Consider the following 144,179-nt stretch of genomic DNA (forward strand, 5'->3'; position numbering starts at 1 on the left):
AGATGAGGACAGTAATAGGTAGATGGGGAGGATGGAGAGGATAGGTGGGAAGGAAGATGGACAGGTAGGACAGTTCAAGGGTGCTGAGTTGAAGGGCTGAATCTGGTATGAGGTGGGGGAGGGGAGATGAGGAAACTGGTAAAGTCAATGTTGATGCCTTCTAGTTGGAGGGTCCCAAGAAGGAGGATAAGGAGTTCTTCCTTCAGTCGTTGGATGGCTTGGAATTGGTGGTGGAGGAGGCCCAGGACTTGCATGTCCTTGGCAGAGTGGGAAGGGGTGTTGAAGTGGTCATCCACAGGGCGGCGGGGCTGTTTGGTGCGTGTGTCCCAGAGATGTTACCGGAAATGTTTCACTAGTTGATGCCCTGTCTCCCCAGTGTACAGGAGACTACATTGAGAGGAATGGACACAGTAGATAGGTGTTTTGATATGCAAGAAAATCTCTGTCAGATGTGAAAAGATCCTTTGGGGCCTTGGATGGAAGTGATGGGAGAGGTGTGAGCACAGGATTTATCATTCTTGCGGCGGTAAGAGAGGTGCTGGGAGTGGAGGGTGTGTCAGTTTGGGGGCAGTGTGGACCACACAAAGGAATCGTAGAGACATAACTGTCCAGTCTGCCTCATGTCTATATTCCATTTGATACACTGATGCTGTATTGTTTGATTATACTTATGCCTCAAATCTCCTATTTGTCATCTGAAGCATTTAGTTTTCCTAATTCTATACAGGTCTTGGGAAGGAGGATGGTGGCTTCAACTACATCTATATACTCTGCACACTCAGAATCTAAGCAAGGCTGTTAGTTTAGTCTCCTGTAATTTCTGGAGCGTTCAATTTCCATACTGATTTCCTTGCTTGAACCAGTGCATTCATATTGGGTGCTGTTACTGCTAATATTTTCCCTTCTTAATTCATGGACTACACTGCTTGGAGCATCTTGCAAGTCCTGGGTTCCCTCCCTAGTGATGTTCATGGCTGATACAATTTCCGATTACCTTTTTAAATCTATTACTCTGCAGACCCAAATGTGCAATGCTCTGGAATCTCTGTGAGCCTTTCCTGAAAGGTGCAATGGTCTTCTGTGGGGCTGTCCTCATTGAATTAACCTTTTCGTGCTGTGCTATTACTAGGGGATTGGGGTGGTAGTACCCTTTGAGTAACTCTGACTCCAACCCTGTGAATGGTTTGGTATCGGAGCATCTGGAGACAATAAGCTTTGAATCAGAATATGTCTGTGCCTCACATGCAATTAACAAAATCACTCCATGTTTCTCTTCCCCCTCTATCTCATTCACACAGAAGAAGGGTTTTATACATTCTTCACATTGTCCATAGCCCTACTCTTCTCATTTCACACTGTCCATAGCCCTACTTTTCCCATTAAAGAATGATGACTGGTGGTGGTTTAACCTAAGGGTCATTGTACCTCAGGTGAGGGAAGAGATTGCAAAGTAGAGTCTTTCATGATAACCTCAGCCAATGTGAGAATTGAACCCAAACTGTTAGCGTCATTCTGCACTGCAAACCAGCTATCCAGACAACTGAGCTATTATCTTTTGTTATTATATTAGGCCAAATTTTCGGTTGCCAGATCGAATGGCTCTAATTTTCCAAAGGACGTATTTGAATGTTCTCTTCTGGACTTTTCTGACTTTTATTTTTTGCAATTTGACCAGCTGTTCTTTATAACCTTGCCAATGAAATAACTTCAAAGCTTGACTCTGCTATTAATTCATAGAACACAATGGTTTAGTACAATCAATAATACTTACTTACAGAACAAATTATGTTATTCTTACATGCTTAACTCCCCAATCAACTGCTGGGCAAATCTCCAGTGCCTAACTCAGGTAGGCCCCTGAGTTGACCAGCAGGTATGACTTCTCCCTCCAAATTCATTCTTAAAGGGGCCAACTACAACAGTTATTGAATCCTTTTAAAGTTTGACAGCTGGGCCCATGAGCAATTTTCCCAGTGGCAGTGATGTGAGGATGACAACATGATGGAACCTAATTTAGATTTGATAATTAACTGGTAATTTTCCATTTTTTTATTGGAATGAGCAGCCTCCCACTGAGTGAAAGTGAGTACTGTAGATGCTGGAGATTATAGTGGAGAGTGTGGTGCTGGAAAAGCAAAGGCTTTTGCCTGAAACGTTGATTTTCCCACTCTTTGGATGCTGCCTGACCTGCAGTGCTTCTTCAGCATCAGCCTCCCACTGAGACCACATGTCAATGATTTTTCCACATACTATTATGCCCTACCCACAACTATCAGAAATTATGCGGGCATGCATGTCTGATCTGGGCACAGAATATTATTTGCTTTGAGAAATAATGGAGGGTAGGCACCATTTCTTGGTCCCATTCCTATACCTGCCTGGGAGATCTTCCCAGAAGCGGTCACTTAAGAGATACTTAAGGATGATGAGTGAGTGTCTGAGATTACAGACTCATCAGAAGGCAGCCCCGAAAGCACAGCCACTATCAAACAGAGACAGTGAAGCTGCTTTAATTTTGATATAGTTAAATAAGTAGAGGCAGCTCCAGGCCACCATTATATATAGAAAGGTCCACCAGTGTTGGCAGCTGTGGCTCTAGGCTTAGGATTAAACAATGACCTTGTGAGCCCACAGGCTATCTGCCAGATTACTGTCACCACTGGACTTCACCTCAGTGGGGTCCCTGCTGAGTCCTAATCATACTAAAATTGGTTAGATAATTCTACAGATTGGTTACCCATTCTCCCAACACCAAATCCCCGATTACTAGGCAAGCAGCCTCTGCAGGAGATGGACTGTCTCCCAGATGATAGTTCTGAGGCAGGAAAACATTATCTCGCTGACTTGTAGCCAATTTCTGTGTAATACTACTTCATTCTACCCTCAGACCCATTTCTGTAGGACACAGAAGCTTCCAGTCTTGGTGTAAGAAACTCTTGCTGACAAATTGCAAGATTGTGGCATTTTGTTCAACGTTGAGAAGGCAGGACCATTCATAGTTACCTCAGCCAGTACAAGATTGAACTTGTGTTGTTGGCATCACTCTACCTTGCCAACTGAGCTAACTGACTTCTAAGGTGGGGGGTGGTGAATCAGGAGGACCTCCTTTTGGATCTGTTCCTGGGCCTGTTCAAGGAAGCCTTAAACAAGTCAAGTCAGTAGAGAGGGACAACTTCATTCAACTGCCTGTTCATCTCTGTGGATATGTCCACACCTGGGTGGACCTGGAGAAGAAGCATGCAATGGCCCCTGATACTGCTTGAGGGCTTCCACAATTGATGGTTACCACAGGGGTGCTCAAGAGCATCATTTTTCTGCTAAATCTTAACGTAAATTTTGCAAGTTTCTTTGAGAATTTGATGTTTGTTGTAGTGCTTCTTTAAGTGGTTGCAACTCATTATGTATGTTTATTTCACGTATTGGTTCTTATGGTATAACCATGCAGCTTTGCAACCAGGGTGCCATTTGGCCCATTGTTGGAGTGTTACCCAACATCCAACTCTCTCTCACAACCTTCTCTGCTTGAAGTATTTAAACTGTATAGTGTCTCTCAAAAGAAGCAGTAGTTTCTGTCTGCACTATTCTCTGTAACCAAGTAGCCATGTTCCTTTTTTAACTTATTTGTTGTGAATTGGTTACGAATTGTATGTGCTCAAACAATAATGTAGTACCCTGTCATTTGAACCTTGCAACATTAGTATTTTATATTCTTCTGAGAAGGCAATGGTCCCATCAACAGCACTCTGCATTTGATCCTATTGTCAAATTTAACTCAATCTTATTATTAAATTGCCAAGTAAAAGTTAGAAACAAACCATATGTGGGATATAGGTAAAGTAGTGTTACTTCTGCAATTATAATTACTTATACAAAGTAAATGAACTCACACTGGTGTGTAATTGTTTCAGCTAAGAGCTGAGTCAACAAGAATGGAAACTATGTCGAGGAAATACATAATTGCTTTTTGTATTAGCTAAAAATGTATGCAAGAATGAAATGGGACTGTAAAACAATGGCAGACATTACAGGCGAATAGATAAGATGCTGTGAGGGGAGGCAGTTAAGCTAGATACGCCTGTACAAACAATAGGTATAAACATCTGTTTCCTACTTTTACAGAAACACAGGAACAAACCCCAATTAAAAGGGTCATAAGGATCAGTATGGTAGGGGAAGGCACAGATGGAGGGAGTAGATAATGGTAAGGAAAGGATATGCCTAACAATGACCCACAGCGGAGTGAGGTCAAACGGCCTTGTGAAGCCAGAAATAAGCATTTTGTCACAGACAAGGCTGGATAAGGCAAGAGATAAACAGGAGTAATGGGTGCCGATCTTAGTGAGGTGGAAGATGTAAACAGGGGAGGGGCAATGAAATAAAAAAAAGAAACCAAATTATATAAATATCGAGTATTAATTGAATTCGGTGTGTGTGTCCCTTGCCTTGTAGACAGTGGACATCACACCCTCTTGCAAGAGTAAAATAAAGGACACTACTGATTCAGATTTTGTCTGGGACTGAAAATATTGAAGTGTGTGAGCTTAGTTTCTCACACATAGAAACAACCTTGGTATTATGCAAATAGTGCAATGCAAATATGATCACGGATTCCACTTCAATTCTGATTTGACTTTTCATGTTGACAAGTTTCCTTCAGTTGACAATTGCAAATGAGCAAAAAATGTCAGCGTTTGTATTCAAACATGAAAGCCTGACGTTCTAACTCTGCTGCGGTTTTCATTGTTTTGAATATTTCAGTCTAAACAACACAGAACTTCCATTGCCTACGAAGAAAACGATAGAAAACATTTTACAACGATCAACGACTCTGTCCAACATATGGGATTTTCTTTGGAGTTAAATGTTGGATTTAACACGGTAAAGATACTCGTTTTAAACAAAACCAGAAGTTGGTGTAAAGCTCAGCTGGTCTGGCAGCATCTGTGAGGGGAAAACAAAGTTAACTTTTCGGAGACGGTGACCCTTCTTCACAAATGCTGCCAGACCTGCTGAGTTTTTGTTCTGATTTATAGCATCCGCATTTCTTTCGGTTTTTTATAAGGTACTTGTTTTTTTGGGGGGAGTGGCAGTTGTAATAAATTTTCACCTTGATTCATTCTGACTTCTTTCCTGGACCTAGAAGTAACTCCTAAAAGAAGTGTGTGTGAATGCACACTGAATCGGTCCAGCTGAAAAATAAAGTTTATGGTAAACTTTTATGTGGTTTCCTGCAGGAACCCGGAATTGAAATTGTAAAATTTTTCAAAAAAAACAAAAACACGCCACACCAATCTATTGCACTTGTTTGGGATGGGATGAGTGAATTCCAAGTAAACCTGTTTGACAAAAAAAAAGTCAGAATGCAAAGAAAGTCGTTGGTGCTGAGTTTACAGACAACTGAGTTTAGTCACATGGTGCACAAAGTTTGTTGTGAAGTTTTGCCTGAAGTCACTCAACAAAAAAAAGTTTAACAGAACAAACTCTGTAACTTCTTCCGCCAAACCACACCCAGAACTACTTCTGCACGCACACAGTAAGTTTTTTTAAAAAAAACATCAATGTAAAGCATCTTTTGCACTTTAGTTAAACATCAGGATCGATTTGCGAATTTGGTTTATGGATCGAACAGAATGCAGAGAGTGGAACTGAGAGACAGAGGCGGGAGGACTGGTCAGAGACCCAGACAGAAATTGAGACACAAGGCTTCATGCAGACAGAAGCAGAAACTGAGGAAACGCAGAGAATCAAAGGGTATGATAGGGACAGTGCAACACTCCACATCAGACAAGGACGGGATAAACATAAACGGCTGTACCGGAGAGCATTGGTGATGGGAAACGTGGAAAATTGAACCAGATTAGCAGGAGATGAAAAGGATCCGACACAAATATAAAAAGATTAATAATAGGTGCAATGTCTTAGCCCCGGAAAAAACAGGTACTTAGGCAGCAATAAACCCAAGGAGCGATGGGTAGAAAGTCTGGCATTCGGAGACAGATATTCTGAAAAAAATAAGCAAGCAGGGGAAACCTGGAAGGGAACGGCATTAAGATGCAAATTAAAAGGTGCAGAGATCATCAGAATCAGGAGCAGGCAAGGACTACCCCAGTGCAACTACTGAGAGGGAATTTGAAGAGGAGAATCGAAGGGGATCGATAAGGATAGGCAGATTGAGATAATAAAAGTAGGGACCGCGAATCAGACAGAGGAACATGAAGCTTGAGAGTACTGAGAGATGCCCGACCGACTGTGACTTGACAAACACCGGGAGGAGTGAGAACAGATTCCGAGTCTGACAGTGTGGGAAGTGATGATCTGACCCTGAACTGGATACATATACCCTGCCAGCTCTCCAAGGCTGACATCCCTCCAATTTGCAAATGTACAGGCCCCCGAAAGCTTTTTGCTGGGTGATTCGTTCAGATTTGTCCGAGAAGGAAATAGACTACCTTTCTGTTTGAAAGCTATAAATCGCAGTTTAACCTTGAGCTGAATTGTCTAACACCTTTCGATGTTAAAGAAAAGTAATAGGGTCTTGATTTTTTTTAAACAAAACTATTGTTTTTAAATGGTCATTTTATTTTTGCACCAACCACATGGATTAATGAATTAGATTTTCTAAAACAATTCCTGTGTGTACACACTTCTGTATTTTTATTACAAACAAAAACAGAAATTGCTGGAAAAGCTCAGCAGGTCTGGCAGCATCTGTGGAGAGAAATGAGAATTATTGTTTCGGTCAGTGCCCCTCAGAACGCTCATCATTTTTATTGTTTATTGTAAAAGTTTGGAAGCAGCAAAGTTTCAAAGTTTTTTTTTCATTTTTCTTGAGAGTTGTGTTCATCAGGTGGGCTGTTGTTTCGGTCCTATTTCTCTGTTGTGTACAAAACATTGTTCCTGTCACAACCGCGCTCAACTTGTTCAGAACTGGACTGAGGGAAGATCTGGCTGCTCTCGACTTTAGGCAGGCAGGTTGGGAAGCTGTGGAAACATTATATTAACGTAAGAACCGTCCCCTCTTTTTTTTTCTGAAATCATGCTGAGACCAGGTAGAAGCGCTTTCTCACCTCCTCAGCCACTGGAGGGCGTGATGTAAGCAACTTGTGTCTCAAAGTAACAGATGGACAACAACTCTGGTGACTTTAAAAGTTGGATATATTCTCGAGAATGTAAGTGAATACACTTTTATGTTTCCGTTTTGGTTGAAAACAGTGTGATCAATATTAAACTGCCATCCAGACCGTTTGAAAATCGGAGCGGCCAGATTATTCATCTACCAAGGAACTGACTGGAACAAAAACATCTGCTGTGACAGAAATGCCTGGAGAAACTTAGGCTCGGCAGCATCCGTGGACATGAGCTCAAAACGTTGACCCTGCTTTCTCTCCATAGATGCTGCCTGACTTGCTGAGTTTCGCCCAGCAATTTCTGTTTTTGGTTCAAATCTTCAGCATTTGCAGTTTGTTTGTTTTCATTCCCACTGTAGTTGGACAAACCATCAGTAGTAGATTGAAAACTCTTGATGATAAAGAATTGCTGACTTACTGAAATAAAGGATTGTTTAGAATTTTAAATGGGTGAACGGATGAGGAATACTAGAAGCAGTTTTTCAAGACATTAGAAACTAAGCTAATTGCAGGAAGATCAAATAATGTGAAACCCCAGAATGGTGAATTGATGTTTTGTTGTTGTAGAGTCATAGAGTCATAAAGCTGTACAACATGGAAACAGACCCTCCTGTCCAACCCGTCAATGCCGATCAACTATCCTAAATAAATCTAGACCCATTTGCAAGAATTTCGCTCATATCCCTCTAAACCTTTCCTATTCATGTACCCATCCCTGATGCCTTTTAAATATAATTGTACCAGCTTCCACCATTTCCACTGGCAGCTCATTCCATACGTGCACCACTCTCTGTGTGAAAACGTTGTCTCATTAGTTCTCTTTTAAATGTTTCCCATCTCACCTTTAGCCTGTACCCTCTAGTTTTGAACTACCCTATCCTGGGGAAAAGACCGAGACTGTTCATCTTATTGATGCTCTTCATGATTTTATAAACTTCTGCAAGGTTACCACTCAGCCTCTGATGCTTTTGGAGCTCTGCTTAAAGTACCATTCCACAGGCTTTCCTCACAGAACTGTTGACCTGCGGACATAAAATTCAACTCATATGTGGGATTGGAAAGGGGGTCATTTAATGAGATAAGGTTAGACTGGCTGGGCCTGTATCCATTGGATTTATCAGAATAATCTTTTAATTTATCCAGGAGATTTAGGCTTCAACAATAATAACCTGAACCTAATTTAGAATGCTGCTTTCTTGAACCATGTGACCCACAATGCTGTTAAGGAAGGAATTCAAGGATTTGACCCAATGATACTGAAGGAATGGTAATATATTTCCTGGTCTGGGTGGTGAGTGGCTTGAAGGGGAACTTGCAGGTAGTGGTGGTTTTGGATGTAAGTTTGCTCACTGAGCTGGAAGATTTGTTTTCAGGCACTTTGTCACCATGCTAGAGAATTCCTAGAAGCATGGCATTCCAACTGGAACTCTATCTATAAACGCATTGGATGCCATTTCCCACCACTGAGAAAAAGAACAGGAAATGACACCACCACAGGAAATGACATCATCCAACCAAGGAAACTTAAACACATACATAGAAAGTGGGCCATGCAACCAGTGCTTCATCTGAAGCCTCACTTATGTTGTTACCTAGTATGGTGATGAAAATGTTTGCAAATGAACCTTCCAGCTCAGTGAGCAAACCCATATCCAGAACCTCAACCTGAGCTACAAATCTTCTCAAAACTTGCGAGCAGTGGTTTTTCCCTGCCCTTATCCTTGAGGTGGAAGTGGTGATGGATTTGAAAGGTCTTTGATGAGTTTCTGTAGTGCATCTTACAAATGGCATCCTGCTGCTACTTAGCATCAGTTGTGGAGACAGTGGATGCTTAAGGGTGTCGTGCTTATCAAGCCGGTTGCTTTGCCCTGGTTGGAGTCAAGCTTCTTGATTATTATTCAAGCTATACTCAGACATGTATGAGTATACAATCACATTTCAGACTTGTGTCAGGTAGATGATGGACACGTTTTAGAGAGTTAGGAGGTGAGTTACTTGACTGCAGATCAGAAATAAAAGCAGACAATGCTCAATGCTAGAGATAGATATCTCACTACAACTGTGGAGATAGAAACAAAGTTAACATTTTGAGTCTAGTCACTATTCTTTGGAACTGAATGACACCTTTTGTGCTACTGATAAAGGAGAAGGAGCAGCAAATGGAACAACCAGTGAGGATGCCAAAGGAGGTACTCGTGCTGATAAATTAAAGGTTGCAATATAAAATAAGTGTTAATGATAGGATTGAATAGGAGAAAATTGGTCAGCTTTTGTGAGATCAAATCCAACAAGTCATGGGGTGGGGAGGGATGATATAATCAAAATAGAGGACTGTGTTCATGTTTTAAAGCTTTTGAACTCAGTGTTGAATTCTGAAAGTGCTGAAGTGAAAAACAACATTGCATTTTCTCTTATGAAAGATGGCCATTGCCTGTGACTTGTGACACAAATGCTAATTGTAACTTATCAGACCAAGTCTGGATATTGCTCATGTTTTACAGCATTTGGGCAGGGACCAATTCACTATCTGAGGAGTTGTGAATGATTGTGAACATTGTGCAATGAGTAAATATCCCCAACTTCTAACATTACTATGGGGAATATTATTGATGAAAGAGCTGAAGATTCTTGGGTGTAGGACACTACTTTCAGGAATTTCTGTAGAGATGTTGTGCAGTTGAGGTGATGGACTTCCAAAATCACAATCATTCTTCTTTCTATAAGGTAGTTTCTCAATCAGCTGGACTTTTTCCCCTGATTCCCATTGAGTCCAGTTTTGTTAGGCCTTCTTGTTGCCATACTCAGCCTAGGTGTCAAGAGCAGTAACTCTCAGCTCAACACTGGAATTTAACTCTATTTTTTCCATGTTTGAAGTGAGGATGTAATGAAATCAGGAGCTGAGTGGCCCTGGCAGAACCAAACTAAGCATCAGTGAGCAGGTTATTGCTAAGCACATACTGCCTGATAAATACTATTAATGATCTCTTCCATCACTTTATTGATGTCAAGTGTTGACCAGTAATTGGCTAGTTTTGATTTGCCATTCTTTGGTTTTAAGGAATACTTATGCATTTTTCCACACTGGTAGGTGCCCGTATTGTAGCTATACTGGAACAGCTTAGCTAGGAGTATGGCATGTTCTAGAGCATGACTCGTCAGTGTTATTGTTAAGGACTCATAGTCATTAGATTATCCAGTGACATCAGCTGTTTCTTGATATCACATGGAGTGAATCAAATTGGCTGAAGACTGTCATTAATTATGCCAGAGATCTTTGGAAGAGTAGGATTCTGAGGGGCATTTACTAGGGTAAATGCTGAAGGGTTACTCCCTCTGATAGGAGACACTTGAACTTGAGGACATAGATTATAAATAAAGGGTCGCCTATTAAAGGTGGAATTGAGAACAAACCTTTTACTTTCAGAGGTTTGAGAGTTTGCAGAACTCACTTTCCTAGAGAGCATTGAAGGTGAAATCATTGACTATTTTTATAGATAGATTCAAATTTTATCATGGATAGGTAGGGATGTGTATTTGAGGGCACAGTCACATCTGCCTGAATGTATTAATTGTTGGAGAAAGTGAGGACTGCAGATGCTGGAGATTAGAGCTGAAAATGTGTTGCTGGAAAAGTGAGGCAGGTCAGGCAGCATCCGAGGAGCAGGAGAATCGATGTTTCGGGCATGAGCCCTTCTTTTCTGAAGAAAGGCTCATGCCCGAAACGTCGATTCTCCTGCTCCTTGGATGCTGCCTGACTTGCTGCGCTTTTCCAGCAACATATTTTCAGCTCTGTATTCATTTTTGGGGTAGGCTTAATGGACCAAATGGCCTACTCCTACTCCTCACTCATGTTTCCATGTATGATTTGCCTTACACTGCTTAGTTTTTTGTCAAATGGTAGGACATTGCAGCATACACTTTATACATTTAATATTAGCACAAATTTTATGGTTTAATGATTCTTACTAAGTTTCTTGAATGTTCCACCAATGGTTACAACTGTCTGTTGGGAATACACAGTAAGAAGTTATTTTTATCAATAAAGACATGGATAGCTGTATAAAATGATTTATATTTCAGCTAACCTTGCATACTACAAGAATAGCATACTTACATGGGAAAGGTTGAGATATTTTAACCCGAGGAAAGACAACAAAAATGAAATTCTGGATCTGGACAAGATGTGGGAAAAGTTTAATAAACTCATAGTACAGAAATGATCAATTCAAAGTGCAATTAAATTATGACAATATGGCCAAAGAGAACAGGTTCACAATGGTCAACTAATAACGGGAATCATAATCATTGTAAATCTTTGTGTGATTTGAGCCTGAGATAAGCCTAAACTGATATTTTTTTTCTGTCATGTTTCCATGAAGACTAGCAAGATTTCTCATCATGTCATCCCATGATACTTCACTAAGTATCTATCTCACCCTCATGTCCAATTCTAGCCTGATTCTACCACTAGTCGTAGCTGGAATAACTTATCACTGACTGCATATCGTAGGAAAGACTAGCATCCCTGATAAGCATGGCATCTTTAAAATGTCATTACACACCAAGATAATTTATGGAAGTTAGCTCGCTGAGCTGGAAGGTTTGTTTTCAGATGTGTCATCATCATGACTAGGTAGCATCATGATAGCCCACAAACTTACTAACATACTTAATGTGGGCGGCACGGTGGCACAGTGGTTAGCACTGCTGCCTCACAGCGCCTGAAGACCCGGGTTCAGTTCCCGCCTCAGGCGACTGACTGTGTGGAGTTTGCACGTTCTCCCCGTGTCAGCGTGGGTTTCCTCCGGGTGCTCCGGTTTCCTCCCACAGTCCAAAGATGTGCGGGTCAGGTGAATTGGCCATGCTAAATTGCCCGTAGTGTTAGGTAAGGGGTAAATATAGGGGTATGGGTGGGTTTCGCTTCGGCGGGTCGGTGTGGACTTGTTGGGCCGAAGGGCCTGTTTCCACACTGTAAATCTAATCTAAAAAATACTTAAACAGTGACTAACGAACCTAAAAGATCCATTAGATACTACCAGCAAAACTGTCATTTACAAAACACCATGCAAGAACTGTAAAAACACTAAATGGACAAACAAACAGGAAACTTGCCACTAGGATACATGAACACCAACTAGCCACCAAAAGACATGACCCGCTATCACTGGTTTCCATACATGCAGACAAAAAAGGACATCACTTTGATTGGGACAACACACACATCCTAGGACAGGCGAAACAAAGACATGCACGAGAATTCTTAGAGGCATGGCATTCTAACCAGAACTCCATCAATAAAAACATCAACTTAGATCCTATCTACCATACCTTGAAAAGAAAACCAAAAATGACATCACCTACCTTAAGAAACCAAGACCTATAAATAGAGGGGCATGACTTACCACCAGTGCTTCACCGGACAGTCTCACTGATGATGTTACCATGTCATGGTCTGAAAATAACCTTCCAGCTCAGCGAGCTAACTTACATACTTATCATTAGCCAAGATAGATGTCAAGTCACCTACTTAGAAGTGCTGCCCTGTTGAGTGACTAACACAGAGTAGTACATTGAAATTACATCGTGCACGCTGAACTTTTCTCATCCCTGCCCGACATCAACAAAGTTATCTTGCATCCAAGAACAAAAAGCATAAAGAATAATGCAGCACAGGAATAGGCCCTTCAGCCCTCCACGCCTGCACCAACACATTTTGCTGTTCCATACTAAAACAGTCTTCACTTACAGGATCCATATCTCTCTATTCTCTTCCTATTCATGTATTCGTCCAGGTGCTCCTTTAATGCTGCTATTCTGCTGCTTTCACCACCTCTCTAGCAGTATGTTCCAGGCACTCACTACGCTTTGTGTGAAAAACCTGCCTCCCACATCTATTTTATTACCCCCCCCACACACACACACACACACACACACCTTGAACCTATGTCTCTTAGTAATTCAATCCTGCACCCTAGGAAAAAGCCTCCTAATTTCCACTCTATCCATGCCATTCACAATCTTATAAACTTCTATCAGGTTGCCTCTCAACCTCCTGCATTCCAGTAGAAAATAAACCCAGTTAATCCAACCTTTCTTCATAGCTAACATCTCCAATACCAGGCAACATCCAAGTAAACCCTTTCTGCACCTTCTTCAAAGTATCCACATGCTCTGGAGTGTGGTGACCAGAACTGTGTACAATATTCTAAGTGCGGCCTAACTGAAGTTCTATAAAGCTGCAGCATAACTTGCCTATTCTCTAGTGTATTTCATAATTTTCACAGTGCAGTGGCAGAGTGTTATAGGCTCTGTGTTCCATACCCTGAGAAATGACACATGAACTATGTTAATTGTGGATAGAACCACCACTTTACAAGATGATACCATCTACTTCTCTAAGTTGTCTCTGAGCACTCTTCAAGGACCGATGACAAGGTAGATATTGTTGTTGACCAGCATAAGAGCCCTAAATATTGTGCGCTATGTGCATTCATATTTACTATGATATGATTACAAATGAAAAGTACTTGCATTCTGCAACTATACGATTGAAATGTTTCTCCCTTCACTGGTGTCTCATCCAGCTGAAGCGAAAATCCACAACAATCCTCACAACAGCTGTGCTACACCAAGGGAGGGTAGCACTGTGTAAGAGTACTAAACTATGCTGAGGTACCCGTAAGCTGGGCATTAATAGAAAGGGGAATAGTTCATTTCTGTTTGCATAGCTAAATCTGTATTGCGTGAAAATATATTTGTGGATGATTTTTGTTACACACTGTTTCGGTTGAGCCCATGACTCATATTTTCCATGCGTATTTCAGTGTTGGAGGAGAATCATGAGCCATGCATTCAAGGAGTGGTCTCTAGTTCTCCATGGAGGACAGACTGCCTCAGAATGAAAGAATCATGTCTATTGTCTGGTTGTATACCAACTCCACTTTCATAGAATGGTAGCCTTTCTAGTTCTTACGGTGGAGTTTTCTGCTTCATTGATTGGCTTAAAATGAATGACAAGAATCTTCATGTTGAAAGAAAATATTTCCTCTTTTCCACTTAAGTTTGAAACAGCAAATTCAGAATTTTGCCATCAAGTAGGGAATACTTATTTCTATGCATTTTATTTCATTATTAGCCCAACTTGTACTGTTTCTAAATCAGAAATTGCCGGACAAACCCGACATGTCTGGCATCATCTGTGGAGAGAAAACAGAGTTAACATTTAAGTCCAATGACTCTAAAGGTTCTGTAGAAAGGTCGCTGGATTCAAAATGTCAACCCTGTTTTCTCCCAATAGATACTGCCAGACCTGCTGAGTTTCTGCAGCAATTTCTATTTCTATTTGTTTGACATTTCAGTACCTGCAATTCTTTGTTTTGTTATATTGTTGCCAATTCTAAGCTACTTTCAATGTTCCTCTCTTTAATTGAGAAACTAGATGGCATCACTTCCCAGATGGAAGTCAGAGCAGTTACCTTGAGACAGCAGCTTGCTACTTGCTTCTCTGGGCCTTTATCCAACTCCATGTTCATTGTAATGCCTTGACATGCTCTCCAGCCACTACACTCATCTAAACAAGTTGGAAAGCTTCATGCCGATTCTTGGACCAATGCATACCTCACTTCAACCCTTCAGGTCTTCACTTCATGACATGCATGCTTCTGTCAGATCATTTTGTGTGCAGGATCATGCATGATCATATACATCCACATGGGATGCATTTTATGGCTCTTTACTTTATTACTTATTGTTCACTTACTTTTCACTTACTCAGAGGCTGCTAACCCATATGGCTTGCATTGTTAAGTTTTCTATCTGTGATGCAGGACCACAGAAGTGAAAGACAGGTACTGGCTTGCAGCTTCTGAAGTGGCATGCAACTGGGGTTTAAATATGGCATCAGTGGTGTGAATGTCACAAGTCCGAGCTGTGGCGAGTATACCTGGTTCTTCTTTCTCATGATGCTGTGAGATGGGTGCAGATAATTAATGCAATGAAGAGCAACAGTGGGAAAAGTCATGTTGCACCATGGTGGATCAATAAATCTCACACTGCATCAAAAATGGGAAAATTAAGCCTTATATGTTGTTTCATGTACAATATCTGGAATCTGTCTATTCTACAAAAACATATGCCCTGTCATCCTGGTTCCCACGGCAGAGTGAAAAATCTGAATCCCATGATATTTTGGTTTGTCTCCAATTGGTTTCCCATACCCAAAGCCATGTTGACTATCTCTAATCAGTTCTTGCCTTTCCAAATAAATGTACATCCTGTACTCCAGGATTTCCTCAACAACTTGCCCACCACCTACGCAAGACTCACCGGTCTATAGTTCTATAGCTGGTGTAATTGGATTGCACAACCTCTTTCTGTCCCACCCTTATCTGCCACCCATCCAATTGACTGTGATGTCTGCCTAATCAAAATTCACTCCCATTGTGTTGCTGAATTATTAACTTGTTATTTGTTAATGCAGGGAAAATGAGAAAGAAGAATTCTCAAAGATTTGGATGTAAATTCTCAAAAACATTTAAAGGAGAGCAAGACTGATCCGAAGTTTATGGAACCAGAAAATGAGACAAATTGCAAGGTAAAGTAATGCTTTTTAAATCTTGACTGTTCATGTTTGAAATACAAATGCTGGTATTACTCTATGATGAAGAAAATAGATGATTTATAAAAGTGCATATCTTGAGGCCTGAGCCACTAACATTTTGCTGAAAATGTTATGAAATAAACATTAATAATCACAATAACCTGGTTTGTCGTTAACTCCCACCGTGCTACCAGAAATGTAATACAGTGGGATTTTCACGCCCATTTCCTGAAAGTGAGCCTGTTGGGGCTGAGACCAGTTTTGTGGCGCCTGCCTAAAGGTGAAGGGTGACGGTGGGGGTGCTTGGTATCTGCACCAGTGACTTTCCTCAAGCTAAAAGTAATGGCAGTGTTCGATGAAAAGAATAACATTTTCAGTGTTTTAAAAATTTAAAGATGTTAGGAGTAGGTGCGGAGGTGAACCGTACAGCTCTTCCAGATTCCCCAGTAGGGATCTTTACTTCAAATTCATTTTCACACACAATCCCAAGATCTGATTCTAGTCAAAGTGACACTTCAAACTTTAATACCCTTCGCCTTCATTCTTAGCAGTATATGATGACATGATTATATCTCAGGTTGTGATGACAGGAAATACATTGAATGGTCTAATCCTATCATTTCTGATCCATTTGAACAACATTGCTTACATTTGAGCAGATATATTGCATTCTTGACATAATGAAGCACTGAAGAAATGAGTTCAAATTGTCAATTGTCATGAAAAACACATCCGCTTCACTGATATATTTCAAGGAAAGAGATCTACCAACCTTAGCTGGAGTGATCTATAGATGAGTCGAGAGTGTGGTGCTGAAAAAGCACAGCACGTCAGGCAGTGTCCAAGGAGCAGGAAAATTGACTGTTCGGGCGAAAGCCCTTCATCAGGAATATTCCTGCTCCTTGGATGCTGCCTGACCTGCTGTGCTTTTCAAGCACCACACTCTCAACTCTAATCTCCAGCATCTGTAGTCCTCACTTTTGCCTACCTGATGTATATATGACACCAGACTCAAAGTAATGTGGTTGACTCATAAATGACCTCTGAAATGAACCAGCAATGCACTCAGCTATATCTAAAAGCTTCAAAGTTTATAGGAATAAAACTGGACAAATCACCTGGCACCAACTGGGCACAAAAAGTTACAATGAGAAACTCAACCCTACTGGCTCTGTGAATTTAATCTTACTAACTTCAAGGGACTTGTGCCAAAATTGGAAAGGCTTTCCTACAAACTAATGAAACAACAGTCTATCATTGTGATATACACAGATATACCTTGCAGACAATGCTCCAAACATCACCATCATCACCGTTCACTATATAATGTCCCACCAGGACAGATCCAAAGAATTAGCAGCAAAGTACTATGCAGTTAGAAATGTGTTGCCCTAGAAGTCCTCAACATTAAGTCCTGACCAAATGTCATGGCATCAGGTCACACATGGACAGGGAAATTATCACCATCCACCTCGGCTAATGAATCAGTACTCTTCTGTGTTGAACACCAATTGGAAGAAGCTCTGATGGTGGTGTTATGTCTGTAGTTGGGTGTTTGTTGCCCTTTTAAGGTAGCAGATCAGGTAACCTGGAGGCAGGAGCAAAGGGAGGAAGTCTAAGATCGACTGTGGAGCTGGAAGGAGGCGCAATAAAGTAATCCCCATTTAAGTTTACCCTCCATCTACTTCATCAAGATGGCAGTGGAGTAGGGGTCCTGAGCCGGGCTCATCGGCCCCCACTGCTTTCCTTTTCCTTCTCTTTTTCTCTCTTATTGTTTCCTTCTCTTTTCCTTTACTTAAACCTCATGTCCTGAGCTTGGAAGACATTGGTGGTGATGAGGGATCCCAGCGTGAACCGTTTGGTGGTGATCAGTGAGCTCCAAGCACATACCAAGAGCTCTTATTACCTTTTCTGGGATTTACATGAGACCTGACATCAGAATTGGTAACTGCTACATGAGCGAAAGTGACATTCGTGAGGTAGGCCCAATGGCAAAAGAAGGCTTTTGAGGATCAGCAACTTTGTTGTTGGTTGAGTCCCATACTGGGAGTGTCAAAACAGTGACAGGAGGGCATCACAGCTACACCAAAGTGGGCTCGAGAGGAGAGATGCAACTCTGATAATGGTGGGACTGGTGCAGGCAGTGCAGCGAGGCAGTGGTGGAGGAGAATCAGCCCAGCAATGAAAGATGACACTTAAAGAGTGACAACTTGAAGACTGATTGTGTCCAGCATAGATGATGACGAGGCCTTGGAGGAGGGAAGGTGGTACAGATGTCATTGATGATGAGTTGGCTCAGGACTTTTGGACTCCGTTTAAGCTAGATCTTCCTTCTTTTTTCATCTTCTTAAACCGTTCAAAACTAATAACCTGACCTAACCAGATCATGTTGACAGTGGAAAAGCCTTTCACAGTAATTTACTGTTTTTTTCATCATTCGTCATTCATGTACTATTCAGGACACAAACTGCGTGCAAATGCCGTTTTTGTTTGTCGAAGGAAGGATGTTATCTAGACTACGAAAATGGCGTGGGATTGTGGAGGTAATGTCAAGGCAAGCAGTGATGAGGGGACTCAGGCCACAGCTGACTGCTGAAGAAGGGAGTACTCACCCAGGATTTATGGAGGTCATTGTGAAGAGGGAAGTATTCACCCAGGATTTATGGAAATTGTTGTGAAGAGCGAGTATGCAGCCAAAATTTAGCAAAACTGGTTGGCACAATGGCTCAGTGATTAGCACTGCTGCGTCATAGCTCCAAGAACCCAGGTTTGATTCCACCCTCAGGTGTTTGAGTATGTGGAGTTTGCACTTTCCCCTGGGTCTTGCGTGGGCTTCTTCCGGGTGCTGCAGTTTCCTCCCTCAGTCGAAAGGTGTGCAGGGTAGGTGGATTAGCCAGGCTAAATTGCTTATAGTGTCTAGCAATGTATTTGCTAGGTGAATTAGTGATAGAAAATGTGGGGTTACGAGAATAGGGTGGGTAGGGTTGGGATGCTCTTGGGTGGGTTGGACTCAATGAATAGCTGAATGGCCTGCTTCCACACTGTAGGGATTCAATGATTCTATCACAAACAAAAACAGAAGTTACTAGAAAATTTCAGCAGGTCTGGCAGCACCTGTGAGGAGAAATTGAAGCTAATGTTTCGTGTCTGGTGACCCTTCCTCAGAACTTCTGTTTTTGTTTCTGATTTACAGCATCCGCAGTTCTTTCGGTGTTTATACAATGATTCTGTGTTGTGAAGAGTGAGTACTTAGCTAGGAGCTTAACAAATACATCATAGAGAGCAGTCACGAGGGACTCGGGCTGTTGCCGATACCAGGGCAGAATGATACACTAACACACTCAGTGAGAGATCAGCTGATGTGGAGAGTGTTCACTGAGGGGACTTGGCTACTCGACTCGAGTGGTGGGAAAACAAAATGTGGCCGATTTGGAGTGATGGAAGTATTTGACGAAGGGAATGCATGTTGGAAACTGTACACCAAACATTTTGATGCATATTTAATTATGAATAATGTAGCTGAAGACATAATGATACCGATTTTCTTGAATACAGTTGGGATCAAGGCCTGCATGATCCTAAGGAGTCTGTTGCAACCAAAGAAACCCACGGAGAAGACATAACAAGAACTATGTGAAGTGTTGGGGAGTTATTTTGCTTGAAGGCCACAAATGATTGAGGAATGTTCCTGTTTTTATAAATAGGGACATCATGAATCACAGTCCATTATCCAATTTGTGACTGCCTTGAAGAGGTTAGCAGTAAGTCAAATTCAGAGAGTTCCTCCATGATACCTTGTGGAACTATTTGGCTAGTGGTCTTCAACACAAACCCATACAACTGAAGCTGCTAACAGTGATGTGGACAAAGTCATTTGTCTCTGAGTTAGGTATGGCCATACCCAGGTAGGCGATAACAGCAGGATCACAGTGCAATGACAGCCTATCAGAGAAAGATGTGTCTACAGAACAACAGGAGTTTTCAGAAGTCTTGGAGACTGCACTAGAAAAGGTTCCTGAGACAAGGAGATGTTCTTTGAGGGATCACCATCCCCCTGAAAGACTGAAAAACTGAAAGTATTACTTTCTTTTTCCAAGTGTTTTTTTGGAAATATTCCTGACGTTGCAAGAATGTTAGCTAAAATGCTTGTGTAATTGTTGTAATTGTTGGATATATTGATAAGGGGAGTATGGAAGTAAAGGTGTTATGTTTGTATCTGGGAGTGCTACCTCTTTAAGAGAGTGGATCAGGTGACTCGGAGGCAAAAGCTGAACAGGTAATCTAAGACCAACTATGGAGCTGAGACAACGCACGATACAGTATTCCCTGTTCAAGTTTACCGTCCACCTAACTCGTGTTCTATTTATGATCCTAGTGAACCAAAAACGTAATAGATGGCAAAGATGCAGAATGTACTCTGAGTGGGGGTTTCGATATGTCTCTTTAAGAGTGGCTCAGTAACAGCAGTATTGACTGCTGGCTGTGTTCCAAAGGACAAAGCTACAAGACTGGGTTGTAGCAGGGAGGGAACCAACAAGAGGGAAATGTCTACTTAGTCTCATCCTCACCGATTGATCTTGCTTTAACAGTATAATATCCTATCTTCACAGTGATGATACTCTCCTGCTGTTTCTATGACACTACCAGCATGAAAAACAAGATAGATTTTGAATTGGGCTAGCAACTCAAATCTGGGCATCCCTGAGGCTCAGTCGATCATCCACGACAGAAGAATGCTGGTGGTGATGTACATTCTTGACTAGGATTTAAATATAGGAGATATGATCAAAAAGTTCAAGATGGCATGAAAATTATTATTCATGGTAAATAGTGAGGAAGACAGCATAAAGCTCAGGGGGATATCAATGGACTGTCAGATGGGCAGAGCTATGTTAAATTGAATTCATCTTGGAAAGTGTGAAATAATGCACTTTAGGAGAGCTAACAAGGCAGGAGATTGCATTATTAATAGTAGGACTCAGGAAAGTACTGAAGATCAGAGGGATCTTGGTGTGCATATCCACAGATCCCCAAAGTTAATAGGTCAGATGGATAAAATGGTTAAGACGACTACTATGGAATGCCTATATTCATCAAGACATGTAATACAACAGTATGAAATTATGATGCAACTTTGTATTATTAGGCCATAACTGGAGGACTGCATGCAATTCTGGTCACCACATTGTAGGATTGCACCTGAGAGGAGTCAATGAATTACTAATTTAACGTATTGCTATGGATAGGAGAAAGAGAGGACTACAGATGCTGGAGATCAGAGTCGAGAGTATGGTGCTGGAAAAGCACAGCAGGTCAGGCAACATCCAAGCAGCAAATGAATCAACGTTTCATCAGGAATGATGAAGGGTTTATGCCCAAAGCATTGATTCTGCTGCTCCTTGGATGCTGACTGACCTGCTGTGCTTTTCCAGCACCATACTCTTAATGCTACGGATACAAATAGAGTCATAGAGTCAAACAGATGTACAGCATGGAAACAGACCCTACGGTCCAACTCGTCCATGCCAACCAGATATCCCAACCCAATCTAGACCCCATCTGCCAGCACCCAGCCGATATACCTCCAAACCCTTCCTATTCATGTACCCATCCAAATGCCTTTTAAATGCTGCAGATGTACCAGCCTCCACCACTTCCTCTGGCAGCTCATTTCATACATGTCCCACCATCTGTGTGAAAAAGTTGCCCCATAGGTCTCTTTTATATCTTTCCCCTCTCACCCTAAACCTATGCCCTCTAGTTTTGGACTCCCCATCCCCAGGGAAAAGACTTTGTCTATTTATTCTATCTATGCCCCTCATAATTTTGTAAACCTCTATAACGTCACTCCTTAACCTCCACGCTTCAGGGAAAACAGCCCCAGCCTGATCAGCCTCTCCCTATAGCTCAAATCCTCTAACCTTGGCAACATCCTTGTAAACCTTTTCTTAACCCTTTCAAGTTTCACAACATCTTTCCGATAGGAAGGAGACCAAAATTGCATGCAATATTCCAACAATGGCCTAACCAATGTCCTGTACAGCCATGACATGATCTTCCAACTCCTGTGCTCAATACTCTGACCAATAAAAGAAAGCATACCAAACACCTTCTTCACTATCCTATCTACCTGTGACTCCACTTTCAAGGAGCTATGAACCTGCATTCCAAGGTCTGTTTGTTCAGCAACACTCCCTAGAACCTTACTATTACATGTATACGTCCCGCTAAGGTTTGTTTTCCCAAAATGCAGCACCTCTCATTTATCTGAATTCAACTCCATCTGCCACTTCTCAGCCCATTGGCCCATCTGGTCAAGATCCTGTTGTGATCAGAGGTAATCTCCTTCGCTGTCCACGACACCTCCAATTTTGGTTTCATCTACAAACTTACTAACTGTACCTCTTATGCTCACATCCAAATCATTTATGTAAATGACAAAAAGTAGTGGACCCAGCCCAATCCTTGTGGCACTCCACTGGTCACAGGCCTCCAGTCTGAAAAACAATCCTCCACCACCACTCTCTGTCTTCTACCTTTGAGCCAGTTCTGCATCCAAATGGCTAGTTCTCCCTGTATTCCGTGAGATCTAACCTTGCTAACCAGTCTCCCATGGGAAACCTTGTGAAACGCCTTACTGAAGTCCATATAGATCACATCTACCACTCTGCCCTCACCAATCCTCTTTATTGCTTCTTCAAAAAACTCAATCAAGTTTGTGAGATATGATTTCCCAAACACAAAGCCATGTTGACTATCCCTAATCAGCCCTAGACTTTCCAAATACATGTACAATGTTTAAACCGTTGCGGCAGATTGGAGAAGGCTCTTGAGGGAGTGACTAGTGCTAAGGACACAGTTTTTGATAAAGAGATCTCCCAGTTAAGATGGAAATGAGGAGAATTTCTTTCTATTAGAAGGTGTCAGTCTATGAAACAGTGTGTTTTCCCAGGTTGATGCCTAGGCTGGAGGATCTGAGCTATGAGGATAAATTGCTAGTTTGTTGGAGGTGTAAAGGTTGAGCAGGCACCTGATAGAGGCATATACGATTATGAAGGTCATATATAGAGTAGATAGGAAGCTACTGTTTTGATTAGTAGAGAAGCCAAAACCAAGGTAAGAGGTTAAAGAATAGTTGAGGGAAGTTTTCATGCAGAGGGTGGAGAGAGTCTGTAACTCACTGCCTAAAAGAGTGGTTGAGACAGAAGCTCTCATAAAATCTCAATTGACATAATAAAGTGCAAAGCCAGATTGCCTTGGTCAGGCTTGGGATTTTGATATGTGTCTCCAAGATGAGATCATTTTGGGCTCACTTTGCAATTTTAGGTGGGGCAAATGGTTAGTAGTTAACTTGACAGGTCAAGGTGGATGAGGCGAAATGCTTGGTAGAGGTGGAAACAGTAACACTAAAAGAACTGATTGAATTTGGAGGGACATTAAGAGATAAATTCAGAGGATCATAGCAGTTGGAAAATGCACCATAAAGGGAACTGAGACAATTACAGTGATGTTGGAATATACCTATTAATGGTGCTATGAGGAATGTGGCAAACAATATCAAATTGAGACAGATGGATACAGTCAGTCTAGTAAAGGAAGTTTTATATCAGCAAAAGGAGAAAACTATAATTTAGAGAACATTGCATTGAAGGAACAGTTGTTTGGGGAGGATACAGAGTGCAATGAAGGCTAAAGTAAGGCAAAGTTAAAAATCACACAATGCCAGGTTATAATTCAATAGGTTTATTTGAAAATACAAGCTTTTCAGAGTGCTGACCCTTCATCAGGTCACTAACTATCTGACAAAGGAGCAGCGCTCTGAAAGCTTGTACTTTCAAATAAACCTATTGGACTATAACCTGGACTTGTTTGAGTTTTAACTTTGGCCACTTCAGCCCAACACTGGCACCTCCACATCAAAATAAGGCAAAACAGATGAGAAGAGAAGAAAAAGGTGAGAGATCATGGCCAAGAAAATGACAGCAATGAAATAGAGCTAATGGTTCTTGGCAGCTGCCACATGCATCAGCAAGATCATTCAGATTGCAATATTAACATTCAGGTGCTAGAGATAGAATAAGTCCATTCACTAGAATCATTAGATTGATGAATGGATTCACCAGTTGATTTAACAATTTTATGCTAGGAACTTGCTGGTTGGAAGCAGGGCCTTTCAAAAAAAATTCATGAAATCATGGTGGTGTAGTGAGAATGTCACTCAACTAATTATCCAATTTAATGAAAACTGAAAGAACTGCAGATGTTGGAATTCAGGAACGAAAACAGAAATTGTTAGAACAGCTCAGCAGGTCCAGTTACCCTTCCTCTGAATAGACTGGTCACTGGACCTGAAACGTTAACTCTGATTTCTCTCTACAGATGTTGCCAGACCCACTAAACCTTTCCAGCAATTTCTATTTTTGAACTAAAATTAATGCTGTGGGTACAAATGTTTAAATTTATTGGCACCAGATTGGAGGAGGTTCACTTGACTGATTCCTGGAATGGATGGGGTTATTATGAGAAAATGTTGGACATACATTCAGTAGAGTTTAGAAGAATCGAAGGTGATCTTACGGAAACATATGAAATCCTGAGGAGGCTTGACAAGGTGAATACGTTTTCCTCAACAGCAATGGAGGCAGGGCCATTGAATATTTAAAAGGCTGAATTAGAAAGATCTTGATTAACAAGGTAGCCAAAAGGTATTGGGGGTAGGCAGGAAGTTGAAGTTGAGCTCATATTATAATCAAGAATGATCTCATTGAGTGGTGGAGCACGTTTAGGTGGCTGAATGGTGTATTACGGCTCCTAATTCATATCTTTTAAATTGACTAATTAATTATTAAAATCTGTAACTTAAAAATAGTCTTAATAGCAGCAGTATGAAACTATAGAAACAATCCTGTTTACTACATGTAGGCAGGAAGAAAGATGGGTGGAAAGCTTAGAGCTTGGACAAACAGAGTTGTTATCTCTGGTTTGTTGCTTTTGCCACGTGCTAGCGAGGCAAGGAATAGGGAGAGAGAGGAGTTAAACATGCGGCTACAGGGATGGTGCAGCAGGGAGGGTTTTGGATTCCTGGATAATTGGGGTTCTTTCTGGGGTATGTGGAACTTCTACAAACAGGATGGTCTTCATCTGAACCAGAGAGTTACCAATATGTTTGGGGGAGGGGGGGGGGGGGTGTGGAATTTGCGAATGGGTTTAAACTAGTTCAGCAGGGGGATGGGAACCTAAATTGTAGTTCGAGTATCGAGGTGATTGAGAGTAGGGAGGTCCGAAATAAGGATTGCAAGAGGGCACTGGTAAGCAAGAAGTTGGTTGAAGTCTGTCTATGTCAATGTCAGGAGCATCCAGAATAAGGTGGATCATCTTGCAGCATGGGTCAGTGCCTGTGGTCATTTCAGAGACATGGGTAGAGTGGGGACAGGAATGGTTATTGCAGGTTCCAGGATTTAGATGTTTCAGTAAGAACAGAGAAGGTGGTAGAAGAGGTGAGGGTGTGGAATTGTTAGTCAAGGACAATATTACGGCTACAGAAAGGACGTTTGAGGACTCATCAACTGAGGTAGTCTGGGCTGAGATTAGAAACAGGAAAGGAGAGGGGTGTTTTATATAGCCTTCAAATAGTTCCAGAGATGTACAGAAAAGGATATCAAAGATGATTCTCGATAGGAGCGAGAGTGGCAGGGTAGTTGTTATTAGGGACTTCAACTTTGCAAATATTGACTTGGAATACTATAGTTCGAGTACTTTAGATTGGTCAGTTTTTGTCCATTGTGTGTAGGAGGGTTTTCTAACACAGTATGTAGACCGGCCAACAAAGGACAAGGCCACATTAAATTCGGTACTGGGTAATGAACCCGGCCAGGTGTTAAATTTGGAGGGAAGTGAGCACTTTGGTGATAGTGACCACAATTCAGTTATGTTTGTTTTAGCGATGGAAAGGGATAGGTATACATCGGAGGGTAAGAGAGATGTGATTAGACAAGATTTCAGATGCATAGGATGGGGAAGGAAACTGCAGGGGGTGGGCACAACAGAAATGTAGAGCTTATTCAAGGAACAGCTCCTATGCGTCATTGATAAGTATGTGTCTGTCAGGCAGAGAGGACGTGGTCGAGCAAGGGAGCCATGGTTTACTAAGGAAGTTGAATCTCCTATCAAGAAGAAGAAGAAGAAGGCTTATGTTAGGATGAGATGTGAAGGCTCAGTTAGGGTGATTGAGAGTTACAAAGTAGTCAGTAAAGACCTTAGGAGAGAGCTAAGACACGTGAGGTGGGGACATGAGAAGTTGTCGGCGGATAGGATCAGGGAAAATTCTAAAGCTTTCTATAGGTATATAAGGGATAAAAGAATGACTAGAATAAGATTAGGGCCAATCAAGGACAGTGGTGGCAAGTTATGCGTGGAGTCAAAGGAGATAGGGGAAGCATTACATGAATATTTTTCATCAGTATTCATACTGGAAAAAAAGTGCTGTTGAGGAGAATACTGAGGAGTAGGCTACTAGACTAAATGTATTGAGTTCTCAAAGGAGTAGGTGTTAACAATTCCGGAAAGTGTGAAAATAGGTAAATCTCCTGGGCCGAATGGGATTTATCCGAGAATTCTCTGGGAAGCCAGGGAGGACATTGCTGAGCCTTTGGCTTTGATCTTTATGTTCTTATTGTCTACAGGAATAGTACCAGAAGACTGGAGGATAGCAAATGTTGTCCCCTTTTCAAGAAGGGTAGTAGAGAGAACCCTGGAAACTATAGACCAGTGAGCCTTACTTCTGTTGTGGGTCAGTGTTAGAAAAGGTTATAAGAGATAGGATTTATTATCATCTAGGGAGTAATAAGTTGATTAGGGATAGTCAACACGGTTTTGTGAGGGGTAGGTCATTGCCTCACAAACCTTACTGAGTTCTTTGAGAAAGTGACCAAACAGGTGGATGAGGGTAAAGCCATTAATGTGGTGGATATGGATTTCAGTAAAACATTTGGTAAGGTTGCCTATGGTAGGCTACTGCTCAAAATATGGAGGCATGGGATTGAGGGCAATTTAGCAGTTTGGATCAGAAATTGGCTCGCTGAAAGAAGACAGAGGGTGGTGGTTGATGGGAAATGTTCATCCTGGAGTTCAATTACTAGTGGTGTACTGCAAGTATCTGTTTTGGGTCCACTGCTGTTTGTCATTTTTATAAATGACCTGGACGAGGGCTTGGAAAAATGGGTGATTAAATTTGCAGATGACACTAATATCAGTTGTGGACACTAAGCTGTAGATAGTGCCAAAGGATGTTGTTGGTTACAGAGGGGCATAAATAAGCTACAGAGCTGGGCTGAGAGGTGGCAAATGGAGTTTAATGCACAAAAGTGTGAGGTGATTCACTTTGGAAGGTGTAACAGGAATGCAGTGTACTGGGCAAATGGTAAGATTCTTGGTAGTGTAGATGAGCAGGGAGATCTTGGTGTCCATGTACATAGGTCCCTCAAAGTTGCCACCCAGGTTTATAGGGCTGTTAAGAAATTTGTTAGCTTTTAATGGTAGAGGGATCAAGTTTCGGAACAATGAGGTCATACTGCAACTGTACAAAACTCTTGTGTGGTTGGAGTTGGAGTATTGCATACCGTTCTGGTCACCACATTGTAGGAAGTTTGTGGAAGCTTTGGAAAGGATTCAGGGGAGATTTACAAGTATGTCGCCAGGTATGAAGCGAAGGTCTTATGAGGGAAGGTTGAGGGACTTGAGGCAGTTTTCGTTAGAGAGAAGAAGGTTGAGAAGTGACTTAATTGAGATGTATAAGATAATCAGTGGGTTAGATTGGGTGGACAGTGAGAGCCTTTTTCCTAGGATGGTGATGGCTAGCACAAAGAGCATAGCTTCAAATTGAGGGGTGATGTATATAGGACAGATGTCAGAGGTAGTTTCTTTACTCAGAGAGTAATAGCAGTGTGGAACTTACTGCCTGCAACAGTTGCAGACTTGCCTACTTTACAGGCATTTCAATGGTCATTGAATAGGCATATGTGTGAGTATATGGAATTGTGTAGGTTAGATCGGTTTCTGATTGGTTTCACAGGGCAGCACAACATGGAGGGCTGAAGGGCCTGTACTGCACTGTAATATTCAATGTTCTATGTCCTGCATGGAAGAAATTAAATCATCGTAAGTGGTTTGGCCTTTTTATGACTCCAGATCCACAGCAATTAACTTTGTTTTGACTCTTAACTGCCTTCTGAGATAGCCTCACAAACCATTGGTTGTAGCAAACCTTACAGAAAAGTTAAAAAGGAATAGGATTTAATAGGCCACTGTCATAAAGAATGAGTTCAGAAACAAATATGGCATAACCAGCCCTGTCAATCATTGAAAGTGATACTAACATGTGGAACTTTGCCAAAATTAGAAGAACCGTCCCTGAGCTTTACATTGTCATACTCACCAAATAACATCTTTAAGTCACTGACCTGAGCACCACAATTCATCTTCCTGGATGCACTCTATTGGTGGGACAAACAGAAAGAGGTGCCACAGTGCTGTACAGTTGCGAGGGACTTGCCTGGGTTGCACTCGATATCATGTAGTCTTATGGTATTAAGTCTAAAATGGGCTGGACAAATCCCTATATAAAAACAGAATGCTGGAGAAATTCAACTTGTGTGGTAGCATTGGTGGAATGATAAACAGAGTAAACATTCTGAGTGTGATATGACTCTTCACTGGAAAATGTCCTACTGATTCCCATCTACTTGTGGTTCACACAAGTCACAAAATATTACTGCCTAAAATGGAATGCTATTTGGAACAAGCACCGATGATGGCAAATGATTTCAACAAGGTCACCCAGGTGGACATCATAAAATATGAGATCTCTGATTGGGACTGTTCATCTGGACCAGTTAGGGACAGATCTGACTGACATATAAAAAGAGGAGTGTCAAACATTCTGACCCTCTGAAAGCTGATTCTGAGAGAGTTGAACTAGTGTCAAGGACATTCCACGTGTAAATAAAGGATGACTTTGTGACAGGATACCAGCCTCTGTGGAGTTATTTCAACAAGAGTACAGAATCAACTCTGGGAGTGGGACTGAAATATCCATAAACCAGATACAGGTAGTTCTTCTATAACACAATGGTTGCATTTTTGTGCAACCGTGTGTTATAGCAAAATCATGCTTTAGAAACAACACTTAGAGTATTAGTGCTATAATTGGGTTACAGCCAACAACCTTTTAAAAGTTTGCACCTAAGAAACAATGTCCCCAATTCATCAGTTGTGTTACAGCAACTCGCGTTAATGAAACACACATTATTGCAGAACAACCTGTCGCTTCATTAGAATCACTATTGGCTGAGTCCTGAAAGACATGTCAGTGCTGAAGAAAGGTCACGGGATTCGAGATGTTAACTCTGTTTTTGTGCTACAGATGCTGCCAGACCTGCTGAGTTTCTCCAGCAATGTCTGTTAGTATTTGTTTCACAACTTAAGCATTTTGAGTACTTTGCTTTATTCTAGACGTTTCTGTTATACTGAGTCTGCAGCAGGTGGTGAGGAATGAAACAAGAAGGAAAAATCTACTGGATCATGTCTTTGTCAATCTACCTATTGTTAATACATCTATCCATGACAAATACTATTAATATAGAGTCCTTGTGAAGACAAAGTCTCATCTACGCACTGAGCAAGAGTGGCAGTTAGAGTGACTGCTCTTGATATCAAGCCAGAATTTCATCAAATTTGGCATCAAGCGCTCCAGCAAAATTGAAATCAATGAGAATCATGGGTAAAATTCTCAACTGGTTAGAAACGTAATCAGCACAAAAGAATATGTGTTTGTTGGAGGCCAAATAAATTAGTGCCAGAACATGGTGCGGGAGTTTCTCAGGTTCATATCCTAGGTCCAAAAACCTTCACAGGCTTCATCAGTGATCTTCCACCAATCATAAGGTCATAAGCAAAGATTGCACATGCACACACTGATGAGAAACCAGGAGAAAGTGAGGATGACAGATGCTGAAGATCAGAGTTGAGAGTATGGTTCTAGAAAAGCACAGCAGGTCAGGCAGCATCCAAGGAACAGGAGAATCAACATTTCGAGCATAAGCTCTTCATCATCATTCCTAATGAAGGCCTTTGCCTGAAAAATTGAATCTCCTGTTCCTTGGATGCTGCCTGACCTGCCGTGCTTTTCCAGCACCACACTGATGAGAAACCATTCAAGGAGACAGTTGCATATTGTGCAGTGACATTTATGTGTCCATAAGAGAGACCTGGACAACATTCAAGCTTGGTCTGATAAGTGGCAAGTAATTCCTACCCTTTAAATGCCAGGCAATGACCATCTCCAACAAGTATTAATCTAATGATTGCCTCTTGACAATCAATGGCATTACCATCATAGAATCCATCATTATTTAAATCCTGGGATTACCATTGATGAGAACAAGAACTAGCCATATAAATACTGTGATTGCAAGGGAGGGTTAGAGGCTAGGAATTCTAAGGTGAGTGACTCCCTAGATTTTGTTTGCCATCTACAATGCACAAGTCAGGCATGTGCAGAAGTTGTCTTGCTGAGTACAGCTCAATAAACTTAGCACATGCCAGAATAAATGAGCTACTTGATCAGTACCTTATCTACCATCTGAAATACTAATTTCCTCTCCAATCAATGCACTGCACCAGTAATGTTTACCGTAGACTAAATGCACTTCATCAACTCACTTTCTCAATGACACCTTCCAACCTCATGATTTCTTGAAGATCAAAGGCAACAGGTTTATGAGAACATCAGCAACTGCAAATTTCCCTCTAAGTCTCATGTCATCCTGACTTGGAACTGAAATGCAGTTCCTTCATTCACTGGGTCAAGCATCCTGGAGCTCCTTTTCTTAGCAGCATTGTAGGAATGCTTGTACCAGATATAATGCAATTGTTCAAAAAGGCAGCTCATGATTACATTCTCAAGGGCAAAGAGGGATGGGCAAACAATGTTAGGTTAGGCAACAATATGCACTTCATCCTGTGTAATAATAATAAAAAGAAACAGAATGCAAGAGTAACTGTAAAATAGTGACTGCAAAATTTGATAAATGACTTTTTCATAATAATTGATATTTTAGTGTTGTTTCTCATTTTGCATATTGGGAAAATATGAATGACAGATGGAGATAATTTTCTGCATAAACACTAATATTGAAGAGCCTTACTCATTGCCAGTATATCTAAGAAACCTTTGGGTGTGTTACTGCTAATTTTGGGATGTGCATTGGCCTTGGGCACGATTCCATATTGTTTGTACCCATTTGAAGGATGGAGACAAATTGAAGAGATTTTAATTCAGTTGGATTTTTTTCCAGTTTTCTTGTACTAAACCTCTGTTCCACTTGAAAATTTCTCTATAGCTAATGTCGTGTGAAGTGCATGTGAAATGTAGTTGTATTTCTTTCACTAGTTTTTTATTTATTCAAGGGATATGGGTATCACTGGCTGGGCCAGCATTTATAGTTGCTCTGTTCATGGTCAGCTGCCTTCCTGAACTGTTGCAGTCCATTTTTATGTGGGTAGACTCACTATACCACGAGGGAATTTCCAGTATTTCCCTGGTGGATACCTAAAATTAGTGCTTCTCCTCAAATAGAGTGCAGCATTTGAACTATTTTGAACTATTGGGCTATTTTGGCATTGATGAAATGAATGCATTGCTGTTTCGGTAGCCTTAGGATTTAATAGACAACAGGAACAATGTGAGCTCATGGTGAAGCTGTTACCAAAGGCTCCACCATTGTCGGCCTTACCACATTGTTCATAGAGTTAACTGCTAATTGAATAATTAACTACATTGAATGCTATGCTGGATGAGCCACGGAAACTGAATCTAGTCTTCCTTGACTCTGTATATTAACAAATTGTTCAGTGCACTTAAGAGAGCCCGGTGTACAAAATTTTTTGTTTTAATTATGCGAAGCTCTCTACATTTTCATCGTTGCATATTGCAGCAGGTGAGGGTGAAAGCTATTCTCTAGCAATCTACATTTTGATTTTTCTCTTCCCTGATGTTCCTGCGTAATTGGGCTGTGTGCTTCTACCACAAAACATTGCTCCAGCTTATCTTTTACTCTTGCGGCTAACACTTTTCAAGGTAAGATTGAGCGACACTGTCATCATGTCCTCTTCTAACTTGTTAGCTGCCAGGTGTTGTATATTTTCTTCACCTTTATCTGCCTTGCACCACCTTCCCTGTACAATGGCCATGCAGCCTTTAACTCCAAATCAGATTTTGGTCTGTACTTCTATTCCTTTGGCATTCTCCATTTTTAAACATCCAACTGTGTTTGACCCTACTTGCCTCTTCCTTGGCTAATTATCAAGCCAAAGGTCTTCACCAAAAAAAAAATCCTCTCTTCCACAGTCTCTAAGTAATTTATAATTTTCGGTAATTGCAGTTGCAATCTGAACTCTCCTTGGCACTTGTTCTCAGTTGATCTTCCTTCGATCTGTCCTTCCATGTAAACTTTCCCACTATAGCTTGATCACACAAATAACCTAACTATATATATTTACATATATGGGATGTATGGAAAAGAAACATTCCATTCAACCCAATAGATTAACTTAGCATTATTTAACCTTCCTACTGTCTTTCCTTGTCTAATGAAGGACTTATGGCCAAAACATCGATTCTCCTGCTCCTTGGATGCTGCCTGACCTGCTGTGCTTTTCTCGTGCCCCACTTTTTGACTCTGATCTCCAGCATCTGCAGTCGTCACAGTTTCCTCATCTAAATCTGTCAATGCAAACCTCCCTTTCCTTTTTGGTCAAATCATTGTGCAGCTTCCTCTTAATTGTATCAATCTTTGATTTTATTTGTTAATGGGCTCTATGCATCGCTTGTTAGATCAGAGCTTATTACCCATAACTAGTTGTCCTGGAGAAAGTGAGTGTGAGCTACATTCTTGAACTACTGCAGTTTCTGGAGTACAGGACTATTGCCACTGCTGTTAGAAAGGGAGATCCAGAATTTTAACCCAACAATATTGGTAGATTAATGCGACAGTTTTAAATCAGGGTTGTGTATGACTTTGTGGATAAAATATAGGAGGTAGTGCTCTAATGTATATGAAAAGTGCTGTTTAACAAGCCTTGGTGAATTATTATAGTGTGTTAGGGGAAGTACTGTTGCACAATGGTTAGCACTGCTGCCTCTCAGCACCTTGAACATAGACTCAATTCTAACCTTGGGTAACTATCTGTATGGAGTTTGCCCATTCTCCCTGTGTCTATGTGGGTTTTGTCCAGATGCTCCAGTTTCCTCCCACAGTCTAAAGATGTGGCAATTAGGTAGATTGGCTATGCTTAATACAGAGCTGAAAATGTGTTGCTGATTAAAGCACAGCAGGTCAGGCAGCATCCAAGGAACAGGAAATTCGAAGTTTCGGGCCAAAGCCCTTCATCAGGAATGAGGAGAATGTGCCAGGCAGGCTAAGATAAAAGGTAGGGAGGAGGGACTTGGGGGAGGGGCGATGGAGATGTGATAGGTGGAAGGAGGTCAAGGTGAGGGTGATAGGTTGGAGTGGGGTGGGGGCGGAGAGGTCAGGAAGAAGATTACAGGTTAGGAGGGCGGTGCTGAGTTGAGGGAACCGACTGAGACAAGGTGGGGGGAGGGGAAATGAGGAAACTGGACAAATCTGAGTTCATTCCTTGTGGTTGGAGGGTTCCCAGGCGGAAGATGAGGCGCTCCTCCTCCAGCCGTCGTGTTGTTATGTTCTGCCGATGGAGGAGTCCAAGGACCTGCATGTCCTCGGTTGAGTGGGAGGGAGAGTTAAAGTGTTGAGCCACGGGGTGGTTGGGTTGGTTGGTCCGGGCATCCCAGAGGTGTTCTCTGAAGCGTTCGGCAAGTAGGCAGCCCGTCTCCCCAATGTAGAGGAGGCCACATCGGGTGCAGCGGATGCAATAGATGATGTGTGTGGAGGTGCAGGTGAACTTGTGGCGGATATGGAAGGATCCCTTGGGGCCTTGGAGGGAACTGAGGGAGGAGGTGTGGGCGCAAGTTTTACATTTCCTGCGGTTGCAGAGGAAGGTGCCGGGAGTGGAGATTGGGTTGGTGGTGGGTGTGGACCTGACGAGGGAGTCACGAATGGAGTGGTCTTTGCGGAACGCTGATAGGGGAGGGGAGGGAAATATATCCCTGATGGTGGGGTCCGTTTGGAGGTGGCGGAAATGACGGCGGATGATACACTGTATGCGGAGGTTGGTGGGGTGGTAGGTGAGAACCAGTGGGGTTCGGTCTTGGTGGCGGTTGGAGGAGCGGGGCTCAAGGGCGGAGGTGCGGGAAGTGGAGGAGATGCGGTGGAGGGCATCGTCGATCACGTCTGGGGGGAATCTGTGGTCCTTGAAGAAGGAGGCCATCTGGGCTGTACGGTATTGGAACTGGTCCTCCTGGGAGCAGATGCGGCGGAGATGAAGGAATTGGGAATATGGGATGGAGTTTTTACAGGGGGCAGGGTGGGAGGAGGTGTAACCGCCACCAAGACAGAACAGCCCTGCTCCTCCAACCGCCAGATCCAGAATTTTAACCCAACAATATTGGTAGATTAATGCGACAGTTTTAAATCAGGGTTGTGTATGACTTTGTGGATAAAATATAGGAGGTAGTGCTCTAATGTATATGAAATGTGCTGTTTAACAAGCCTTGGTGAATTATTATAGTGTGTTAGGGGAAGTACTGTTGCACAATGGTTAGCACTGCTGCCTCTCAGCACCTTGAACATAGACTCAATTCTAACCTTGGGTAACTATCTGTATGGAGTTTGCCCATTCTCCCTGTGTCTATGTGGGTTTTGTCCAGATGCTCCAGTTTCCTCCCACAGTCTAAAGATGTGGCAATTAGGTAGATTGGCTATGCTTAATACAGAGCTGAAAATGTGTTGCTGATTAAAGCACAGCAGGTCAGGCAGCATCCAAGGAACAGGAAATTCGACGTTTCGGGCCAAAGCCCTTCATCAGGAATGAGGAGAATGTGCCAGGCAGGCTAAGATAAAAGGTAGGGAGGAGGGAGAAGACAGAACCCCACAGGTTCTCACCTACCACCCCACCAACCTCCGCATACAGCGTATCATCCGCTGTCATTTCCGCCACCTCCAAACGGACCCCACCACCAGGGATATATTTCCCTCCCCTCCCCTATCAGCGTTCCGCAAAGACCACTCCATTCGTGACTCCCTCGTCAGGTCCACACCCCCCACCAACCCAACCTCCACTCCCGGCACCTTCCCCTGCAACCGCAGGAAATGTAAAACTTGCGCCCACACCTCCTCCCTCAGTTCCCTCCAAGGCCCCAAGGGATCCTTCCATATCCGCCACAAGTTCACCTGCACCTCCACACACATCATCTGTTGCATCCGCTGCACCAGATGTGGCCTCCTCTACATTGGGGAGATGGGCCGCCTACTTGCGGAACGCTTCAGAGAACACCTCTGGGACGCCCGGACCAACCAACCCAACCACCCCGTGGCTCAACACTTTAACTCTCCCTCCCACTCCACCGAGGACATGCAGGTCCTTGGACTCCTCCATCGGCAGAACATAACAACACGACGGCTGGAGGAGGAGCGCCTCATCTTCCGCCTGGGAACCCTCCAACCACAAGGAATGAACTCAGATTTGTCCAGTTTCCTCATTTCCCCTCCCCCCACCTTGTCTCAGTCGGTTCCCTCAACTCAGCACCGCCCTCCTAACCTGTAATCTTCTTCCTGACCTCTCCGCCCCCACCCCACTCCAACCTATCACCCTCACCTTGACCTCCTTCCACCTATCACATCTCCATCACCCTTCCCCCAAGTCCCTCCTCCCTATCTTTTATCTTAGCCTGCCTGGCACCGTCTCCTCATTCCTGATGAAGGGCTTTGGCCCGAAACGTCGAATTTCCTGTTCCTTGGATGCTGCCTAATCTGCTGTGCTTTAACCAGCAACACATTTTCAGCTCTGATCTCCAGCATCTGCAGACCTCACTTTTTACTCTATGCTTAAAACAGGCCATGTAGTGTGCAATTTCGGTGGGCTAGCCGTGGTAAAAGCCCCATACAGAATTATGGAGATGGAGTGGAGGCAGTGAAGTGTATTCCATCATACTTCTGACTTGTACTTTATAGATGGCGAACAAATATTGGGGAGACAGGAGATGACTACAGTGTTCTTAGCACTTAGCTATTGCAAATGTATTACAGGTCTGTTTTAATTTCAGGTCAATGACACCCTCTAGGGTGCCAATAATGGGGGAGTCTAGTGATTAAAATGCTGTGGAAAGTCAACACTTAGATTCTCCCTGCTTGGAGATGGTCATTATCTGCCACTTCAGTGGTGTGAATGTTACTTGTGACTTATCAGCCCAAGCTTGAATGTTGTCCAGATCTTGCATATGGGCACAGATGCTTCAGTATCTGAGGAGTTGTAAACCATGGTTGCTGAAAAATGTGCAATTATCTGCAGTAATCCCCATTCCTGACGTTACAGTGGAAGGAAGGTCAGTGATGAAACAACTGAAGATGGTTGAATATAGGACACTACCCTGAGGAACTTCTGCATGATGTCCTGCAACTGAACGTATTGATTTCCTATAAACACAACTATCTTTCTTTGTGTCAGGTATGACTTGAAGCAACAGAGAGATTTTCCCTGATTACCATTACCTCCAGTTTTGCTACAGCTCCTTGATGTCACATATAGTCAAATGCTGCCTTGATGTCAAGGGTAGTCACTCTCACCTCACCTTGGAGTTAAGCTCAGTTGTACATATTTGGACCAAGGCAATAACAGGGTCAGGAGCTGAATGGACCCGACAGCATCCAAACTGAGGTATAGAAAGCAGGTTGTTGCTAAGCAAATTCTTCTTGGTAGCATACTCAATTAGACCTTCCATTGCTTTGTTGGTGATTGAGAGTGAACTGACATGATAGCAATTAGCTCGGTGTACAGGACAAGTCTGGCAATTTTCCATCATGTCAGATAGGTTCTAGTATTGCAGCTGCAGTGGAACAACTTGGCTAAGGGTATGATTTGTTCTGATCTTTTAGTCTTCATGACTGTTGCTGGAATGTTGTCAGGGCCCATTGCACCTCCAACTACTTCTTGATACTACATGGAGTGAATGAAATTAGTTGAAGACTAAGATCTGTGATGCTGGGAACCTCATGAGGAGGACAAATAAATCATTCATTCAGCACTTTTCACAGATGTTGGACACAAATTCTTCATGTAGTCCTTTGCACTGGTGTTCTGGGTTTCCTAGGGTTGAGAATTGGGATATTTGTGGAGCCTTCTCCTGCTACTGTTGGTTATTTAATTATCCACCACTGCTCATGACTGAATGTAGCAGAACTGCAGAGTTTGAATATGATCCATTGGTTAGGGGATTATTTAGTCCTATCTGTTTTACATTACCTCTGCTGGTTGGCATGTAAGTAATTCCAAATTGTAACTCCAACAGGTTGACACCTTATTAAGTATACTTGGTACTGCTCCTGGCATATCCTCCTGCACTCTTTATTTAACCAGGTTTAATATCTCAGCTTGATGGCAATGGTAGAGTAAGGAATGTATCAGCCTATGACATTACAAATAGTGATTGAATAAAATTCTGCTACTGTGAATAATCCCAGCATTTCATGGATGTCCAATTTTCAGTTGTTAGAAATGTTCGAAGTCTATTTACCACTGAGGAAGTGCCACATAATATGGTGGAGGATGTATTCAGTGTCAAGATGGTTTCCAAAGTGACAGTGGTCACTCCTACCAATACTGCAATAGTTGGATTGCTGAGCATAAAGCCCTATTGTTGGTTGCCTGACTATCTGCCATAGATCAATTCTAGCAGCTTTGTCCTTTAGGACTTGGCCAATTTGGTCAGCACTGGTGCTATTAGCCACTTTTGGTGATGAACTTTGAAGTTGCCACTGCACTTGCCACTTTGTACTTTCACAAGTGCTGTTCTACATGGAGGAGTACTGATTCATTACCTGAAATTTAAATTTAGGTGGTAATCAGCAAAAGGTTTTCGTATCCATATTTAACCTGATGCTATAAGATTTGATGGGATTTGAATTAAATGATGAGAACCTGCGTGGCAGCTTCCTCCCATTGTATAACTCTGAACCACCACCACCTGATAGGTCATTCCTGCTGATGAAACAGAGCATTTCCAAGGACAGTAATGCTAGTGTCTTGACGTTGTTTATAATTTCATGTGTATCACAATATCAGGCTGTTGCTTGACTAGTCTATGGAACGTCTCTCCCAATTTTGACCTATAGAACATAGAACATTAAAGTGCAGTACAGGCCTTTCAGCCTCAATGTTACACTGAAACCAATCTGAAGCATATCTATTCTACACTATTCCATTTTCATCCATATGTTTATCCAATGACCATTTAAATACACTTAAATTTGGCAAGTCTATAACTGATGCAGGCAGGACATTCCATGCCCTTACTACTCTCTGAGTAAAGAACCTACCTCTAACATCTGTTCTATATCTACCACTCCTCAGTTTAAAGCTATGCCCCCTCATGCTAGCCATCACCATCCAAGGACAAAGGCTCTCACTGTCCACCCTATCTAATTCTCTGATCATATTGTATGTCTCTACTAAGTCACCTCTTAACCTTCTCCTCTCTATTGAAAACAGCCTCAAATCTCTCAGCCTTTCCTCATAAGATCTCCCCTCCATACCAGGCAACATCCTGGTAAATCTCCTCTGCACCCTTTCCAATGCTTCCACATTCTTCTTATAATGTGGTGACCAGAACTGTACGCAATACTCCGAGTGTGGCCACACCAGAGTTTTGTACAGCTGCAACATGATCTCATAGCTCCAAAACTCACTTCGTCTACCAATAAAACCTTACATACCTTACACCTTCTTCACAACCTTATCAACCTGGGCGGCAATTTTCAGGGATTTATAAATGGACACCGAGATCTCTCTGCTCATCTACACTACCAAGGATCTTACCATTAGCCCAGTACTCTGTATTCCTGTTACACCCTCGAAAGTGAATCATCACACGCTTTTCTGAATTAAACTCCATTTGCCACTTCTCAGCCCAGCTGTGCAGTTTATCGATGTCCCTCTGTAACTTGCTACATCCTTCTGCATTATCCACAACTCTACCAACTTTAGTGTCATCTACAAATTTACTAATCCATCCTTCTACACCCTCATCCGGGTCATTTATAAAGCTGACAAACAGCAGTGGCCCCAAACCAGATCCTTGCAGTATACCACTTGTAACTGAACTCCAGAATGAACATTTCCCATCAACCACTACCCTCTCTGTCTTCTTTCAGCTAGCCAATTTTTGATCCAAACTGCCAAATCACCGTCAATCCCATGCCTCTATATTTTCTGCAATAGCCTACCATAGGGAACTTTATCAAATGCTTTACTGAAATCCATATACACCACATCAACCGCTTTACCCCCATCTACCTTTCTGGTCACCTTCTCAAAGAACTCAATAAGGTTTGTGAAGCATGACCTACCCTTCAGAAAACCATGTTGACTATCCCTAATCAAATTATTCCTTTCCAGATGATTATAAATCCTATCTCTTATAACATTTTCCAACACTTTACCCTCAACCAAAGTAAGGATCACTGCTCTATAATTACCAGAGTTGTCTCTACTCCCCTTCTGGAAACATTTGCTATCCTTCAGTCTTCTGGCACTATTCCTGTAGACAATACTGACATAAAGGTCAAAGCCAAAGGCTCTGCAAACTCCTCCCTAGCTTCCCAGAGAATCTTAGGATAAATACCATCCATCCAGAGGACTTATCCACTTTCACACTTGTCAAAACTGCTAACACTTCCTCCAGATGAACCTCAATCCCATCTAATCTAGTTGCCTGTATCTCAGTATTCTCCTCGATAGCATTGTCTTTTTCCTTTGTGAATAATATTAACAAGGAGGACCTAGCAGGATTGATGGGGCTAGGTTTACCTTTGCTATTTTTAGATCTTACATCAATGTTGAGTAGTCCATTCAGTTTCATTCTTTTGTTTAGTCTTTGTAATGGTTTAGTACAACTGAATAGCTTGCTAATCCATTTCAGAGGGCAGATAGAAGTTATGGGGCTGGAATTACATGTAGACCAGATATTTTTAGTAAACATCATGTGTTTTTATAGCAATTAACAGTGTTATGTGGTCACCATTATATGAGCTTTTCATTTCAGATATTTTTTATTGATTAAAATTTAACGTCTACAATAGCGGGATTTGAACCCATGTTGATAGAGCTTTAGTCTGACTCTCTGGGTTACTAGTTCAGTAACATTACCTCTATACCTTCACCTCTCCTAAACCCACATAAATTACTCCTTGTTATAACTATTTCCATTTTCTTACCTTTCATTGGGTAAAGAAGCTTCCTCTGATTTTCTTATTGGATTTGTTGTTGATGATCAGGGCGGCCTCTAATTTTACTCTTCTCCAGAAGGGGAACCAATTTCTCTGGTCCACAATATCAACCTTTCACAGGATTTTCTCTGCCCTTCAAAATCAGTTTTGTTTTAACATTAATCTGTATTTTGTAATACCTATGTCCTTTGCTATCATCATCTTAAAGTGTTTATAGAATGCTTACTGTTACCTAGATGTCTCCTACCTTTATTTCTCTGATCTGCTGTGTTTCGTTGCCCATTACTACACATAACAGCAAATGTTCCATGTTGAATTAGAAAGGATTTCTGAGCATATTGTGGTTAAGTGGTTATTTATTTAAACTTCCTTTTTGATCCTATTAACATATCATTACAGTTGAAATACCTCTTCAATATTATTTTATATTTTCATTGTATTTATGTATCTATATATTTCATTATATTATAATTCTCTAATTTGTCTGCATAATTTGACCGCCAATCTTTGGTGTTCTGTGCATCTAATTGGTTGATTATTCCTTTGCTTTCTTTTACCTCTTGAAGAGCCAGTACAGACAAGACACCCCAAAAGGCCTCCCTCTACATCCATACCTATCTGATGATATGGATTCTAATTTTCCCTTGCTGTTAGCAGTGTTCATTTTCTCCTCTGACATTATGTTACCTCTACTTCTACCCCATCCTTTTTGACCTGGGAAAGGACCTAAGTGGATTCTTTCCCTAATCATTGTTGTTGCTTCAAAGCTTGCACTTCAAGAAAGAGGAGAGAGTGCTCGTGGTTATTTGGTGAGATACTCGATTTGATACACAAAGAAGCTGTAGTTTTTGACAAAGCTGTTGTGTGTAATTTGTGTATAAGTGGAAGTGATTGTCAGTCAGTGCTTTACGTGCTATAATTTTTTTGTTCCTTACATTTTAGAAGCTATATTACTAAGCATAGTCAAAGAGAGACAGTATTTTTTTACAATCTCACTTCAATACATAAAATAAACTTTGAATTTTTAAGCTGACTATCTCAATGTGGCTATAGCTGATAGTTATATAAAATTACTGTTTATAATCTTTACCTGTAAAACAGATATTTTCATGTCAGGAGCCTATGAGAGCAAGGAACAGAGTTACAGAGACAGGGAAAGTAATAAATAACAAGCAGTATCCTATTAATTGAGGGTGGAGTGTCCTGTGACTCATAATTTGCCCTCAGAACAGTCATTTGAGTTGGGGTTTGAGTGAATGATTACTAGTTAAATGATTTACAGTACAGTAGAGAGTAGGCAGGACACAAAATTTATGTTGTTAATTTAAATGGACATAAGAAACAAAATATGCAAAGAAGAAAACAGTGAGTAAGATGAGTAAACAAGTAAAATATATTCATGGCTACAAAATGAAAAAGCTAAAGGCTTTATTGGAAAGTGTATTTCAGGAACATTTCTTCCCACAACGTGCTGCATAATGTAACGACTTGTGCAGTAATGTTTTATTTGATCAGTGCAGCCTTCTAAACCTTTGTACGTGATTTTATTTTCTCCTGGTATTGGTATTTACTTCATTCCTTTTGAAATAAAGAGCAATGTCTAATGTTTGCCTTACTAATTGTTTCTTGTACTTGCATTCTGATGTTCTACGTAACATGCATAAGCACACTCTATTTTAGGTGAATGTTTAATTACATGCCTATTATAAAGTGTTCTGCTTTTCTGTTTTATGGCAAATGTTAATAAAGTCTTACTTTCTCACGTTACATTCCATCTGATACCTACAACAACAACAAAACAGCAATTGCTGGGAAAGGTCAGCAGGTCAAGCAGCATTTGTGGAGAGAAATCAGAGTTAACATTTTGGATGGAGTGACCCTTCCACAGAACTGATATCTAGTTGCTTACTCACTTCATCTGTCCACATCCTTCCAGCCTCTTTGTATTCTCCTCACAGCTTACATTCTTACCTAGCTTTGTATTGTTAGCTAACGTGAAAAATTACTGTCGGTTTCTTTGTTTAAGACGTGAATACAAATTGTAAATAGTCGAGGTCCCAGTGCAAATCTTTGCAAACTGCAGTGGATACAACCTTTCATTGTGAATATACCCTATTTGTCTATGTGCTGATTCCTCCATTCATACTAATATATTCTGACCAAATCTATGAGCCCTTGCCTTAATTAGTAATCTGAATATTTCTTTGAGATAGACAAATGACATAAGGTGAGGTCATGAATTTTGACATGCTTCAGTTTAAGCCAGAAAAACAGAATGAAATGTTATATTATGGAAACTTAGACAAGAATATTATACAGAACTATTATGAAATTATTTAATTTCCATATTATAGATCATGTCATTGAGTGCATTGAACTACATTCATAGAAAGTGGTCATTGCTTTGTCTGCTGGCTTGTAGATTTACATGAAATATTTACTGCAGCAGTTTTTTGGGAGAGTTATTCAAAGACAGGACACAGGATAGACAAGCAAAATCTGACAGGCAAATATCTATCAGTGACCAACTTGTTCAGTTTACACCACTTAAGTGTCTACCCCTTTCAAACATATAGGTTTTCAAAAAGTCTAGCATTTCCACAATTCATTTCAGTGGAAGCATTTTCAGTGAAGTGTACAGTAATGAGGGTAATTTTCTTTAAAGTGTATAATTTTTTCAGTCCATGCTTCTATTCTCCACCATTACAACAGATAATTATTCAACTAGAATTATAGGTAGTGTAAATATCATACTCTAAGCTGGGAGTGTTAAAAGTTTAAATGGCTGAAGAATATCTAAATGGATGGATATGTTGTTAAATGTTTAAATGAAGACAAGTGCCATGCAGATCAGATGGAGTAAGTTTCAATCCTTTGGGATCGTCAGTTTCATTATATTGCTAGAATTTTCGTGCCTTTCTAACTAAGCAGAGAAACATACATTGCAAAACAACAAAAAAAAGTAGATGTTAAAAAATTTCAATGTTTCACATTAAAGCTGCATCTTGCAATACTTTTTATTTGGGCTTAAACCACTGCCACTGAGATCATCTCCATTTCCTGACCCTGCTCCATGTTGGACATAGTCACTTAATATATTTTTCCAAGAAATTATGTGGCCAGAGGGTGGCTGGCTATCCAATTTAGGACAGCAACTGACTCCTGAGATTGGAGGGCCAATAGAAGGTTCTCCAGTCCTGAGTTGGCATCTTGCCAGTGCAGCTAAGGGAAAGAAAAAAATCAGAAGCATCCTCTCAGCACTTCTAAAAGATCTGAAATTAAAAATGTTCCTGACTGCCTTTTTGGCTTTGTGAAGAGGAGATCTATCACAAGAGGCCTTTTGATACAACTGTGCTCATCTTTCTGCATGACAAAGATGGTGGTGAAAACAATTACTGCAGATGCTGGAAACCAGATTCTGGATTAGTGGTGCTGGAAGAGCACAGCAGTTCAGGCAGCATCTTGCTGCCTGAACTGCTGTGCTTTCCAGCACCACTAATCCAGAAAGATGGTTGTGGTTTAAATGCCATCACAAAGCTACCTCCTTTCATTGGTCATATTTCAGACACCACTGTGACCTCACTGCAAACTGCTAAAATCAAGTTGGTGGGGATTGTACTGCCTTTATGTTTGTATCAGGGCAGCCATTACATCCCTGGCCAGTTTGAAAATGGGTGAAAACATCCCAGCAAACTGACATACTGACAGAACATGATCAAGAAATTCAGCAGGTCTGGCATCATCTGTGGACCAAAATAAAAAAAGTGCTAATTGTTTCAAGTTCAATATGATTTTTTTTAAATCTGAAAAGGGATAGAAAGTAATAGTTTGTATACTATCGATGGAGGAGGGAATGAGTGATTGGAACTGATTGTGAGGCCTCCCAAAGCAAAAGAAAAGTGAGAGCTATTGGCGATAAAGGAGAGCAACAGATGAAAAATTGATATAGATGAAGGTGTGAAAGGAAAAAATAGGTCCACTTGGCTGATAGTGACATCAGCAACACACAAATAAATCATAGCTGGTGGAGAAGATGTAGCGAAATGGAGGACAGGGATCTATGAATGCTTAAGGCAGAGGATGGGGTGCTAGTCTAGTGAGCTGCTTTGCCATTTATGAAATTCCGGTTTGTGAGTGTTGTTTGGACTGCACTCATCCAGGCACATGGAGAGTAATCTATCCTGAATACAGTGGAGAGGTTCTGAGGAGTAAGGAGGTGAGTTGCTTGTCACAGCACACCTAGCCTCAGGTGTAGCCAAAATACTTATGTGGCTTGACTATTAAATTTCTGGTTTACGATAACCCCCAACATATTGATGATGGGAGATTTAACTATGATAATGGTTGAATGTCAAGGGAAGTGAGTTAGATTATTTATTTTTGGAAATTGCCCTAACACTTTTGTGACTTGAATGTTATACTGTCATTACCTGCCTAAGCCTGAATGATGTCCAGATCTTGCTGCACTCATATCTATTGTTGCTGTCCAAGCATTCAAATATTCAAAAACAGTACTGGGGAACACACGGACTAGTATCAAGATATTGGATACTGGGGCAGACTCTGACTCAGTTCCCTTTGATATCATGTTGGTTTAAATGGTTAAACATTGCTGCATCTGTCACATCTTTAAAAAAGCAATAACCTGTATTTACACAACCCCTATGGATAGACTTTAGGCTGGAATTTTGCTGACCATTTGAGCTGAGTTTGTGCCTGTTCAGTGTTGAAAATAGAACTTCAGGCCTCACCATTATTCTTGGTGCAAAGTGTCAGCACCGATTTAATCAGGCAGATGATCCAAGCAAAAGCCTCTAATATTGTGCCTCCTGTCTGGTGAAGAGCTACACTCACAAGAAGTGTACAGAGAAAATAATTGACTTCAACCTGACATAACCTGCCCATTTTGGAAAAACACATTCAGCATATCTATCTGTGGGTTTTATTAACTGTTAACACGCTCTTTCTACAGCATATGGACTGCAGCACTTCAAGAAGGCTATTCACCACCCCCTTCTTTACTAAGCATTGCAAAATAAGTTGACCAATCAACAACGCCCACATCCTATAAGTGAATTTAAAAAATTGAGAATCATCTCTCATGTTCTTCAATTCTCCTTTTCTCTTAACAATGTTCAAATATCTCTTGATCTAATCTTGTATGGTACTTTATTCTATAATTTCTGTTACACAAGAAAAAACTCACTAGCAGTTACCTCTCCTTCTCTAATGAGAGAGCCATCCATGAGTTTCCTGATGAAGGGCTTATGCTCGAAACGTCGAAGATTCCTGATGAAGGGCTTATGCTCGAAACGTCGAATTCTCTATTCCTGAGATGCTGCCTAACCTGCTGTGCTTTGACCAGCAACACATTTGCAGCTGTGATCTCCAGCATCTGCAGACCTCATTTTTTACTCCTCTGGAACTGCAACAACTTTCACTTCAATTTCCTTGTACTTGCAATATGCAGTCAAAGATTGGAGTTGTACTCCATGCCAAACCCGCTGCAGGCTACTGCCTTATTTGTGGTTATATTTATTGCACCTGAGCACAATGTGATTCATTCATGGATTATTTTTTCACTATCCCTTAATTAATGAATCATTATGAGTGAAATCTGTGATTTCTTGTCATGTATCTGGCTGTTAAGGTTTATAAGGTTTATTATCCTCAAAGATTCTCAAACACAGGAAATCAGCCATAAACTGCTTGACAAAGTCAGTAAGAAATGTTGAGTACTTAATCCGTTCAGAACCTCCTTGTTTGACTGTTGGTGCAGCAACAGAAAGTTGTGCCCTGTGGCTAAACTGACTAAGAAGGGGCATAAACAGGAATTTTGCAGATGACACAAAAATTGGCTGCATGGTTGTTGGTGTGGAGCAAAGCTGTAACTGGCAAGAAGATGTCAATGAGTTGAAAAGTGACAAATGGAATTTAATCCCCAACAAATGTAAGGTTGTGCATTTGGGGATGTCAAGCATTAGAAAGGAATGCAGAACTACTGGAAGAAGGCTGAGTGATGAGAGATCTTGTCGTGCACTGAAGTTGTTAAGATAGATTGAAAAGATACTTAAGGAAGCATATGGAATACTTTCCTTTATTAGCCACAGCATAAAATATAAGAGCAGGAAAATTATGCTGAACCTATTTAAAATGTTAGTGTATAATGTATGCAGTTCTGATTAACTTCAGAAAGGATCTAATAGCGTTAGGGAAGGTTTAAAGGCGAGTTACAGGATATTGCCAGTACTTGCAAATTGCAGTTGTAAGGAGAGATTGGATGGCTGGGGTTGTTTTCCTTGCAACAAAGAAAGATGAGGAAAAATTTGATTGAGGCGTACAAGGTTATAATCGGCCAAGATAGAATGGATAGGAAGGACTGTATTCCTTTAGCAAAATGACCAATGACTAGGAGGCATAGATTTAAGATGATCATTAGGCCGGAATTTGGGAAATATTCTGTCCCCATAGGGTGGTAAGAATCTGGAGTTCATTGCCCTAAAGTGTAGTAGAGGTAGAATGAAGCCCTCAATTCATTTAAAAAATGTTTGGATATGCACCTAAGTCTTCTAATTTTCAGGGATACAAACCAAGTGCTGGAAAATGGGATTATGCTGGATGGTTCATTTATTAGTAGTTATCATAAACTGGATGGCATGGTAACTCAGTGGTTAGCACTGCTGCCTTATGGTGCCAGGGACCTGGGTTCAATCCCTGCCTTAGGCAACTGTGCAGAGTTTGCACATTCTCCCCAAGTCTGTGTGGGTTTCCTCTGGGTGCTTTGGTTTCCTCCGACAATCCAAAGATGTGCAGATCAGGCGAATTGGTCATGGTAAGTTACCCATCATGTTAGGTGAATTAGTCAGGGTAAATAATGGGTAGGGGAATGGGTCTGGGTGAGTTACTCTTTGGAGGGTCGGTGTGGAATTGTTGGGCCGAATGGCCTGATTCCATACTGTAGGGAATCTAATCTAAACAGTGTGACCTCCTTTGTGCCATAATTTTTAAAATATACTTCGTGTCAGCTCTGATGAAGAATCATCTGGATTTGAAACATTAGCTTGCTTTTTCTACACGGATGCTGCCTGACCCGCTTTGATCTGCAGCATTTTTTGTTTTCAGTACAGATTCCAACATCTGCAGTAATTTGCTCCTTTAATGTATTCTAATTGTCTGAAGAAGAGAATTGTGCAGGGATGCATGAAAAAGGCAGGGGAGCGGGCAGTGTGTGATTTGTTCTTGAGGGCCAGACTAACAAAACAGGTTGAATGGCCCTCTTCTGTGCTGCTTTGATTCTACAATTCTATGAGAATAATGGATAAAGGATGACGTTGTTACTTCGAAGGAGAGAAACTAACTGCGTACATCAATTGCATTTTTGATAGTGTTTGTAAGCTTATCAGCTTTAATCATAACCACATTATTAATTAATGCATCAGCTTTAAAGTTGAAGGGTTTAATTTATTATATTTAATATATATATTCAAATAATTGGACAGATTATAGCAACTTCTACTAATTGAGATGATTTTAATGGCTGAAATTTACCAAAGCAGTAGCTTAGAAAGAGTAACTTTTGAATAATAACAAAATAGATTGGCTTGATTTAAAACTTTGCAAAATCCACCTACTTGCACAAAGTTAAAATTATATCTAATTATATATTACTTTTTAATATTAATTTTATAATTATGGGGGTGAAGCAGGGAGCTGACACAAGATGACAACCATGCTAGTTGAAAATATACTCATCTCTTCTTCCCAACACAGTACATTTTATTTTACATCTGTATAAAAGAACTCAGTGGATGTCTTGTCTAACTTCTGTTAAATGTTTGATTGAAGGAAAAATCAGAGAACAAAGTGAATGTTGTTGAAAGAGTTCCTATCAGTGTCTGCTCCTGTTTATCACACTGTTCATTTGAAAACATTTGGCTGTTTGTATCTCCTTAAATTGAGCCAGCTGCAGTGAGCTGAATTTTACAGGAAATTATATTTTTAGAACAGATGTCTGTATCAGATTCAAGGGCATGAAGCCAATAATAGTTAGTGGCTTATAATTGTATTCTGTCTGCTGCATTTGGGTCATACTGAGCAACTGTGGTTAAAGTACAACTATTATTTTCCACCAGACATGAATTGTGTTTTAGAGATTATGCTGCTTGTTTAGCAGAGCTCAAACAAAAATAAATAATTCAAATCCTTTTATCACCTTATGAATTTTAACTCTATTTTGTCATTGTTCAGTGAGCAGGTTATGCAAAAAATACAAAGTTTGATAGAATATTGCATATGAATGAATAGCTTATCTATTTGTCAGTGGACCAGTTTTCAACTACAGTTAATGCTATAATCATATGCCCACTGCTGGTATTCAATCACTTTTACTTTGTTTCTGCTTTCCTTTAGCTGAATATTTCACAGATAATGTCTTCATTGAAAATTGAAATTAACAAGAAATATGGTTTCAAATCTGAATGAGTTCAAATTATGTGATTTTTACATTATGTCCAAGAACTAACTCTTGTGAATATTTAAAAAGTAAGATAATAACGTGCAAACTGTTTTATTGGCCTACATTTTACTCGTCCTCTGTGTGGTGGTGGTAGGGTGGGAGATGACGGGTGTGGCGGTGGCGTGGTATGATCAGAAAATTACAAAGGGCGACAGGGATTGATTGCCTGTCACCTTCCCAACACCTTGGCAATCTGTCAGTGGTAGGGAGGGTGAAGGACAACTTTCATATCTCCAGATTGAATGTGTTATTGAGGTGACCAGTTAAAATCTTTATTTCACTCCAGCATTTTACCCGTGGACATCCCAATTAAAGATCGGGTTGAACTCTGGACTTGGACACTGTGGCTGATGGAGGAGTCCATTGTAGCCGATGCCGGCCCTGCAGCTGTTCTGGTTCTGTTTGTTTACACACTATTAGAAATCTTAAACTAGAATGGCAATTACAGATGGGTTCTATTCATTTGAAGATATGCTACAAGAAAGCATAGCAGCACTCCCTCACTTATATGCTGCAAGCTAGATTTTTTATGACTGCTGGTCATATATTCAACATCATGGTTACTTGCTCATTATGATATTTCTCTTAAAGTGAAATCACACCATCCCCTTTCTTCCAAAATAACATTGCACATTTTAAAAATAAAAATACGTGTAAACACAAAAAGAATTTAAAGGTTTGAGTTTAAAATTTAAGATAATTTAATTATTCTCTGGGATCACATAATGTATCTCTCTTCCTGAGATATAAACTTATAACCTTGGCATTATCAATTGCGGTTTTTTTTGGGCTGCCTGTTTTAAAGGTGGCCGCCCTCAATTTTGCTCTCTGAATTTATCTTTAAATGTGTCATTTTGATAACTTACAGTGTGGAAACAGATCCTTCGGCCCAATAAGTCCACACCAACCCTCTGAAGAGCAACACACCCAGACCCATTACCCTACATTTATCCCTTCACCTAACACTATAGACAATTTAGCATGGCCAATTCACCTAATCTGTACATCTTTGGACTGTGGGAGGAAACCGGAGCATCTGGAGGAAACCCAGGCAGACATCGAAGGATACAAAGATAGCAGGCAAGAACTCAAACAAAGAATGGGGCATGAAATGTCTTTTGCAATCAGGATTAAGGAAAATCCCAATGTGCTTTATATATATATATATATATATATATATACATATCAAGATGGGGAAAGGGTAGGTTTACTCAAGGACAAAGGAGGGAAGTTATGTGTGGAGCTGGAGGAAGTGGGTGAGGAAAGGAGAACCGCAAAGTGGATGGTGAGTCTCGATTGGAATATATTGATATCCTAGGGCATGTTAATTTAAAAAAAGAGTTTGTTGGGTGTTTTGAAAAGCATTAAGGGGGACAAGTCCTCAGGACCTGATGGGATCTATCTCTTTATGTTGAGGGAAGCACATGGGGCCTTGTATGAAATCTTTGTAACCTGTTTAGGAAGACGAGAGGTCTCAGAGGACTGAAGAGGAGACAATGTTGTTCCTCTGTTAAAGGAGTCAACAGGATAATCCAGGAAATCACAAGCCAGTGAGCCATATGTCATATCTTATTGGGAAAGATTCTTAGAGAAAGCATTTGCTCACATTTTGAAAGATATGGACCTTTGAGAGTATTGGCTTGTGAGTCTTTTGAGGAAGTGACAAGGATGATTGGTGAGAATAAGGTGGTAGATGATGTCTATAGGTTTTAGCTAGACCTTTGATAAGGTTCTTCATAGCAGGCTAGTACAAAAGTGAAGTCATGTGAGATTGTGGTGAGCTGATAAGTTGGATACACACCTGGCTTAGTTGTAGAAGACAGAGAGTAGCATTGAAAGAGTATTTTTCCAACTGGAGATCTGTGACCAGTGGTGTTTTGCTGCAGGGATCAGTACTGGGATTCCTACTGTTTGTTATACATATAAATGATTTGGAGGAGAATGTAGGTGCCCTGATTAGTAAGTTTGCAAATGACACAAAGATTGGGGAGGCTGCAGATAGTGATGACAATTGCCAGGATATAGATAGGCTGGAGACTTGGGTGGAGAAAAAGCAAGTGGAGTTTAATCCGCACAAATGCAAGGTATTGCAGTTTTGGAGATCTATTGCAGGAGGGATGTATACAGTAAATGGCAGACTATTTCGCAAGAGAGTACAGAGGGATCTTGGCATTTGGATTCCCTGAAAGTATCAACACAACTGGATGAGGTGGTCGAGAAGGCATATGGCATGCTTGTCTTCATTAGTTGGACATGAGTATGAAAGTTGGCAAGTCATGTTGCAACTCCATAGAGCTTTAGTTAAACCACATTTGGACTATTGTGTACATTTCTGGTCGCCACACTTCTAGAAGGATGTGGAGGCTTTGGCGAGGGTACAAAAGTGATTTACTAGGATTTTACCTAGTTTAGGGGTTTTAGCTATAAGGGGAGATTATCAAACTTGGGTTGTTTTCACTTGAACATTGTAGGATAAAGGGTGACCCGCTAGAAATTTACTAGAGTATGAGAAGCCTGGATAGGATGCATAATGTTCCCTGGGTAGATAAGTCATTTACAAGGGGACGTACATTTAAGGTAAAAGGGTATAAGGTAAAGGAGATGTGAGAGGCAAGTGTTTTACACAGAGGATGCTATGTGCCAGGAATGGACTGCCAGAGGAGGTATGGAGGCAGATTTAATGGCAGTGTTTAAGAGGCATCTTAATAGAGATATGAAAAGGCAGGGAATACAGACTAGATAGGGGCAAAAGGTTTTCAGTTTAGAAAGGCATCACATGTTGATGCAGTCTTAGTGGGTCAAAGGGCATATTCCGTGCTATATTTTTTTTTGTTCCTTGAAGGAGGGCAGAAGGATTTGCAAGTATGGAATACACTGAAGCATTACTGTAAAGGGTGTCATGCCTTTAGTGGGGAGGGGTGTTGACCGTAGTAGGAGCACCCTGGCTTCGAAGGTGGAGGTTGGAGTAGTGTATGACCAAACCTCATATGTCAGAGTCATGGTGGGAAGGACAGGCAGATGTAGGCTATTGTAAACAGGATGGCTGAGGACCAGGTGAAGTCTGTAGCCTGGGGGATTTCTCAGATGTCCCTGTAGAGTTTATCAGAAGGTTGTGGCTATCTGGAGGGTCACAGATATGGTGAGGCTGAGGCTGAGGCTGGAAGCCACTGGAGGAGGAGTACTCATGGTTGCCTTCCATCAAAACTCGAAAGTGAGCAACAGGGAAGAAAATAGCTGCAACCTCACTTGAAGTGGGCTTTGAAAGTAACATGGCCATTAAGGGAAATGACTGGTGGACAGTTGAAAAAGGGAACAACATCGGTCACAGGCCTATGGAAGGCGGAGCACAGAAGCAAGCAGACTGCCTACTCCCTGGCAATCCTACAGTATTGGATTTCTGTATGTTGGAAATCTTTGTCACAGCCACTGTTGAACAGCTATTTGACACCCACACCTCTGCATGTGGGGGTGAAGGGCCTAGCCATTTCTGCAGTGTTCTGACTGCAAACCGTGCAGCAGTTTGCATGTGGTTCCACCTTTAACTGGATGCCTCCTGACCCCACTCCAGCTCCTTGTTAGGAGATAGCACCTGGACTAGGGACAGGGATCCCCACTTCCCCCAAGGACCAGTGGCTGAAGTGTGGGAGTGCACCTTCTATAGTTGCCGATGAGGGTGTTGGGCGTGTCTGTCCATGGCAGCCTCAACCTGTCCACAGATACAGACAGTAGGTCACATGATTCACTGCTGCAGTCTCAGGCAATGAGGGCCATGAAGTCCCTCCCACATTCCTGTCTGCCGCTGCGACATTTGAAAGAATTCCAGATTGCCAACACCCATAAAGTCATGACCTGGGACAAGGGCAATTGATTCTGTATCATAATTGTCATATCATTATCATTCTGTTTATCAATAGTGTAATTAGATCCAGAATCTGGTTTCTAGCATCTGCAGTCATTGTTTTTAACTCGTTGATTTTAACCCTACTGCGAATCCTCTTGCAAGGATGCCTGCCTTGAAGAAGTTTTCCTCTTCTCTCTACAAGAATCTCAGAGAGTCCCTCTCCCACTACAACTCCCAGGTCATTTCCTCTGCCCTGAAGCTCTTCAAACATGTCCTGAAACAAACTCGGTACCACAGCCACATTTGCTTCCTCAGTGTCTGCCTCCATAACCAACTCATCCCACATGGACTCCGAACCACCTTTAAACTAGTAGAGTTCGGACCCGAACAGGACAAACAGTACAGACTACAGATTCAAAAATACCAGCAACAGTTCTCTTTCAGGATCCTCCGCTCCACGCTCGCAGCAATGTGCCGGCACCTAACCTCTACAGTCAGCCCTGCCTCAGCTGAGGGCCACACTCTCTCAGAATTGCAAAGGATCCACTCTGTACTACATCCTCAGGAGAATTCATACTCTCAACAAACAGTATTTCAACTCCATCTCAAACATCAAAAACTGTAAGTACAACAACCTTTTATCCACCCACCTCCATAACCAGCGCTCCTCAAACATTCCAGAAGATTCTCCTGGCCTCGGAAACTACTCAGACGCCATTAGCCATGCGGCTGATGCAGCTTCCACCCCCACGCTGATTGATGATGTCCCTTCCGTCCCCATCATGGCCACTCCTACAACCACTTCCACCCCTCACAATTCCTCATGCTTCACACGTGACGTCACCCCAGTCCCTCACATCATCGCTGATGTCACACGCTCAGTGACTTCCACCTCCTCTGCTGCCGTGTCTGCCACCACTTCCACCTGCACCAGTGCCACTCACCTGCATTCTGCTGACACGCCCCGCATAGACCCCACTGTCACTATCCCCCCCCCCAGAACTCTGAGGGGAACACTACCCCTGCTCATGACTCCACCCCCATTCCCCCTACCATCACACCCACTCCAGTTACAGGCTCCGACCCCACTCCCAGCTCCACACCAACACCAGATCCCAGCTCCCAGCCCTGCCGAGTTTTCACCATCCCTCCAGACCTCTCCCTCATTGAGGACGAACGATCAGTCCTCAGCAAAGGACTCACCGTCATCCCCCTTCGTCCACGCATCAATGAATTTAATACATGCCTGATGTCGAACAATTCTTCCGTTGCCTCTGCCTCCAAGCTTACTTTCACAATCAGGACTCCCGCCCACCTTCCGAGGACCCCTTCGCCCATCTCCAACACTCTGCATCCACCTGGACACCCCATGCTGGCCTATTTCCTGCCCTCGACCTCTTCATTTCCAACTGCCGCCGGGACATTAACCGCCTCAACCTGTCTACTCCCCTCCCCCACTCCAACCTCTCACCCTCACAACGCGCAGCCCTCCAATCCCCCTGCTCCAATCCCAACCTTACCATTAAGCCAGCGGATAAAGGGGTCGCAGTGGTAGTCTGATGCACTGACCTCTACACCGCTGAAACTAAACACCAACTCGAGGACACTTTTTCCTACTGCCCCCTCGACCATGACCCCACCCCCCCATCACTAAACCATCATCTCCCAGACCATACAGGACCTCATCACCTCAGGAGATCTCCCACCCACATCTTCCAACCTCATAGTCCGGGAACCCCGCATTGCCCAGTTCTACCTCTTTCCCAAGATCCACAAGCCTGACCACCCTGGCCGACCCATTGTCTCAGCATTCTCCTGCCCCACTGAACTCATCTCTACCTACCTCGACACTGTCCTATCCCCCCAGTCCAGGAACTCCCCATATACGTTCGAATACCACCCACGCCCTCCACCTCCTCCAAGACTTCCGTTTCCTTGGCCCCCAAGGTCTCATCTTCACCATGGATATCCAAACCCACTACACCTCCATCCGCCATGACCAGGGCCTCCAAGCCCTCCGTCTTTTTCCTCTTCAGACATCCCCAACAGTACCCTTCCACCGACACTCTTATTCGTCTGGCCGAACTGGTCCTCACCCGTAACAATTTCTTCTTTGAATCCTCCCACTTCCTCCAGACCAAAGGGGTAGCCATGGGCACATGTATGGGCCCCAGCTATGCCTGTCTCTTTGTTGGCTACGTAGAACAGTTGATCTTCCGTAATTACACCTGCACCACTCCCCACCTCTTCCTCCGCTACATTGATGACTGCATTGGCGCCACCTCGTGCTCCCGCAAGGAGGTTGAGCAATTCATCAACTTCACCAACACATTCCATCCTGACCTTAAATTTACCTGGACCATCTCTGACACCACCCTCCCCTTCCTGGACCTCTCCATCTCCATTAATGACGACCGACTTGACACTGACATTTTTTACAAACCCACCGACTCCCACAGCTACCTGGATTACACCTCTTCCCACCCTATCTCTTGCAAAAATGCCATCCTGTATTCCAAATTCCTCCGACTCCGCCGTATCTGCTCCCAGGAGGACCAGTTCCTCCACAGAACACACCAGATGGCCTCTTTCTTTAGAGAACGCAATTTCCCTTCCCAAGTGGTTAAAGATGCCCTCCAACGCATCTCGTCCACATCCCACACCTCTGCCCTCAGACCACACCCCTCCAACCATAACAAGGACAGAACGCTCCTGGTGCTTACCTTCCACCCTACAAACCTTCACATAAACCAAATCATCTGCTGACATTTCCGCCACCTCCAAAAAGACCCCACCACCAGGGATATATTTACCTCCCCACCCCTTTCCGTCTTCCGCAAAGACCGCTCCCTCCGTGACTACCTGGTCAGGTCCATGCCCCCTACGACCCACCCTCCCATCCTGGCACTTTCCCCTGCCACTGCAGGAACTATAAAACCTGTGCCCACACCTCCTCCCTCACCTCTATCCAAGGCCCTAAAGGAGCCTTCCACATCCATCAAAGTTTTACCTGCACATCCACTAATACCATTTATTGTATCCGTTGCTCCCAATGCGGTCTCCTCTACATTGGGGAGACTGGGTGCCTCCTAGCAAAGCGCTTTAGGGAACATCTCCAAGACATCAATCAACCACACCGCCCCGTGGTCCAACATTTCAACTCCCCCTCCCACTCTACCGAGGACATGGAGGTCCTGGGCCTCCTTCACCGCCGCTCCCTCACCACCAGAAGCCTGGAGGAAGAACTCCTCATCTTCCACCTCGGAACACTTCAACCCCAGGGCATCAATGTAACTTCAACAGCTTCCTCATTTCCCCTTCCCCCACCTCATCCTAGTTTCAAACATCCAGCTCAGCACTGTCCCCATGACTTGTCCGGACTTGTCCGACCTACCTAGCTCCTTTTCCACCTATCCACTCCACCCTCTCCTCCCTGACCTATCACCTTCATTTCTTTTGTACTCACCTATTGTTCTCTATGTTACTTTCTCCCCACCCCCACCCTCCCCTAGCTTATCTCTCCATGCTTCTGGCTCACTGTCTTCATTCCTGATGAAGGGCTTTTGCCCGAAACATCGATTTCGCTGCTCGTTGGATGCTGCCTGAACTGCTGTGCTGTTCCAGCACCACTGATCCAGAATAGTGTAATTATGTTTTGTTCATTCCTAATTGCAGTCATTTATAGTCCTTTTGTTAATATATGAATATAACAGCAATTTATACTCTATCAAATCTAAATATGTAGAGCAATAAATTTGGAATACTGTAAGAGACAAGCGGCATGAAGGATAACGGTGATGCAACAAAGTACTTTAACTCCCATAGCACGAGTTGTTATAGTTCATCATCACCACCTACTCTTTGCACCATTTTCTTCATGGTGTTCTCACTTGAATTCATTTCACAGTTGAAAATAAACATTGAAATTAGAGAAAATTATATTTTTTTTATCTAAAGGATTACCTCATTCAGTCTTAATGCTGTTTATTGGATCTATTTATGTTTTTGCTAAAGTTACTGATTTTTTGGATGACTTTTCCCTGAAAATATTTCAAAAAGACATATATTTAAATGTCATGCTCTTAAAGCAATTATGGTCACAGATATTTTTACAAAGGAGACAAAAATGATATTGAAACTTTTTAGCACTTCAGGTCTTTTTCAAAAGGTTAAAAATAATAATCAAATAATAAAACCTACACAATAATTGATAGATGTACTTCACTCATTAGCTATAATTCTAAGTTTAGCTACAGTGTAAAGTGAGTGATAATGATTCCAGCAATCTTTAAGCACCTTTTTTTGTGGAATCATAAAATTATCCTACACCCAAGATGGGTAAATGAATGAGGACAGAAAGGGGCCTGACATCCACAGCATGATTATTATTTCTGCCTTGAACATGTTTAATGTTTGAGCTTCCACAGCCCTCTGGGATAAAGCATCTCGAAGATTCATCACCATTTAAGTGAATAATTTCCTCTTTCTGAGCGAGGTGAACAGTCTTATTTGCATCCACCCTGTAAAGCGTATACGAATTTTGTTAGTTTCATTGAGATAATCTCTTACTCTTTAAAACCCTGGAGAATAGATACAGTTTCTTCAATCTCTCTTTATAAAATAATCCAGCCATCGTATGGATTAATCTGGTGAACCTTCACGGCATTCCGTCCATGGCAAGTATGTCTTTTATTAGATAAGGAGAACAAAACTGTACACAATACTCCAGATGTAGTCCTATCAAGGCTCAACACAATCAGAGAAAGACATTGTTACATCTTTCTGTGATGGAGGCCAACATGCAATTTGGTAGTATTCTAGTGCCTGAGAAACTCCTTCAGAGATGTCCTGGAGCTGAAACGACTGACCTCCATCAATAACAACTTTCTTGCTTTGCGCCAGGCATGACCCCAATCAGTGGGACTCTTCCTCCTGATTCCCATTGACTTCAGCTTTTCTTTACCTCTGTGATGCACATTTGTGCATTATACTGCCTTGATGTCTGGGGCTGTCACCCTCACTTGAGTTAGTTTCTTCGTCCTTATCTAGACAAGGCTGCGTTGAAGTCAGGAGCTGAGTAGGCTTGGCAGAAACCAAACTATATGTCAGTGAGCAGTTATTCTTCAGCTAATGTTCCTTCACAACTACACCTCAGTAAGACTGTGCACACGCACAGTCATCGAGGCTGTTATGTAAGATGCATGTACGTTTTCTCTGTGCTTATTCAGATTTCTTAAAATATGACCAGACATCAGGTTCAGTCAGAAAAAAGAATTTTGTGTTTCATGTATAGTTTTTGGGGCTATTAAAAAAGATAAGCAGTATAGATCTCTTATTTTAGGTTCTTTAATGTGTTATGCCAAAAGTGAATGAATGATTATTGATCAAGATGGAACTTCAATTTGCATTCCTACAGAAGAACTACATGTACATTAATATGAATATACCTTGACCACCATTTGATTGTGCTGGTTTGTACCCATATTCATATTTGGCTATATTGTGCTTAGATTAGCAGGAAATTCTGATGTTTCTTGACATTGGGAGAATGGGCATGGCAATTGAGTGTTTTAAGGTATACATTTTAAGATGCACAGACAGGGAAATTCAAGCTAGCTTGAAGTTTGTTAATAACATCACTGATTTACACTTTTATGATATCTCAGACTTATACGTACTTTGGATTCTGTGCTTACTGACATTATTATACATAACTAACTGACCAAACATGGTACACTGACTCCATTGCACTGAAAATGGAACTGATGGTGAAGTGGGCACACTATTTAGAAATGTAACATGCCGTGATGTCATGCAAATGTCCTAAAGATGGAGGCCTGTGGAATCTGTGCCATCACACAACACATTGAACATTGAAATGAAACACTAAATGATGATCAGCACACCTGGAACCATATCTCAGTGAGAATTAGCAGTTCCAGAAGATGGGTGATAAAAGAGGAGGTTTTTTTTCAAATTTTCCACATATGCAATGACAAAAAGGAATAAATAGCATATATAATGACAGTTATAGACTGAAGCTGTGCATTCTAAACAGAATGTGTGAAAGTACCACTGTCAAAGTTTGAAAAAAGTTTCAAAAAGAGGGTACAAAAAGCTCCCTGTAAAGATTACTGCTCGTGTCACTTGGTTCCATGCCCTGGAGCTATCACTGGGCCTCATCGGATGACTACAGCTCAGGGCATGAAATCATTTGTTCACTCAGTTTCTGTGAAAAGAGTTTAGAAATGTGTTTTGAATAGACAGCATTTTCTTTGTACAGCGAGTAAATAACAGCACAAAGTTGGTCAGCAAGTTTGTTTCAACATTTCCGGCTGAAGCTTTTATATTGGAAGGCAAGCTTTACAAATACGTTCCACTTTTAACTTGAATGAGAAATTAAAGGTAAGTTAAATTACAACTTGGTTACTAGGACGTCAATAAAGCAAAAATGATTTGTTTGAAGAAATATTATAATTAATAATGTTTTAAAAAGTATGTTGTAAAGAAATGTCAGAATGTTATTTAGGGAAAGATTTCCTATGGTTGCTGTATGCTTATGTTTAAATGTAGCAGAATAATGAGAGTTAATTTGAGGTTAATTTGCCAAACAAGGGGTTCAGTCCACAACCTATTTTATGTTCTGCCCAACAGAGAGCAAAGATGGGCAGGGGATAAAAAGATGCAGCTAATCTGAATCTGTCTAATAGAGAGCAAAGTTAGGTGTGGTATAAAAAGGCACAGCTAACCTGAATCCACTATTTTCTACACAGCAAGTTAGATGCAAGTTAAGGGATAATCACTATTTTAAATAAAGTTATCGATATTTAATATTTTAGAACAGTTGAAGAAAGTGAACATGAGAACTCTTCGCATCAGGTTCAGGTCACTAATAAATAAAGACCCAAAGAAGTCTGAACCTGGAAATTCTTTGGGCCAATTTTACCTTCCTATTAGTTGAAATGCTGTGTGACAAGAGCAAAAGGCCATTACCCATCTGCTGTGTTCCCTCTAACTTTTCCTATTATTGCACAGATCTCCCAAGTTTAGTGCATAGCGGAGACTTCTGAAACTGGAAGTCAATGTATCTTCATCTCAATCAACATGCCTAGACTTTCTGAAAGGCTATGTGGTTGCACAGCCACACAGTCTAGAGAAGGCTTTGTCTGTTTATATGAAAGTGTTTTGTTCTTTACCTTAATCATTAACCTATCCACGCTGAAGTTTTCATCATTGAATTTTGAAAGTTCTAGCAAATTAATTATTTACTGTTAAAATTGTACATTTTGGTTATGCTGAGTATGGATTAATCTACACACTGCTGCAACCCAATAAAGGACTTCTTTTTAAACTTTTTGGTCAACCATGTGTTGAACATGAATGGAAATCCAATGCTGTATTTAAAGGTCTTCAGATTAGATTACTTACAATGTGGAAATAGGCCCTTTGGCCCAACTTTAAAGTAAATTATTGAAAAATCTGAACCCGTAGTATCCATTCTGTTAACATGGAGTGCACTGATACTTAAAGGAGACACAACCCACTTAGCTAACTCAAGAAAATTTAGTTTGGTGGAGCTAAGATTTAGGAGAAGTAGGTAAAATACTGTTGAAGATCTGAAATAAAAACAAAAAATGCTGGAAGTGCTCAGCAGGTCAGGCAGGGTCCATGGAGAGAGAAACAGAATTGATGTTTTAGGTTGATATGCTTTTGACAGAACTTCTGACAAAATTTCAATGGTCATCAATCCAAATCATTAATCCTGTTTACCTTTTCCACAGATCCTTCCTGGCCTGTAAGGTATTTCCAGATTTTAATGTGTTTTTTATTGCTGTTGAAGTTATCTATTAAGAGCCATGCAACATATCAGTACAGAACATTGAAGGGGTAGCAGGGCAAAACAATTGTGGCTTTCAGAAAGGAATTGAGTAAATGTCTGAAGATGAAGAACTTTTCAGGATTATGAGAAAATTATAGGGAAGTGACACAAGAAGGAGCAGACTTGAGGAACAAACTGTCTTTCATCTGTGCTGTAACTGTTCTATGACCTGTAATGTTAATTGATTCATTATAAGGCAAACAAAATATCTAGGCTGGTCAGCTTGGTGCAAGTTTGACTTATCGTGTTCATAAGACTAGCTGAATCTGGACTTATGGATTTAGTCTTTGCAGAATGTAGTGCTAGCCATTACATCCTCCCATTTCAATGCTAGGCTGTTTTGTTGCTAGTTACAGCCTCCTGGCCTCAATCACCTCTGAGATCCTCACTAGCCTTCGATCTAAGACTGAAACCCTGTGTACAAGTCCTAATCTTGTATGATATTAGAAGTCAAACGTTAATATATTCATGTGACATTTTAAATAAATGAGTTGACACCTGTACTAAAATAGCAGACAGAGGAATGAAATGCAAATATAGACATTCATCTGGTAATATTGGCAATGAGGCAACACTGATTACTGAGCAGTCTTACAGCCATTATGGAATATGAGTGAATTTCATCTTCATTAGCATAGCACCACCAAACAGAACTGAGTATTTCCTTTTTCCAGTTTTTCCTTTAATAATTTGGAAATGGTGGTCTAAGTGTTGGAGTAAAATACATTGCATTATTTTTATCTGTCAGTTTCAGAAGCTGGTGTAATATAAACAAAAGAGTTTAATAACTCAGCAGGAAAATTAAACCAAAAGGGAACAATAGCAATAATTCTGGTTGCTTGACTATGCAGTGCTTTTAGTTTGTTTCGTTAGTTGACTTTTTTTTAACTCATCTTAGACTTGATAACTGCTGCATTAGTATGTTGGTTTATATGCTGTAATAACTATGCACAGCTGAAGTGTGGGACACAATTTGATTCTTTTAATTGTTCATTTCATACTACAGCGTTATAACCCCGTACTGCAATAGAGTTAGTCTTGACGCTATAGAAACTCAGACAGTCTCCTCATGTGGGTCTTGCGGTGTTTCTGATAGAAAGTACTCCAAATTGCAAAACAAAATAGTGTCTTCTTGTCGTATTTGTGATAAATCAGCCACTTTAGCTGTGGCCATAGAGGATGACTGCTCTGTCAAACCTGTTGCAGAGACTAGATATTGACCATTGTGGTTGATGTTTCATACAGAATGTTCCAAGGTTGGGAAATGGTTCCACGCAAACTAGCAAATTTGTAGGATTGCTTTAATTAAAGATGTAATTGACCTGTTATTATTGAATCTATCCTGAGAGAAACAAGATGATACACCATGAACAGTAACTGGCATATTTAAATAATCAATGGAGATAACTCTCAAAGTCAAGGTGCTTTTGTATTGTGCCAGATGCTTCTTAGTAATGCTGAGTTCCCCAAGTGCAGTTTCTATGGAGTTGTGGTGAGTTTAATGTAAAACAAGTGTGACTAGCCACCACTGGCTGTTGGTAAGAACACAGTTTTTGAGAGTCTTTTGGGCAACTAGTCTCAGTGACTTCCAATGATTTTACATTGGCATATAGCCAATTGCTTGAAACCTGTTTTAGGGAAACCTGTTGTCAGCATATAAATTCGATGTCTGCAGTTTCCAAACATACTGCAGCTTGAAGAAGGAAACAAATAATTGCAAACAAGTAGTGACTTAAAACTGTCAGAAATCAAGACATGGAAAAGCATATTTGAATTATATGTAAGTAAATCTATATTGTTGTAATTTTCATTGTCAATATACAAGCCTTTGTATCTATTGGCAAACATTGACACCTCCTTATAATTTACCACCCCAAGAAAGAGCCAACATTCATCTGTTTGCAACAGGTTAACAGAATATCGCTGCCAAGGAAAATGCGCTCAAAATAACTGCACAGAGGCCGGTATCCTGTCACCAAGTCACCCTATATTTACTTGTCCACAGTACACTGGCTATGACCAACCAGCACAGAGTCAGTCCCCTAAACTGAGGAGATTCTAAATCCTCTGTTTCCATTGGTCAGCCAGGTTATTGGCCTTCCTGACTGGTCCAGGTTAACAACCGCAATCAAGGATCTTGTAGTCAACAAGATCCACCTGGTTGCAGTCACTGCAGTGCTCAATCTTAATTCTACACTGTTAAGGATAGAAAACTAAAGCATCATTCACCTCAGCCTGTTCCTAAGTAAATTCCTTATCACATATCATTAATAATGAGTATCTTCAGCTGTCATGCTGGAAAAACTTACAAATTTAATCCTCCAAACAACCCACCTCCCAGAAATATCAGTCTACAGTAAAACGGTCTCTGGAAATATTTCAGTAAGAAATGTTCAGTTTTCTGACCCCCTCCCCCTATAGATCCCTTCTCTTTACCTGCACTTATGCTGACACAGATGTTCTTGGGTCAGCTAATTTAATTATTGTTGTCTGGGATTCTTAATGAAGTTCCAGCTGTTCTTGAGTGAGGACTGTTGTTTAATAATACGGGAGGCTGCCTTTTATAAAAATTATAAAGTTGACACAGTATCCTGGTATTGTTGATTTATAATTGATTTCTGTATGAACGAAGGCGTACCCTTAAAACATAATTTCTACTTTCTAACCAATGCTGGACTTTGAAAAGCAAAGGGTTTTTGAGCATTCAGTGTTATGAAGGTGGTAATGAAGGACTACATAGACAACATATTTCTTTTGCCATCCATTTTGAATACAATGATGTAAGATAATGGTTAAGTTCCATTGTTAATGAATGTGTCTGTCATAAGTGATGCTTGCTGAAATCAAGATGCACTTGTAACTTAGACCTGACCAGCAAGGTTGTAGGAATGCTCTCTCCTACCTAACTATATAATATACATTTTGAATAAAAGGTTCAATAATAGGAAGATTGTCTCATCTCTCTGGACCTCATAACATAGTTGCAGTGTCAAACCCCTTTGCTTGGTTAAACTTCCAGGTTGACCTGATTGATTGAGGGAACAGTTAATGCAGTCAGTAGATCTCAAGGAATGCCTGAAGCAAAGTAGGGACAGTTACATTAAGGACACCTTGTATAATGACATCATGTCAGCTTGTGGAGAGAACTGGAATCATTAAGGAGTAAGACCTAACATTCAGTTCCTTTCCATAGTATCTGTAATATGCATCATAACAACATAACCTGCAATTGTTGCTAACATGCAACAACAAATCCACCATGTCATGAGGGGTAGACTCTGTTTAACTGCACCAACAATCTCTGTCAGACATAAATGATGTAGTGGAGGGAGATATGCTCTGGAATCAATTACCGAGACAGTTAGTATATGGCAGAAAATTCATAGTGGGAGAATGCCAAGCACACTCCAGTTCCGGCTGCAGAAAGTGACATTTATAAGGTCGATGGAAATGATACAATCGGTAATTGAACATAAATACATTAATTCACATGGTTGATTGACCGCAGAACATAGTTATGTCTTTAGAGATGGATAAGTGTCTATCTGCACCCGGATCTTTAGAGCCTCGGGGCTAGTTGTGAACAGGTCTCTTAATAGATAAGATAGTGCCAACAATTTACTAGATGATGTAGCACCTCAGACTTTATTTCCAAACCTAATTAAGGCAAGGTTGAATGCCAATAATTAGTAACATTGCTGTTTCAATTCTTACCTGACTTGGGGTGGATAAAAATAAGGCAAGATTAAACTAAGGCACTTGACAATTATTTCAGCCTAAGGTGTAAAACAGTTATCCACCACATTAGGTTTAATAGATGCAGCCAGGAATCAGAGAGAGCATGGATATTATTGTAAATGATGTCTATCATTCAGCAGAACACTGTGACTAAGGACCAAATAAGCACAGTAAGGCTGTTCCAATCGCCTCACAAGCTGAATTTTATAAACAGAACAAACCTCCTTTCAGATGAGGAAGACTATTTTCCTGGAAGCCCACAACCGTGTCTGTCCAATGGTCAATATCAAGCCAGCTGAGCTATTTGCAAATTGAAAACTTTGAGAGGAAGGCATGGTTGCAGAAAAAGTCTGCCCAGCCATAAATGCAGTGTGCATGTAACAAAAAAGTTATTTCAGAAATTATTTGGGAGCCAGCAGAACTGTTCAAGCAAGACTGGCTGGTCAAAATGGCAAACATAAATGGCAACAAATTATTTTCAGCTGAAATGTTGTAGCTGTTCGAAATGACTCTTGTTACTTGGATGTTTTTGTCAATGCAAGAAGACCCATTTCAAACAGATACTGAGGCCAGCATGTTCATTCTGTACCTTGGCTCAAGCTTCTTTATCCCTTTAATGTCCAACTGTAAGACACAGGAGGATTTTAATTCAAGTCAAGGAGAAGGTAAGTACCACACCACATTGTAATGATGTGTGTTAATGGACAATGTGTATATCTTTTTCAATCAAAAGCTCTGTTTACTGAATGAAGAATCTGACCTTTTCCTGCATCTCCACAGGAGATGGCATTGAATTCTTTCATTTGATAAGTCAGCCTGCAGATCAGTATACATCGATGACTGCCATTTGAGATGTTATGTTCTCAAGCATGTTAATACATCTGTCTATTATAAAGTGTAGTTGTGCTGAGTTGATGCCACATTAATATATTCAGTCCATGGAGTTCATTGATTTGCCACTGAAGTCTTCCATACCTGAATCTCCTTTGACTTTAAACAAGCCCAAACCTCAAGATATTTTAAAAGTACTTTCTGTTGATGCTTCTATAAGCATAGAATTCCTTCAGGGCATAAAGAGGCCATTTAGCCCACCAGGTCTGCATGATCCTCTGAAGAGCATCCCATCCAGACTCAGTTCCCCACCTTATCTCCATAGCCATACATTTACCACAGCAAATTGACCTAACCTGCATATCTTTGGACTGAGGGAGGAGACTAGAGCACCTGGAGATAAACCCATGCAGACACAGGAAGAACATACAAACATATCTTTGGAGTGAGGGAGGAGACTAGAGCACCTGGAGGAAAACCCATGCAGACATAAGGAGAATGTGCAAACTCCACATAGTCACCCAAGGCTGGAATGTAATCCAGGTCCCTGCCGCTGTGAGGTAATATTGCTAACCATTGTGCCACTGTACCACAGTATATTATCAGAATGTGTGCGTCAACTAGTGGGTATGGTGTATTTGGATTCTTAGAAGGTTTTTGATAAGGTCTATCATAAGATATTAATAGGCAAAGTTAAAGCTCATTGGATAGGGGCTAAATATATTGGCAGAATTGGTTGACATACAGGAAATAAATGAGTCTTTCTCCAAGTGAGAGGCACTGATTAATGTATATAAAATGTATGGGCCCCAGCTATTCACATGGACACACACACCTGGATAAGGGATTCAAATGTATCATTTCAAGTTTGCTGATGATATAAAGCTGATTGGAATCGTGAGCTGTGAGGAGGATGCAAGGAAGCTTTAAGATAAATCAGACAAGATAAGTGAGTGGACAAACATAGGACAGATACAATGTTGCTAAGTGTGAAGTTATACACTTAAGTGTGAAAAATAGAAAGGAAAAATATAATTTAAATGGTAATATAATGAGATGTCTGGATGTACAAAGGACATGGGTGTCTTTGTATACCTGTCAATGAAATGAGACAGACAGAAATAGGGATATCTTACTGTAATTATACAGATTCTTGGTGACACGACACCTGAAATTATTGTATCCAGTTTTGATCTTCCTACTTAAGAAAGGAAATAACTTACTGTAGAGGAACTGTAGTGGAAATGCTTTAGGACAACGGATGACTTATGAAGTGTGATTGGTTTGACTGAGCCTGTATTCATTAGAGGAGAGAGGATTTGATTGACATAAACTCTAAGAGAGCTGGACACACTCCTCCAGGGAGGATGTTTTTGCTGTTTGAACAGTCTAAGACCAGAGGAAGCAGTATCAGGACATAGGGTGGACCATTTAGGACTGAGATGAAGAAAAGTATCCAGTCCTGTTGGATCCGTACCAGAGAACATAGGTCCACTAATTCTGTTATGCCTCGGCAAAGACAAAGCTCTATTCTGGATTCAGAGAGATAATCCTACACTCTAGAGCAAGCCTACCCTCCTGAATATCAATAAGTTACCCAGTACCTTCAGCAATGGTCATATCCAGTATAAGAATGCCATGACCGGCCTAATAGGGATTCATCCCTTTTCTGGCCACTGGCCACCTTTGTGCCCAGAGGTGAAATTGAGTTATTCCTCCATTGACATTCCTACAAATCAGTGTAAAGTTAATGCCCCATTTCTCATCGCAACTGTTGAAGTTATTCTGTACCTATAGGAAAGAGTCTGAACTACCGCCAGTCCCTTTCCTTTTTTCTCTTTTAATCTTCCAGGCATTGACAGTTTCCCTCTTCAGTTCGGTCTTCCTTGATGTCTCTTCATTGTCACTATCATCAGATCATTGTGACAGGTACACTCAAGGCACCAGCAGGCCATACATACCCAATCTGCTCAAGATTCTGCCCTTTTACCAACGGAAGCAGAACTACCAATGTTCCATTCTTTCAGAAGATGTGCTGAAAACAGAGTTAAAAAAGAGACCTAGTACAGGGCAAGATTTGCATGGGGGAGTGGAGTGTGCGAGGAGTGATGAATAATGTGGGAAGAGAAATGTTCATAGTTAAAACTACAGGAAATGTTGATGATAAATAATAATAAATGGTTTAAAAGGGCAATATTAACAATAGGATATATGATAATTGTTAAATCCCCATTATGCTAATAGATGAGAAAAATCATTAGTAAAATCTATTCGCATCCAGACGCACTTGGAGTTAGGATTGATCGAGCAAGGATTTAGGAATGCTCTATCCTATCTATTTCATGAACGTAGTGCATATAGTTAATAAAAGGTTCTTATTTATCAGTCTGACAATCAATTTGAATCTTACCATAAACTTCAATATGACCTGTTGAACATTATTTTTGCTTGTGTTTAGTATCCTCTGTCACTTATGAAGACAATTGTGGAGGTGGCCGAGCAATGGAACAGCTTCCCAGCTGTCTTTTCTCCCTTGTCCACCCTTACCTAACCTTTCAAAGTAGATTTTAATTGAGAAACAAATCTAGGCCATGATGTCTATGTGGAAGATTGTGTGGTATGTTTACATATTTACACTTCCTGATGAGAACTTTAGGTGGAGATGACCCTTTTGCAACCAAATGTCTGAGGTTTTCAACATATGCACCTGTATTTCTGTCATATCAGGTGCAAAATGTCAAATGATATTTTCATATTGACAAACACACACACATGTAGCAGTTTGGGTATAAAAGCTTCTTCTACTTAAGATTCTTGACTGTTAAAACTCTGGGCCACCATCCCATCCTTATGGTGACTGCATGGGACAAGCAACAGTAAATATTTACCTGTGGTAATGTTTGATCCTGCCTTATCCTCCTGTTCCATTGACCCTTTATTTCAATTCAAAGTTGCCATAACCAGAAGGCACTGATGTATGCAATCTAAACCAATGTCATTCTGACATGAAGAATTTCAGGGTTATAGATATTTCCCTTGGTGACAGCCAGCATTGCTTTTACTGCTGAAACCATGTACTTGAGATATTTTTGTAGCTCATGCACTAAATTGTGATTTGAAATTAAACTGTGATTGTGGCACAAGCAGTTAACAGAGCTGTCAACACTGGGCAGATCTTAGGTGTGAGATTTTTAGTCGCGAAGCATATGTTTGAGGTACTGCTTTGCGCCAAAAACATAAACATGGTTAAAGACAACATTCTGCATCTGTCACATGAGCCGCAGGGGACATTAATGTACTTTTCCTTTCTTTTATTCTGTTCTCCATGTCTATTTTTCCTTTTATATGCTTTCTCTTTTTATGTATATTATTTCTTCAAAGCCTGCTTAGAATTACAAGGGAGTTGCATTTTTCAAACAAGAATACAGGTTCATTTTTTACTCTCACAGCTAGCTTTCAGTTCCATGCAGGGTCTTATTTTTTTGACTAGAACATCAAGCGATCTTTCAAACCTTGTAAATGAGCTGTACTCTCCTTGGAGATCGATGTATATTGAGGTAACACTTCATGACTTTGAGGACTTCATGGCTAATCTGAAGAGAAATTCTTAGAAGATTTCAAGGTCCACTTGTTTGGTCACAAACCTATCTCCTCTATCTATATTGATTGGTGCAAGGTGTTTTTTGATCTGTATGTGACAGCCCGATTACAATGCTGCTAATTCTATGATTTATTTGATGTAAAGGCTCGCCAATACCAGTTGTTTAAAATAAATGTAAACTCATTTATAATTTCTGATTGCTTTATAGTGTTCACTGTGACATTTTGTTTCAATTTCTGCACTGCTCTTATATGCCTCTCTTTTCAGAATTACTGTTGTGTAATTTTTGGTTGATTTCCCTGCTCCCTTTAAACATTTCTACCAGTCATCAGGCACGGCAGTCTGATGATGAGCTCAGAGTTGGCCAACATCCAGCTCAATTTGGTCAAAAGATGATCTCTATTGCACCACTTCAGGGTAGATGTGAAGGAGACGTATGGTAAAAATGTTTTGCAAATCATGTTTCTTAAATTAATGTAAAATAAATGAAGGCGTAAAAAGAAATTGGACTGAAGGCAGCATTTCTGTTGGAAGTTTGAAAGTAAGAGCACGCCACCTGCTGCCATTCATACCATCTGCAGCTCCTCTTGTCACTTAGGCAATAACAAGGAACCAGCCCCTCCATGCAGGAGATCGCAGTGTTCAGGTGGGAAGGTTGAAGGTTCTGATCTCCTGCATGAGATTCCTAATGCATACAGGAAGGTGGTTAAGTTGAATAATAAATAGCTTATTTAAGTTATCTCAAATCTCACATAAATCTACTTACATCAGGGTACAGCAAGTGTCTTTTATTATTAAGGTTGGTGGGATGAATTCATCAGGCACATATTGAATTGTGCTATTTATTGGATTATCAATTACTTGTAATAATAATAATTGTGGATAGTTCACAATTCACATTATCCCATATTTTAATTGAAGAGTAGATATAAAGTAAATTACTTTAGCTATGGAACAAAAGCTGAAAATAATTCAACTTTATGGAAATTAAAATGTTATTTTTAAAATTTACTTCAGTTTGGACTTATGCTTCCATTGACTACTTGTCACATTAGCTACTCTTCAACCTCCAATTTATTCTGGAGTCAGGTGGATTCGGTGAACAAACTTATCATGACAATTAGTCTTGTTTCTTGATCAGTGTGGTAGGAGACAAACTTGAGATGCATGGGGAGGAAACCTGGCAGTCAGTTTTCCTTTCATGCCCCTGAGTAACCAGCTGAGAGTGTTAAAATTCTTTGTAGGAGCAGCAATGGTGTGAATATCAGTTAATACAAGTGCCTCATTTTTAGCTGAGCATTGGAACTATTATCCAGCCTCAGCTTTCAAATGAAAGTTTGTGCTATTTGATTTGTGAGATGTTACCACAAACAGCTCCATGAAACAAGAGGCGTAATTCTCAATCTTATGCTCTTATTGTTAGTTAACCCTCATTGGCTATTAGTGGAAGTAAATTTTCAGTTGGATGTAAATCTTCTCTGCTATTGTTGCAGGAAGCTGAAAGATGTTTCTTGCTTGTATTATCATTTCTACAGGTGCTGAGATTTAACTTCAGTGATTTTTTTTCTCTCAAAATGGCTGTTGTGAAAGAAAACTATTGTTTTATACAATGAGTGTATTTGTAGTTAACCATTATGCTTCCATTTTGAGGTAACTAATGATATACAAAATACCTATCACAAATTGAATAGAACAGAATTAGGTTAGTGAGAAGAATGACTGAATTTATTGTAAAGAAGTGCTGGAAGTATATTAGCAAGGAAACAGGGCTGAAGATTCCATTGTTTTTGCATCTTAAGAACCCTAATCACAAGTGTTCTTGGGGTTTGACTCTACTTTTGAATCCTATTTGGATGCCTCTTCAAGTAACTTGTGGCCAGCCTCTATAGGAGAGTAACTATAGTCTGACTCCAGTAGGTTTTTGCAAAATTCCTTCATTGACACAATAATGCATACATCCCCCTCTAGTACAGAATATTCCTTCTCTCAGATTCTAATGCATGACTGCTAATGTCATTGTGATTTATACGATGATGTCCAACTTCATTATTTGACTCTTTGGAATTTTTGAATGTCTCACCATCTGCCCAATGAGTCTCATTTGCAAATGTTAAAATGTGAGCCAAAGGCATTACAGCTGGGGCTTTTCTGAGTTTGCCCTAATAATACAGTCTGGGCCTGAGGTGGATAAAGTTGTACACAAGGATACAATCAGCTGATCAAGATGAAAGTGAGGTGAAAGAAAGGAAGAGGACATTCCCCTTATCTACATGAATGGAGCTGAAGTGGACAAGGTTGAAAGCAATAGGTTCCTAGAAGTGATGATAATCAACAATCTGTCTTGGACCTCTCATGTAGATGAGATGGTCAAGAAGACACAACAATGCCTCTTCTTCCTTAGGAGGCATAGCAGATTTGGCATATCCATAATGACCTTCACCAAATTTTACAGATGCGCCAACTGAAAGCATTCTATCTCTTTAGAATGAAAGAGGAAGAAAAGCAGCACAGGTACAGGATAGAGGAAAGATGATTCAGGCACAACATGTAAAATGATGCAGACCACAATACGCTTTGCATAAGCAGTGGGGAGAAGGTATATCTCAAGTGAGGTACAACCTTTGTGTGTGTGCATGTTACTGGAAACTCAATACACTGTGGGAATTCAGTGCACAGGGAAAGGGGGTGCTTTTTGATATTTTTGTTAATAATTTGTAAGGTCCCTTTTCAGTGTTTGGTGTTTGTGAGGCTATATTCTTCAGCAGTGAGAAGGGAGTCCTGGTTTAACAGCTGCAGCGTAAAGGAATTGATTGGGGAAAATAAAGTTAGACCAATAAAATCACAGAGAAATGGTGTATTGACTGGTTTATGATTTTAAAAAAAGTACATTTTATTTGGAAGAAGGGATAATAACATGACTAAGTGAAAAGCAGGGCCAATATAATAATGGAATATAAGCAAGCAAAGGAGGCTAAGAGAAGTACAGTTTCCATAAGGGAAGTAAGTTAAAAATGAAGTTAAGAGTCTTCTTTCGGAAGTGTAATTGTATTTTTTTAAAAAAGAGAATTACTCAGGGGCCTAAAAGAAGTCAAGGCAGCAGAGCTCACACCATGATATACTCCTTCTGTATAAATCATGGACAAACCAGTTGTCCCTAGTGAACATTGGTGAAAATAGAACTCTATTTTGGAGCTGAAGTTGAAGGTAAGTTTATCTCACTGTGATCCATCAGCAATGCTGAGCAAGTTGTGGATAGGACATTCGGTGAGGTGAATGACAGAGTTATGGCGGTAGGAGTTCAATTGCAAGGGGAACAAACAGGCAATTCTGTGGCTTTAAAAGAGAGACTCCAGCATAGTAACTTGCCCCCCGATTCCAAGTTCAGGGATGTCATTGAACAGTTGCAAGGCATGATAAGGGGGGAGGGAAAACAGACAGAGATTGTGGTATACATTGGTACCAATGACATGAGAAGGAAAAGGATGAGATCCTGAAAGCAGAATCTAGGGAGCTAGGAAGTAGATTAAAAAACAGAACTGATGATCATACTCTGGATTATTTCCAGTGCAACATGTGAGTAAGAAAAGGAATTGGAGGTTACTCCAGATGAATGTGCACAGGAAAGATAGTGAAATAACTCTGTAAAGGCCAGTATCCCATCACCAAGTCACCCTTCATTTGCATGTGCATAGTACCTGACACTGGTCTGGCTTCCTCTGCTCCAGTTCTCAGAGTGAACAGAACCTCTGGCACTTCTGTTTATATCTTTCAGCCAGAGTTCCCTAATTGGATGAGGTTAACAACCCCAATCAAGGAACTCATATTCTATGAAATCCACCTGGTTGACCTTATTACATTCACTATAACCCTCCTCTTCTAAGTCCAAGCATGTAGGCCTGTTCTTTTCATGGAGTCATACAGCATGGAAACAAATGTGTAGTTCCAACCCGTCTCTGCCAAACATAATCCTAAACTAAACTAGTCCCAGCTGTTTGTTCCTGACCCATACTATTCTAAATCTTCCTTATCTTTGTACTTATCCAAATGTTTTTAAACATTGTAATTGTACTCACATCCACCAGTTCCTTAGGAAGTTCATTCCACATGCAAACCACCCTCTTGTGAAAACATTTGCTACTTATGTCTCTTTTAAATCTTTCTCCTCTCATGTTAAAAATGTGCTCCCTTGCCTTGAAATCCCCCAACCTAAGGAAAAGACAACTACCATTACTCTATCCCTACCTCTCATGATTTTATAAACTTCTATAAGGTTGCCTCTCAACCTCCTATGATCTACTGAGAAAAGTCCCAGCCTATCCAGTCTTTCTTTACAACTCAAACCTTCCATACCTGTCAACATTGTGGTAAATGCCTTCTGAATCCTCTCCATCTTAACAATATCCTTCCTATAACTGGGCAACCAGAACTGGACACAGTATTTCAGAAGAAGCCTCACCAATGTCCTGTACAACATCAACATGACTACCCACCTCCTATGTTCAAAGGAGCAATGAAGGCAAGCTTGTCAAATGCCTTTATAATCACCCTTTATACATGTGATGTAAACTTCAAAGAGTTATGTACCTACACTCCTCGGTCCTTCTGTTCTATATCTCACCTGGGGCATTTTCACACCGGGCCCAGTTCCTCCGACTCAGATTTGTACTGGACCAAAGCCCGCCTCTTGTGCAGGGAGCAACTCAACAAATTCATCCTCTTATTCAGGTAATAAAGTCATCAAGATTGCGACATTTGCTATGTCTGTCTCAGACTATGAGCTTTCTTCAATCCTAGATGGAGGGGGAGAACCCATGGGTTCCAAAGCCTTTCCTGCTCTTCTGAGGGGCTAGGTGTATTCTGTCCTGCCCCATTTGGAGGTTTGCAGCTTTCAGGTGGTCTGCATGCTTGTTCATGATGGCCTCACCTACCTGACCTTTGTACGTTTTGGGACCTGACCTCACATCAACTATACCTCTTTCCCATGCAGATCTATTTTCATGATTTCAGCACCAAACGTTTTCCCCTGAAGTAAAGGTCTCATTTAGTGGAGTCTTGAGCCTGGCATTGACGTTCTTGATGCCGTTCATCCTTAACCCCGGAAGATCAGATTTAATTTGGTATGGAGCCCTCTCTCATTAGCCACTCTGCTGGAGCTATCCCTGTAGTTACTTGAGGGGTGGTCCCATAATCAAATAGGAATCAGGACAGTTTGGTAACAAGTGAAGCTGTAAATTGTTTCGTTAAGTCTGTCTTCAAAGTTTGAATGGCTTTTTCTGCCAGACCATTGAATGATGGATGGAATGGAGCTGTCCTTATGTGCCAAATGCTATTCAAATTTAGAAAATATTCTAATTCCCTGCTGGTAAATCATTGTCTATGATCAACACTTCAGGGAGCCTGTGTATTGCTTTTCTAACCCCGTGTTGGAAGAATGAATTATATATTGTCTAACCACTTTGAGTGGGCATCCATAATGACTAAGAGTGTTGAGCCCATGAAAGGTCAGGCATGGTCAACAGGTGACCCGAATCCAGGGTTTACCCAGCCATTTCCATGAAAGTGGGGGAGCTGTTGAAAGTAATTTTTGTTCTTGTTAGCACTCTGGGCACTGCGGTTTTATCTGCATCCAATCCTGACCACCAGCCATAACCTCTGGGAATCCTCGTCTGACTACAACTGCAGGTATCGCATAGCTCATTTCCAACTTCATGAGTTCCAACTTCCAATACCACCTTTGCTCTAAGTTCTCTATGCAAGGAATTGGGTCTTTCTTCAGCTGTATAAAGTGGTTTATCATCTGTTTAAAATCCTCATAAAAGTGAACTGACCTGTTAAGCTTCACAATCAGTATGATTGGTGTTGCCCATTCCACAACCTGGACTGGTTTGATGATTCCTGCTTTTTCCAACCTTCTGATTTCTGCTTCTACTTTTGCACATAAGGTAAATGGCACAGGGCAGGTCTTGCAGGATCACGGAATTGCTTCCCAGTCAAAATGCAAGGCAGCCTTGGGTCTTTTGATAGTCGCTAGACTTTCCTGAAAATCCTCTGAGCATTTAATTTGGACTTCACTCAGGCAGCCATTTTCTAATTGAAAAATGTTGAGTTAATCTAGATGAATCTTGCTCAACCCATTTTGCGCTACCAGATTTGGCCCAAGCCTTTTATGACAATCAGTGTTAACTGAATTAACTGCATCTCATAAGAGACTGGAATAAAAGTTGTACCCTTAAATGTTCACTGGTATAAGTTCTCAGTCTAACCGAGGTCTTACACAAACTTAAGAGTTGGAGTCCAGAGAGAATTTTGTTAAAGATTGGTTATGCAATCTGATACAGTTACACTGGTGCCAATCTCCATTAGAACCAGGTGATCATTTAACCAGATGCTTATTTTGATTGGTTCTGATTTGGATGTTGCTAACCAATTTAACTGTTCTAATCCAGATGTCGGTAGGCTTTCCAGGGTATGCACTCTCCTGGATACCAGCCTATGAGTTCTCTTACTCAATTTAGGTCTAGTGGGACTCTTTTGCTTTGTATAGGCTGCAAAATGGCATCAAATACAATAGCTTGCCAGCCCAAATCCTGAAAAAAAAGTTACCTCTTTGTCTTCGGCTTGGCTTTGTTTCGCTATGGGCTGACCTGAAGTTCCTCTGTTCAAGATATATCCTGAGTGAAGCTATGCAGTTGCCTTCACTCAAGTGGTGTCCCCCAGGTTTAGCTGGCCGAGTAAAGGTGCCCACTTCCATTGGCATACCGTGTAACTAATATGTAGCACTTACTGTATTTTCTAATGACAAAGTCAGTTGTCATGCTTGTTTGAGGTCCCGTTAGGCTTCAGCTAGTAGGCACTTTTGCATGGTTATACCATTAATCCCACAAACCCCACAGTCTTTCAGCATCTCATCAAGTGTTAAACCAAAGCCACATGCATCTGTCAGTCATCTTAATCTCATCAAAAATCCTGACATGGATATCCTGGTTTTTGAACTGCGGAGTAAAATCAATAGCATCTCAGAGTTAGAGGAGGCTTGGGGTCATAATGTTCTTTAACTAAATCTGTCAACTCTTGAAAGGTTTTAGTATATGGTGCCTCAGTCAATGTTAGATTCCAAATAACCAAAAAAGCTGCAGGTACACAAGTTGTCAGGAGAATTACTTTTTGCTTTTCAGTTCCACCCCCAATAACATTTACCCAAAAATAAAGACCAAAGCATTTTTCCTACATACTTCAACAGCAAGATCAAATGAATCAAGCTTTCCAACTAATGGCATGATGCCAGAAATGCTTAGCCCAACTCAAAGACACTGTTGTAAGTGAATTTCTTCAGGAACATATTTTCATCTCTTGTTGCCCCTGAAATATCTCCTCAGAGGCTGGTATTCCATCACAATTCACCCTTTATTTATATATGCATAGACCTTGACCCTGGTCCAGCATCCTTAGAGCCAGCTCTCAGAGTGAATAGAACCTCTGACACTCCAATTGATTCTGTCAGCCAGGGCTCCCTGATTGGACTAGCACCAGTCAGGGAACTTATATTCTATGGGGTCCACCTGACTGACCTCATTATAATCACTACAGATGGCATTAGATTTCTGGGATATTGGGTTATCTTGATCAGATGGCCAGTGGGCTAAGGAGTGGCAGATAGAGTTTAATTTAGATAAATGTGAGGTGCTGTATTTTGAAAAGGCAAATCAGGGTGTTATATACTTTATGGTAAGGTCCTGGGGAGTATCGCTGTATTAAGAGACCTTGAAGTGCAGGTTCATTGTTCCTTGAAAGTAGAGTCTTAGGTAGATAGGATAGTGAAGAAGGCGTTTCGTATGTTTTCCTTTATTGCTCAGAGCATTGAGTGTAGGAGTTGGGAGGTCATGTTGCAACTATACAGGACATTGGTTAGCCACTTTAGGAATATTGTGTGCAATTCTGGTCTCCCTCCTTCCCTCCCTTAGGAAGGATTTTGAGAAACTTGAAAGGGTTCAGAAAAGTTTTACGAGGGTTTTGCCGGGGTTGGAGGATTTGAGCTATAGGGAGAAGTTGAATAGACTGGGACTGTTTTCCCTGGAGTGTCAGAGACTAAGGAGTGACCTTATAGAGTTTTATAGAGCGGTATGTATAGGATAAAGAGACGTGGGAAAATTCCGAATGAGAGGGCATGAATTAGGGTGAGAGGGGCAAGATTTAAAAGGGACATAAGGGGATGTGCGTGTATGGAATGAGCTGCCAGAGGAAGTTGTGGAGGCTGGTACAATTACAACATTTAAATGTCCTCTGGATAGGTATATGAAAGGAAGGATTTCGAGGGATATGGGCCAAATGCTGACAAATGAGACTAGATAGCATCCGGACAGCATGTTCAGCAGGGAAAGATGAATGGTCAAAGTTGGAAGAAAGAGCAAGTGAGGCACGAAGTGATATACACCTTGGGCTAGTTAAGGCACGTGAGAGGTTGACAAGGTTAAAAGTTATTTTTTATTCACTCATGAGTCATGGGTATCGCGGGTTGACTAGTAATTATTGCTCATCCCTACTTGCCCTTGAGAAGGTGGTGGTGGCCTGCCTTCTTGAAATGCTGCAGTTGATGTGCTCTAGGTTGATGTACACTTATGTAGGTAATTCCAGGATTTTGACCCAGTGAACAGTGAAGGAATGGCGATATATTGCAAGATGGTGATTGGCTTAGTGGGGAACCAGCAGGTGGTGTTCTCATATATCTGCTGCTCTTGTCCTTCTCAATATAAGTAGTCCTAGCTTTGGAAGGTCTTATCTAAGAACCTTTGGTGCATTTCTGCATTGCATCTTCTAGATCATAGACACTGCCAATACTGACCGTCAGTGATAGAGGAAGTACACAAGAACATAAGAAATAGTAGCAGGAGTAGGCCATCTGACACGTCAAGCCTGCTCCCCCATTCAATAGGTTCATGGCTGACCTTTTGTGGACTCAGCTCTACTTACCCACCTGCTCACCATAACTCTTAATTCCTTTACTGCTCAAAAATCAATCTATCTTTGCCTTTAAAAACATTCAGTGAGGTAGCATCATCTGCTTCACTGGGCCAGGAATTACACAGATTCACAAGTCTTTGGGTGAACAAGTTCCTCCTCAACTCAGTCCTAAATCTGCTCCCCCTTATTTTTAGGTTAAGCCCCTAGTTCAAGTTTCACCTGCCAGTAGAAACAACCTCCCTGCTTCTATCAATCTATTCCCTTCGTAATGTTATATGTTTCTGTAAGATCACCCCTCATTCTTCTAAATTTCAATGGCTATAGTCCCAGTCTCCTTATTCCCTCCTCATAAGCCAACCCTCTCAACTCTGGAATCTACCTTGTGAACCTTTTCTGCATTCCTTCGTTGCTAATACATCTTTTCTCAAGTAAGGAGACCAAAACTATCCACAGTACTCCAGGTGTAGCTTCACCAGCTACCTATACAACTGCAGCATGACATCTCAATTTTTGAACTCCATCCCTCTAGCAATGATTCCCTTTGCCTTCTTAATTACCTGGTGCACCTGCAAACCAACATTTTGTGATTCATGGATTCATGGTGTGGATGCTGGTGGATATGGTGCCAAACATGCTGGCTGCTTTTTCCTGCATGATGTCAAGCTCTTGAGTGTTGTTGGAGCTGCTCCCATCCAGACAAGTGGAGTGTATTCCATCACACTCTTAAATTATGACTTGAAAATGATGGACAGGCTTTGCAGAGTCAGGAGATGAGTTACTTTCCTCAATATTCCTAGCCTCTGAACTGTTCTTGTAGCCATTGTATTTATATGGTGAGTCCAATTGAGTTTTGCATCACTGGTAGTGAACATTCCCACTTCTGACCTTATGACTGAAGCAGCTGAAAATGGTTGGGCCTGAGACACTACCCTGAGGAACACAAGCAGAGATGTCCTGAAACTGAGATGACAGACCACCAACAACCATGACCATCTTCCTCTGTGCCAAATATGACTCCAGTCAGCAAAGATTTGCCCCAATACCAGTTTTGCTGAGGGTCCTTGATGTAGCACTTGATCAAATGCTGTCAAGGGCTATTACTCTCACCTCACCCCTGGAATTCAGCTCTTTTGTACATATCTGAACAAAGGATGTAATGAGGTCAGGAGCAGAGTGGCCCTGATGGAATTAAAACTGGGCAATACTGTGAGCAGGTTATTGCTGAGCAGGTACTGCTTGATAGTACTTTTGACGATACCTTCCATCACTTTACCGATGTACAAAAGTAGACTGATGTGGCACTCAGTTGGATTTGTCCTGCCATTTGTATATGGGACATAACTTCCACAATTTTCCACATTATTGGTTAGATTCCAGTATGATAACTGTACTGGAACAGTTTGGCAGGGAGAGCAAAACATTCTGAAGCACAGTCTTCAGTGATGTTAGTGGAATGTTGTCAGGGCCCATAATCTTTTCAGCATCCAGTGCCTCAACTATTTCCTGATATCATATGAAGTGAATTGAATTGCTGGGGACCACTTGGAGGAAGCTGAGATGGATCACCCACTTGGCACCTCTGGCTGAAGATTGCCTTCAGCCTTATTCGTGCACTGATGTGTTGGAGTCTTCCATCATTGAGGATGGGATATTTGTATAGCCTCCTCCTCCAGTGAGTTCTTTATTTGTCCTGCACCTTTCATGACTGAATGAAACAGGACTGCAGAGCTTAGATCTGATACATAGGTATTGGGATTGCTTAACTCTATCACTTGCTGCTCATGCTGTTTGTCATACAAATAGTCCTGTTTGGTGACGTCTGGGACATTGTCTGTAAGGTATAATTCTGTGATTAAGATAATGTCAGGTTGTTGCTTGACTAGTTTGTGAGACACCTCTCCTGCTGGCCCCCAGTTGCTTGTATGGAGGACTTTGCAAGGCAACAGGCAGTGGAAACAACAATGACAGAAACGACCTAGGTCAATGCCAGGTGGTCTGTTTGGATTCATTCCTTTCTTGAGACTTCACAGTGATTGATACAACTGATTTGCTTGCTCAGGAATTTCAGAGAGCACTTGAGTCAGTCCCATTGCTATGGGTCTGGAATCACATGTAGGTCAGACCACGTGATGATGGCAGATTTCCTTCCCTGAAGGACATTAGTGAGCCAGGTTTTTGCTAATAATCTGCAATGGTTTCAATGTCATCAGAAGGTTTTTAATTCCAGGTCTTTTTAAAAAAAGTAAATTCAAATTCCACCCTCTGCCATGGCAGGATTCAAACTCAGGTCCCCAGAATGTTAGTTAAATTCCTGGATTAATAGTCTGGTGATTATACTACTAAACCAACACATCCACTCCTTTATTTTAATACTAGAAGCCTGAGGAGCAGGTGAGTTGAGGGCACTAATTAAAATATGATTAAAGTATGGTGTATGTGCTGCCACTGAGACATGGTTGAGAGAGGGGCAGAACTGGGAGCTCAACATTCCAGTATATGGGGTCTTCAGGGTAGATAGTGAAGGAGATAAAAGAGGGGAGTTGTGTTGTACTTTTGATCAAGGAAATAAGGATGGATCATATTTCAGAAGGCTGTTCAAAACATGCCATATGGTTAGAACTTAAAAAAAAACAAAAAGGAGCAATCATATTGCTGCGAGTGTACAATAAACCTTCTTGCAGTTCAAGAGAAATAGAAGAGTAGATATGTAGGCAAATTTACAGGAAATGTAAAAGTAATAAGGTTGTGATAGGGGATTTCAGCTACCCCAATATTAATTGGGGTAGCCATGATATAAAAGGTTTGGGGGGAGTGGAATTCTTAAAATGCACCCAGGACAGCTTTTTAACTAATACATAAGGCTGTACAAAACAGGTGAATGGTTCTGGACTTATTTTTAGGTAGCAAAGCAGGGCAAGTGGTTGAAGTGTCATTGGAGGAGTATTTTGCAGACAGCGATCATAACTCGATTAGATTCAAAATTATTGTGGAAAAACATGGGCCTGAAATCAAATTTCTCTTTTAGGGGAAGGCTGATTTTAATAAGATCAGACATGATTTATCCATACTGGACTAGGTGCAGATACTTTCAGGTAACTCTGTCTCAGAAAGTGGGATACATTCAAGAAGGAAATATGAAGAGTAAAGGGCCAACATATTCCAACAAAGAAAAAGGATGGAGCCATCAAACCCTGTGAAACCCAGATATCAAGAGAAATACAATATTGTATTAAGAGAATAAAAGGGAGGTTTATAGTAGACATTGAGGGTTCAAAACAGCTAAAGCTCTAGAAGAGTGTAGAATATGCAAAAGGGAATTTAAAAAGGAGAGTAGGGGTGCTAAAAGGGGATATGAAAGGATACTGGCAGGTGAACTAAAGGGAAATCCTAAATTATTTTACAGATACGTTAAGACTAAAAAGATAATGAGGGAAAAATGGGACCAATTAAGAACAGAGTGGTAGTCTGTGTATAGAGTCAAAGGGCGGCACAGTGGCACAGTGGTTAGCACTGCTGCCTCACAGCGCCAGGGACCTGGGTTCAATTCCCGCCTCAGGCGACTGACTGTGTGGAGTTTGCACGTTCTCCCCATGTCTGCGTGGGTTTCCTCCGGGTGCTCCGGTTTCCTCCCACAGTCCAAAGATGTGCGGGTCATGTGAATTGGCCATGCTAAATTGCCCGTAGTGTTAGGTAAGGGGTATGGGTGGGTGGCGGGTCGGTGTGGACTTGTTGGGCCGAAGGGCCTGTTTCCACACTGTAAGTAATCTAATCTAATCTAATTGCTAAGAATATGGATGTAGTAGGGTCCCAAATGAATACTTTGGGTCATTACTTACTAATAAGAAGTACGATCTGGTGAGAAGGTTGAGAAGCTAGCAAATACAGAGAGGAAGTTCTGAGTGGCTTGATGGGCTTAAAAGTAGTACTTTGTTTTTCATGTCTGGCCAACTTGAAATTTTCAAAGGCATTGTCAGGTGTTTAGATGAGGTCATCTACTTGGACTTCACCAAGGCTTTCAATATGATCTTCCATGGCAAAATGATAACAAAGATAAGAGCCCATGGGATCCAAGGAAATTTGGCATTTTGGATCCACTATTGGCTGAGTGGGTGATGGTTGAGGGGTATCTTCCTGATTAGAAGTCTGAGTCCAATGGGAGACCACAGAGGTGGTGTTTGACCCTTGCTGTTTGTGGTTTATATAAATGATTTAGACTTGAATGTAGGAGGGCTAACCAGTAAGTATTCAGATAATACAAAAAATATGATTGGGTGGCAAACAGCAAGGAGGGTAGGCTTAGACTACAGGGAATTTATAATATGGACTGGTCAGATGATGGATCAGTGGCAAATGAAATTCAATCTGCATAAATGTGAGTTAATGAATTTGTGCAAGATAAACAAGACAGGGGAATATATGATGAATAGTAGGACCCTGTGAAGTACTGAAGATCAGCGGGATCTTCTTGTGCATGCACACCAGACCCTTAAGGTATCAGGACAAGTAGATGAAGTGATTAAGAAAGCATAAGGTATACTTGCCTTTACTGGAAAAGGTACAGAGTTTCAGAGCAGGTAGGTGATGCTGAAATTCATTGTCAATTGTTGGAAAAACCCATCTACTTCACTAATATGTTCCAGGAGAGGAAACTGCCATTCTCACCTGGTCTGGCTTACATGTGACTCCAGATCCACAGCAATGTGGTTGACTCTTAACTGCCCTCTGGACAATTAGTGATGAGCAATAAATGCTAGCCAGCAATGCCCACATCCTGTGAATGAGTTTAAAAAATAGTTCTAGAATCCATATTACAGGAGGGATATGATTCCACTAGAGAGAGCACAGAGGAAATTTATCGAATGTTGCCTGGGCTGGAGAGTTTCAGTTATGAAAAGAGTTTGGACAGACTGGGGTTGTTTTCCTTAAAGCAAGATTATTCAGAAATCCAAAGGTTATTATTTCTTTCCCAGATGGTCATTGGACTGTACAGTTCCCTTCCCAGAAGTGGTGGAAGGTCAGTCTTTAAATTTATCAAATTCAGTCAAGGCTATGTTAGATAGATTTTTAGTAGACAAGGGATTCAAGGTTTATGGGGTTCAAGCAAGATAGTGCAGTTGAGACCACAACCTGATCAGCCATGACCTTATTGTAAAGTAAACCAGACTTGAAGGGTCAAATGACCTACTCCTCTTCTGATGTTCCACTGAGTCCTGCATCTGTGTTCTCTTCCTCCTGGAGATTGAGTGTAGTTCTATCAACTCCTACTTCTGAGTTCGAGCTGTGTGGTCTACTCAGGGCCTACATTGTCACTGAGGAGCAAAGGTCGCACTCTTACCTCGTCAAGGACCGGTGTCAGAACTCAGGATATAATTTTAAAAACTGTCATCTAATGACCATCTTCCACACAGGGGCCAAACAATACATCACAACGTTCACCACAAAATTCAGCCTCATGAGAAGCAGGGCTTCGTGCAGATGCTGAGGACCATTCTTTACAACATGGAAATGGTTGGAACACAGACCCAATCATAGTGAACATCTAGGGGCTGTACTTTCAGTTTTTATTTCAGCACAAGCATAACCATGCAATGCTGTGCTCTAGTGGAAGGGATGCATGTATGCTGTAAGGCAAGCTTGGTACCATGCAGGCTTAGAATGCTGTCATTGTGACTGCTGAGAACAGTATTGTAAGGTTCATACAGCAGCCTGGCAATCTGTCTTCCAAGAGAATAGTAGGATTGCGAGGCTCCACCTCCGGAGAATGACAGTAGCTGTGTGCAGCATTAACTTTCTGTACTCTCTCAGATTTATACTTTTCATGCTCCCACAGCTACCACACTGTTGCCTGTCAATCCTTGCTATTGCCTGTCAAGCAGGAATGTTGCTAAGGCTAAAGATTTACAGGAAGAATTTGGGATTTTCATGTCTCAAGTTGTCCTGTGGATCCATCTGTAGTCATTTAGTGTTATTATTTCAAAAGCTGCGTTGCTTGAGGTGCTGAATATGGTAATGAGCAAAGGGCCAAGATGAAACTCCATGGCCAACTCCCATTTGCAGTTCAGCAAGACCAAGCTAAGGCCTGTGAGTTCAGCAACTTAAAAGCAAGTTACGGCTGAGCTGAAATTCTCGTACAGTTCAATTTACTAAGAAAGCTTAATGCATGCTACTTAATCTGTGTTACTTACAAATAACACAAGAAGTCACAACATGAACATGTTGTGCGGGGAATTTTTCTTAAAATGCAAATGCAGTGATGTGAGCTCGCAGAAAAAGGACTCAGGCAAGTCTTGAAGCAGATGAGACAGGATATCACTGAGACCCCAGAAACTAAAGGGTCATGTGATTGACATGTTGCTTGAAGATTGCAAAAATATTAAGTTATTATATGGCAATGATATTATATGTAGTTACCAGTATTGGCAGGATAGCAAGGACAAGCTGTGTGGGAAGTGTGGCCTGTTGCATTCTCCTGCTTGCCAAGATCTTTGTATGTCAGGGGTGCAAAAGGAAATCTTTTTCCAAGTTACAACCAGGGACTATAATAAAGAGTCACCAATAAAAATATGTGTAGCATGCTATAAGCAATAACAGGGAGTGTGCCAGAGACCTCTTTAAAGGCAAGCACACTTAGGGGGTTAGTGGGCAAGATGGACTGAGGTGATAATTCAGAGTGGAAAACCCTTCAGTTGTAATGGAAACAGTTAATATGACACATTGTGTGAATGAAGTCCAACAGGTAGAAGCTTTTGTGATTATTAACATCATATCCTGAAGAAAACTGGTAAACACATACTGAAGTCCAAGTTCAATACAGGGGCTAGTGCAAACACTCTAATTGTCACAGTACTGAAGATTATTTATCTAAATTGTTGACAGCCAGTGATGTAACTTGCAACAGCATGACTGCAAGTAATGGACAGCATGCCTTGCATTGTTACTTACAAATAATATTGACGATAAGTGCAGCTGTGGAACCTCTGCATGTAAATTCCAAGTAATTTATGTGGTGCACACAAGTGGCCCAGAAATAGAAGGATTACCAGTGATGCATGGTTCTCAACACCATTCACAAGATCACCAAGATATCCAATGTAACAGAATAAATTATGTCCAATGTATGATGCAGTAGGAAATTTCAAAGCTAATGCTGTATTGCACCTCAAAGAAGATGCATTGGGGAGGCAGTGATGAAGTGGATATATCACAGGGCTAGCAATCCAGGCACCTGAGGTTCTGAGGACATGGGTGACATATGTTGAAATTTGAATTCATTAAAAATCTGGAATTAAAGAGCAATTCTAATGGCAACCATGTAAGCACTGTCAATTATTGTAAAAACCTATCTGCTTGTCCTATGTAAGCAAATCTGCTGTCCTTACCTGGTCTGGCATGATTTTAGAACCATAGCAATGTAGTTCACTCTTGAGTGCTCACAACCTATTAAGGATGGGTTATAGATACTGGATTTGCTGTGACACTCACATTCCATGAACACAGTTCTAAAAAAGTAAAATATTGTACCAGTCAGATTCTGTGCAGTATAAAATTTCAAAGGTGATGCTGTATGGCACCCTAAAGTAGCTATAATTCGATCAAATGACGATCATAAAAGCCCAGGGTTCAAATATAAATGAAGTTTAAGAGAGAGTGATGCTAATTTTCTTCACATGTCACATTCTTCAATGTGTCACATTCACAGGATAGAATGTAATTATATTATCCATTGTGTACACCAGAACTGAGGCTGTTCTATTAAGAGCATGATAAAGATAGTTGATAGTTGATTATTAGGATTTGTTTGGATACAAAGCTTTCTCTAACAAGATGCCCAGAAAACCTTCCAAAGTAAGAGCAATTGAATCCCAAATTTACAGGGGATAAATTCAGTTCCAAATTAGATGCCAAACATGGGTATTGGTCAGATCACTCGGCAAAAGAATCTCAATAAATCAGTTTTCAGAATACCACTGGAAAATATTATTTCCAGAAACTGGATATATATGTATTGCTGATGATATCACAGGTATGAGAAAAACCAAAGGAGATCATTACTGAAATATACACTCAGTAATGGAACACAAAACTAAGGAGAAGTTATACCAGACTTGAAACTTTCAATCTGGTTTTCTCTTCACAGATGCTACTCGAACTGCTGAGTTTCTCTAGCATTCTCTGTGTTTGGCCTGAAGAATCTTATATGTATAGGTCCAATCTATTTAACTTCTCTTTGTAAGGCAGTCATAGAAATGTACAGCACGGAAACAAACCCTTCAGTCCAACTCGTCCATGCCAACCAGATATCCCAACCTAATCTAGTCCCACCTGCCAGCACCTGGCCTATATCCCTCCAAACCTTTTCAATTCATATACCCATCCAGATGCCTTTTAAATGTTGCAATTGTACTTGCCTCCACCACTTCCTATGGCAACTCATTTCATACACATACCAACTTCAAGTGAAAAGGTTGCCCCATAGGTCTCTTTTATATCTTTCTCTTCTCACTCTAACCTATGCCCTCTAGTTCTGGACTCCTCCACCCCAGGAAAAAGATTTTGTCAATTTATCCTATCCATGCCCCTCATGATTTTATACCTGGTAAGAACTGAGTGAACTTTCCCTTCATCTTTTCCCTTCCTTTCTGCCTTTCAGGTGCCTTTCCTCCTTCTCCCCATTCACCAATCTGTGAAATCATAAAATTCAAAGTAAATCCTTTTTCGTCCAATGATAGGAGCAGCGTCAAAATCCTAAGAAGCTTTAAGCTCATTTGTTTCACTCTGTCTTATGTGAACATTGTGGATAATTTTGACAAATTTCACAAATAGCTTAAGGGAAATAAAGGGTAGATTTCACACTCTGTAAAGTTTATCATAACCAGAAAGTAATTATTCATTTCTAATGTTCTCTGTGGCCCCTGTGCATTGGACTGACTACATGCTGAATCAGTGAATACAATGAGAATACTGAGTGTATTACTAACAAACCTGAGCCACTGTATGCGCTGAGTCAGAGCATACGCTGTCTGATGATCATATGTGTGATTGTACCTACAGGTTTACATTTCAGTGTTGAGGAAACAAGGGCATTTGGAAATAATTAAGCAGTAAATTTACAAAAACATTGCCCAAAGTCAATCAAGTGGAAGTGAAAAATTGGACATTCTTGTACATTCCTCATGTAAGTGTGTGGAAAAGATGCATTGTAGCAACACTACGTCAAAGATATCCCCCAGGTCATGCAATACTTGATCACTTATCCTTCACTGTCACTAGGTTGGGAATGTTGCTGAACAAAGAGACCTTGGAGTGCAGGTTCATAGCTCCTTGAAAGTGGAATCGCAGGTAAGTAGGATAGTGAAGAAGGCGTTTGGTATGCTTTCCTTTATTGTTCAGAGTACTGAGTACAGGAGTGGGAAGGTCATGTTGTGGCTGTACAGGACTTTGGTTCGGCCACTGTTGGAATATTGTGTGCAATTCTGATCTACTTCCTATCGGAAAGATGTTGTGAGACTTGAAAGGATTCAGAAAAGATTTACAAGGATGTTGCCAGGGTTGGAGGATTTGAGTTATAGGGAGAGGTTGAATAGGCTAGGCTGCTTTCCCTGGAGTGTCGGAGGCTGAGGGGTGACCTTATAGAGGTTTATAAAATTATGAGAGGCATGGATCAGATAAATAGACAAAGTTGTGGGAGTCCAGAACTAGAGGGTATAGGTTTAGGGTGAGAGGGGAAAGATATAAAAGAGACCTAAGGGGCAACGTTTTCACTCAGAGGGTGGTATGTATATGGAATGGGCTGCCAGAGGAAGTGGTGGAGGCTTGTACAATTATAGCATTTAAAGGGCATTTGGATGAATAGGAAGGATTTGAAGGAATATGGGCCAGGTGCTCTCAGGTGGGACTAGATTGGATTGGGATATCTGGTCGGCATGGATGAGTTGAACCGAAAGGTCTGTTTACGTGCTGTACATCTCCATGACTCTAAGTAGGCTATCCTTCCCTGAACACCTGCTCTGGCATTCAATATGTTCATCCAACTCAGTACCCTGTTCATCCTTTCTTCCCATATTCTTTAATACGTTTAGTCCTGAGAACTATACTTACACCTTGAAAATCTTCAATGTTTTGACCTCAACAGTTTCCTGTAACAGAGAATTCCATAGGCTCACCACTCAGTGGGTGAAGAAATTTCTCATCTTTGTTCTGAAAGACCAATCCCTTATTCTTAGTCTATGACCCTCTGGATCTGGACTCCTTAACCATCAAGAATCCTTCCTACATCTACCCTAATCCTGTTAGAATTTTATAGGTTTCAATGAGATTCCCTTCATTCTTCTAATTCCTAATGATCAAAGTTCTAATGGACCCTGTCTGTACACATACTTCAATCTTGCCATTCCCAGGAATCAATCTGGCAAACCTTCTTTGCCCTCCTTCAATAGCCAGAACCTTCTTTAAAAGTCTATTTTAGTGAGAAATGTGGCACAGCCAATTCCATTAACAGTCTTCCAAATGAGAAATTACATCAGAGTCTGGTTTCGTTACTGCATTGACTTTTCTCTAGTCTTTGCAGAATCTGGTTGAATGATTAGGTTAAGGCACTAACAAAACTGTAGAGCTACAATAACTGGTGTCATTTCAATTGTTTTCCAATATGTTTCAGAATTCTGCTTTCACATGGGCTTGTTTCTCTGGATCTAAGTGATAATATTGTTTTATAGGAGAGAATTTTCCTGCATTTTATTGCTAAGGTTTATCTCTACTAGCTGGATTGAATGCCATGAGCAGCTTTGTTCAGTCTTGTGTCTGTATCAAAATATGAAGGTATGGTTGTCTAATTTCCTCAATAGTTCAGCATTTGCTAACCAGAGAGTAAGTCCTTTTAATTTGCGAATTGTTTAGGCCTCCCATTGCCTTATCCTCATTGTCATCCTTCACTGACCTTACAAGTTGATGTACCTTTGCTTGCTTACCATCCTCTGGGGGTTGTGTTGCTTGTTGATTCTTTTTTCCCAGTGATATGGGATTTTAATTAAATAATTTACTTTCCTAATCCTTATGGCTTCTTATGTGGACTAATGAACCATGCCTTCAGTGGTGTACCTGAATTGCCAGGAATATTAACACATTGTCTCCTGGATGAAATATTTGAGGCTAAGCATGCTTGTCTGTCCGTCGTGGTCCTTCTGAAGCATTAGAATGATCCAGAACCACTTTCCAAGCTCTTGTGAGTCTTTCCCAGAACACAAATACAGGATTCAAATGGAAAATTCATCTCTCTGTTCTAAAAGCTTTTCTTGAGTATCAGCTCTCCTGTTAGCTCATGTCCATAAACTAATTAAACAAAAAACAAAAAGTATTAGATTCATTAGGTGAATCCTGGTAGTAAACAAAATCATTTCCAGTCCTTTGAATAAAATGGTGATTAGTAACAGCATGTCCTGTTCGTTATTTTGAGGGTTTGGTAGTATATGGTTGAGTTTAACTGTGTTGCAAACAGGTTACTCATCACTTCATGAAGAATGTTAGACATCAAATTGAAACCTTGATCTAATTGGATCACTGTTGGCAAAGTATATTGAGTGAAGGATTGGGTTAACTGGAGTCATGTAGCCATATCCATAACAGTGAGAATGGGGAGACACACTCTTGTAATGGTTCCACATAATCTGCCAACAATTACGAAACAGTTCCCCAAAAAACTGATGTTTTTAACCTCACTTGGCCTTTAATAACTTTTGGAGGAGCTGCTACATTCACATTGCCAAATCATTCCCCAGGAGTAAGTCAACTCTGCCTATAGGTAAACTTCAGGCAACGTGTACAGTTACCATTCCGCATATCCCAGGTCACAGTCCCAGTACACCAGATAGAAAGCTACTCCCTATGTATGTGCTTCCCTCCAATATTATTCTCTAAAATCCTTTCATTCAGTGCACTCTCCAGTAGAAAAATCATGTCCTTTTTCCTCCAATGATGTATGGGTGGCTGCTGTAAACCACATATTAAATAGGTTTACCTTCCTCACTTGACGGATAAGGGGTTGCTTTTCGTTTTGATAAGAAGCTGAGTTCTCAGATATCGTGTTCACCTCCCCTCACTTATGGCAGTGTTTGTCCCTGACCTAACCCTATAGCTGCACTCAGAGCTTACAACTTTGTTTATCATACTTTGATTCAGGACATCTTTTTCTGCATTGACTTTATGTACCTTTGTGTCCCATTGGTTTACATATAACTTTTAGCAATCCACAAAAAGGTAGCGTATATTGTATTAATGGAAATTTAAGTTTTTGGATACCTCTTCTGATGTCAGCACTTTACTTTCTGGCTTGATGAGGCAATTCTGTGACATTTCCAGGCATCATTTTTCATCCTTGGATTATCTACCTTTCTTTCACCCTCACACTTTCAATCTTCTCAGGTTTATTGGAGTGAACAAAAATAGGATTTTGCTTTGTGCATAACTCAGACAACAGCCATTTCAGCTGCCTGTCTCGGTCTTGAAAACATTTGGTTTTCTATGTGCATCTTACTAATGGAACATGTAAATTTTAATTTGCCTAAGGAGAATTATTTTCCCATGCACTCATATTTGGCCTTTACCTTTCCTGTCTACATTCAATTAATTTGCTTCTCCCTCTCAAATTCTACATATCACTTCTTAGGCTATTTTCATGGATTCTGAAACCCCTGCTTGTAAGCCTTGAGTATCTCTGGAGCACAGAGCCTAGCCTTTTTTGCCAACTAATAAACTGTAGAGGCCTGCTGAGAAAGTCTGGCATAAATGTCATGAGCTCCATCAATCAGTGTGCTTTGCATTTGCAATGACCAGTTTTCATCTAGCCAAGTAATTTGTTTAGCTATCTTTTCAAAAGAAATCAAAAATGCCTATCTGTACTTTTCTACAAACTTGGGGAGGGCTTACATAAATTTAAACAGATCCCCACTAAGTCCTGGGTTGGCATCAGATCTTTCCTAATCCGAATTTCCATTGGCATCATGGGCATCTTCTTTTAGTTCCAGCATTTTAAATTGGTATCTGATTTCTCTCTTCTCTTTCTCCTGCTTCTGCCTTTCTTTCTGTTGCAACTCTCTCTTTCTTTTCTATTTTCCTTTGCAATTCTTGTTCCTGCTTCTTAAATGCTCTTTATTTTCCTTTGCTTAATCTAAATTCCCATTTCTCTGAAAAGCTCTTTATTTCAACAAAACATATTTTTCTCTCTCCACAATCCTCACTGTGACTTCATTTGGCCTAACTGAATCATGCCAGTATAATCCTAACTTCTTCTGATTGTCTGGTCCTCTCACTTCAGTCTCCAAGTTTCTAAGCCACTAGATTTGTTTTGTAGCTTTTGATCTAATATTTAACTTCAAGCGCTCTACTACAGTCAGCATGTGTGCAGTGGACAATTCCATTAAAGAATCATAAATTATCCCAAGCTTCCACACAAATTAATTTGCACCACAATTAACAGTTTCAATAGTGTAATGTTCACACTTATACGCAAGAAACCTTCAGTTGTAATTTATCCTTTTTCAATGATTATTACTTCACTTCAATTACATGTTTCTGGCTTTGGATTATTACACTTGACCCTCCAATTATGTATTATGACTAACATTGGAGCAATGCATTGTCATTACTTTTCATTTTCATAACATCAATGGTCATAATTTATTTTTTTTAAATCTAATCAACCTAGTGAAGATGATATCACACATCTGTGGATCAGGTGTAACTTGAATCTGCGCCTCCTAGGAATCCCAAAGTATATTCACGTTTTACATATATGGACAATTATTTTATCTATTTAGATTAAGAATAAAAAAAATCCATCAACTGGGTTTCTTGAAGAAACAACTAAATTATTAATATATTGTAACAGCCAATATTATACAAAGGTACAAAACTGATGAACATACAGCTTGAAACATGAAACTATAAATATTAGTCTCTCTGAGTAACCTAATACACAGACATACACACATGCACAAATACATTAAAGAAAAAAAAAGGACTTCCCTGTCAATTAAAAGATGGGTCAAATAATTATCAATTATTTAATAAAATAAAATATGAAGTATTCCATATGTTTTTTGGTCTGGTGTCCTGGCATAGATAAATGAGTATCACCCGGTATATGTGGTTGTTATTGGAATATCTTCAAAAGCAGTTTGTTCAAAAAATGCTGAGAAAAAAATCTTTCAGAAGCTTCTCAGGAGAATTGCAGCATTAATTTTACAACTCACATACTGGGGTTGAAAGGATTTTCCCAAAAAGATACGAAATCATGAAAGTGCTGGCTTCTCTCTTAACAGGCTTTGTCATAGCTACCTTTTACAAACAAGATCCAAAAACCAAAGTGTTTGACATCTATTAATATAGGCTTCAAATGTCTTCCATGTAGGTCCATAATCTATAATTCTCCAACCATTTATAGATTAATTGTCTCTTCTAGAAAGTAATTTTTCAATAAGTCCAATGTGCCCTTCCTCAAACATTTTGTTAACAAAAAATAAGTCCAGGCATCGTCAATTCTTTCAAATTAATCAATTTTCACAATCTTCTAAACACAAGTCCTCAAAAAAATTAAACAACTTCATAACAGTGCAGTTATCAGATTACATGATGATTGTTTTTCCTCCAATTACACTTAGTTACTATTGTGAGTTCATAATGATGCAACATGGAACTATTCAAATTTTTTGTGTATTAGAGAATTATTACTGAACTGTTGTATTCTGTAATTTAAATTGTCACTTCTTGTTATAAGAATTCAATAATTTTTCTGTATGATTCAAAGGAATGAGAATCCAAATGTATTATTGATTTCATAAGTCTGATTCTATGATATTCTGTGAGCATAGTTTTGAAACTGTCAAAAATTAAGAACACATAATATTTTCCTTTATCGTGCCACCGAGTGAATGCTATTTCTCTATTTTCAGTTTGGGTTGTAATCAGAAACATTCAGCCATGCTGCATCTTCTTTATATGAAATTATTGCTCCAGAGCCTCCTGAATTTATGAAATGTACTGCTATTTTTCATCCCTTAAATAAAAGGATCTCAAATGTAGCTGTCAGCATAAATTTCATGAAAGTTTATTGCTTAAGGAGAAACATTAATTACCATTTGGATACCCTTTAGACAGCTATAAGAACTGTGGAACAGAGCAGTGTGATGGTGAGAGCAATTAAAAATCACAAGACCAGCATGAGAAAACAAAGTGCTGAGAACCTATTGGGTACAGAAGAGGAAGACAAGACCTCTGGTAAAGGTAATGTAAAAATAGCCTTTTACATAAAGAGGAGGAATACTTAATATGTTTTCTGAATTATTGTTTCCCCCCTCTGTCTTTCAATGTTTATTTACAGTCTATACTTTGATGTCTAGCTTCCCTCTCAATTACGACACTCTTGTGCTCACTTATTGTTTAGAGGGGAACATTTTTATGTTGAATTAAACTAAAAATCAGAAAACGCTTATATTATTTGATAGCAGATTGGATTGTTTGAATTAAAAACAACTTGCATGATAATGAGTCTTTATCATTCATAATAAATCCATATTTGGTGAGCCAAGTTTGATACCCATGGGGGTGGCCTCAACCGGGACCTTGGTTCATGTCACACGACATGTGACCCCACTGTACTATACTGTCTCTCTCTCTCACACACACACATGCTCACCCCTTTACACTCACACACATACACACACTCTCTCACAGACACTCATAAGCCCCCCACACACATATTCACACGCGCGCATGCGCGCGTGCGCGCGCGCACACACACACACACACACACACACACACACATAAAAGTTTGTGGGGTGAATTTGTACTTGCAGAATTATATTTTATTTTGCTCAAAACTGCTTAAATCCATGTAAGATTCTATAAACCCCTTTTTTAGATTAGAATCAGTCTGAATATTGGGGCACAGATAGCCTCACACAAGGCACTTACACCTTCAATACATTATCTGAGACAACATGGCACTTATTGTTAAAGTTCACCTGAGAATGTAACTTTTAAAAAGAAGTTTTCGGATTTACATATGAAGGAACCGAAACCAACATGATCATTCTAAAAGGTTCTAACCAACAAGCCAGTTGCATCAACGTGAACTTTTGCTATAAATTGTGTTTCCCACTTTCTTATACTGCACAACCACCTGATGAAGAAGCAGTGCTCTGAAAGCTAGTGCTTCCAAATAAACCTGTTGGACTATAACCCTGGTGTTGTGTGATTTTTAATTTTGTACACTCCAGTCCAACATTGGCACCTCCGAATCATACATATTTATTCAATAACATGATAACCATTTTAAATGTTTTACACTTTTCAATTTGCAATTCCATTTTCCTGGTTTGATTTTGCTGTGAACAACTCATATAATGGTCTTTTTAATAACCAGTGAAGTTCATGTAAAAACACTCGAGATGATTTCACTTCTTTTCTCCATATACTATGAAGCAGGTAGTAAGTCTTTTCTTTTGAACGAATTAATGCCTAACTATAAATAGCACACTGAAGAATATAGTATTGCTTGTATCATATTAAATACTTGTAGCCGTGCTTTGCTGTTTGAAAAATGCACCTCATAATCAGAGGAAATGATTTAACACAGCAGAACTGTAATGGAAATCATTGTGGAATGTCTTTAAGTGGGTATCTCTATAATCTGTGTATATCATCAGGCAGAATACAATGCCATCTGTCATGCTATACTGTAGCTGGAATGTGTTAGTTGACCAAGCAGAATGTATTATTAAGAAGTGGAGAAGCAGTGCCATAGTGTAAATGTGATAGTAATCCATAGCCCCATGATAATTTTCTGGGCACAAAGGTTGAAATCCATGGCAGATAGTAAGATTTGAATACAATTAATATCTGATATTAAATACTAACCTCATGGTGATGATTACGCACTGATTGTCATAAATCCCCATTTGGTAAACTTTATGCCCTTTGGGGAAAGAAATCTGCTTTCCTTGCCTGATGTGACTTATATGTGACTCCAGACTCACAACAACATGGTTGATTTTTAATTGCCCATAGATATTACCTTGAGGGCCAATCTATTAAAATCAACTAGGGATGGCCAACAAGTATAACATTGCTCGAGATTTACGAAAAAGAGTAAATCTCGAGCAATGTCCACAAACAACTGAAATTGTTCAAAAGAAAGACTCACAGTTTACCAGTCCTACTGAGTGATTAGTGAGTTTGTGGTTGAAAGATCATAGGAAACACAGCTGATATTAGATCATGTTTCAGATGATAGGGCTTAGAATGGATTGCTTGTGGTCCAATGGACTGGGATCATTAAACATTAATGCCTACTGACCACTTCATGCCCACAGCAGAGGAAAATATCATGGACGAATACCTGTTTCATTGATATTTTGTCCTCCAAGCAAATTTATAAGCTTATGAGTATCAACGGGATCAAGGGTTATGGGGAGAAAGCGAGAGATTGAGTTTGAGAAACTTATCAGCTATGATTGAATGGCGGAACACACTCGATGGTTGAATGCTGTAATTTCTGTTGCTGTCTTATGGTCTAACTTAAGCCTTAAAAATGTTAAGAAGTTTCTTCCCTCATAATGTATCATCGTATTCTGTAACATAGAGTCATAAGGCTATACAGCACGGAAACAGTCCCTTCGGTCCAACTCATCCATGCCGGCCAGATATCCTAAATAAATCTAGTCCCATTTGCCAGCACTTGGCCCATATCCTTCTAAAACCTTCCTATTCACGTACCCATCCAGATGCCTTTTAAAAGTTGTAACTGTACCAGCCTCCACCACTTTCTTTGGCATTCCCTACACGCACCATCCTCTGTGTGAAAAAGTTGCACCTTAGGTCCCTTTTAAATCTTTCACCTCTCATCCTAAACCTATGCCCTCCAGTTCTGGATTCCCACACCCCAGGGAAAATACCTTGTCTTTTTACCCTATTCATACCCCTCATGACTTTATAGGTCACCCCTCAGCCTCTGATGCTCCAGGGAAAACAGCCCCAAGCCTTTCAGCCTCTCCGTATAGCTCAAACCCTCCAATCCTGGCAACATTCTTGTAAATCCTTGTGGAACCCTTTCAGGTTTCACAACATCCTTCCGAAAGGAGGGAGACCAGGAATTCCACACAAAATTCCAGAAATGGCCTAACCAATGTCCTGTAACATGATATCCCAACTACTGTACTCAATACTCTGACCAATAAAGGAAAGCATACTAAAGCCTACCTCATTATTCTATTTACCTGAGACTCAAGCGGTCACTGAGCACTTGGTCCATTTCCTACTTTTATTTAAAAAGAAATAATTGAAGAAAGGTTCAACTTAGTGATTTAAAAAAAATAGAGATTTTTGGCCTAACGATATCATTGTTTATTTCATCTCGCTCTTGAGATTCACTGTTGTACCAATTCACATTTCCTTAAATGGCAGATTATTTGCATTCTGATGATGTTAGCTGATTGAACTGCAGTTGAGCTAGCGAATATAGGTAAAAGTGGCAACTGTCGTGACCATTCAGAATAAATTACAAAATATAAAGACCTGTTCTGAGTCATTCCAACTTGATGGCTTTTAACTCATCTGTATGTATTCATTGACTTGCATTTCCCAAATGAATTTGCAAGAGTTGAGTGAGTAATAAGCACAGACATTTTTGCATTTAAAGCTTTTTCTGAAAATGTTTTCAAGAAGTCAGTTTGAGACTTTTTAATCATATTCAAGAAATTGCATCCAAAATGGGCTTGAAATTAGACTGACTAGAAGGGCTGATGCCCAAAACATCAATTCTCCTGCTCTTTGGATGCTGCCTGGCCCGCTGCGCTTTTCCAGCAACACATTTTTCAGCTCTGATCTCCAGCATCTGCAGTCCTCACTTTCTCCGACTAGACTATACTTGAAGTATTTGCAATGTACTTACATAATCACAAACATGTGGCAGAATCTTTTCCTCCTCTGGTGTGTGGGACATTGGCAGGCATGAAGGTCAAAAATCATTTTCCCAACTACAGGAGGAAAGTACAATATTGGGATCTCAACATTTTGAAGGCAGGTCAAGTGGGTTAATGGCAAGTTTTGCTCTTGGTGACTAATAGGCACTGGATTCCACCAAAGGGCAAGCTCATAAAGTGCAGCAAAGGAAAAATATAATGTCACCCATATCTCAACAAGAACAGACAGTTTTAAGAAATTAGGTTCTTCTGCTTTGTACATTCAGGCAGAGGGCTGAACTACTTTTCAGAAAGGAAGGGGCAGATTATTTTGATCTGCTATGTTCTGCCTAATCTCACTTAGCAAAGGGAGAAGAAATTTTCAGATGGGGAGGAAGATATTACTCAGGAACAGAGAAGATGTCACATGTACAGCACAATGCCAGGGTGATGATATGATGTGGCAGACAGACTCAGGACAAGCTCATTGGCACCAGATCCCAGGCTGAGTGATGCATCATAATATTTCCAAGACATTGGTTATTAATCTCTGGTGGCTGAGAATCTGAGGTTCCCTCATGGTTATGAACAACTTCATTGGACTGTTCTTCTGAGTTGATGGTTTCATTAAAATTGATGATTTCTTTCAACATTGTGATCTGTGTATGTGCCAATCTGAGAAAATTCAATTCTACTAGACCTGGATGTGTTGTTAATATAAATCCAGGCTTCAGTGTCAATAGGATAGGTGCACTACCTCTATAACACTGTACATTCCATGACCTCTGACATCTGGACAGAAAATCTTGCACGTCATTTCCACATGTAAACTCATATGTATGCTGTACTGGAACCAATGTGTACTTGTAATTTGTCAGAGAATCACACATTTCCCTGACATAGTCTCCAAATGAGGACAATGCCTTGCCAAGAACCATGTCATGCAGACATTGGCAAGACATGCTGCTTGGACAGCAGTTTCTCAAGAATGATGGATTACCAGATATGTTTCAAGCCTTTGATTTTACAAAGAGTGAATGGATCAGATTCTAAAAGATGCCACTACCGACGATGTGACACAATAAATGTATCCATGGGCTGATATCATCCAAAACTAGTCAAGAAAAAAAAGTTACAACACCCATGAATTCACACAATCATTGCAGCAGCTATCAACATAATGAAAATATACTACACATGAATAATGTGAAATTGAATACATACCGAAAAATGTTTTTAAATCTATAAACTGATTAGACATTCATGTCACCTTTGTGTACTTTTATCTCCTCAATTATTCTCCTACGATGTCAAAGTGGAACATTAGGTCGATGTCTGATGTGAGGAAGTCTGATTGTAGTACCCTTTCTTTTACTCACTTGTGGGACAAGGATACTGCCTAGATACCTGGGCCCATTATTGCCTGAGCTCAGGTTCCCTAAAGATGATAGAAACCCATGATACCCTTTGATAGGAAATTCCAGGAGTTTACCCAGCAATGTTGAAGGAATTGGCAATATATTTTCAAGTCAGGATGGTGAGTGATTTGGAGGTGAACGTGAAGTGGTGGTGTCTCGTGTTGACTGAAATAATTTTCATGGTCATTTTCTTGTGGCTTTGACATTTGAGATTCTTTAGCATAGCCTTGACTTGAACTGCTGGAGAACATTTGGTCACTGGGAGAGTGGAGGTGGTGGGCTTCCTTGAAGTGTCATGGGATGAGGTCCCTGGGTACCTGTCTTGTATTTCTTCTCCCTTGTAGTGTGTGTCAGCACCTTGCTGAGTCCTCAAGAAGAATGGGCATCTGGAGAGGCTTTGTCCCCTTCTTGCTTTGCCATTACTATAACCAAGGAGTACATAATGCAGCGATGATGTCAGTGACATGATTAAAGGGGAAAAAAATGGAAGAGTGCAATAGCTCTATCATAGTCTGAAGAACTGCATGTATCGATCAATTTGTAAGTGAAGAGTTCTTGTGAAAAGTTCTGTGAACTCAAGTAACATTACTTTGAAAGATAAAGAGAATTAGATGCTGAGCAAACAACAATACATGATGACAGAAGTGGAAAAGGCAAAAAGAAACATCAACGATATAAACTGAAATAAATCTTATCAAGAAGAATAAAAAAAGTCTAAATATTATCAGAACATTGGGAAAGCTCAATCCTTCTTTTGAACAACGTGTGAAGAGCCACTCTTATGTTCACTTATCAACAATACACTGGAAACATCCTCATTTGATTGCTAAGAAACTCTGATCTCTCCATCTGAGGAGTCTTAATGTTGGCCTTCCCAGGCAAATTCTGTGGCAACCTCTTCATAAGAGATCTAAATTCTTATGTCCAGGGGCTTCTCAATCAATGTTTAAGCACTCCTGCCTATTGTGAGTGGTTTTCTCCTGCAGATTGACAGAAGGATTAAGTGTCAGCCCAAAGAGTACATGATAACTTTATGAAGTTGTAGGCCTTAGACAGCCCCTAACCTACTCCCTAAGTAAATATTTGACATGCAAACTGTCCTACAACTGGTGTAAATTTCCCAGCATTCCCATGTATTCACTTTACATGTTCCAACTGATGCTGAGGTCTACTCAAGCTCCTGCCTCACATCCCTCTCCATTTGCACATTTACATTGCTTGATGCCCATATGTTTGTCCATCTGTATTGATTAGACAGTGCATTTCCTTTGTGGACCACAGCAAGTCATTCATAGTGTTTGTGCACTGGACTCAGGTTCTACTGTGTGTCCCACAGCCAACACTTAGGAAAGCCTTTTTCACCACTGCTTTGATGAGATGGGAGGCGTTCCTTCTGAAATCCCTGAAAAACAGGATCTTTAACCTTTTCCAGAAAATCTAGAGGAAGCCTGAAGTGTTGCTGAACCATAGGACCACTCACTATCTGCTCCAAGATATTAGTCTAGTAGCAGTTGGTTTTCCACAAAGGTGAAAAATAGCAGAATTCCAACAGCATGTGTAATGACAAGCCTCCAATCTTAGCCACACTGATGTGGGTGACTTGCAGGCAATGATTACCTGAGTAGCCTTTCATTATAGCTCAAGATCTTCACCCCCATGAGGCAATAATGGGATATCAGTGAACCTGCGTAGCATTTGACAGCTGCTGAGTGGTCACACATGGCCAGCCATCCAGCACCAAAGGGAAATGTGGCTTACTTTCTGTTCTGCCACTGCAACCTCGCTACTATGAGAAGTTTCCGCCAATAATCTTGTCTATGAATCCATGCAATAGGACAACACAATGGAGCATAATTTTTATTTTACTGGTCAAAACATTTATTTATTTAGTGTAGTAAATGTGCACTTTCTATACTGTAGCTAAATGGGTTTAACAGCAAAAAGAATGCATTTATTAAAGCTGTGCAGTTCTCCTGCTGTGAGTGACCAGATTAAAAACATTGAATAATACTTTTAAAAAGTATTTACAAACGTTAGTGATACGCAATTGTCAGTTTCTTTGCTTTAGTGAGTATGAAAACCTTTTAAGACCTGTCTATTTACTGAAGAAAAAGACGTCAATTTAAAGAGCATTCCCCACCAAGCTCAGTTGACAATATCACATAGAATTGATGTGGAGATGTGACCAGTTTTGCAAGTGGCTTAGGTTACAGGAAAATTTAATCCAAAAACAGAGTAAAAGGTTATGGAAAATTTTGGTATTTTGAGCACAACTCACTCAGGATTGAAACGTTCCTATGTTTTGTGCTGCTTTGGTTGGCTACAATTATGCTAAGATATCAAAAACAAGTCAAAATCCTATTCCAGAGTTTCATACAGTTCAGACAGGGCTGAAATTGGACTCCTTTTCTTGCACAAAATTGATATAGATAAATATTCAACTTTTTTAAAAACAGCCACTCAGTCTTATTTCTCATTATGGTGCTTTGTTATGACTGTTCTTTGCTGCAGAAGAGACCCAATTTAACTCTAGCAAGCCCTGACATGCAGACCAATCTTGCTCCCATTTAAAGATGTGTAGAGGCTGTGGGAACAAGCATAGCTGTAACCTGGGTTTTAGGTTTCTTTAGCTGCACAGATAGTTTTGTAATTTGCATGCTTTGAAACTCTTCTTTGGGTGGAAAATATTGTCATAATTATTTCTAAAGTGGAATTATTATAGTATAGGCATTTAACTGGTTTCTTGTAAGGTTTTGCAATTTCTATGTGTTCTCACAGAGAAAGAGAGAATGAGCTGAAATCAAATTATAATTGCTTTTCCCCTCTTAAACCTGAGCCAGTGATGTATTCTTTGTTTTACCCACTTTTTACTTTTTCATAGCTGTCCGTTAGGGTGCGTCACAAAAGATGACTGTTCTTCGGAAAATGATATCTGGACTCAAAATGTTAACTATGCTTCTTTCTCCATAAATGCTGCAAGATCTGCTGAGTTTCTTCAGCATTCTCATTCTTTGTTTCCCACTGGTTACAGCCTTCCAAGCTGAGGATCACCCATTTATTCTTTCTCTCTGTTTTCTTTCTGTTAACTAGATCAGTACAATCTAGATATGTTATCTCCTATTCTGTGTGTTCTAATCTTCTTCGCTACAGTGAAGCCTTATCAAAAGCCTTTGGAAAATTCAAATACACCTCATCCACTCATTCTCTATAATCTACTCCACTAGCAAAAATTCTAATGTGTTTGTCAAATGTGATTCCCTTTCCATCAATCCATGATGACCCTGTCCATTCAGATAATTATTACCTTAGTACTCATTTATCACAAACCTCCCTAGGGATTCTGACATTTTCCGTCCTGCTTATGTCAGGTCTGTAACTCTCTGTTTTCTCCATCCACCTTAAATTAGTGAACTTACGTTTGCAACCTTCCAATCTGCAGGCACCATTCCAGAATCTGTACTGTTGTGAGAGATGATCACCAATGCAATCACTATCTCGAAATCATCTCTTTCAAAACTCTGGAATATAGATCATTGCATTCCATAAATTTCAGTCCCGTTAACTTCTCAAATACTACTTCTGTTTTGCTAATATTAATTTATTTCAGCTCCTTTTTTTTAATAATCCTTCGCATCTCATTCTTTCTGGGAAATTTCTTATAATAAAATGAACAGACACATGGCAGATGAAATTTAACACAAGTGTGAAGTGATACATTTTTGTGAGGAAGAATAAGAGGCAATATAAACTAAATGGTGCAATTTTAAATGGAGTGCAGGAAGAGAGAGACCTGGGGTTTCTCATACACAAATCTTTGGCAGGACAAGTTGAGAAGGCTGTTAAAAAAGCATATGGGATCCTTGGCTTTATTAACAGAGAAATAGAATACAAAGCACATAGGCATTGAAACTGAGCGCTGTAGTACTGTTTTTCTAACACTATGAAACCATACAAAGAAAATCATAGAAGGTTTTCGTAAAAAAGAAAGCCATTCATCCAGTGAGTCCATGCTAGCTGTCTGCAAGAACAACTCAGTTAATTCTACACTTTCACCTTTTCTCTGAAGAACGGCAGTGGTGGTAGCAGGAATGCTGCTATCTTGAGAGACAATAATTGGATCTCACACCTTAGAACCATTGCCTGTCTCCTGGGATGGTATTTTAAAAATCCTAGTAACCTCTTGGAGTATAGATTATGGGAAATCTCTTTACACACATGTATCACGTGCCACAATGGTAGCCCTCTGAACATCCAGAAAGGCACTCAAATATTAGATGAAGACCAGTGTTACAATGGTAGCTTGAGATACTGGTAGCCAAACATTTTAGCATGCTTGATGGCGATAGCCACCCAGCTCATGCTGGAAAGGATGTGTTCTAAGTTTTGCCCAAAGGCCTGTGCCAATTTTGATTGTTCCTGCACACCCCATTAGTAGTGTTCTACAAACACCATCCAAGCCCTTACTTGATTTGTCTATAATATGTAACCTCACTCCCTGATAAGCTAGACCTGCTGTATCTATGAATTCAGGAGTGGAAAGAATTGGCATAGAAACCAAACCCACTTTTGCATAATTCAGTATGCTGATAACTAGAATAGATTTTTGATCCTCTCATACTTTTTGGGTAACTATTAAGCTGAAGTGAGTCAGAACTCATTGAATTCTCCGACTTTAATTCACTCAGCAAGCTCAAAATGTGGGGAGATATCCAGCAGGGTCTAGCAGTTCTCATGGAGTCAGCTGTTAGGGATTCCATTTGGTCCTGATGTGCAATTCCAGTCTATATACCTCCAACAAATTTCTGACTTTTGGAATATCTAGGCCACTAAATTTGAGTCCTGATTAGTTGAGATTGCTATTAGGTGAATGATGTAAGTGTAGTGAATGAGTAGTAGATGGGGTTAATGGTACAGTTAATAAGATATGACATTTGATAATGTATTTGCTCACCTTATCAATTTGCTTGAGATAGTTAATTTTTAGCATGTATTGCATTCAGGACTTTGGCTTAACACTCATTGAATTGGCCTCTGATGTCAGCTCTTGCCACTGTCTTTCAAGCATTTGCATGGAGAGACCGTGTCAGTCTGATGATGTATGATAGAACATAGTACAGCACAGAACAGGCCTTTCGGTCTATGCAGTTATGCTGAGGATTAAAATAAAATAACCTTACCTACACACCCCTCAATTCACTGCTGTCCATGTGCATGTCCAACAGGTGTTTAAATGTCCCTAATGACTCTGCTTCCACCACCACCACTGGCAATGCATTCCATACATTCACAACTTTCTGCGTAAAGAATCTACCTCTGATGTCTCCTCTACACCTTCCTCCTAATATCTTAAAACTATGACCCCCTAGTCCCAGTAAATCCTGCCCTGGGGAAAAGTCTCTGGCTATTGATTCTATCCACGCCTCTCTTTATCTTGTATACCTTGATCAAGTCACCTCTCTTCTTCCTTCTCTCCAGAGAGAAAGGTCCAAGCTTAGTCAACCTCTCTTTATAAGACAAGCTCTCCAGTCCAGGCTGCATCCTGGTAAACCTTCTTTGCACCATCTCCAAAGCCTCTGTATCTTTCCTATAGTAGAGCGACCAGAACTGGACACAATATTCCAAGTGTGGTCTCACCAGGGACTTGTAGAGCTGTCGCAAAACCTCGCGGCTCTTAAACTCGATCCCCCATTAATGAAAGCCAAAACACCATATGCTTTCTTAACAATCCTATCCTCTTGGGTGGCAACTTTTGAGGGATCTGTGTACTTGAACACCAATTTCCCTCTGTTCCTCCACACTGCCAAGAATCCTGTCTTTAATCCTGTATTTAGCATTCAACCTTCCAAAATGCATTACTTCACATTTACCCAGGTTGAACTCCATCTGCCATATCTCAGCTCAGCTCTGCATCCTGTCTATGTTGCACTGCAGCCTGCAATAGCCCTTGATACTATCAATGGCACCTCCAACCTTCGTGGCATCTGCAAATTTACTAACCCAGCCCTCAATCTCCTCATCCACATCATTGATAAAAACTACAAAGAGTAGAGGCCCAAGAACAGAGCCCTACAAGACACCATTCAACACTGACCTCCAGGCAGAATACTTTCCATCTACAACCACTCTCTACTTTCTGTCAGGCAACCAATTCTGAATCCAGAAAGCCAAATCCCCCCGTAGCCCATACCTCCTGACTTTATGAATGAGCCTACCATGGGGAACATTATCAAATGCCTTGCTGAAGTCGATATACACCACATCTACTGCTCGACCTTTGTCAACCTATCTTGTCACCTCTTCAAAGAACTCAATTAAATTAGTTAGGTGTGACCTGCCCCTCACAAAGCCATGCTGACTGTCTTTAAACACGCTATGCTTTTCCAAATAGTCATAAGTCCTATCCCTCAGAATTCTTTCCAAAACCTTGCTGACCACAGACGTAAGATTGACTGGTCTGTAATTGCCAGGGATTTCCCTATTACTTTTCTTGAAAAGAGGAACATCATTCACCTCCTTCCAATACTCCGGTATGATTCTGTGGCGAGTGAGAAAGCAAAGATCTTCATCAGCGGCTTAGCAACCTCCTTTCTCGCTTCCTGGAGCAACGTAGGATAAATCTGGTATGGCCCTGGGGACTTATCAATCTTAATGTTTGCCAAAATTACCAACACATCAACTTCATCAATCTTGATCTGTTCAAGCCCATATCCCAGCTCCTCAAAGTTCTAATTCACAACAAAGTCCATTTCCTTAGTGAAAACAGGCAAAAAAACTCATTTAGGGTTTCCCATATCTGCTCAGACTCAGATGTTTGTCCTTTTCCCTTCTACCAGCAAATCCAGCAAAGCAATGTCTAAAAACATTTTCCTGCTCACTGAATTCCATGGACAGCCATTGTTGATCCTTCCATAGTACATCATTGCCAATGATTTCAGCACCACCAGCAACCACCTTTTAAAAAAATACAGACTACCATTGAGTAACACTAGGCAGTCATGATATTGATTTGGATACAGGTTTGCTCGCTGAGCTGAAAGGCCCATTTCCAGATGTTTCATTACCTTACCAGGTAACATCTTCAGTGGACCTCATGTGAAGCAATGCTGAAACTTCCTGCTTTCTACTTATATGTTTGGATTTCTTTGGGTTGGTGATGTCATTTCCTGTGATGAAGTCACTTCCTGTTCCTTTTCTCAGGGGGTGGTAAATGGGGTCTAACTCGATGTGTTTGTTGATAGAGTTCCGGTTGGAATACCATTCTTCTAGGAATTCTCGTGCATGTCTTTGTTTGGCTTGTCCTAGGATGGATGCATTGTCCAATGACAACAAGCAAAACTTACATAATTTACAAAATACCGTGTAAGGACTGTAACAAACACTACATTGGACAAACAGGCAGAAAACTAGCCACTAGGATACATGAACACCAACTAGCCACAAAAAGATATGGCCCTCTCTCACTGGTATCCTCACATATGGATGAGGAAAGATACCACTCTGACTGGGACAATACATACATCCTTGGACAAACCAAACAAAGACATGTAGGAGAATTCCTAGAAGCATGGCGTTCCAACCAGAACTTGATCAATAAACACATCGAGTTAGACCCCATCTTCCACCCCCTGAGAAAAGGAACAGGAAGTGACTTCACCACAGGAAATGGCATCACCAACCCAAGGAAACCCAAACATATAAATAGAAAGCAGGAAGTTTCAGCATTGCTTTGCGTGAGGTCCACTGAAGATGTTATCTAGTAAGGTAACAAAACATCTGGAAATGGACCTTTCAGCTCAGCGAGCAAACCTACATCCAAAGCCTCAACCTGAGCTACAAATCTTCTCAAAACTCATTGAGTCCCCATGCTGATGCGAACAGCCAAGGAACAATGTTGGAAATACTAGCAACATGCAGAAATCATGGAAATGAATATGCATCTCACTGTTGATTACCTGTTTTCCTTGCAGTGAATTGGAGTAGGTTAATCATTCACCATGATCCTTGCTCCTGTGTTTTTATTTATTCATATTAACCCTAAGAGGGATTTGATACCAAAACAGAAAAAAAATTGTTATTGTTTTGGAGTTTATCATTTACTGTTCATCTTGTCCTATTGTATGTTCTGTCCAAAAACAATAGAGTAATTTAATTCTATCAAGAAAATACCTTATTTGCTGTAAAAGCTATTCTAGCATTTTACAGTAAGTTTTATTTATTGTATTGCAATGTATTATAAGACATGAGGTGGGAATTCAAATGTTTAAATTATTGCACTGATCTAGTCAATTGCATCAGATTTCTGTATAAATATAAATTCTAAGGAATAAAATGCACACAACAAAAGTTATCTTTTTATACTTTATAATGTAAAAAATGGAACAAAAAACAACAGTGGAAAATCTTAATGGGGTAATACTCCTAACAATGGCGGGGTCATTTCCGACTACAGCATATTGAAGTCAGTAGTCTAATTAATTCATGGTCCTCCCAACGTGTTGGCTATAACTTGTAGTAATTAGAAAATTGAAAGAGCTTCAAGTTGTATGCAGTTCTTTGTAAATCCAATTGTCTAGTTTGTCAAGCAAACCAGCTTGTAAGCTTATCTTGCTTCAACTTGATGGTTGACAGGAATTGAATTGTCATCAGGCAATCTTTCTTCTTCTGTTCACGGGAAAATCCCACTTCATAGAGCTGCCGGTAAATCAGAGGCTGGCAGCTGTGGAGTATGGATAATATCACGAAGAAATATGACTACTGTCATAATGCGGCTAAGACAAAGAAGATGCTTTCCATGATGGATCCAGACCTCCAGGTGTAGACAAATGAGTCATCACTAAAATTTTTAATGATGATGATGGATCATTTTGTAATGATGGTTTCAGTGTCACATGATTATGTAGACCGATATGCGTGAAGGCAGATGATATACCAAATTCTAAGAGAATGTGTATATCTACTGTGCTGCAAGTGAAGTGTTTTAAGGAGTACACCTTGGACTCAGAAACCAGTAGTTTGGAGACTTAAACTTGCTAGATCCCACACACGTGATAAAAGACAATTCCAGGGTCTTTCCAGTTTGGTAGGTGTCAAGAGTGTGGTGCTGGAATAGCACAGCATGTCAGACAGCATCCGAGGAGCAGGAAAATCAATGTTTTAGGCAAAAGCCCTTCATCAGGAATTGCCTGAAACGTCGATTTTCCTGCTCCTCAGATGCTGCCTAACTTCCTGTACTTTTCCAGCACCACTCTCTTGACTCTAATCTCCGACATCTGCAGTACTCAATTTTGTCAGTTTGGTAGACTCCCAGTGAAAGCAGGGGTGGAGAGAGGTAAAATCTAGACAGTACGAGTTGAGGACAGTAAATGTAAGGAGAGAAATTGAGAGGAAGCTGAGAAATCAAGAGGAGGGGGCTTCCTTTTGGCAATGAAGAAATGAGGCGCTGTCACCCCCTCTTGTCACTGGCCAACAGTTTATTGGGCCAAACCTCTAGGATACCTTTGGTGTGGGCCTCACCCATTGTTTGTTAATTCAGACCAGCAGCAGGACTTGGTTCTTAATTGATAATTAATTACTTATCTAACTCGTCTCCCACCATAAAAAAAATCAAAGCCGGGCAGATCTGGGTAGCTCAGCAAAGGGCATACCACCACACTTCTAGGCACACCAATCTGTATTCCCTCTCGTGGATGACCTGTAAAACCCACCCTCATGACTTAGCAGTGACAACATGCCTTAAAATTCAGGCATTCTGATATATCTGGTCTCCTGTTCTTGCAAGCATGGGTAGGTAAATTTCTGCCCTTTTTTTCCACAATGTATATGTACTCAAGGTTTACCCATTGACATGTAGTGATAAAAATTATTTACCATGTTAAAAACTTCAAGTTTAACTTTTAAAATGTAGATTTAAGAACTTGAAGTTTAATGCAAGGGAGAACATTCTGTTGTCAGTTTAGTGCTCTCCATTGAGAATACATACATGATTATTTCTACATGGACTTCCCTCCTACACCATCTACTGATTGTTTACTCCAGGATACACTAAGCTGTCAAACAATTCCAGAGTTGAGCTGTGCCATTAAATATTTTAATAACCTTCAATCCTATTTCTCAAGTAATATTGAATTTTGTGCATGTGTCCTCAAGTGATAAGCTCATATTCAAGATGAATAGCTTCTTCCAGGGTTGCATACACTTTTCATCACTTCAAACACCTTTTTATTTTCTTCAATGGAAACAAATTTAATTTTGAACAGTCCCTGAGGTTGGAATTATCACTGGTGATCACTGTTGACTAAAACTTTTCTCATATATTTGTGTCTTCTCTGAGGTAAGATTGCAAACCATACTTGCAAATAACTCTTACGAATTAGTTTGCAAGTAAACCAACTTATGACTGTGGTTCATTGGCCACTAAGTTTGAAAAATACATGACTTACCTTATCTATGACTGCATCAGAAAAGCCTTCAGGTTATAATGAATGGTCTTTCCTAAATTATTTCACTTTTCAATGCCTGACAATTACAGCACTGTCATGTTCACTCCTCTTTTACTGTCTGTCCATTTCAAATTCTAATTAGCTACCTTCACGAAACTCCTCCAAAACCTACTGTTAACCCCTCCACCAGCTCCAATCTCCTTTCATATATCAAGAATTCTTGAAACATTGCTTCTTAACATATGCCCATCTTGCCTGAGATCATTATCTGAACCATTTCCATTCTTTGACAGTACTGAAGTAACCCTGACCAAAGTCACAAATATAGCTGTGTTATTGGTGGACTTCCCATCTTAACCTGTTTGTAGCTGAAATGAAGAACTACATCACCTCACTTTCAATGCCACCCCTCTGTGGTCCACAAAGGTAGAGAAACAAAGAGGCTTTCAGAAGGAAATGCAGACCTTTGCCAAGCCAGCTGAAGACACAGCTACCAATAGTGGAAAAAATTGGGTGGAAGTTGTTGGAGAATTGTAAAAATGAAGGAAGTTACATCAGTGAAAAAGGTTAGTCCATGTGATAATTGTGCTCTTTCAATGTATTAGAATTAGAATTCTTGAATTAGAACCCCCACAATGTGGAAACAGCCTCTTTGGCTCAAAAAGAGTAACCCACCCAGACACATTCCCTTATCCTATATTTGCCCCTGACGAATTCACCTAACCTACACATCCCTATAGGTAATTTAGCATGGCCAATTGACCTAACCTGCACATCTTTGGATTGTGGGTGGAAATCCACACAGACACGGGGAGAATGAACAAATTCCACATAGGCTCCACACACCTGGGTCCTTGGCACTGTGAGGCAGCAGTGCTAACCATAGAGCCACCTATGCCCACCTCTGCCCATGCTGCTGCTCCTTTTAACAAGGTTATGCTGTCCTTAATTTTTTTTTTCTCAGAGTGGTCGTAAAAGCAGCAATTCTGACAGGTCTAGGTTTGAAGAGTTTTAGGGCCAATTTGATTATAGCTAACAGACACTGCCTCAGGAAAAAGACTTTCAAAGTTTTAAAAAAGCACTTGTACAACGAACGGGGAGTGGCCAATTCTCTCAGCTCAACCCTTCGCTGGTTTGGTTTTAGCAGTCTAGCTATTCACTGAAAGCAGTCAATCAGTTTTGAGGCTGGTCCAAGAAACAGCTATATGGAAGAAAGTGTTCGAAGCTGACTCTCTCTACCATCTCTCTCCTTTTAAGACCCTGTGTTTGATTTTACTTTTTCTGCCAAGGGGTGTTTATGGGAATTGTTGCAAGTATTTGGAACAGCATCATTAAATTGGGATATCTGTTGAGTTTTCAGATAGGTTAAGTTATTCTATATCGTGTTCTCTTTTGTTTGTGTTTCATTTGGTAATCTTGCAAATAAATTCTGTTTTGTTTAAAACTAAGCAGTTTGACCAGCTGCATCACTCCTGGAAAATTCACTTCACACCTGCTTAAAACAACTAGCAAAGTTAGGATCCGGACTACTTTCTTCATATGTTTTGAAGTGGTCTGGCCTGGTCCATAACAGATTGAGGCTCTTTGCAGGATTTGTTCTGTAGTTCCAATTGGGTTTAGAGTTGTTGGACTTGAAGGCAGTGAGTGGTAGGTGTTAGTGTCTTTTGTTCTAGGTGTTGAATTTGATTAGTTTAAACAGTGCTTGGGATAGCAATGGCTTGTTCAGTCACCAAGAGTTTTCTGAGGGTGGAGGAAGTGATTTTGAGGGTTTTGCAAAAGGTGATTAAGGCCAAGCTGTTGGAATTAGTAGACAAGCTGGGGTTGGAGCTGCCTCTTTCCCTGAGGAACTGAGAGCTAATTGCAGCAATAGTTTAGCATTTAGATTTGCCGAAAACACCATCAGAATCTTTGGAGATGGCTAAAATTTAAATGAAAATGAAGCAGCTTGAGTTAAAGGCACATAACAAGGAAAGGGCAACAGAAATGAAACAGTTTGAAATATGGTTCAAAGCAAAGGGATGAGAGAGAGAAAAAGGAGGGAGAGTAAAGAAAGAAAGAAAGAAAGAAGAGTTTAAAGTAGTAAGAACTCATGTGGAAAAGCAGAGAGTTAAGATGGCAAGATTAGCAGTTTAGATGGTTGGTGATTATGAATTAGTCCATAAAATAAAGTTTGCCTTCCAAAATCAATTTCAATCTGTGAGGGATGGAAATTGGGGAAAAGAGAAATCCTCACATGGTGAAGATCATGTGAATAACGTACCACAGGGTAAAAAGGAAACCCTTGAAGGGAAAACAGAAATGAAAAAGCTGTGATGTTTTCACTGTAATAAGGTAGGTCACATGAAATCAGTGTTGGTGGGTTAGGAAAAGCATTGGGAAGGCAGATGTAGGAAAACAGGATAAGCCAGTGAATTTTGTTGGAGTGGTAACGGAAAGTGCAGTGGAAACTAGAAAGCTGCATCAGAATGTACAACATGATCGGAGTTTGGTTAAGGAATAAGTGCCAGATTTTCTTAAACCATATACCCGCGAAGGTAAAGTTTACTCGCACAGGCCAGGAGTAGCAGGTAAGGAGGTTACAATTTTAAGAGATACAGGATCCTCTCAATCTGTGATGTTGAAAGATGAGGTATATATCTCTGAAGGACTATTGCCAGGAAAGGTGTGAGCAACAGGAATTCACGGTGAGACAAAAAGCACTTAATTGTGTAGAGTGAGGTTAGAGTGTCCAGTGAAGAATGGAGAAGTCATGGTAGGAGTATGGACAAACTCTTAACTCCATCCATACAATTTGTCCTTGCTAATGATATAGTTGGTTCACAGGTAGGAGTGCTGCCTACAATGGTTGAAAAGCCTCTGGAAACTCAGGCAACTGAGGGTATCCTGGGATTTTTACTGACTGTGTGGTAATGAAGTCACAAAGTCACCAGTTGAAATAGGAGAGATCAAAGAGTACAGACAAGGAAGTTGAAATGAATTTAGCAGAGACCCTGTTAGATAAACCAGGAACAGGTAGATGACAAAGCAGACATTTTTAGCTCAGATAAATTAACTGAGTTACAGCAGAAAGATGAACATATAAAGTGATTGTATCAAAAAGCATACACTGAAAAAATAATCCAAATACATCTCTGAATGTTACTATCTTAAAAATGATGTCTTAATGAGGAAATGGAGACCATCACATATTCAGGCAGATGAGAAATGGGCAGAAGTTCATGAAGACATATTGCTAATGGGTTATAGAATGGAGGTGAACTATTTGATAAAGACTCCAGACAGAAAGAAATCTCACAGAATGTGTCATGTGAATATACTGAAAAGGTATTTTGACAGGGAAGGAAAGCTAAAAAGAGATTGTGTCATTGGTTACAACACTAGAGTGAAGAACCAAGTTCAGAGGATTCTGAATTAGACAATGGAGGAAGTTACCAAAAATTGAGATAAATTATTGAGCTACCTTCCAGAGGAAAATCAAAATGACCTGAAAGAGGTTTTATTATCCTATGGGGACATATGTGGAAAAAAAGTTGGAAGTACTAACCTAATTATGCATGATGTAGATATAGGAGATGCAGTTCCAATTAGCAACATTCTTACAGGCACAGGTTGGCACTGGTTCAAAATGAGATTGAACCATGCTCCAAGATGACATGATCGAAGTGAGTTACAGTAACTGGAGCTCACCCATAGTAATGGTGCCAAAATCAGATGGTGTCCCTTAGTTATGTGTGGACTATCACAAAGTCAATGCAGTCACAAAGATAGATGCATATCCAATTCTATGTTTGGAAGACTGTGTTGAAAATGTGGGACCAGCCACTTGTATTTCTAAATTGGATTTGCTCAGAAGATGTTGGAAGATACCTCTGTCCGAAAGGGTGAAGCCAATTCAGGCTTTCATAATACCGAATGGTCTGTATCAGTTTAAAGTCATGCCGTTTGGTATGAAAAAGTTTCAGAGACTAACCAATAAGGTCATTTCTGGATTACCCAATTGTGTTGTATATGTAGGTGACCTGGTGAGTTTTAGTCACACATGGAAAGAACATTTGCAATATTTATCAGACTTGTTTGATCAACTCGGGAGGCAGGTTTGGTGATAAACCCGGCTAAAAGTGAATTTGCCAAAGCCCAAGTCACCTTCCTGGGCCACATTATTGGACATGGACAAATGTCTCCATGGAATGCAAAAACAATGGGATTTGAGGTGTTTCTCATATCATCGACAAAAGGAACAGTACTACAATTCCCGGGATTGAGTGGATTTTATCGAACATTTGCACCAAATTTTAGCAGTGTGTCTGCTCCATTCACTGAATTGCGAAAGAAAGGCAAGAAGTTTCAGTGGACAGCGAACTGTCAGAAGACATTTGACAGCCTGAAAGCTTTGTTAACCACTGTCCTGGTGTCAGCTGCACCAAATTAGGCAAAGCCACTCAAGGTGGCTATTGATTCAAGTGTTGTGGGTGTTGGTGCTATGCTTTTGCAGGAAGACAATGAGAAGATAGAAAGGCATATCAGGTATTTCTCCAGGAAATTGAATGTTCATTAGCAGAAGCATTTAGTAGTTGAGAAGGAGACTTTGAGATTAGATTACTTACAGTGTGGAAACAGGCCCTTCGGCCCAACAAGTCCACACCGACCCGCCACCCACCCATTCCCCTACATTTACCCCTTTACCTAACACTATGGACAATTTAGCATGGCCAATTCACCTGACCTGTGCATCCTTGGACTGTGGGAGGAAACCAGAGCACCTGGAGGAAACCCATGCAGACATGGGGAGAATGTGCAAACTCCACACAGTCAGTCACCTGAGTTGGGAATTGAACCCAGGTCTCTGGTGCTGTGAGGCAGCAGTGCCAACCACTGTGCCACTGTGCCGCCCACTGAGCTTGGTATTGGCGTTACAACAGTTTAATGTTTGCATTATTAGTAATGTATCTGAGACAATCATATACATTGATCATAACCCATTGAAGTTTGTGGAGAAATTTAAGGACAAAAATGCCAGACTGTTTAGGTGGAACTTGTTGTTACAGCCTTCAATTTGAAAATTGTGCAGGTGGCAGGAATGCTGACACATTGTTGAGACTCGAATGAGAAACTGAGGCATTGGGTGGCAGGAGTAAAACAGTCTGGATCGAAATGTAGTCATGCATGTTTGCATGATTATTGTCAATGTAATGTATATATGAGTTGCAGTGAACTAACAATTTAAGGTTAAGGGATTTTAAAATGAAGCCATCGTTGGATATTGAAGGTTCTTTTGTTTAAAGGGGGAGGTTTGACAATGCTGCTCCTTTAACAAGGCTTTGCTGTCCATGGCTTTTTTTTTTCTGAGAGATCATAAAAATGGTGATTCTTAAAGGTTTAGGTTTGAAGGGTTTTAGGGCAGATTTGATTATTGCTAACAGATACTGCCTCAGGCAAAAGCTTTCAAGTTTTTAAAAAAATGTACAATGAAAGGGGAGTGGCCAGTTCTCCCAGCTCAGCTTGTCTCTGGTTTGAGAGAAAGTGAGGACTGCAGATGCTAGAGCTCTGAGTGGAAAAGTGCGGTGCTGGAAAAGCACAGCAGGTTAGGCAGTATCCAAGGAGCAGGAGAGTCAACGTTTCGGGCATAAGCCCTTCATCAGGAATGTGGCTGGGGTGTGGGGGAAGGTGGCTGAGAGATAAATAGGAGGGTGGGGTTGGGGAAAGGTAGCTGGGAAGGCAAATAGGTGTATGCAGATGGGGGTGGCTGATGGTGATAGGTTGGTGGGAGGGTGGAGTGGATGGGTTGGAAGGCAGATAGGTGGGACAGTTCAAGAGGGTGGTGCCGATTGGAGGGTGGGATCTGAGATGAGGTGGGGGGAGGAAACTGGTGAAATCGGCGTTGATGGTGTATTTTGGAGGGTCTCAAGGCAGAAGATGAAATGCTCTTCCTCCAGGCGTCAGGTGGCTTGTATTTGGCAGTGGAGGAGACCCAGGACTTGCATGTCCTTTGTGGAGTAGGAGGGAAGGTTGAAGTTGTTGACCACAGAGCAGTGGGCTTGTTTGGTGCGTGTGTCCCAGGGATGTTAACTGAAATGTTCCGTGAGTTGGCGTCCTGTCTCCCAATGTAGAGGAGACCACATCGAGGGCAACGGACTCAGTTAATGAGGTATTTGGATGTGCTGGAAAATCGCTGCCGGATGTGGAAGGAACCTTTGCGGCTTTGGACAGAGGCAAACGGGGAGGTGTGGGCACAGGCTTTGCACCTCCTGTGGCGACAAGGGAAGTTGCTGGGAAAGCAGAGTGGGTTTATGGGGGATGTGGACATAAGGACGGTATTGCAGAGGGAATGGTCTCTGTGGAATGCTGGTAGCGGTGGGGAGGGAAACATATGCCTGATGGTGGATTTTGATTGCCGGTGATGGAAATGTCGGAGGATAATGTTCTGTATCCAGAGATTAGAGGGGTGGAAGGTGAGGACGAGGAGTGTTTTATCCTTGTTGAGGTTGGAGGGTTGGGGTTTAAGGGTGGAGATGTGGGAAGTGGAGGAGATGCGTTGGAGGGGATTGTTGATCACATAGGAGGGGAAATTGCTGTTCTTGAAGCAGGAGGCCATCTGGGATGTCAAGGAGTGGAATTGCTATTCTTGGGAGCAGATACGGCTGAGGCAGAGGAATTGGGAGTAAGGGATAGCATTTTTACTGGAGGTGGTGTAGTGGGAGAAGGTGTAGCCCATCTTCGCAGGTACATTGGCACCATCCCCCACCTTTTCCTCTGCTACATTGATAACTGTATTGGCGCCACCTCATGTTCCTACAAGGAGATTGAACAGTTCATCAGCTTCATAAACACCTTACACCTTGACCTTACACCTTGACCTTGACCTCAAGTTTACCTGGACCATCTCGTCCCCTTCCTGGATATCTCAGTCTCCCTGTAGCCTCACAGCACCAGTGACCCAGATTTAAAGCCTCTGGTATTCGTGTTTGCACATTCTCCCTGTATCTGCGTTGGGTTTCCTCTGGTTTTCTCCCACAATCCAGAAGATGTGCAGTACAGGTAAATTAGATATGATAAATTGCCAAGTTGGGGGTTAATATAGGGTAGGGGAATGGGTCTGAGTGGGATACTCTTCAGAGGGTTGGTATGGACTTGTGAGGCTGCAGGGCCTGTTTCCACACTGTAGGGAATCTAATCTAATCTAATCAGAAAAAAATGTCATCCCTTGCTCCCAATTCCTCTGCCTCTGCCATGTCTGTTCCTCAGGAGCATTGAAAAGTATCAAGAAATGCATTGCTAATTTTATCCTGTAAATTCTCAAAGATTTGGGACATTTTAGTTGGGTGCAGAACCTTTATGTACTTTTGTTCTTCCAGCTTTTGCAAGCACATTATTTATTAGCTTCCATCGTGCTATGGATCATTTAGCACTTTTCCCTCTTTTCTGCACTTCTGGCTGCTATATAATTAATTAATTAGTAATTAGGTGAGACAGCAGTGTATTGGTAATATCACTGCACTATTAATCCAGAAATCTAGACTAATGCTGTGCAGACATTGGTTCAAATCCCACATGACAGATTGTGAAATCCGAATTTAGTAAAAATCTGGAATTTAAAATGAAGTTAACTAATGGGTTCATGAAACTATTATCAATTATACTTAAAACACATTTGGTTCACTAATGTTCTTGAGGGAGAGAAATACATTATCTCTAACTGTCTGGCCTGTGTGACTCCAGACTCACAGCAATATGATTGACTCCTTACTATTCTCAGAATAGCCCTAGCAAGCCACTCAAATCAGGGAGCAGTTAGAGAAAGGCAATAAATACCAGTCCAGACAGTGTGACCTAAATCCCATGAATTAATTAAAAACTTGTTGGGCACCAACATATTAATTTTGCACAAATAGTGTCTACTTTATTCCAGTACTAAATTTCAGCAATCTTCTTCTTTATTTGGTTTGCTTCTCAGAGGTGAAACATGGGAACTTAGCTTAATGATGCTCATTAATTTGATAATAGATATCAACAAAACAAGTCAAAATCATATCGATGAGAAGTTGCGAATAAGATTCCCATTTTGCATTAAGTTACAATAAACCCTCAGTGCTTCTGAGCAAGAGAATGTGTTTTAACAACAAATTTTCCTACTCCTGGTCTATTTATATCTGCTGGAAAGTACTTTTATGTATATATTTCGTGAATAGAAAATTAGTGCTGTGTGTGATCCCCTCAATATTTGAGTAATCCAAGAAATATCATCTCTAGCCTAATGAATCGCACCGATGCAGCTATATCAAAGCAAGAATGAATGCCTTCAAAAATTGAAGAAAGGGAAAATGAAACAGGAAAAGGAGGTCAGGCTGAATTTAACACTTTTGGACAAATGTTTTCTAACCCTATATTACCATATGTCTTTCCCAGAACAATTTACTACTGTCAGGATATCCCAGAATCACGGCATTCCTGGCACCAACTTCGCCTTTAAAAGGCTGCTCCATGCCCAAGCAAGCACTGAAAGTCTGGAGCTGCCTTGCATGATTCCTAACTTTGAGAATAATTGAATCCCTGCTATGTGGAGGTAGGCCATTTGACAGTGGAGAAGTCACACCTTTGGATTGTGTGAGGAAATCCACGCAGATGAGGGGGCAGATTGTATAACCTCTGTACAAAGAGTTGCCCAAGGCTGGAATCAAACCTAGGTGCCCCATTATGCCATTTGCCCAGATGCGATAGACTTGGGAAATTTAACAGCCAGTTGTGAGACAGGGGCTTGGTAGTCCTGCTGAATGGGGAGAGGATTCTGATTCTGACTACCCCAAGCAGCTGACTGACATTTTCCAAACTCCTGGACTGTTACCAGAGGCTGTCCTTGACTTACTGTTCTGGAAACCTCCTACCAGAGATTATACCCCTTGACTTGACTGAGGTGTGCTGACAACCTTGATGGGCTTCCTGATCTTCTGAATATACTAAACAACATGCAATACAGTAATAAAATGAACCTGGTATCTCTGGTTAAGGGGACAATAAAGCAAGGCAAGGCAATGCAAGGCTGGGTTGCTGAGAGCATCCAGATTCGCTCAGTGAGTAAGCATAAGCTAACAAATGAAGAGGCCAGAGCTAGGCATATGTCCCTGTGTGCAATGTCTCCTTGCAACATGGTAATTGACAACACAGCCTGAGGGGAGCATTAAAGTGCAATGTGTACTGTAATTGGATAGAGATGAGGGTTCCAGAGGCTGGCATATGTTGGATTCCAGCATTCGTAGACATGAGGTACCTGTGACCAGTACCCGTGGCCATACCCTAAAATATTTGTGCTTAGTTTCCACCATGGTAGTCTGTTGGAGAAAGTGGTGATCTGCAGTTTTCAGCCACCCTCTCTGTCTTCCAAGTAGAGAATTCTTGACTTCTAGCTTGTTTGCTGCATTTTGTAAGATAGGAAGTTAGGATAGGACAGTAATGAGGTCATTTTCAGCCTCAATAAGGCATTTAACAAGTATAATCCTTCTTAATTAGCAACTTATTGCTGCTGAGCTAAAAAATAAAAATACGATGAATTGCTCCCAACACCAAGATAGACCACACCAGACTTCTTGTCCAAATCTGTAGCAAATCTTGACATAGCCAGCATGAGTCAGGGCCCCGATAAAATTTTGCCCATCATGTTGGATAAGCTGGGACTTTTTTCCCTAGAGCATAGGAAACTGAGGGGTGGCCTTGTAGACCTTTATAAAATCATGAGGGGCATAGATAATGTGAATAGCCAAAGTCTTTCCCCGGATTAGGTGACTCCAAAACTAGAGGACATAGGTTTAAAGACTAGAAGAGGGGTAAGATTTAAAAGGGACCTGAGGGGCAATTTTTTCTCACAATGAGTGGTGCATATATGAAATGAGCTGCAAGAGGAATTAGGAGAGACAGGTACAGTTTCACTTAAAAGACATTTGGATAGTTACTTGGATAGGAAGGGTTTAGAAGAATATGGTTCAAATGCAGGCAAACGGGACTAGTTCAGTTTAAGAAACTTGGTCAACATGGATGAGTTGGGCTGAAGGGCCTGTTTCCTATCTGTATGCTTCTCATGTTTTATTTACAGACTTATTAAAAGAATGTGTTGTTAAATATAATATTATTTCACATTGAGATTTATGATTTTAAAATAATCAGAGAGGAATCAATTTTAAATATCTGAAGTCATTCTAGTATCGCCATGCCTTTATTCCCCTGGACTTCCTTTGGACATCCAGAAGCTGAGATAAACCTAGATCTCCTTCATAATCTGTTGGAGACAGAATTTCAACATATCTGAAATATGAACATTGTTATGAGGGGCAGTGCTAAATACTCAAATTTCCATGCTTTATACTAATAGTAGGACCTGACACGAGTCAAACAGTATACTATAGTGAATGGAGTTACAGTGTGTCTTATTTCGAAGTTCAGGCATCACTTCTGGCTTGACCTTTGCCTCAACACCAAGAAGATTCATTTTTACCCCAAACAAAATTTTAAAACGACTTTATGGTATCCAACTTAGAGCAAAGTAAAGTGGCTTCTAGCAGTTGTGAACCGTACACATTTACAATATGATGTGATTGTAGTGACACAGCTCCTTGTTACTGCAGCTCTGTCTGAGACATAAGAAAATTCATTGCCACTGCTTAAACTAAGTTCATAGTAGGAGTGGACACAGCTCTACGTATATTGGAATGATCAACTGCTGATTTTTTTGAGGCATCATGATTATTGTCTGGATTGGTTAATCATGCCTATTGTGACTAATATTTTGAAAATCCATAAATACATTTACTAATTTCAGCTGCTGGTGTAGGTGTTCTCATTTCTTAACCAAAAGAGCTGAATCCATCATAAATGGCTGTGTAAATAAATGTACCACTTAACATGACTTTGACATTGTATAGATTAGAGAGATCCCAAGTTTGATTATTTTAGTTGGCTATGATTTAGTTGGTCATTGGAGACCAATTCCAAGCAGTACAATTTTGGTTGAAATCTCCTGGAAAATTTAATAACAATCATACAAGAAACACAACGGGAAATCTCTGGGCTGTCCAAGATCCTGTTTCCTAAAAGAGATTTGGAACAAGGATGAACCAGCTTACAGACTGAAGTTCTGATGTACATCATTGAGGCAAAGTTCAAGTTCAATATAAAGGAAAATTAGGCAAAATAGATATTTTTAATTAATTTGTTTAGATGTTTTATAATACACTTCTAGAGCAGATTGGAATTGAACCCTGGCCTCCTCGCCCATAGGTAGGGACACTAATCCCCTCCTCAAAAGCCAGAACATAGCAAACAACTAATCCACTATTCACAGCTTCCCTCACTAAAGTTGAATAATAGCACTTATCCCTGTATGACTGTTGCACTATTTATTACAAGCGATTGAACTCTAATTACAAGTAAACAATTATAAATCATCAGTACATAACACTACAACTTAAATTACTTTTAAACTCCCCTTTAATACACACATATGCAAGCATTCTAATTCCTTCAAATGTTGGTAAAGAATGACTATGTGTATTCTTGATTTGTTGTATATTTGGTGAATGTTGTGTTCATCCAAGAACAGAATGTTATTAGATTAGATTAGATTCCCTACAGTGTGGAAAACCGCCCTTTGGCCCAACAGGTCCATACCGACCCTCCGAAGAGTAACCCACCCAGACCCATTTCCCTCTGACTAATGCACCTAACACTATGGGCAATTTAGCATGGCCAATTTATCTGACCTGCACATCTTTGGATTGTGGGAGGAAACCGGAGCACCCAGAGGAAACCCACGCAGACTGGTGGTAACTTTGCCATCAAATGGGTTGGATTTTTCTGTCCCGATTCAGGGTCAATCCATATCAGGTGGGATTAAAAGAAAGATGGGGGCACCTAATCTCCATTCTGGACTCCCAATATAAAGGATGTGTGGATAATTTCGCAGACTACAGTTGCTCATAGTGCTGCCTTGATGTTGCTTGCTCCATTTCAAAGCTGAAAATGTGTTTCTGGAAAAGCGCAGCAGGTCAGGCAGCATCCAAGGAGCAGGAGAATCGACATTTTGGGCATGAGCCCCATCGATTCTCCTGCTTCTTGGATGCTGCCTGACCTGCTGTGCTTTTCCAGCAACACATTTTCAGCTCTGATCTTCAGAATCTGCAGTCCTCATTTTCTCCTGCTCCATTTCAAACCCCTCTACACATTCATAAATTTGGAATCTACCTGGTTCTTGATGTGAGTTAGCTTACTGAGCTGGAAGGTTCGGTTTCAGACGTTTTATCACCAGACCAGGTAACCTCATCAAGTGAGCCTCCGGTGATGTACAGATGTTATGTCCCACTTTCCAAGATGGGTGTGTTGTCCCAGTCAAAGTGGTGTCCTTCCTAGTCTGTATGTAAGGATACTAGTGATAGTGGGTCATGTCTTTTTGTGGCTAGTTGATGTTCATGTATCCTAGTGACTAGTTTTCTGCCTGTTTCTCCAATGAAGTGTTTCTTAGAGTCCTTGCAAGGTATTTTGTAAATGACATTTATTTTGCTTGTCGTCTTTTAAGTTCATTAGCTGCTATTTAAGTGTGTTGGTGGGTTCATGGGCTACTAAGATGCCAATAAGTCTGAGTAGTCTGGCAGTCATTTCAGAGATGTCTTTGATCTGACAAGCCAAACAGAGGCACACATGAGAATTCTTCGAAGCATGGCATTCCAACCGGAACTCTATCAACAAACACATCGATTTGGAGCCAATCTACCATCCTCGGAGAAAAAAAACAGAAATGACATCACCAAAAATGCAAAGTAACCTAAACACATAAATAAAAAGTGGGACATACCACCAGCGCTTCACTGGAGACTCCTGATGATGTTACCTACTATGGTTACGAAACATCTGAAACCGAACCTTTGTAGCTGAGTGAGCAAACTCACATCCAGAACCTCAACCTGAGCAATAAATCTTTTCAAAACTCTTTAGCCTGCTTGGTATTTGAAGGTAGCATAGTTTACACCAGCTCAGAAGTGTTGTGAATCATCAGAGAGTCCATTTTCTGGATTCAGGAATCATTTAATAGGCAAGTACAAAACATGTTGACAATTTCATGTGTCATAAGGGAATGCTGTACAATAGGTTATATTTATTTTAAACGTGGTCATTGGCAATAGGGCTTTGCTCTTAAAATATGTGTTCCCAATAAATTGACCAGCATTGTGAATGTGCAAACATCTTCAGATGTGTTAGAATACATTGTCCAATGGATAAAGTTCCTTCTGCCTAAAAATTATTGGCGTTCAGATTTGACAGTGTTACATGACACCTGTGCTTTAACCATTTTTATTGAATTTCATCTTGGTAATCTGTTTCACTCACTGCTTCACAGATTAAATTATTGTGGTTCGCGGAGCTGGGAATTTGTGTTGCAGACGTTTCGTCCCCTGTCTAGGTGACATCCTCACTGAGATGTCACATGGATGTCAAAATGACCTCTGGGTCGCTGGGTAGCTGGGTTTGTAATGCAGAATAATGCTGACAGCACGGGTTCAGTTGGGGTGGCACAGTGGCCCAGTGGTTAGCACTACAACCTCACAGCACCAGGGACGCACCTTCGATTCCAGTCTTGGGTGACTGTGTGGAATTTGCACATGCTCCCCATGTCTGCGTGGGCTTCTGCTGGTTGCATGCAGTTTAGGTGGATTGGCCATGCTAAATTGCCCTGTTGTGTTCATGGATGTGCAATCTAAGTGGATCAGCCATGGTAAATGCAGGGTTATGGAGATAGAGTGAGATACTCTTCAAAGGGTTGGTGCAGATTCAATGACTAAACAGACTCTGGCTGCCCTGTCAGGATCCAGTATGTTTGTTTAAATGAAAGCTCACCCATCTATTTCACTACTTGAAAGTTTAAAATAATAGCTGAGCTCTTCGAATTAGTTCAAAGGCTTTAATGTTTTTAGCTCTGGAAGTTTTGTGGACACAGTTATACAATGAATTTTCACTAAATTATTGTCAATACAATTTCTTCATGAATGCTTAGGATACTAGGATACTAGCTTCTTAAGTGGATTTTGAAACTTACTGACAGTTATATCATTATCTCAAATACTTTGCATTTTCAGACCTTTGAGGTCCACACATAGTGGATGAGGGATGTTAGTGTGGAGGGATTATGAAAGATGGCAGTAAGGGGGTGTGATGAGTTTGTCACATGAGTTGAAGAAGTAAGCAGTGAGGGCTGGGTGGATTGGTCTATTGTCTAAAGGACAAAGGTGGGCCTTGCAAGCTGACTGTTTCAATGTTCACCCATCTTCATTTTCAACTTAGGCCCTGAGTTCAACCCATTACTGCCACAACACCATGAAGATAGCATGGCCAGGTATTCCTGGTTAGATGGTGTGATTACATCAGGAAATGGTCTCAGAATGAATTCCTGCTTTCAAGATGTAAATATTGCCCACAGCTATAACCTTTGTAACATCAAGCATTAGCTTGTAAGTGTCAGTTTTTATCTTATTTTAGCTTACCTGTCTTTGTGATACCTGTAATTTATGTTGGTGACTGAATATCAAACGACACTTGTTATCTTTTATGGGACTTGGATCCTATTTCAGCAGGCATTTAGCAACAAATATTTTTATATCACCAGAGAATTTGAATATATTACACTCAGTACAACAGAAACTAAGCTTCATTTGACACAAAGTTACTGACATCATTGCAGAGTCTAGAAAATAGATAAGATTCAAAAATAGATAAGGTTAAAAAAAAAGAAAAACTGGCCACCTCCAAGTAATTAATATTGATAGTAAATAATTGAGGCCATAAGACTGATCCTTATGGCGCTCCATTAGTTATGTGTTTCCAACCTGAAAATAAGCCATTAACCTCAACTCTTTGTTTTCTGGGTATTAACCATTCCTTAATCCATGCACATTACGCTTAATGCCATGTGCACTAACTTGTGCCATAATGTTTTATATGGCTTCTTATCAAGTGCTTACTGGAAATGAAAAGCAGTGATATCAATTGGAAAAAAAATTCCTTTGATCCTCTCAACTGATGATGATCTTTTATTATATTTCTGATATTTTCTGTTTCCATTTCAAGATCCCATCTGTCTGTTTTGATAAAGGAGATTTTGTAGCACTCTTTGCTACAAAGCAGAAGAGACCAAACTAAGTATCCCGGCTATAATTTCCCTCATGGAATGCCTTACAACATATTGATTTATCCAAGGTGCTGAATAAATAAGATGTATAGTCTCATTTCATTGTCTTGTTTATGCATTGAAATGAATACGTGCTTTATGTACAACATTCAATTACTATAGGAAAAAGTTAAGCAACCCTGAGAATCGTAAGAATTTTTTTAACTTGTGAATTCTTACAGCGCTTCCAGATTTAAAGCTATTGACAATTGTGCATTAAACAGCAATCAAGTAACCAGCAGAGGTCATCCTGCACTTCAGGCAAAGGATTTGTAATCTAATTTTCATTTAAAACATCAAAACTAAATGACTTACTATAATTTCTTTTCTTAAAGTAAGTCATAGGTATCCCAAAAACTTGAAGTCAATTTGCTGCAAATCTTCTTTTGATTTCAAAATTACATTTCAATAATGGGAAATTTAACATACCTTGTTCATTGGGAACACAGTGAAACTCGTTAAAATTGTACATTGAGCCTTAATGGCCATTCCTGGTGGTTTCTTCCAGTGAAACCATTACCTGTGGCTTACTTGACTCTGACTTCCTTTGCCTCTGGCTTGTAGTGTCTGCCTGTGCAAAGTCTTCACCCAGCAGGGGCTGGTTTCTGCTTTCCACCTGCTCCAGTCAGTACCATTAGCAAGGACAGAACACAGAATATGGGTGTAAGTCTGTGATATTTTTTGTAGCTATGTAAATAGTTAATTGTTGTTAATAAACCTGAAGACACCTGTCTAGGTTAGAACCCAATCTCTGGGTGTTACTTACGTGGTCAAATAGTAGAAAACCACAAAGCACATCCAGGAGAGATTTATACTTTGGGTCATATTCTTATAAGACCAAAGGGGTACTCCCTCATTAGAAAGAGACAACTGATAATGGTTTTACCTGAGAGTCATCACACCTCAATGGACAGAAAGATTGAGAAGGAGAGGCCTCCATGGTAATATCAGTGGGTGCAAGAATTGAACCCATGCTATTGATGTCAGTCTGCCTCACAAACTAGCCATCCAGTCAACTGAGCATAGGCTGAAAATAAGAGTTGCTTTAGTGCTCAAGAGCAAGAAGGCATGTTATTTATCTTTAGCAACACATTAGATGCAACATATTGACATATATGTCAGCTAACGACATCTTATCATTAAAAGGTAAGTTCATTGGATTCGAAAGCTTAAGCTAGTACAGTAAGTGGTAGTGCAAAGAAACAAGACTAATAGACAGGTGATATGTTATGATTTCAGAAGGAATATCTTGGGTACTGGTGTGATCCAAACCAACCATATTTGCAGTATATGTTTGGATCTCAAGCTACTTCACCTCAACATAGCAATGTGAAGGTAGAACTGAAGAAAATAAAATACATTAGGGTTGGGGAAAGCTATTCCATGGTGTGGTCACACCCCAGAGGATAGAGTCTTCTGGTTTGGTCAATGTGCTGAGAAAGGAGAATGTGACTGTGATTGAGTAATATAAGGAGACCTATTTGGCACAGTGGAGGGGCCTCAGTCTTTACAGTAGACTAAAACGTGTGAGGTTTGGTGAGGCTCATATTTGGATGCGAGAGAGTATTACAGGGTATTTGAGCTAACTGACCATGGAATCATGGTGTAAGATGTAGCAAAATGTGGGGAGCAGAAAATGATTTAGTGATTGTCCGGGACAGTATCCTGAGGGGGATAGATATTGTTCTCTTCAGCAAATAGCAAGAGTCCAGAAGGCACAGTGCCCTGTCTGATGCCAGAGTTTGACTGATCTGTTCATATTGAACAGCATGATATAAACTGTATGATTTAGATATATTTTTAATATAATTTATTTGAAGTTTGGGTTACTGACATGTGGGTTTTCTGTGTTTTCTTAACTCATAAGTATTTCTGTGGTCATGGTACTTTGTTTTAACCAGTTTGTGAGAGCTTCTTTGGTAGTACTAATGGATTTTTGCTTACTTTAGGATGTTTAATCACTCAGCAAAGTAAACTGTTATGTTGTAACGTCTTTAATTTTTAGGCCTAGGGTGATTTTTAACCTTAGGCAAAACATCCATATATTAGAAGGTGATACTTTTTGATTACTTTACTTTGTTGTGTGCAGTTCTGTGAAATCCTTGAAGAGATATGGTTGGATACAGCAATTTTCTTGACAAGGGGAAGAATATAATAAGAGTAGATTAGCTCAGAGAAAGGAATTAGTGATGATAAGAATTAAGAAAAAAATTTAGTTTAAGGCTAGAGCAGAAAAGATATTGAATGAATTTACTCAAGTGAGCAAGTGAAAGATAGAGAGAGTGCAGATAGACAGTTTATCAATTACTCCAGTCTTAGTGACCAAAATATCTATGATCCTCTTGTATTTGTTTTAATGCATATAACAACCCATTCTCCAAAAATGTTGCAAATAACCAGGACTGGTTACATACCACAATCCATGTCAGCAGTGGATTTCATAGAAAGCCAGCAGAAAGAAGCCATTTGGCCCAAATTCATAATGACCCTCCTAAGAGTATCCCATTCAAACCCTGGTTCAATACCATCTCCCCCCCACTACCACCACCACCCCCACCCCCACCTATAGCCTCACATTTACCATGGCCAATTCACCCAACCTGCACATCTTTGGACTGTGGAAGGAAACCAAAGCACGCAGCAGAGACGCACACAAACATGGGGAAAATACACAAACTCCATATAGACAGTTACCCATGACTGAAATCAAACGTGTGTCCATGGCACTGTGAGGCAGCAGTGCTAACTACTGTGCCAGCATGCCATCCAGTGATGATGTTTGGACTCAATCATTCATAGATGGCAAGAAAGATCAAAAAAATTCAGGGTGGTGGCCAAGGAGATTGTTAGCACTGACACATTTGTGAATCGTATGGAAGGAGAGAGGATGACATGAGTCGGTGGTTGGAGAGGATTTGAGGGATTGTTGGTAAACATTTTAAATTACAGAGTGATTATAATAGTTATAAGATGGAGGTAGTGATGAAATGTGATTGTCACTGGACTACCAAAGACATAGAATGAATTTACTCAAGTGAGCTAGTGAAGATAGAGACAGTACAGATGGACAGTTTGTCAATGGTTCACATTCCACCATATCAGATGATGAAATATGGACTTAAAAGTAACCCATAAAACTCATCTTATTCAATAATAGTGTCTAAGGAAATAAATCTACTATCCTTCTTGGTTGAAATAGCCTAGCAAGACATTGAGTTCCAGGCCAATTAGTGATGAGTAATCGACATGAGCAGAGTCAGCAAAGTACAATTCCGTGATATATTTTTTAAAAAAGCTTTTGAAAAGGATATATGCAAGTTTTAAGCCATTTATCAGAGTGTAGAAGCAGATTTTGAAAGTATCTTATTTAAGGTGAAGTATTTTGGGATATCCTAAGATCTGGAAAGGGACATATTGTGACGATCCTGTCACTTTAAAAATGTCATTTTGTCCTGGATTTTTTTGAAAAGAGGTTGCAAATACAGAAGTGCCGAGGAGAATAGGGAGTTTAGCAGTTTAACAACGGAAGAGGAGTGGCCAGTTCAGGTTTTTTTCTATTTTGTTTTTTTTTACCTACAGCAGTCACAAGATGTTGGAGTCCAGAAGAGTTGGAAATTTCAGTACTTCCTCTGATTTTCAAGGAAATCTCTCTCTGGATGTTGTTCCTTCCTGCCTGTTTGAATTTATCTTTTTTTGCCAAGGAGAATTTATGGGATGTTACTATACTGGAATGATTAATTAGTAATAGTTACTGTGTCAGGTGGTTAAGTTTTCCAATAGTTAAGTTATTCTAAATTCCAGTTTCTTTTGTGTTTCAACTCCAGTGTTTAAATAAATTGTTTTGCTTAAAGCTGAGGAGTTTGACCAGCTGCATCACAGCTGGAATACCCACTTCACATCTGCCTTTAAAGTAAGAAAATGTTAGGGTCTAGGCTACCTTCATAACATATTTTGAAGGAGACTGGTCCGGTCCATAACGATATCATGTAAGTTATTTATTTTCTTCTCATGAGAAAATAGCAGTCCTAACAGTTAGGTTGATTATTTTTTTAAAAAATCAGAAAACAGTGAGCTAAAGGCTGGAGTGCTGCCGTGAAATAAGGCAAATTTCAATGTAACTTTACTTATATGAGACAGGGCAGTTAGGGATGGGCAAAATACTGGCTTGGCCAGAGACATCCATGTCTTATAAAGAATTTTTTTTTAAATTGCACTACGAATTTAATAAACAAAAAAACGAAAGCTTGAGGGAAGATATTGCATAGAATAGTTAGTACCTGAAAGGCTTAACTGACACCTTGAGAGAAGCTCTGTCTATAAAAACATAAAGGACTAATCTTGGGAGGAACTGACCAGGTTTGTGTGTTTGTGTATTAACCAGTTCTGTTTCTGGTTTTGTGTTTGTTAGCAATAATGTGCATGAATCTGTAAGTATCTTTAATATGAATTTACTTTGAGTTGATGTCTCACAAGAAACAATCATGTATATTGAATATAATGTAACGAGTTACTAAATAATATGAAATAAACCTATTTACTATTCCTCAAGATTGAGCTTATCATTTGCTTTAGGCATTGAGTAGGCATCCTACCCCGCAAAATATCTGAAGCCGAGACTAGTCACAAGAAGGATTGTCAGCAGTGAATCTATCCAAGGTTTACCAGATTATATCTGACATTACCAGATGGTGACCACCGTGAGTACTTTGCTAATTACAAGAAAAGAAACATCACTTTTCGCAATATGTGATTATTAAAGGCTGAAACTGAGTAATTTTAGTGGAAGCCAAATTTCAGTACTCGCATTAGTCCTCTAACTTCTCCTCATTATCAGCCCTAATGGCATCCATGTACTTTTGACTATCAAATGTCTGGTAAACATTGATAAATAACTGTATATAACATTACATCAAAGAACTTCAATTATTTTTTACAAAAGATTTTCTGGTCAAAATTAGTTTCAATTAAACTATAAATTTAAAAGCCATTGAATTTCAATCAGACTTTAGTCTTTTGCCACATTACACAAATAACTGATGTAAAGGTAATGTAGTGAAATTTAGATATTTTCTAAGCAATCTGTTCAGAGATATTTTTACACACATCTGGAATAGGTTGGACCTGAATCCAGACCTTCCAGTTTAGAGGTAGATACTCTACTACCACACAAACAGAGCCCCTGAAACCTAAGTTTGGATATTTTCTAGTTGACAGTGTGGTACTGGAAAAGTACAGCAAGTCAGGCAGCATCTAAGGAGCAGGAGTATCAATGTTTCAGGCAAAAGCCCTTCACCAGGAATGAGGCTGGGAGCCCAAACGGGTGGAGAGATAAATGGAAGGGGTGTGTGGCTAGGGGGAAGGTAATTAAGAGTGCGATAGGTGGATGAAGGTGAGGTTAATGATGATGGGTCAGAGGGGAGGATGGAGCAGATAGGTGGGAAGGAAGATGGACAGGTAGGACATTTTAAGAGGACGATTCTCCTGCTCCTCGGATGCTGCCTGACCCGCTGTGCTTTTCCAGCACCATACTTTCGACTCTAATCTCCAGCATCCGCAGTCCTGACTTTCGCCGATAGATATCTTCTATTTTCTACAAAGCTCTGGAGCAAGTGGAACTTGAACCCAGGCCTCCCATCTGGGCTAGGGATATGACAACTGTGCCACAAGAAGGCCTTTGAAACTTAAGCCTATCAGCTCAGTTATGATGAATTCAAAGTGAACCTAATTAAATACAAGTAGGCATGTCCCTTCAAAAGGAGGTCTCCTGTGATCTGAAATTATTAATCCTAATATATTGAGTTAAATTTTAAAAAATTATAAATAGGACCGAGGTATCAGTGTAAGAGCTCAATAGTAGCTGTCTTTACTCCCCCAAACCCCACGAAAGTCCCACAATGTTTCTACCATTTTACCAACGAGTATGCAAGACCCTCATTGTAAACATTAAATTCAGGCCATTGACAAAACATTTTAATTTAATAAGTGTGCCAAAATTGTTGTAAATTGCAAACATGGTGAAATCTGGGAAGCATGTGTAAATAGATAATGTTTCCTTAATTACCAGCTCACTTATGATTCTGACCACTTCAAAAATGGTTAAACCAAATCTAACAAAAAATGCTTTATCATTTGCTGTTACAATTTAATCATTGGTCCAGAACTGCAAATGTTCACATAATTTGAAACAAAATTTTAAAATTTTAAACAAAATAGAATGGTACATCTCCAGTATCCGTTCATATTATTTGAGTGATAATTTAGAAAAATGGAACAATGGAATTACACGTTACTTTTATCTCTTTTTGCCAGCTTGACAGTGAATGGTACAAAGACAATTTGTAACAAATTTGAGGAAATCTTACTCTTCACTTCGTGCTTCACGATGATTAACTGAAAATAGGAGACTTTAGAGAATGTGTCAGAACTTTTATAAGTGCCCTAATAGATGATAATTACGTGCATGTTTTTGATTTTTATAGGCGTTACATACACATAGATAAATAGTATCTATGATGAACCTTTTGAATCTGAAGTGTTTTATTTCACGACAGGATGTTATTAATAATATGATAGAATAACTATGAAGCTATCTAAAATCTGGGATATGTTATGGGTGGAAAATTCCTTTCCTGCTATGGTGTGATAATGGCAGTGAAGGTGAGAAAATGTGTACAAATAAGAAAAGTCAAATAGAGTCATAGACTCATAAAGGCGTACAGCATGGAAACAGACCCTCAGTCCAACTTGACCATGCTGACCAGATATCCTAAATTAAACAAATCCCATTTGCCAGCATTTGGCCAATATTCCTTCCTATTCGTATACCCATCCAGATGCTTTTTAAATATTGTAATTGTACCAGCCTCCACCATTTCTTCTGGTAGTTAATTCGGTACAAACATCACTCTCTACGTGAAACAATTGCCCCTTAGGTCCCTTTTAAATCCTTCCCCTCTCACCTTAAACCTCTGCCATTTAGTTTTGAACTACCCTAGCCTGGAGAAAGTGCCTTGACTATTCACTATGTCCATGTCTGCCATGATTTTATAATCCTCTAAAAGGTCACTCCACAGCTTCTGATGCTTCAAAGAAAATAGCCCCAGCCTATTCAGCCTCTCTCTATAGCTCAAGTCCTCCAACCCTGGCAACATTCTTGCCAATCTTTTCAGAACCCTTTCAAGTTTAACAACATCTCTCCTATAGCAAGAAGGCCAGAATTGAATGCAGTATTCCAAAAGTTGCCTGCCCAATGTCCTGTACAACTGCAACATGAGGTCCCAACTCCTATACTCAATGCACTGATAAATAAAGGTAAGTGTACCAAATGCCTCCTTCACTATTCTGTCTATCTGTGACTCCACTGTTAAGTAACTATGAACCTGTACTCCTTCGCTGTCTATACACTACCAATTTTGGTCTACCATGCAGAACCTTGTTGAATGCCTTACTGAAGTCGACATAAAAAATGTCCACTGCTCTGCTTTCATCAATTCTTCATCACTTCTTCAAAAAAACTCAAGTTAGTGAGACACTATTTCCCATGCACAAATCGATGTTGACTATCCCCAATCAGTCCTTGCCTTTCTAAATACATGTAAATCCTGTCCCTCAGCATCCCTTCTATGAAACTGCCCACCATTGATGTCAGGCTCACCGGTCAATAGTTCCATAGCTTTTTCTTACCACCTTTGTTAAATAATGGCAGCATTAGTCAACCTCTAGTCTTCTGGCCTCTCACCTGTGGTTATCAATGTTACAAATGTATCAGCAAAGGGCACAGCAATCTCTTCCCTGGCTTTGCATAAGTTCTAGGAAGTACTTGATCTGGTCTATGGAAATAATCTACCTTTATGTGTTTTAAGATGAGCAGCACCTCTACCTCTGTAATATGGACACTTTTCAAAATACTGCTATATTTTTCCCCAAATTCTGTAGCCTCTGTATCCTTCTCCACAGTAAACATTGATGCAAAATATTCATTTAGTATGCATCTCCTGCAGTTCCACACATAGGCAGCCTTGCTAATCTTTTGGAGGTCCCATTTTCCCCCTAGTTACTCTTTTGTCCTTAATGTATTTGTAAAAGCACTCTGGATTCTCCTTAACCCTATTTGCCAAAGCTATCTCATGTCACTTTCTGGTGCTCCTGATTTTCCTCTTAAGTATACTCCTACTGCCCTTGTACTACTCCAGGTATTCACTTGATTTCAGATGTCTTTACTGACATATGTTTCCTTCCTTTTCTTGACCAGAACCTCAATTTCTCTAGTCTTCCAGCACTTGCTACATCTACCAGCCTTGCTCTTCATCCCAACAGGAACATACTGTCATTGGACTCTCATTATCTCATTTTTGAAGGCTTTCCACTTTCCAGCCATCCCTTTACCTGAGAATATCTGCCTCCAATCAACTTTTGAAAGTTCTTGCTGAATACCATCACAGTTGGCCTTCCTCCAATTTAGAACTTTGACTTATTTATCAGTTCTATTATTTTCCATGACTTGTCTAAAACTAATAGAATTGTGATCACTTGTCCCAAAGTGATCCCCCACTGATACCTCAGTCACTTGCCCAACATCATGACAGTCCCAGTCTAAAATTAAAATCCCCTATCATTACCACATTAATATACTTACTAATAACTCAGATCTCCTGACAAATTTGCTTCTCAATTTCCCACTGACTATTGGGGGTGGGGGGACGCAGGGGGACTCCACAGTACAATCTCAACAAGGTGATAATCTCTTTCTTATTTCTCAGCTTCGCCCAAAAGACTTCACTGAATGTACTCCCTGGAATATCCTCAAGTATAGCATTAATGTTACTTTTGATCAAAAATGCAACACCGCCCTCACCCCTCTCTTGCACCCCCCCTCCATCCCCCCTCCCCCGTTTCTATTCTTCCTGTAGCATCTATATCCTGTAACATTAAGGTGCCAGTCCTGTCCATCCCCAAACCACACCTCTGTAATTGCTAAGATATCCCAGTCCTATATTCACAACCATGCCCTCAGTACTTCTGCCTTACCTGATAGGCCTCTTGCATTAAAATAAATGCGGGTTTCACATCAAGAAAAAGATCTATTTCCCTTTTTGCTTAAAAGATGGTTTCAAAGTCTCAACCGTGAACGCCAGCAACCTTATTTCAATGCATTTTCATCTTCCTCTCTCCCCCAATATGTTGGAGTGCAGTTCCAATTTCTTAACTGGATGGATATTGCCTTCTTGGCTTGGATATATTAGAGAATTGTGCCCTAGGCCCTGTGGGCTTCAAATGCCCACTGAGATTCTTCTGGCCAGCTGCAACTCACTTTCACAGTTAGAACTCCCCAGGCTTTAGAATCATAGGCAGAGCACTGTCAGTGATGTACACACCAGACTGCGATCCTGAATCTCATCTACCACTGAGTTGAAGGTCTCTTGAGATGGTAGTGGTTAGCAGGTGAAAGCCTTGTATGTCCTTTGAAAATTTGGTAGTTTCCACACAGTGGAGGTGTAGATAAGGCTGTGCGACATTATACCCTTTGTAGAAATTTACTAGGTACTACCCAGTAACTGCATAATAGAATGTAGAACACAGAACAGTCCAGCACCAAACCCTTCAGCCCACCATATTTGTACTGACCATGATGCGATTCTGAACTAATCCCCACTGACTGCACATGGTCCATATCCCTCAGTCCTCTGTTTATGCATCTGTCTAAATGACTCTACGTAATAATGGTTGTGCACCACAATCTGAGATTCAGTTCATGGCTTGCAACATCTGAAGTGTCATGTGTATAGGTATTGAATATGGTGCCAGAGGCATGAAAACATAAACGTGTCAGCATGAATGAGCACTCCACCTTGCCACCTGAACAATTTCCTGAGAAAATGTGCCCATGAGAATGCTTGCATAATTAATAAGTTGAAGAGTAGAAGATTGCTCAAAGACAATATGGATTGGATACCATGACTCTCACTTGACAAAGCATTTTAATGGAAAATGGGAAAAGTCAGCCCCTTTTGTTCAATAACTAGGAACTCCAGCTGCCCAAATGAACAGGAACAATACCTGATGCTGGCCGTGAGATAATGTAAGCTGTATCCAGAAAGGAAGGAATAGGTCAGTTCAACAATTGATTTTCCACAGAGCATCCTTTCATGATCTGTTGAAGTCAATCAAGTAAATAAGCAGGTAGAAGGTCAAACAAGCTTCAAGGCAAATCTTCTCATTCATGTGAGAAGGTTTGGTTACAATTATCCATTAGGTGATTTGCTTGAATTGTTTTTTGTATTTCTCCCAGAATAAACAGAAAGTTTGGTGGTGAAAATTTTACTAGGCTTCTTTCAGTGAATGCAGCAACAATAATGTGCCACATAGAGGGGACCTGAGGCTTGTCCAAAATTGGACCATGGATCATATTAACACTTTGAAGGTGCTAGCTGTTAGGTGGCTTGCATTACCAGAAGCAGCCCAAAGGTATGTTCTGAAAGCAGTGCTAGGGCGTGGACAACTGGAAGTGGCCTGGGGGAATGGAAATGACAATGACTGTAGTGAGTCAAAGAACTCATATTTCTCCTGATTAAGTTTGCAACCTGTGCGGTAATCTTTCCATTGAAAATCATGTAACTCACAAATCACGTGTACTGATCTTTACATCTGAATTGCCAATCTGCATTATCATTGTATGAAACTCCGCACTTGGAACACCGTGTCATATCATTTATTTCAGTGTATTAGTAGGATTGTTTATGAACTAACAAAACATTTACTTAGCAGGTAGCAATAAGGTTTCAAAGCAAATCCAATAGTTAAAAGTAATAGAATCTTGGTGTGCACTGTTTGTTCACATTGTTGAATGGTTTGCTCAAGTGATGTTTTGTTAATGAGCATTAAGGGATTCAATAAAAATGCTTGTATTTCATTGTACCCTGTTGGATTTAGAGCTAAAAAAAATAGTATTTGGGCTGCTATATTCAAAATTGTTTTATAGTTAATCACCATAATCATGTAAAGTGTAAGAGCTCATAATGCTGCCGTCCATTTACGTTGCTTCACTATAATTAGCAACCACAGGTACACTTAGAATTAATTGTCCTTGAAAATACTGCAAGGTTTATCACCTGTAACCTTATAAAACAAAGCATCAGTAGAATACTAATTTATGTTTTATCATGTGGCATACAAAACTTGTAAATTAACTGGAGCAACACCAGATGTACTTAAAAATAATGTGTCAACCTGGTGAAGCTACAACACAGGACTACTTGCGTGTCAAACAACATAAGCAAAAAGTAACACACAGGGCTAAGCAACTACACAACCAACAAATCACATCTAAGTCATGCCAGATACTGTTGTGAATGGTGGTGGACAATTAAACAACTCAATGGAGGAAGAGGCTGTACAAACATATCTATCCTCAATGATGTGGGAGATTAATATGTACACCATTGCAAAAGATAAGGCTGAAGCAACCGCAGCAATCTTCTGCCAGAAGTGTCAAGTGGTTGATCAATCTCAGCTTCCTCCAAAAGGTCCGCGCATAACAGATTCCAGTCTTTAGCCAATTCGATTCACTTCATGTAATATCATGAAACAGCTGAAGGCACTGAATATTGCAAAAGCAATGGGCCATGCCAACATTCCAGCAATACTATTGAAGACATGTGCTCCAGAGAATTGCCCAGGAATTCCCTGCACACAATAAACAGGACATAGCCAATAAGACAAATTACTACCCCATCAGTCAACATTTATCAGTAAAGTGATGGAAGTGTCATCATCAGTGCTATCAAACAGCAACAACTCACTCGCTGACATCCAGATTAGAATCCACCAGGGCCATTCTAATCCTTATAGCCTTGGTTCAAACATGGACAAAACAGCTAATTCCTGATTCTGTGGGAGTAACAGCCTTGACATCAAGTTGGATCTGACTGTGGCATTAAAAAGCTTTAACAAAACTGGAGTCGATGGGAATCGTGGAAATATCTCCGCTGGTGGAAATCATACCTGACACAAAGGAAGGTGGTTGTGGTTATTGGAGCTCAGTCATTTCAACTCCAAATCCATGTAGGAGTTAATCAGAGTCATAGGCATTTCTAGGAAAAATTCTCTTTTTATTTTTCCATTGACCTGTCATGGCTGTGTGAGGTTGGGGCATTAGGGCAGAAAGGGTCAAGACGGATAGTCTGCAATCTGTTCTTCAACTCTTCATCTCTTATGGAGGGAAGATCCTGACTCTGACTACCCGAGCAGGGCCTGGACTAAGTATTGGAGGTGTCCATGAATTACTGAACCCCTGAATGAAGGCTATCATTCTAGATTTTATAGAGGCTTTAAGTAATAAAGAGTTGGTATCTCTGTGGTTTCTGGATGTGCCAATCAGCATGTGCGTGTATTTACACAATCTTCAGCATGATTCATCACTCCTCAGATTCTAAAACAGTTTATATCCAAAAGCTGATTCACCAGAGCTCATCCAACATCTGCAGGCCACAAGTGAAGAGTATGATGGAACACTCCTCACTTCCCTCAATCAATGCAGCTCCAACAACGTTCAAGAAGCCTGTCATCATCCAGGCCAAAGTAGCCCACTTGATTGAAATCGCATCCACAAACATTCATTCCTTTCACCAATGTTGCTCAGTTGCAGTACTGTACGCCATTCACAAGTTGCACTGCAGAAATTCACCAAGGCAACTTTCAATCACATGACCAGAACCACCTTGAAGGACAAGGGACAAGATGCATCAGAACATAATATTTGCAAGTTCCACTCCAAGCCACTCGCTATCCTGATCCGGAAATATAATGTTGTTCCTTCCATTCTGCTTGGTCAAAATCCTGGATCTCTCTCCCTAACAGCATTGTTTGGAGAGGTTATGGGGATTACCCACACCAAATGGACCTTAGCAGCTCAAAAGGCAACTCACCACCACATTCTCAGGGGAAACTAGGAATGGGAACTAAATGCAAGCCCACCCAACGATGGCCAAATCTCATGAATGAACTAGAAAACAAGTCATACTGCTTTCAAATTACTTGTAATATGTTGAGTATTTATTATTTGGCACATTTTTGTGGTCTTTCCCAGATGACTATATTTCCTGATATAGCCACACTTTGCCAGTATATGGTACTGGGTAATGTTTGTTTAAGGTAGTTTGCAGCTGCCAAGCTTCCTTTGTATTCGTTTTATCATGGGCCCATCTAGAGATTAGTGGGAGAGGATATCCCACTGAAGAGATAACAGAAAGGTTTGCTGTGTGATTGCAATATGTGCGACTACATTTAATTACGCACAATCACTTGCACCTTCGGGAGCTTTTATAGATACATCAACTGTAATGGGAAGCCAGCTTTGAAACTTAGAACTTGAAAAGTGTGTTCATAGGAGTTTATTATTGTTTCTTATTCCTGAAGAAACCAGCCTTCAATAGAGCAGAAAGGGTCAAGACAGATGGTCTACAATGTGTCATTCAGCTCTTCATCCTTTACGCAGAGAAGATCCTGACTCTGACTGCCTGAGCGGGGACTAAATCTTAGAGGTGGCCCATGAACTACCCTGAAACAAGCCCAGCCTTCTTGATTTTACTGAGGACTGTTGTCATTGGAAGCTGATATCACTGAGTAAGAAGGGGTGCACTGCAAAAAGGAACATTTGGAAGGGAAACCTTCAAGTAGGCTCAGAGTGAGTGAGCACTATAAGAGCGAGTGAAGAGCCCAGAAATGCAACCCAGTTCAGTTTAGGAGCTGGGTGAATTCCCCTGGGTGCACAGTGTCCTTGCTGCAGCATTATAATGAAAGTTGCCGGTGCAGTCCATCTTGTAGCATTGAAATCCAGTAAGTGGTTCAGAGGCATGACATGAATATTCTTAGACACTGGCATTTGTCAGATGAGAATATCCGAGAATGTGTACGTGTGGCCATTGTTCATGTGTGTGCCCAGAGAGGTTGCCCAGTTTCCAATATGGAGGCTTTTTGGAGCAAATCTGAATCTGGCAGGTGCTCACTCGGGCTTCCTTTTCGAGTCTTCCTGATGTTGAGCTTGTTTAATGAGTTTAGTAAGATACGAGGCTGAACAGTAATGAGGTGAGGTGGTTTGTTAACAAACTATTTAAGAAGCAATAATCATCGTCATTTAGCAGCTCGCCACTGCCTAGCAAGAATCTTGCCATACTGCTTGTGATTTTCTTTTCTTTAAATATTTAGCCAGAGATTTACAAATAGTAATATCAATTGAGTTCAGAGGAAAAAAAAATCATCTTATTAGCTTTGGTATCATCATCAGTAAAGTTTACATGATTTGTGCCAAATGAAAATAAACAATCTATACCTTTGATTTCTTAAACTAGATTTTAGCCAGAAATGATTTCTTCAAAAAATGCAACCATTAATCTTTTACCTTCATATAAAGTCAATTATGTTGCACATGTCCTTTCAAACAGTAAAGCATGATTGCACATGATATTAATGTGTGGAGAGTTGTCCATGCAATTCAGAGGTGCATAATATTAATTCAGAATATGTTGACACTAAGTGCAGCTTTGTAGCCTGTAGCGTATTATTGACAGCATTCATTTACAGACACAATGAGTACTGTCCATGTTGACAGGTGCGTACATATTAACTAGTTAGAGGCAAAGTAATATGTGTACACCAGAGGATAAAGTATTGTTATGGACATTAATGTAAAAAGATGTTCATTCATGCAGATTAAGTGTGTCCACTTCCCCAGTGTAGAATGAATCTGCTTTCCTGACAAATGAAATAACAAATTTGTACTTTGTAACTGTTCAATGGTTATTTGATCATTTCAAGTAATTATCTTAGCATCTTAATTTTACTTCAGTATAAAGGACATCAGCTGTGATTTACAAAATGGAATATGAGAAAAAAAATCATTATTTTACAATGTTTCTGCTCACCCTGCTCCTTAAAAAATGCATAAAATATTGAACAATCTTCAGAATAAATTCTTACTTGATATTAACTTGAAATATTGGCATCTTTTTTCACTTTTGTCCCATTTTTCTGACACTTCAACAGTAACTATTTGCAAGCAAATTTTACTTAGTTGACCATAAGACTCTTTAGAAATCCTGTTATGGAAATGTAAGTCCTGCTTTCTTATTTCTTTACATCTTTCTTCATTTCTGAGTATATTGCAACAAGATGTCCGTCTGAGTCTTATATTTAACAGTTTTTTTTATTGAAGCAACATCCTTCAAGATATATGTTTAATAATGAACACTGCCATGTTTATGAGTTTATTTACAATATAAAATAAGTAGCCATGAGGATCTTCTGAATTTGTATCAGTGGCAACAGCCAGGCGTGTACTGGCATGGAATCATTAATAATGCTAAAGTCAGAGCTCACTGATTGCAAAAGTCCACACATAAGTACAATAAATGCACCTTAACCAAATTTACTTAACTCAAAGGGCAAAGCAGATGTATTTGAAAGCTCATGGGATATCACAAGGAAGTATAATCCCATCTCTTTATTCCTCAAAGATAAAGAAGGAAAATACCAGTTGAACTGATCCTCAAAGACAGGGAATGGGAACTGTTGTACATGTTTAATCTACATATCTCTTTCCTTAGCAGATATTTGAGACAAAGAATAACTTGTTTCAGCTCTGATTTGATGGATGCTGAAGTCATTGATAAATACAGTGTATAATTTGCTGATGCTGTCATATGTAGGGCAGGGGCAGCATTCAGTGTTAGGTAGATGGGTTCTCTAGAGGTTCATTTGAAATTTGGGATTCCTGCATTGTTAAGTGCAAGGTGAAAATCTTAGTGAATGTGCTTCTTTTTTCAGCAACATATGAGTTCTGTAATATTGTGTCTTCATGTGTTCAGCACTCTCCTAAATGAAATTTTGAATTTTGATTGGTCATAAGGCAAGGTTTTCCATGAGTTTGAGATATATTTATCCACATGGATGTTTTAGAGACATCCTCATCAGTCCTCCTGAAAGTCCCATGCCTTAATCGTATTCTAAGTGGAACAATTACTTTGAAAAGTTCATGTCAGGCATATGAATGATATGTCCTACCCAGAACTGGTTTTGTATGACTAGTTCCTCAAATAAGTTGGGTAAGTTGGCTTGGGAGAGGATGTTGCTGTCAGATTATCTTTCCTGGAAAATCGTACAAAGGCTGCATGTGTGACACATCAGATTTGGCAATTTGTAAGTTTTTCATGATCCACAATGACAGACATGCTGTGATCCTCAGCAGCCCAATCACCACAGACCTTATCACAGTGAAATTTGAGGTTAAATGGTTCTTTGAACAAATTATATTCTCAATTTTTCTTATTGCATTCCTCCACTTCACCTCCAGCAAATTATTCACATTCCTAAAGATAATTTAGATTAGATTACTTACAGTGTGGAAACAGGCCCTTCAGCCCAACAAGTCCACACCGACCCGCCGAAGCGCAACCCACCCATACCCCTACATTTACCCCTTACCTAACACTACGGGCAATTTAGCATGGCCAATTCACCTGACCCGCACATCTTTGGACTGTGGGAGGAAACCAGAGCACCCAGAGGAAACCCACGCAGACACGGAAGTGAACCCGGGAGTTTATTGACCAGTTGGGAAAGGTTCCATCTACCTGATCTTCAACCCAAAATCAAAACTACTCCAACTGTCATGTGCAGATGATAACTGAGATAATACCAGAAACTGAGCACCTGGTCATTATCAATTTCTCTTTAAACAATGAGAAAATTGGCCTTTTACTAAATACCCACAAAATAAAGGTATCTTTCAAACAGCCACTACAGCATAACACTTCCCCATCAATTAAGATCAACAGGCAGATTCTTGAAAATGTTGACCATTTTCTATAACTTGGGAGTTTCCTGTTGATCAAGATGGACAAAAATGTCATAATTCATCATCATTGCTAGACACTTCAGAGACTTATACATTCTGTGATGTAGACCTCAAAATTCTAGAAAATGCATTTGCAAAACTTTCAAAATCCACATTTGTCCATTGTGCTGCAGGCAAGATATTAAATTGGTGCTGCTTGCTGCTTTAAAAATTTGCCCGTGACACAATGGCTCCACCAGAGGTTCATTATCATAAGTGGTTATTACTACTTAGGTGCAATTGAATCTCTTAACAGAGTTGGCTACAAGAAATAATGGGGGTTACTGGAAGAGTACAACTGAAGACTGATATTTTAAGTTGAACATGTGACAAATGAGTACCAAGGTTTTCTGACAATGCACTATAAGTCTTGTTGAGAAGAACTGAAATTTATGGTGTCAACTCTTCCCTTCTCATCATCCAAGGCCGCAAAAGTTCCTTGCAAGTGAAACAGTAATTTACTTCAATGAAGTGTGCTATATTTACTGTTCACAGTGTGGCTCTTCATTGAGGAGGTAAAGCATACATTTTGTGATCACCTCCATTAAGTTTTACAAGTATGAAGCTGAACTTCTGTCATTGATTTTAATGTTCATTCTCTGCAACTGGATCCTCAGTTTCCTAACCCATAGGTCACAATCAATGAAGACTGGGGACAATATTTCATCCACACTAATAGTCAACATTGGAGTCCCCCCCCCAGGGATGTGTACTCAACCCCCTACTGTATTCACTGTATACCCATGACTGTATCACCAAATAGCAGACTAATGCCATTTACAAGTTGGTGACACCACCATAGTCGTTCGAATCTCAGAAGGCGACGAAATACGTTACAGACGGGAGGTGGAAGACCTGGAAAAATGGTGCACTGAGAACAACCTAGCTCTCAATGCTGGCAAAACCAAGGAACTCATTATTAACTTTTGGCGAGATGTTACTCATGCCCCCATACATGAACAGCACAGAGGTGGAACGAGTGAAGAGTGTCAAGCTCCTGGGGGTGATCATCCACAACAAGCTTTCTTGGAAGCACTGGTTACAAAGGCCCAGCAATGACTCTTCTGCCTCAGGCAGCTGAGGAAATTTGGTATGACAGCAAATGCCCTTGCCAACTTTTATAGGTGCGGCATCGAGAGCATTCTGTCTGGATGTATCACTACCAGGTATGGCAACTGTACCATTCAAAATTGGAGATGGCTACAGAGAGTGGTGAACTCAGCCTGGACAATCACAAAGGCCAACCTCCCATCTATAGAATCCACCTACCAGGCCCGCTGTCAAGGAAAGGCCGCCAGCAATCTTAAAGATCCATCCCACCCTGGCAATGTTTTTCTACAACCTCTACCATTGAGGAGAAGGGAAGCCTGAACACACGCACCAGCCGGTTTTGCAACAGTTTCTATCTTGCTGTTGTTCACATACTGATTGGACTGACAAGCTCTTAACACCCGCCTGTACCTGTGTTTTTGTTTTTGCCACTGTTTACCTATTATTTACTATCTATGCTACTTAACTATGCGATCTGCCTGTATTGCTCGCAAGACAAAGATTTTCACTGTGCCTCGGTACACATAACAATAAATTCAATTCAATTCAACCTCCCATTTATGACTGTTTGTCCATTGCCTGGTAAATGTTCCAACGAAGCTTAACGTAAGCTCAAGGAACAGTACTTTTCTCTGAGCACTTTACTGTCTTATGGACTCAATATTGAATTCAACAACTTTGAATCATGACCTCTGCCTCAATTTTGTACATTTTTTAAATGGGTTTTTCTGGCTTTCATTTTCTTTATCCCCTCATGTTGCACTCACATGTTTGTGATATATTTATTCATGCCTCACCTGAATGGTGTTTATTTCTTTACCATATCATTACCATTCTCTTTGGCTCTTGGATTGTGAATTTTTTTTTCTTTAATCTCTCCTTTCCTTCTAGTCTATGACAGCTTATCTCTTTTGAGGAATAGAACAGGTGATGGCCAAGCGGTATTATCTCTAGACTATTAATACAGAGACTTGATAATGTTCTGGAGCCCTAGGTTCAAATCTTGATATAGTAGATGGTGGAATTCTAATAATGACTATGAAATTATTGTCAATTGTTGGAAAATCCCATCTAGTTCACTAATATCCTTTAGGGAAGGAAATTGATGTCTGGGCTCCATGTAAGTCAAGGCCCATAGCAATCATCCTCTGGGCAGTTAGAGGTGGGTAGTAAATGCTGACCTGGCCAATGATGCCCATAACCCATGAATGAATAGCAAAAAGGAGCTTTGGATTTGAAACATTAATTCTGTTTCTCTTTCCACAGATACTGCCAGACCTGCTAAGGTTCTCCAACAATTTCTGCTTTGTTTTATAAACCGTCCCTATTGTTCTTCCTTACCCTCTCAGTTCTAATGACTTGAAATCACCGACTTTTTTTCTTTACTGTTCAAAGATCATTAACCTAAAATTTTAACTGCTTCCCATACAGGTTTTGCATATTCTGTTAAATGTTTTCAGCATACTTTATTCTTACTTCACATTTCAATTGTTTACTGTTGTGCTAAACAGGGCATTGGTTACAGTTAGGATGCAGCAATGGCACCAAATCAGCATTTCACACTGATTTGTATTTTATCAGCCAGTGGATGATCCTTTAGTGTGCAAGCAGAAATCTCTCTGTAGAGATTATGTCCAGCAAACTTTCCATCACAGGTGACATGTATCTCTGTCATGTCTAAGTGGTATGGCTTGAAGAGACTTACAAACAGGCACAATACCTTCTAACTTAGTTTCCATTTTCTTAATGAAAAATTGATGGAATGCAAGTTTTTACGTTGGATTGCAAAAAGTGCCTTCATTCAGTTCATAAGACCAAGCTGCTCTTTGCCAATATCAGGTGGAAATGTCATTTGATAACCTATATGTGTCCATTGTGACTCCATTGATGTAATACTTATTTGTGAGTCACAAATAAATGGATTTAAATCTTACTTCAGGATCTGACATACAAATCAGAGGTGATACTCCGAATCATATGCTAACTATGACATTATTTTGAAAGAATTATGAATACAAGTTAGTTACTTGTAGTACAGGGCGGCACGGTGGCACAGTGGTTAGCACTGCTGCCTCACAGCGCCAGGGACCTGGGTTCAATTCCTGCCTCAGGCGACTGACTGTGTGGAGTTTGCATGTTCTCCCCGTGTCTGTGTGGGTTTCCTCCGGTGCTCCGGTTTCCTCCCACGGTCCAAAGATGTGCAGGTCAGGTGAATTGGCCATATTAAATTGCCCGTAGTGTTAGGTAAGGGGTATATGTAAGGGTATGGGTGGGTTGCGCTTCGGCGGGTCGGTGTGGACTTGTTGGGCCGAAGGGCCTGTTTCCACACTGTAAGTAATCTTATCACATTTCCTACATTATAAAGGTGATGCTACTTCAAACAAATACTCACCGAATTACGAGTGCTATGACATTCCTGTAAATTGTGAAAAATACAGGCTTTTCCTTTTGTATTATCAGAAATAAGGAATGAAAATCATGTACACAAAAAAGCATGATTTATGTACTGGTTCATTATGTTTGAATCTATCAAAGTACTTCACACAATCAATCAGATTTGGATACAATTACTTGTGCAGCACAAGCTAAATGAAACAACCATTCTGTTGCAGCCATGTTCCATAAACCCCCCTATAATACATGAGAAGTACGTTGTTTTTTGTTGTAAGTAGGACTGTTGACCATGACACCAGAAAAACATGTTCTATTTTTTTGAATATAGGTCAAGGG

At 40.4% G+C, this 144,179-nt stretch overlaps 1 long non-coding RNA gene across 1 annotated transcript; it reads left to right on the forward strand.

Annotated features, from left to right (window-relative positions):
- Positions 1-5,475: 5,475 nt before the first annotated feature.
- LOC132815423 (uncharacterized) lies at positions 5,476-92,704 on the forward strand. The gene is made up of 3 exons (XR_009644651.1): positions 5,476-5,533; positions 15,607-15,720; positions 92,649-92,704. It is a non-coding gene; the product is annotated as an uncharacterized LOC132815423 (long non-coding RNA).
- The last annotated feature ends 51,475 nt before the right edge of the window (positions 92,705-144,179 follow it).

This window comes from Hemiscyllium ocellatum, chromosome 4, assembly GCF_020745735.1.
Source record: "Hemiscyllium ocellatum isolate sHemOce1 chromosome 4, sHemOce1.pat.X.cur, whole genome shotgun sequence".
Taxonomy (NCBI): Eukaryota; Metazoa; Chordata; class Chondrichthyes; order Orectolobiformes; family Hemiscylliidae; genus Hemiscyllium; species Hemiscyllium ocellatum.